Source organism: Podarcis erhardii (genome assembly GCF_964252035.2).
Source record: "Podarcis erhardii genome assembly, chromosome: 3".
NCBI lineage: Eukaryota > Metazoa > Chordata > Lepidosauria > Squamata > Lacertidae > Podarcis > Podarcis erhardii.
Window position 1 is genome coordinate 62,907,418 of NC_138507.1, and position 144,179 is coordinate 63,051,596.

General features: G+C 42.3%; 1 long non-coding RNA gene across 11 annotated transcripts; it reads left to right on the top strand.

Annotated features, from left to right (window-relative positions):
• The first annotated feature begins 789 nt into the window (after window positions 1-789).
• LOC309338280 lies at window positions 790-107,832 on the top strand. Of its 11 annotated transcripts, none has more exons than XR_014154818.1 (7): window positions 790-1,102; window positions 36,843-36,953; window positions 51,652-51,837; window positions 65,486-65,574; window positions 102,020-102,121; window positions 105,640-105,806; window positions 107,477-107,832. It is a non-coding gene; the product is annotated as an uncharacterized lncRNA (long non-coding RNA). The 11 variants fall into 11 exon arrangements; XR_014154819.1 differs by having other exon boundaries at window positions 51,751-51,837; XR_014154820.1 differs by lacking the exon at window positions 51,652-51,837 and adding an exon at window positions 64,122-64,197.
• Window positions 107,833-144,179: the final 36,347 nt, after the last annotated feature.

Here is a 144,179-nt window from a genome sequence, read left to right on the forward strand (position 1 = left end):
TTTCAGATCTTGTTCCATATTAAACAACAACCCTAGCTCCGAAATCCGATTTCAGTCAAACTAGTAACCGAATATAAACAAGAAAAACAAGTCTTTGCACTGGTTTATCTACTGCAGCTAACATACCACATCTGATGAGCTGTATAATTTGCTCCAGCAACTGCTGCCAAAAATAAAAAGCTGGGTCCTGCAATGCAGCACGTTTCCGAGGAATACAGAATTCTGTCTTTTCCCATCGTGTAGCATCCTCTGTGTCTTTGACTCTGCGGGGTGGGAAATGATACAGTGGGACAGTTGAGTGGTGCCGTAAGCCCTAAAGGGCAACCTGAAAGGATAGGTGCCACCCCAAATCCCCTTCTGTCATTAAACTAAATTTTAAGTTTTTAAAAAAATGCTGTCGTTTAGGATGTTCTACTGAAAAGCTGACAACACAAGCAGCAGAAGAGCAATAAAAATATATTGGTCTGGGTGGCTCCACTGAGAGATAAACTGAGCACCCTCAAAATCCTCTCTTTTAATGAGTGATCTAGCTCTTCCAGTAAACTCTGCCTTTTCTGTTACCATTTGTTTGGCAGAGTTATTTGATACTTCTAAGAAATGGATCCCTTTTTAGTTCAGTGACCAGAACAGGAACTATTCTGTTGTGTGTGTTTATGTATTAGACTCCCCCCCTCCCCATGGAGAAAGACATTCCTGTGTAGCTGTTTCTTCTCCCCCGCCCTCCCCGCATGCTGGTTACAAAAGGCTTAGAAAACAAAACCACCCTCAAACAAGCTCAACAAGCAGAAATACAGGCAATAGAAAGTCCTAATATAATTCGCAGATTAAGTCCGAATGCTTGCAATAAGTTCTCCGGTGCTGATTTGGCTGGCGTCTCTCACAAACATGGGGTTGCTTTCTGCACTACTGACAGCAGGGCATTAGAGACAGAGAGAGAGAGAGAGAGAGAGAGAGAGATGTAGGGGTTTTTTTGGTTATTAAAAGCAAAGTCTGTAGAAGGGAGTGGATTAGGGAAGAATGAAAGGTCAATGATTTTAATTCTACTTTGCTGAATTCAAATGTTTGAAAGGATATATTCGGCGGAAAGGTCATGTCATGGAAGGTAAGCAGCTTGTCCTAAGGTTTGCAGTGGGATAAACAAAACGGTAGCTTGCCTGGGATGTTTGTGTGTCAAAGGTAACAAAGAACCTGCTCTTTTTCTTAAAGCCTTTTAACCCTCTGCATACTCCCTGGGATCATAGCTGGAGTTTAATGGCAACAGGCTGGTGTTTGCTTTCGGTCCCTCCAAGGTTCAGAGGCATTAGCTCTGACAGTCACTACAGGGCCTGGCCAATATTACATTTCTCACTCGAAAGCTTCAACCACCAGCTGTACATCTTTTGGAAATTCTTCGCCCTCTCAAGTCTTCTTACTCTGACAGAAAATGATTTAAAAAAAAAAAAAAATGTATGGAATGCAAAGAGAGAGGAAAACATGAACTCAAGGCAGGGGGAGGGGGACCCAATGGGAGAACCATTTTGCTATTTGTTCATCTAGCCCAGTACAGTGGACGCTTGGGTCGCGAACTTGATCCATGCGGGATGCATGTTCGCAACCTGCAGCAGTGCGTCTGCACATGTACGGGTTGTGATTCTGTGCTTCTGCACATGCGCAAAGCGCAATTTAGCACTTCTGCGCATGCATGACCGCCGAAACCCAGAAGTAACCCATTCCGGTACTTCCGGGTTTCGGTGGTCTGTAACCTGAAAAAACGCAACCTGAAGCGTCTGTAACTCAAGGTGTAACTGTAGAGAGCCAGTGTGGTGTAGTGGTTAAGTGTGGTAGTGTTGTAATCTGGGGAACCGGGTTCGCGTCTCCGCTCCTCCACATGCAGCTGCTGGGTGACCTTGGGCCAGTCACACTTCTCTGAAGTCTCTCAGCCCCACTCACCTCACAGAGTGTTTGTTGTGGGGGAGGAAGGGAAAGGAGAATGTTAGCCGCTTTGAGACTCCTTTGGGTGATAAAGCAGGATATCAAATCCAAACTCCTCCTCCTCCTCCTCTTCTTCTTCTTCTTCTTCATCATCATCATCATCATCTTCTGTATTGTCAACCTTGACTGGTAGCAGCTTTCCAGGGTATCATACAGAAGTCCCTCCTAGATCTACTAGGAGATGCCCAGGATTGAACCTGGGACCTTTCTTTGCCTTCAAAGTTTGTGATCGATCACTGAGCCATGGCCTTTCTCTCAGGTGGCACAAAGTGACGACCAAGTTGGTGCTCCTTTTCTGCCACTGACATTCATGACTTACTTTCTCTGTGCATAAGAACACAAGGACAACCCCGCTGGGCAACAACAACAACAACAACAACCACAACAACAATAACAACAACAACTAATTATTACTTAAACCCTGCCCATCTGGCTGGGCCTCCCCAGCCACTCTGGGCATCTTCCAATAGGATATTAAAAACATGATAAAACAGCAAACAGGAAAAAATTCTCTAAACAGAGCTGCCTTCAGATGCCTGCTAAAAGTCAGGTAGTTATTTATTTCCTGGACATCTGGTGGGAGGGTGTTCCACAGGGTGGGCGCCACTACCGAGAAGGCCCTCTGCCTGGTTCCCTGTAACTTCATTTCTCACAGTGAGGGAACCGCCAGAAGACCCTCAGAGCTGAACCTAAGTGTCTGGACTGAATGATGTGGGTGGAGACTCTCTTTCAGGTATACTGGGCCGAGGCCGTTTAGGGATCAGCATAAAGACCTAACAAGCATTTTGTTTTGACAGTGGCCAACCAGTTGCCTACAGGAAGCCATCTCCTACTCCTCTGCCCTGAGAGCCCCAACATCACTAGAGTAAAAATGTGCAGCACAATTTTCAAAATATACACTATATGGAGATAAATCAAATTTACAGAGCTGCTCAGTGCTTTCCCAAGTGGTTTACCAAAGACTCTCCTCCCTGCAAGAGAGGGGAGTGGTTGTGGCTGGGAGCCGGACTCCGCCTCAAGCAGGGGGGCATTTGCCCCCTGCCTCCCACTCACCTGGCTGGCGCCCACGCCCTCGGCCAGGCACCCAGCCAGGTGCCTTCAAGGGGGCATGTACAGCAGCCTGAATTGCTGCGGCGCCAGCCTCCAGCCCTCTCTTTTTGTCGGCCCGTCGCGCGTCACCCACCCTCCACTCCCTTAGAGCAGGGTTTCCAGTTTTCTTTTGGCCTTGCTATGGACCTTAGGTTGGTCGCCCTGGTTGTCCAGGGGGCCTGGTAGGAATTTTTCCATTTGGCATTAGGCTTTTTGGTTTTTTCGCCTACCTCGTAGCAATTGTCACAACTTTCGTGGTATTGGTGGGTAAGTTAGGCATTGGAATAATGTGTTGTGGTGTCGAAGGGCTAGGTGTGGCGATCGCCTGCGCCTTCAATTTTTGGGTATTCCGTTAAAGGAATCCGGCGGTCGTGTATTCTGTCCGATGCCTGCTTGGCGGGAGGCCATGGCACGACCCTTGGTGACATCAGGGGAGAGCCTGTAGTTGGATTAGCATCAACAGGCTCCACCTACTGGTGAATAAACCCCCCTTTGTTTTTTAGACTCACCCCTCTCCAAGTGGGTGGAGTCAGCTGACGTAATCCAATGCCTAAGCCAATACCTTTTCACTTGCTGTAATCAATAAAGTTGTGGCCTTTTCTTGCCCATTAACCTTATATCACGTGTCCTTGTGTTTCATTCTACTGCGTGGGGTTCGGGTCCTCAAGCCACAACCAATCGCTCTTCCCAAGGATCTCTGGAAACTGTAGCACTGCAAGGGGAATGCAGTTCTCCTAACAAACTACAGTTCCCAGGATCCTTTGGAAGACACTAAAGTGGCAAAACAGTGCTTTACATGTATGGTGTGAATCTGGCCATACATTAACTTGCGAAAGCAGTGAACTCCATAGATGAGTGGGAATTTGAACCTGATTTTTATACATCCAGATTCAGGAGACAGGATGCTTCTAGACAGAGCCTTAATTTGCAAATGGGCCTTTGACATATTGCAATGGGCCCTTCACAAGAATTAGATTTACCAGTTTTGCCCAAGAAAGGAAAAACAAAACAAAACACAGGCTGGCATTTTGAGGCTAACAACAACATGTGAATGTTGCAAAAACAAAACCAAAAACCCAACAAAAACAATGCATGCCTGGGGAGCACTTATTCCACAATAAACAATCGTCTGGAAGCATCCCTAGCCAGAGCCTCTATTTTTATGCAATGTATTCTTATCAAATGAGTAAGCTGTACATTGTATGCACGTGGAAAGATTGTTGATAATTTTAATGCATATTTAATGTAAATTTCTTACAGATATATATATATATATATATATATATATATATATATGCTTTCGTAGATTTTCACGGGTACAGGAATGCAGGTTTTGGTGTCCTCGGGTGTCTTCCCGTGTAAAAGTTGGGGTGTCTAGGCGACGTTTCAACGAGGTCTCACTCGTCATCTTCAGGCTGGTGCTTTCGGCTTCTTGTTACTGGAACAGAGCCCTGTTCCAGTAACAAGAAGCCGAAAGCACCAGCCTGAAGATGACGAGTGAGACCTCGTTGAAACGTCGCCTAGACACCCCAACTTTTACACGGGAAGACACCCGAGGACACCAAAACCTGCATATATATATATATATATATATATATTCAATTCAGGGGTTTACAAATTCTGTAAAATAAAAATAAATACTAAATTAGAAAAAAAAACCTGCACTACAAGCCTATCTATTCAGAAGTAAATCCCATATAAGGTCTGTGTATATGTTACCAGCTTAAAATGAAGCTACGTCATTCTTTTTCTCAGTGTGGACTGGAGCTGATGGGGGGCAGGGATACATCGAAATGCAGCATTTCCTAAGAAACGACAGAGTAAATGTAGGATATATATGGATTGTGGCTAATGTTGTGTCTATACAGACAACGACCGATTGACGCACGTCCAATTATACACAACTGCAGATGTGTGCATGGTGGTGACCCAGAAGTGGCTGGTAAAGGGGGTGGAATGGGGTGAGATCAGGGAGGAATGGGAGCAGGGCAGGGCAGGGCAGGGCTGTGATGGGGCAAAACGGGGCATAGTGGATTTATGCATACTCTGTTTTTGCACATGATGACCTGGAATAAAACCCCCGCACCAAGTGGAGATTGTCTGTACTGCTTCCCAAACCAGCCATGGGAGTGCACTTGAGTCAGAGTAAATAGGAGTGTGTACATAGCCTAAGACTGCTGCCTAACTCTAGACATGATATGAGCAAATAATTGTTATGAAGATGGACAAGAAAACGATTATTTAAACCACACCTGTCCCACACAATGAAAGTCAGATCTACAGAAAGCAGAATCAGTCTCCACAGTACATTTTACAGAAAGAATTACTCAATCGCTATGTTTTGGAAATACAGCTGTATGTTTTTTCTACAGCATGCCAAAAAATGGGATTTTTTAAAAAAAAATTAAAAAAATAAAAACTGCCAGCTAGGAAACATTATTCTGTTTGTTCAAGAAGGAAAAGCAGCAAGCGTAGCCAAGAATTTCTGAGTAAGTTACAGGATGGTTCATTCTCCTTAAGAATTGTTTTTCTCGAGATCTAGTAAGGGTAGATAAAAATGAATCTGGCAGAGGTTTTGTTGTTCACCCCCCTGGAGGGCCATTTGACTCTATACACTTTTGGTTCCTAAATGTAACGTGTGTTTACCCAGGAAAGACAAAGGGAGACAAGTATCCCAACAAATGGTACAATAAAACTTCAAATTCCACTTCTGTCATGACTCAAGTGATGAAAATTTTAGCAAAAGCCTAGACATGCAATAAAGTATCATCAATCACACACCATTATTTCCCATCTGGGAACCCAGGATACAGACAAATCCTGGAAATCTCTCAACAAACATACAGATTACAGAAATGCTAAGTATTTCATCAGAACCTCTTATGCTTAATGTTTCTGGTAACTGCCTTGTATAGTAATGTGAGTAGAGACCCCCACTGTACTGAAAAGCACTGTGTGATTCCATCTCTCTCCTCTCCCTAAGTTCCCATTCCACTTTTCCCTTCCCCCAGCTTGGCTGTTATGCAGCGTCAGTTTCTACATGCATGATCTGTTGTCTACAACCTTAAGCAAAACCACGCCTTGCTCCAACTCCGAATCCTTGTATAAAACCCTTCTTAGCCAATCCCTCCGTGTGAATTTCTCCTTGGATTATTCTATCTCTGATCATCAATGTTTCTATACCAAGGACCTTTCTCACAGTTATCATCAAACAGGGAAAGAAAACATGCTCTCAAATAGCCACAGGGTCTTTTAGAGCAGTCCCTAAGAGATAACCATTTTCTCTCTCTTTGTTAATATGACCCTGAAACATGCTGACTAAGACATGGTAAATGGGGAGTGTGTGTGATTAGATTTTAATGCTCTTGGGCTGAATCCAGCTAAATCTACTAGGGATAGGGGGGAGGTGGATTTGGTTCAGTTTGCATTTTAATATGAACCAATTTGATTCCTTTTTTCCTGAAACAATAAGTGAACTGAAGTGCAGCTACCTTTGGAATTCACACTTCTCTGAATTTTGCAATTCAATTCTTCAACAACAACAACAACAAAAAGAATAGTACAAAGATGTGTATATTAGGGGCACTATAGATAAAAATGCATACAATTGTGAAAACACCATACAAAGATTGCATTGTAAAAATTGCTTGTAAAAATATGTATATTGGGAAAAAGGAGCACTAAAATGCTGAAGTTTTTCGAGGATGACTTAAAAAACAAACAAATTGTTGTGGAAATGTGGCAAACTGAAATCAATAATGAAAATAAAAAAGAAACTAAGGGAAATTGAAATTGACAGGTGTGTGCATTCTAGATGTGTGTCAATCCACAGAAATGAATGAATGTGATTACAAATGAATGAATGGACACGACAATAGATCTACTTTGAGTATGGTTTTGTTGGATACAACCCAATGCAACTTCATGCCATGTTATACTGCACGATATAATAATGTTCAAATGTAACTCACAGTTTCCCATGTTAAACTTTGGAGAGGGTGATATAGAGCAGTGTTTCCCAACCTTGTGCCTCCAGCTGTTTTTGAACTACAACTCCCATCATCCCCGACTAGCAAGACCAGTGGCAAGGGATGATGGTAATTGTAGTCCAAAAACAGCTGGAGGCACAAGGTTGGGAAACACTGATATAGAGTGGGAGTTAGAGTAAACTCGTGACTGTTTCAGGATTTAAGTAAACCTACTGACATTCTGTGGTAGGCACAATTATATGCCCTAACACGAGTTCAGTTGGGTTTGGAATGAAATTTCTATCAGCTGTCCTCTATTTTTCATCCAGCCCACTGCATCAACTTCAGCTCATCAGAATACCAGAAAGTAATGCAATCTCCAGTGTTGGAGAAGACTATTGGGAGCAATTGTGTCAATAATTCTACTCATCTTATTCTTCCACAGTGAAAAAAGAGCCTTGACCTGCCTTGCTCTATTCACTGGGAAGTTCACCAGGGCTATCCGAAATCCATCCCAGAACATCAACCCATCAGAAATCCATCGCAGTCCATCAACTAAGATGAAAGTCTAACAGGCTTTTATTTTGAGCATGCTGCTTTATGAAAGGAGTAACGGGCAACTTACAACTATCAGAATCAATGCCTAAACACCTTACACGTGCACTGCATCATTAAGATTTTGGGCATGACATGGCGGGACAGAGTCTAAACAAAGATGTTCTCTTCCAAGCCCTCAGTCCCAGCATGTTCACACTTCTGCCTCAGCGATGTCTACACTGCCTCAGTCATGTACACAGGACAGAAGATGGCAGGATCCCCCAGGGCATACTCTATGGGCAGCTGGCTTCAGGTACTAGGCCTGTTGGCAGACCAGCTCTGCATTACAAATACAGTGGTACCTCTAGCTACAAACTTAATTCATTCCGGAGGTCCGTTCTTAACCTGCAACTGTTCTTAACTAGAGGCGTGCTTTCACTAATGGGGCCTCTTGCTGCTGCTGCGCCGCTGGCACATGATTTCCGTTCTCATCCTGGAGCAACGTTCTCAACTCGAGGTAACTCTTCCAGGTTAGCAGAGTTTGTAACCTGAAACGTTTGTAACCTGAGGTGTTTTAAAATTTTAAATAGTTCAGCTGGAATATCATCACTGACCTCAATAGGAATTGTGACTGTGAAGGCAGCATTTCACAAAATAGCCCATGAGAAGTTATGTAGGCTCTGTTTTTTGATCTCACCAGCAAAAACAATAGAGTTTGTGTTTCTACCAAAACATGAAGAGAACCAGTGTGTGGTACATTTGCTAAATTGCTTCAGTTGGCTGTTGATGGGCTGGGCTGAAATTGCCATTTAGCTATTAACTTGCTGGAGCACCTCTGGCAGTTACTGGTTTAAAGTCCCTCAAGTGTAAAATGTAAGAGTTGGTAGGACGAGCGGCAGAAAGGCCATTGGAAGGAGGCACAAGTGTTGCAAGATCAGTGGGGCAGATCTTTTGTTTTTGTGTCTTGCAGCCACTTCTGCCTAAGGGGATATCAAGCTGAGAGCCAAACAAGTCCTGAGGTTAATTCAGTCACTTGGGAAAGATAAGACATAACCTGATTATAATATAGGTTGGGTCCACAATGTTAGGCAAGTTCTGGGTCAGACTGGGAGAGTGTTGTGTGAAGTGACTTGAAGTTTCCTATGAAATTTGATCAAAGCAGTCATGAGATTCCAACAAGCCAAATAAGATATCACATGGGAAATGCATGTTTCAGTCCCCCAGTTTATTAAAGGCAACCTCAGGAGCAGAAGAATAGCAAAGGGAGGGGGGCTGCATAACCCCTTCCCTTCCAGTTATTTTTCCCCCTATTCAAAATGATTACTCAAACTCATTTTCTTCCCCTGGGGTAAAGATAGGGGGTACCAACCAACCTTCTAACCATGAAAGGCAAGCGTTGACTGGACCTTTCTGAGAGTCTTGTCCTTATCCTCAAACCACAACAAATGGAACCAGTTCCATACAACCCGACTCAACAAATTCACTGGATTTGTATCAATTCAACATAAAATTCAGTATGAATGCAAACAATATTGTATTTTAAATGTATTTCAAATGTGTCATAGAATCCCTTGAGGACTCCTTTCTTGGGTCTGAATTCAACAGCACTTTAATCACCTGGAACAGCTCTGCTGATGGCTACTTGAGGATACAATTGTGGCAATACAGCCAGCTTTTGTTGTTGTTGCCATCACTGCCATGTAGTATGCATGATAACATACTCTTACTTATGTTTGGTTACAGTCGTTATGATTCTTGCACCACTTACATTCCAATGGCCATCTTGCCTGCTTTATTGCTCACAGATCACTACAATACCAGGCAGCTGAATGGGATCCACACGGCGGGAAAGGGCACTTGGGAGCGATTGTGTCGATAGCCCTTGCCACTTCACCATTCATAATGAGACCAGGGTCTCACTATGGAAACTCCCCAAACACATTCAGGATTCAAACTCTGTAGATGCGTGGGGAAACAATTGGTGGCAAGTTAGGTACACACCTTTGTCAAAAGGTTAAATGTCAGGCAACAGAGGCAGTTGCTTTGCCTTTACTTTATCATATGAGCATGTGCGAGTTAAAGTAGCAGCATGTCAAGGATGGGGAACATCTGGTCCTACAGATGTTGGACTACAACTTCCATCATCTCTGAACACCAGCCAAGGTGGCTGAGGCTGATGGGACTTGAAGCTAAACAACACGCAGAAGCATGTTTCAATATAAGTAGCATGTAGACATTCCACAGCATGTAGAAAAAAATCGATGTAAGGGAATAGTGGATATGAGATGGAACAATGATAAATTAGGAATGGTGTTTGGGAGATGCTGAGCGAGTGAGAACAGATGTGGGGATAGAAGCTGGAAGTGTGAAAAACAAAGCAAAGGTTGTGGGAAGCTCCAAGGATGGAGTTTCAACCTTAAAGTTGATCAGCCAGTTATATAAAAGCCAATTTCCAGGCACCCAGGCTCACAACACAGAGAATGGCTTGAAGGCCAATGACACAGTTCTGGCACTGAACTCAAGAAACTCTGCATAGCCTGGATAGGAGACTATCTGAGAATCAAAGGAAAGCTGCACTGAGCTCTTGGGAGGATTGACAAAAATATATGATTGTAGTAAATATTATTGCTCTGGCAGGAAAGAGCACGGAGTACAGACTCAGGCCTGACACAAGCTTGAGTAGCCAAGAGTAGCAGGGGCCAATGATGGCTGGAGTATGGATGACAGCCGTGAATGCTTGGAAGCTGGAAAAGGGAATGAGATGTTCTGCCTGTCTGTCTGTCAGGTGCTGCAATTGCTATGATCCTCAGAGGAGTGAGGATGGGAAACTTCTTTAGGAATTCAGGAAGCTGATTTGAGAATGTGTTTTCTGGAATCCTCCTGCAGCCCAGAGACCTCTCCTTAACAGCTTCCAGAAAAGGGCTAGATAGCCTTCAGCACATTTAATGGGAGTTGTTCAGAATATCTTTCCCCGGACATCCTGTGATATTTATTTATTTTAGCTTTAAGCTGCTAAACAACAGCAGGATAATGGCAAACACTTCAAGGGGGGAAATTGTTGTTCTTGTAGTGTATCAGTACAAACAATGGTGAGTCAATAGATAATATTTTAATGTTAAAAGTACTTGATGGCATTCTTTGAAGCGAGGCACATTCTGATAGTGAACAGTATGTGACTTGCGGTGTTTTGCACCAGGCTCTGTTGGATTGCTGCTGAGCACATCAAATGAGTTGTTAAGTGATTTGTAGAAATGTTGTTGGAAAGCAGTCTGTTGCCTAATAAACACATTAATAAGTGAAGGATGGCCTCTGTTTTTTCCAATACTTGTTATGCTTGTGGGTTGCTGGAGGGGACTGGCAAAACAAACAGGCATTTGGCTATGAAGGGATGACCTTCCTTGCAAAGAATTTCAATCTTCTATCTCTGCTGTGGAATGAGGAAGGAATGCTGTTGTATCAGAATGGTAAGATGGGGGAAGGGAGCAGTCTCTGTCTCTGTCTCTGTCTCTCTCTCTCTCTCTCTCTCTCTCTCTCTCATCGTTCTTGGGGCTCCTGTTGCTTTCTGGAGAGATTTTTTTCCCCAGGAAGGAAACTCTAATTACTAACCCTAATTTTGATGCCTGGGAGCAGCTATCAGGGAGATGACATAGAACAACTGCCAAATTCAGCACACTGCAGAATTACACAGTGATTTCAGGACTGCAGTCTCTGATTCAGGCTGCCAGATCCTGATTTTGGTGTGGGATATTAATACCCCTGGGATGGAGTTCCTAAGTTCTCTTGCCACTGCCTTTATGAGGTCAATCCTAAACCAAGGTCTTTCAAGTAGGGATTGACAAATCAGCCCAGAGGTGCCAACTTGAATAAAATTGGGGGGGGGGGGGCATGTAAGATCACAAGACCTGAGGCACACACAACATATGAATGGCAATGCCCATCAACTTGAGAGAGGGCAGCCCCCTCAAATATTTTATGGGGGTCAAAGGGATCTCGGCTCCTAGGAGTTGGCTCCTATGGATCAGCCTAAGACTATTTTGTTTTACTTTTGTGACCACTCAATCATAGGTCCATCTTTTCCTCTGTGGAATTTTTTTTTTAATTACACATATTAAGACACACACTGACACACATTACTGCACACATTTTCCTATGCATTTCCCTCAAAATATGTGTTTTTCAGTGCATTTTCCGATAAAACACACATTTGGTACAAATGGTAATCATAAAATGCTTACTTTTGCACACCAAAACCGCATTGCAAAATTTGGGGGTATCATTTGAATGGGAGTTGTGATCAGATCTGCAAAGCAAGTTCTGGGGTGACAAATGGGGTTAGTTTGCTGAGAAAAGTGGACTGAATTCATTCCTGTTCCATCTTTACCTATATGTGGGCAAATATTGACACAGCCAACTGCTTAATTCAATACAAATTACAATGTTAATTAAGTGCTGACTTGTATGATATAGGCACAATTTATTATTAATATTGTACTCCATATGAAATAAATGTAACCATGAACATAAAACACCACCACCAACAGATGTGTTGCTGAAAGAGATAGCCAAAACAACCAGACCAACTCCACTAAGAAATCAAGAGCTCTGTTGGATATCCAAAGGTCCATTTAGTCTACTATCCGGTTCCTAATAGTGAACACCTGGATGCCTCCAAGGAGCCCTCATGCAGAACAGGATCGCAACAGTTCTCACCCGTGTCGATTCCAAGAGACTTGTTTTCACAGGTATACTGATTCTGTAGAGCATGGATGATAGAACTGGTAGCTATGCTGGTTGGAGATAAAAGGCTTCTCCTTCTGCTTCCTTCCTTTCATCCTATGTCAATTGTTTATTTTTTAAAATATAGAAATAGTGATTCAATAAAAAAGCAACTTTCCTGATGTCAAAAAGGAGTCAACATATTGGGTATTATCCAGTGAATAGTTCCATTTGTGCCATGCTTTAGATTTGTGCAACAGAACTTTCCCTTCCTCTCCTCCCTCTGTGTGCCTTCCCTAAATTTGCTCAAGGGTTTGAGGAATCTTCTGAAGAGATTAAGGGGAGAGAGAGGAGAGGGAGGGCAGGTTCTGCTGCTGTTTTGCGTCAGGCGGCAAAATGTCTTGGGCCCTATTTCCATCCTGCAACTCTGTGATTTATCTCTTCCCGGGAGAGCTTGTGGTTCTAAAAGTCATATACATGTCTTCAACAGCATCCAATTCCTCTAAAGATCATGTACTATATTGTCTCTTGTCTCCGCCATCCACAAAGTGCACAAATGGCACACTGATACATAGCAGGCATGAATCCTTGCCACTCACTGGCCGACGCATGGAAACATGGAAACAGGTTGTTCACAGGCTCTGAAGTTGATAATGGAGAAGATGTCACAGCCACACTATACATTTAAAGTGCATGACTTCCCCCAAAGAATTTTGGGCACTGTAATTTGCTTCTCACAAACTGTAATTCCCAGCACACTTAACAAACCACAGCTCCTAGGATTTCTTTGGAGGAAGCTATGTGCTTTGGATGTATGGTATGGATGTGATGAAGTCTTCCAGTGTCTCTGTAGCATTCTGAAATGCAGAGCACAGAGTGTAGCAAGCTCCCATGTAGCCATGCCTTGAAATGAGCTCAGCCTACAATCCTTTATTGTGCAATTTTGAGGAATTCTGAGCTAAGCTGATCACAAGATTCCGTTTTCTCCCAACCCTTCTGCTCATAATGATGGGCAGTCTTGTTACCATGAACTTCTTCCTTTGTATCCCAGTCTTGCCTGCCAGGCAGCGCAATGTATGCCACATACATTTCCTTCTTGACCCTTCTTGTCCTTTCCTTAAGTACTTCTTATGTTGGCGAGATAAAAGGTAGCACTGTTCTAAAACCCAAGCGCTGCAGCTTTGCTATGTAAAAGAACATTCATTTGAAAGGGGAGTTAGAAAATAATGATCTCATTAGAAGAGAGTTTAGCTACATAGGGCTTCTCCTCTGTAGTGAAGATTAAACAGAAGCTAGGAACAAACAATAGTCATTGACACATAGAACTCACAGCAATATTATTCTCTCTTTTTCTGCCCTTTAAGAACACCGTGAGAAATTCATCCTCTCAACACTGAATGTGTTCAACAAAGAAACACCAGGAATGTTAACATTTGGGGGGAATTTTAAGCTTGAAAGATTAATTTTATCTTGATCTTCCAACACATTCCCCGGGCTGCTGTTTTTAGCTAATTATTCATGACAACATTTCTATAACATTTTCAGTGTCTAAAGTGCTTTGCGATCATCTCCTTTGTCCTTACAAGCCTGTAAGGTAGAGCACTAATAATCCCATTTTATCGGCCAGAGAATACAGAAGGCTGTATTAAAGTTTCTCTACATGATTTTATTTCTCGAAGCACTAAATCTGTACGACGTATTAGAGATTAATTCTGGAGCTCCTTGTTTCCTGTTTACATAGGGAGATCTAATCCACATTCAATGAAAACTTTAATACTGCTAGTGATACAGAGCATAGCTACTGTACCTTGACTTTCAATTACATTAAATCCCATTATAATCACTTTCTTTATAACAAATCCTCTTTTACACCTGAAATGCTCCTCTCCCATGAGAGCATTGCTATATTCTCCCCAATCAAAAACAGTATGATTCTAATGGAAATGCACTAACTGCACACAGTACTGGCATGAAAGGACTTCAGCATGTTCTCTACAATGAAATTCAATGATGTATGGAAAAAAAGAAAAATACTCTAGACACAGCTAGCTTCACGTTAGATGTCTTAACAGAGACCATCTACATCGCTCTGTATTATCTTTCAAAATCATCTTGCATGGATAATCATTGCTGTCCAAAGACAGGTCAAGTACAGGTTATCTAAGCACTGTTATTACAGAGCTGAATGTTTTTTGTGAAAACTGAGGTGGGAATTTGAAGACAGTTGTAAAGATGACCTGTGGTGTGAATAAACTGTCTGAAGTATGGGAAGAGATGATGTTATGGGAGAATGCAAACATGCCTGATGCATATTCATATATAAGCCATCATAGATTCACACTCATACATAGAAATTTCATCTCACCTGAGGAAACAACTGGAACCAATTCACATATTTATCTAAAAGTCACCCAGTGTTGATTACCGTGTTTTTTGCTCTATAAGACTCACTTTTTCCCTCCTAAAAAGTAAGGGGAAATGTGTGTGCGTCTTATGGAGCGAATGCAGGCTGCGCAGCTATCCCAGAAACCAGAACAGCAAGAGGGATTGCTGCTTTCACTGCGCAACGATCCCTCTTGCTGTTCTGGCTTCTGAGATTCAGAATATTTTTTTTCTTGTTTTCCTCCTCCAAAAACTAGGTGCGTCTTGTGGTCTGGTGCGTCTTATAGAGCGAAAAATATAGTAATCAAGTGATTTTCATGCATGTGTGAACTGATCCTTAGGAATATTTACAGGGGCATTGTAATGCCAATACCATTATCCACATATCATAGATTGAGAAGAGCTGAGACTGTGAAAATAGTTGCTTGTCTAGGGGCTGAGGTGCTATGCCACTATTCTGTGCTGAAATCAGGGCTAGCCAAAATTGTGCCATCCAGATATTGTTGGATGCTGTTGAGTCACAACTCCCACCAACGGTGACCATTGTCCATGCTGGCTCAGACTGATGGGAGATGGAGTACAATGACATTTGGAAGGCTACATGTTCCCCATCTCTGATGTAATGTGTTGTAGGAGATTCTGGGTCTTATTAGTCTTATTACTTTTTTTTTTTTGGTCTTGAGTTAAGGAGAAAAATGTAGAGGGACTTCTACAAGGTTCCCCAGCTGATTCCCCCCAATTTTAGCCAAATGGTGTCCTCCCCATAGCCTCCTAGAACATTGGCCTTCAACGGGTGGGTTGGGACCCACTTGTGGGTTGTGGTCTGATCCAAGATGGGTCACAACAGGTGCACTATCACCATAGTAAACTATTAATAATGGAGTCCCCAAATGCATATTTGGGTTAAAAGTGGGTTCTGGGTCTGAAAAGATGGAAGATAACCGTTCTATAACAGCAGCTATGGGAGAAACACTAAGTGCTTACTCTATAAATAAATCATCTCACCTTGTAAAATCCAATTTCCTAATCTGCTATTTGGGTAATTAACAAGGAACAGAACCAGAGGCAGGAAAAAGAAGATATGGCACTAGGGAGATAGTTCTAGTAAAAGGTTGAACAAACACATATACACATGCAATATGTCATCTGAATGGGTTCTCTAAAAAAGCATTAATTTGGAAGATGTCCACTGGATGACCAATATTAAACTGTTATAAGAGGACACATCTAAATTAGCAAAGACCTAGGTCAAATTGATGACATCAGGACTGTGACATTTCAACATTTTTTTCCTTTTTGCATGAAAATAATGGCTACATGAAACATCAAAGTTTTTAAACAAAATCTTAAAATTGCCCTGGTTCTGCAACACTCTACTCAACAATTGTGTGGCATCTCCCCGTTTGTAGGGCTAAATCTGTACCCAAGGAAAATGAAAAGAGAAATGAAGCAGTGAATGTTCTGTTGGTGTCCCCTCAAAGCAAAGTCCTCCACAAATTTCAGTATCACTCATTTCTGACATTCTTTTCAGTCAAATTCCCACAGATAATGATCTTGGAGTAAAAATAAAAAGGGCAAAGGAAGAAGGGATGTCCTGTAAAGAACCAAGTGTTCTCTTCACATAAAGTAAATAATTTGGGGACTATAAATAGAGATAAATTTAAAAGGCTTGTGTAAATAAGCTCAGTGTGCTTAGAAGAACATTAGTGAAAGCTGTTTGATAAATGTTTAATTTAAATGGAGTCAAAGTTAAAATCCCAGAAACTACAGTTTTATGGATTCATTAGATACCTGGTCTGCAATTTCGTAGCCTGTATGGGCACAGCAGATCTCTTAGAGCTGGGTGGGAACCTGTGGCCCTTGAGACTCAAAACCATGGTTGGCCTCTTGTGCATCTGGAAGCTCATAGAATCATAGAATCATAGAGTTGGAAGAGACCACAAGGGCCATCAAGTCCAACCCCCTGCCAAGCAGGAAACACCATCAGAGCACTCCTGACATATGGTTGTCAAGCCTCTGCTTAAAGACCTCCAAAGAAGGAGACTCCACCACACTCCTTGGCAGCAAATTCCACTGTCGAACAGCTCTTACTGTCAGGAAGTTCTTCCTAATGCTTAGGTGGAATCTTCTTTCTTGTAGTTTGGAGCCATTGCTCCGTGTCCGCTTCTCTGGAGCAGCAGAAAACAACCTTTCTCCCTCCTCTATGTGACATCCTTTCATATATTTGGACATGGCTATCATATCACCCCTTAACCTCCTCTTCTCCAGGCTAAACATGCCCAGCTCCCTTAGCCGTTCCTCATAAGGCATCGTTTCCAGGCCTTTGACCAATTTTGGTTGCCCTCCTCTGGACACGTTCCAGTTTGTCAGTGTCCTTCTTGAACTGTGGTGCCTAGAACTGGACACAGTACTCCAGGTGAGGTCTGACCAGAGCAGAATACAGTGGCACTATTACTTCCCTTGATCCAGATGCTATACTCCTATTGATGCAGCCCAGAATTGCATTGGCTTTTTTAGCTGCTGCGTCACACTGTTGGCTCATGTCAAGTTTGTGGTCAACCAAGACTCCTAGATCCTTTTCACATGTACTGCTCTCAAGCCAGGTGTCACCCATCTTGTATTTGTGCCTCTCATTTTTTTTGCCCAAGTGCAATACTTTACATTTCTCCCTGTTAAAATTCATCTTGTTTGTTTTGGCTCAGTTCTCTAATCTGTCAAGGTCGTTTTGAAGTGTGATCCTGTCCTCTGGGGTGTTAGCCACCCCTTCCAGTTTGGTGTCATCTGCAAATTTGATCAGCATGCCCTTGAGTCCATCATCCAAGTCGTTGATAAAGATGTTGAATAAGACCGGGCCCAAGACAGAACCCTGTGGCACCCCACTAGTCACTCTTCTCCAGGATGAAGAGGAACCATTGATGAGCACCCTTTGGGTTCGGTCAGTCAGCCAGTTACAAATCCACTGAGTGGTAGCATAGTCAAGACCGCATTTTACCAGCTTCTTTACAAGAATATCATGGGGCACCTTGTCAAATGCCTTGCTGAAATCAAGGTAGGCTACATCCACTGCGTTCCCTTCATCTACCAGGCTTGTAATTCTGTCAAAAAATGAGATCAGGTTAGTCTGACATGACTTATTTTTCAGAAATGCATGCTGACTATTGGTGATCACAGCATTCCTTTCTAGGTGCTCACAGACTGTTTGCTTAATGATCTGCTCCAGAATCTTTCCTGGTATTGATGTCAGACTGACTGGGCGGTAATTATTTGGGTCCTCTCTTTTCCCCTTTTTGAAAATAGGGACAATATTTGCCCTCCTCCAGTCTGCCGGGACTTCGCCTGTTCTCCAGGAATTCTCAAAGATGACTGCCAGTGGTTCTGAGATCACATCTGCCAGTTCTTTTAATACTCTTGGATGCAGTTCATCTGGCCCTGGAGACTTGAATACATCTAAACTAGCCAAGTATTCTTGTACTATCTCCTTAGTTATTCTGGGCTGTGTTTCCTCTGCTGAATCATTTCCTCCAAATTCTTCAGGTCGGGCATTGTTTTCTTTATCGGAGAAGACTGAGGCAAAGAAGGCATTGAGGAGTTCAGCCCTTTCTGTGTCCCCTGTTTGCATTTCACCAGCTTCTCCTCTGAGTGACCCCACTGTTTCTTTGTTCTTCCTTTTGCTATGAACATACCCATAAAAGCCTTTTTTTGTTGCTTTTAACCTCTCTAGCAAGCCTGAGTTCATTCTGTGCTTTAGCTTTTCTGACTTTGTGTCTACACGTGCTGGCTATTTGTTTGAATTCCTCTTTGGTGGTTTCCCCCCTTTTCCATTTTTTGTACACATCCTATTTTAATCTTAACTCAGTTAAAAGTTCTTTAGATAGCCACCCTGGCTTCTTTAGGCACCTTCCATGTTTCCGTCTCATTGGTATTGCCTGAAGTTGTGCTTTTACTATCTCCCTCTTAACAAACTCCCAGCCATCATGAACTCCCTTTCCTTTTAGTATTACTGTCCATGGGAATCTCACCCAGCACTTCCCTAAGTTTTATGAAGTCGGCTTTCTTAAAGTCAAGAAATTGAGTCCTAGTATGCTTGGCTGCTCCTTTCCGCTGTATAGTAAACTTCAGAAGAGCATGATCACTCGCGCCTAATGATCCTTCCACTTCTACCCCACTAACCAGGTCATCAACATTGGTTAGGACCAGATCTAAAATGGCTGTCCCTCTTGTTGCTTCTACCACTTTCTGGACAATGAAGTTGTCTGCAAGGCCAGTGAGGAATCTGTTTGACCTTATGCTCTTGGCTGAGTTTGACATCCAACAAATATCTGGGTAATTGAAGTCCCCCATTACTACTATCTCCCTTCCTTTTGCATGCTTGGCCATCTGTTCCAGGAAGGCATCATCTATGTCCTCCGTTTGGCTTGGGGATCTATAGTAAACTCCCACAATGAGGACACTGTTATTCTTCTCTCCCTTAATTTTGACCCAAATGCTCTCACTTTGGCTTTGAGGTTCTAAATCTTGGATCTCTTCACAGGTATACACATCCCTGACATATAACGCCACTCTTCCTCCTTTCTTGTCTTGTCTGTTTCTCTGAAATAGATTGTATCCCTCCATTATTACATTTCAATCGTGGGACTTATCCCACCATGTTTCAGTGATGCCTATTATGTCATATTTAGTTTGCTGTACCAAGAACTCAAGCTCATCTTGTTTATTTCCCATGCTTTGCGCATTAGTGTACAGACATTGAAGTCCATTAATCATTCCCCTGTGTCTCTTATTTAAGGATTTTTTCCTCCCACCACTAGGTCTGCATGCTGTTTGCTCCATTTGGTCCATGACATTTGGATGATCATCTTCATCAATTGATAGACTCCTACCTTCAGGAGCACTGTCTCCCTCCCCCACATTAGTCAGTTTAAAGCCCTCCTGATGAGGTTTCTGAGATTTTTGGCAAAAACATTCCTCCCAACCGTTGTGAGGTGCAGCCCATCGCTTGCCAGAAGTCCATCTTCAAGAAACTGCAGTCTGTGATCTAAGAATCCAAACCGTTCCTGTTTACACCATTTGCGAAGCCAGCTGTTCACTTCCACTATTTTTCCCTCTCTCCCTGGGCCACGTCGTTCAACTGGGAGGACAAATGAGATGACATGGCAATGGCAATGCCTTTACCCTAAGAACAGAGACTATTCTTTAGAGGTTGTATCCAATGCCATTCCTTGCTACTCCAATGCTTCTCTTGTAGGAGTAGCTCCTAAGCTAGTTGTGTACATTAACTTCAATGAGTCTACTCTGAGTAGGACTAGCATTAGTGACAACCCTGGGTGTCCACCTTTAGATGTTTGATGGGTGGCTATTTGGTACAGAGTCTTCTCTGTAGAGGTGCCCTGACTATGGAACCTGGCACCTACTGTGATGTTATTTTGGTGCCAAGTGGAGACTTTCCTCCCCCAGTTTTAAAATGTGACCTTTCTCAGTCTTGCAAAGGGTCCACCTCCAAATTGTGTCGGGGTACTGTTGCTCTCCATGGTGCTGCAACCACTGTACCCCAACACAACCTGGAAATGGACCCTTTCCAAGCCTCCCCGATTGCCTTCTACATGGAGAGCAACATTTCATTCAAACAGTGTGAGACTCTCAAGGTGCTTCCAGACTTGCTATTTTGGGGTGGGAGTCAATCACATACCAGCAAATTCAGGTTGTGCAATTACAGTTGACTGGGAGGTATTGAGCGACAAACCCGCTTTCTCTGAACACCTGACTTTTTGCAATAGGGAAAATGTTGGGGAAATGCAATGGAAATGTCACCTAACATCCTCCACAAAATGAATTACTCAGTAAATAGACAATGATGTCTAACCCCCCTGCAACCAATGAGTGAGCAATAAACAGGTAATTTAAAGGCCCTCCCTATGACTATGGAGAAATGTTTCCTTTTATAGAAGACAGTAGGAAGTTACTGCATATGCGTTCCTTAGGTTGTGTGCCAAAGTTATAGCTTGCAACTGACAAACGGAGAATCAGAATTCCTCAAACATCATATTATATTTAAATATTAGAGGTGGGATATGGGAAACACAAACTTGTTCTTTTAGCATGGGCATCAGGTACATTTTAATTCCATCCTTTGGTTTGAGGTTGGTGACTTGTCACTGTGCTCCACTCTGCCCAAGAGAGATGTTTTGCCTGAACCTAGAGGTAAATGGCTGAGACAAGAACCCATTGAAATGAATTATGTAGCTAATTCTTGTTAGACCTACATTCCTAGCAGAGATAACTCTCTCTTTTTCCCTCCCCCTTTCCCCAAACTTAATTTAGCCTTCGAAGTATTGTAGTGTTCAGAAATTCTTCATTTTAAATTTCACCTGCTCTACAAATCCTAGCATTTTGTCTTTTTAGATGGTGCAATCAGGATGAGTGCAAAAACAGCAGGATTCTGCCCCCCCCCCCAAATAAAAGAACTCATTCCATGGTTTACAGAAATTAAGGTGCAATTGAATGAAAGATAAATGTTTGTTACTTAACTTTTATCTTGCACAACTGAAAACCACTGAAACAATGAGTAACAAGGCTAACTGCAACATTTTTGTAAGCAGATTGCTCATTAATGAAATTCATGTTCTAAATGGTTTCTAAGAATGAGGTTGCAATCATAAATATGCATATTTGGAAATAAGACTTAAATCTGGCTAGCACTGGGTAGCAAAGGTAGTTTATGTAGCTTTAGGTTTATTGCTTGACTGGTCTTTTAATCAGAAAACTTTCTCTTCTGATATGAGATCAAGAATTGCAATTAAAGCCAATCCTTCCCTGAGCCTCATGGGCCAACATATTTTTTTAAAAACGAAAAACAAATAATGGTTGCATTTTGTAATATTCCTCATCCCTGTTATAGAGCCTTATAGCCTTTGCCAAGAGGTCAGTTTATGACAAAATACACTTCCAGCCACCAGATCAGAATCGATTGGCAGCCCCTACCCCCCCGCAGTGCACAGGTTGACAACCCCTAAGGTGACCTATAGAAACACTTTTCTTGACTGGTTATGCAGTATATGATTCTGCACTGAGATGCAGAAGTGCATGTGGTACCATTCAATATTCAATATATTTTCCTTTAATGTATACTCTAGACCAATTCTCACTTGAATAACGATGTACTAGATTGTCAAATTGTAAGATTTTGGGTGTGTAACCAAGCTTGTAAGCAAAGTTCCTAAAGCCAAAGAAGACCTCGACTGACTTAAATATGGAGAATGAGAAAAGGAGGCTTCTGGGAGGAGTCATTAACAGCAACAATTCTATACCTGTTTACTCAGCAAGATCTATGGAAATTAATGGGGCTTTCTCCCAGGTCAGTGGTCTGGGACTGCAGAAAAAAGAAGGAGCCACACCAGACAAATGCATTCTCCTGAAAGACCCCCAGGATCTACTTTATAGAATAATGATTAGTAATATTGTAACAATGGCATTCGTAAAGCTCATGGCGTTTCTCTAACTGCCCTCTGGGAGTTCTGGAACATCCTGCTGATTATATACATACATACATACATACATATATATATATTAGTGCTGTTGACATAGTTTACATAGTTATGGGGCAACAGGCCTTGTTTCCCACATCTTATTGGCAGTGGTAGGCTATGTGTACATAATGATGTCCTAAGGCACCCTGTGTACTTTGCTACCCATCCGCCCCACCACTTGACAGAAGGTTGGATATGACAGATGATCATCAGTTGAAGGAAGGGGAGTATACTGGTTATGTTCTACTGGAGTTCTACCTCCAGACCATTAATCAGCAGTCAATAATTTTTTTAGGAGCAAATACAGGATGCAAAAGCATGGTGCGTGCACTTTCTGTAGTTAGATAAAACATCTGGTCACACCCACAACATACTTTTAAAGCCCTGTGGTTCCACCTTAAGAATCACGCCCGCCCACACAAAAAGAAAAGAACCGTGGAAACTGTAGTTTGTTAATGGAGCTGAGAGATGCTAGGTGACCTTTAACAGACTACAGTTCCCAGAATTATTTGGAGGGTTGGAGCCGAGACTCTTAAAGTGAAATAAGAGTGCTTTAAATGTATTATGTGGGTTTCCAGAACTCTCTCTTAAATACTCTGAGGCAAATCTCAAAAGGTGATACATAAATGGAAACCTGTTGCTACACACAGGTTGCCTTTGCTGTCTTGGAGCAATAAATGCAATCAACTCCTGCAGAAACACCATTAATATATACAGAATATGACACAGAGTGAACCATTCATGTCCTATTCCTTTCAGCCTACTGCCTACATTTCAGTGGATTGTCCCCACAGTGAAAGCTCATAAAGCTTGCAAATCTAAAGTTCAGACAATATTTGTTTTACTAAATTCAGAAAGGCGAAAAAGAAGCAATTGGAGTAGATATTTGGAGAGTAAACTTTTTTCTCTTAAAAAATTATAAAATGAATTGATAAGTATAAAGGTAACAAACACAAACTCAGAGAGTATACAATAGGATAGTTTGGTTTGATACATGATGAGGTAAGAGTTACTGTATTTTTTGCTCTATAAGACTCACCTTTTCCCTCCTAAAAAGTAAGGGGAAATATGTGTGCGTCTTATGGAGTGAATGCAGGCTGCGCAGCTATCACAGAAGCCACAACAGCAAGAGGGATTGCTGCTTTCACTGCGCAGCAATCCCTCTTGCTGTTCTGGCTTCTGAGATTCAGCATATTTTTTTTCTTGTTTTCCTCCTCCAAAAACTAGGTGCGTCTTGTGGTCTGGTGCGTCTTATAGAGTGAAAAATACGGCACTTAAACCCCCCCCCCCCATGAACATACTCATTCAAGTTGCCACCTGTCTGTCTTGATAGACAGTGGAGTGCACTTGCATTAGCGGCACTGAAGTGACTTCTTCAGAGCAAAGCCCGCGCAGTGCAGGTATATGAAGGTCCTGGACAGCCCAGATGTCAAGATCCATCTTTAACCTCACTGATGTGGTCCAAAGGAAACCAGAGCAATACGTTGGACTCCTGCTTGGCTGCAGGAGTTGCTGGAAGGTGCCATCCAACTGTCTTAGGGATTCCACTCCAAATTTGTGTGGAGTTTACTCCATGGCATGTTTCTCCTTCTGAAGATATCCCGCAAGGCAGCGGAGGTTTAGAATCAGGGTTTCCCTTCCCTTAGAGGGGCAATCTTCCCAGACTGATGAGCCCCATCTGCCCTGACTCAGTCAAGTATGATTAGGGATTTAAAAGTAAGCAAATGTGAATCAAACCCTCCCCTCCTCTGGGTTTTTTGTTTTGTTTATATTATAAAGTGAGCTCTCCAAAGGCAATGATATGATATCAATGGGTTCTTTTCCCAACGGCCAATACTGACAATGACTTTTTATTATTTTTGTTGGAGTTCTGAAGTGATTAAAAAGGTCATGTAAGGAAAAGACCAGGATCCCTTCTGAAATGATACATTACCTGAAATGTATCAGATAATTTAATGTAAAATTATCTGATACATTAAGAAACCCCTGTGCATTCAGAAATGGAACAGAAAATACATTTTGTATTTTAAGTAATGCGACTTTGGAAATAAAATCTTAAGCATTTTCATAATTGTATATGTGCTACTGATTGGAATTTTATGGAAAGGACAATATCCTCCAGAGAAGGGAACTAGATTACTGAGCTAACATTTTATGATTACTGTTTTTTTGTGTTAATACTATTAGGAAATACATAGCTTCAACCACTGTGGGCATTTCGAAGGTCAACAGAAAGAATAAATAAATACATAATAGGCACAGACTGAAACCATTTTATTTTTCCTTGGTCAACATCTAGGAACAACACTTTTAAGATCTTTATCATACAGATTTTATTCACATGAAAAAATCCATTTGCTGCCAGTGTGAACTACTAGATCAAATTAATAGCATTATTTACTTTAGCAAGGCTTGGAGAATCAGAGGTATACAGGGGAAAATTGATTTTCTTTCTTTCTTTCTTTCTTTCTTTCTTTCTTTCTTTCTTTCTTTCTTTCTACTGATTAGCCATGGAATCTCCATGTTCAAAAACAGGTGTCTGAGAAAAACAACTAGCAAAGGCCATCATCTTCATGCCTACCTTGCACGCTTCCAGAGGAAGCTGGCTGGTTGCCAATGAAAACAAAATGCTGGACAAAATAGACCTTTGGCCTGATCCAGCCAGGCAGTTATTCTGTTCTTAAAGCATCCAGTGAAAATCAAGCTCTAGAAATGTACTTGGGGTGCTTCCAGGTGAGCGCTTAATTTGCAAACAGGTTGTTGAGAGATTTCAAACAACAGACCCCCCCCCCAAGTGCTGCTATTTTCCAGGAACTGTCCTGGATTTACAGAAGCTGTCCTGGTATCTGATTTGATCCCAGAATGTCCCGCTTAGGAATGTCCTTACGACATCCCTATCTTCACCAGAGAAATTTTGGAAGGTATGCAGTTCTGTGACTCCGGAGCCAAGGAGATAAGTAACTATGTAGCCTTTAGAAGACATCTAAAAGCAGCCCTGCATAGGGAAGTTTTTAAATGTTTAAAGTTTTATTATGTTTCTATATATGCTGGAAGCTTCTCAGAGTGGCTGGGACAACTCAGTCAGATGGGCAGAGTACATGTAAGGGGTAAATCCAGATTAAGGAAGGTGATACAAGATGGCATTTCATTTTGATACTAGTGGGGTCATGTGGATGTTGCAAAAACACAGCCACCACCTTGACTGCATGAGAAACACCCATCACGCAATGAACAGCCATATGGAAGCACTCCCAGTTAAAAACCTCATCAACAGTCCAAAGATGAAAGAAAAACTTCTGAGGAACACTCAGGTCTAGGCCTTACAGTGCCAGTAGAGCATGAGTGGGAGACCTACTGCTTCAGGGCTGCATGTGGCCTTTCTTGAATTTCACCCAGACCTCAGCTTAATTTTATACGGGTGACCAGGAGGTTAAACATGTGGGGTGGGGTGGGGGGAATGTCACACAGAGAGAAAGATATATATTTGACGGCTCCTTTTGGCTCTGGCCCTGGCCCTGACTAAAGCCCTTGACAATGTCTCCCAAAAGAATGAGGCCTTCAACAGGAAAATGGCTCCCTGCCTTTGGACTATAGCTGCCTCTCAACGTACGATCCCTGCATTTGCCTTATGGATGCAATACTTAAGGCAGCATTCTATCAGCCTCTTGCCCAAGGGCTGGCAAGGAGCTCAGGTAGATGGTAAGTGGGCCTGGAGGCAAGTATGGACGGGAGGGAAGTTCCTCAGAAACAAATTAGTCAGGCTAAGCTCCATGGTGGCACACGTGTTTTTGAATGCCAAAGTCCCAGCTTCGATCCCCGGCTCTTCCAGTTAAAAGGATCAGAAAGCAAGCCATGGAAAAGACCTCTGACTGAGACCCTGGAGAACTGTTGCCAGTCAGAGAAAACAGTACTGGGCCAGTTGGACAAAGGCAGATTCCAAAGGTATGGCAATAGCATTCAGGTTGTATGTGTTGATGTTTGTGACCAGTCCTGGTTTGGTGTTCTCAGTCTGGATATCCCAGTTCATTAGAGCATGGTGCTGATAATGCCAGGCTTGCAGGTTCAGTCCCTGTATGGGACAGCTGTACTGCAGGAGTTTGGACTAGGCCCTCAGGAACCCTTCCAACTCTACAATTTTATGATTCTATGAAAAGCCCCCTTGGCTTTTCATCTCTGTGCAAATGGTCTAAGGAATATTCTGACACGAGCACAGAGACATGCTTTATGGAGGGGGGAAACAGTGCATTTGAAGAGTTAAAAGACATTAATGAATTAAATATCACACGCCTACATTCAAGCTCACTCTAGGGATATTGTCTTTAACATCAAAACACTTGGAGTTTTAGTCACGAATGAACATATTTCCAGGAGAGAGAGAGGTGAAATAATAGAATATAGAATATAGGCAAAGATAGATTCCTGGCTGCTCTAGCAGGCTGTGACTGACCCTTTCAAAGCAGCTGCCTACATATAATTTTGGAACAACTCTGGGAATCTCATTAAGAGTTGAATTTCTGGGAGCAATACTATTCTGCCCCAGAAGGTAGAACAATACACACACACACAAAAGATATCATCAACTCTGCAAGTTGAGCACAGTCAGAAAATGTGTGGAAGCTGTTTTTCTTACCTCTATGTGACATGGCATCTTATTCTGCTCACTGTATAAAATAAATCACAATTTTGCTTCATTTTGCTGGTCTGCTAACAAATAAAAGCAGCAATTGGCTACTGAAATGGATAGTCCTGGTTTGTTTGTTTGTTTTAAAAAGGCAACCTAAATGCTATTTCTCTGTTTCTGCTGAAAGGCTCAGCTAAGTCACATCAAGAAGGCATTCAAAGATGCATTAAAAACAGAAAAAGAATAACCCAACAAACAATGCATCATGAAGTAGTATGAAACATATGCATATCATATAAAAATCAGCCAAAGGGTTACTATCATACTGGTGTTCAAAAAAGATGACAAAATAGCCTGGAGCCACACCATTTGTGATCCTCATGGCACACCCCTTTGGAGGGTGTGTGTGTAGGTGTATTGTGTACATTCTTTTGTAATTCATTGGATTGCTTTATAGATTTTTTTACTTTTCTTCCCCCTTTTCCTGTATGCACCCCTATGACAGTTTCTCTGGTTTGCAAAGATATCCAGAGGACCCAAAAGCTTGGTGACACTTGTTGAATACAATACTTGAGTCAAATAATCAACATCATCGTATTTCTCTGCATCATTATGCTCTTCCATGGTAAACTATGCTCCAAGTGGCTCACAACATTGAGAAGTATACACAAGATAATTCTTTAGCATAAGAGGTCATGTAAAAAAATGGCTAAGGAAAGCATTTCATATCAATAAATGTACAATAAATTTAAACAATCCAATAAGGTCTAACAAGAAAAATACAAGATTATGGTCCAGGACAGCAACAGATGTCAAGAGTGAAATATTGAGTTACTGTTGGGGTCAAGAATTAAATACTACTAGTCCCCAGTGTGCACAAGCAACCTTTGTAGCTGGAGTCAGTCAATGCTGCAGCCTCCCAGGCCAGGTAGAAAAGGGGCCAGAAAACAGGCAGGGGCTAGTACTTGTGGGACAAGTACTAATTGTGAACTCATCCCTATGTAGCTAGAATGGCTCCATCTGCAAACAAGGACAAGGTCTGAGCATTCTTGAGAAGACCTTTGCTGATGCTGAGAAGAGAGTTCCCCTCAAAGCAGAACCAACTTTAAAAAAGGGAATTTCCTTAGGACTACAGCAGAGGAGCAAAGGGTTAAATTCCCTCGCTGTGCCTCCTGTGATCCCACTAATTGTCAGCCCCCCTCTTAGCTAAGGCAATTTGCATTTTAAAAAACCTGCATGTTCCATTGTTCCATGCAAAGGCCCATTTAGCTTCATTGTAGCAAGGCTTTTAAGGATACAGTGTTTGCCTGAGATTCAGATGTGACAACTGGGGATGGAGGAGAAATTAGACTCAGTTTGCATGCAAAGGCAAGCCTATCCAATTCTTTGAAATTCGCACTTCTCTGAAATTTGTGATACAGTTCTCCAACCAAACAATATTTACAATATATTGAGGAAAAGTGTGCATGAAAACGAATATATTACTGAAAATAACATAAGAATGCATTATATATGGGGAAATTGCTTTGCCAAAATGTATTTGTGAGCCAAAAGTGCATACAAAAATGCGTTTATTAGGAGAAATTAGCACTAAACAGCTGGTGTATTTTTATGAGGTAATGGAACTACCCCCTCCCCAGCTTCAAAGCCCGTGCCTGAATACCTTTGCTAAGTCTCCCAAGACCTACCTCTTGTGAGCTGGCATTCGGGGCTCAGGAGTAGTTCAGAGGAAGGTGTAGGCATTTCAGTGAATTTAATGAAATTTTGTTCTGTTTTGCCTCCCCCGTCCTCTTTATTCATTTTACTCACCTCATTCCTTCACTTTTGCATCTATCTATCCATCATCATTAGTCATAATCAGGATTTACATGGGATTTGCGACTGAAACAGTTCTTAACCAACTGAGGATAGTTCAAGAAGAACTTTAATTTGACATAGCCAAATTACAGAAGGTTTGTAAATTAGTTGTGGAGCAGCTACTTTGCATGCAGGGCATCCCACTCCTTATCCACAGACTTCTGGAGAGCTGCTGTCAGCTGGTGCAGACAACACTGAAATGTATGGGGCACTTGCCTGACTTGGTATAAGCCAGCTTCCTATGTTCATTATGGGGAAAAAAAAATCTCAGGGATGATAAATCCATCAATGCTTATTCATCATTTAAGTTGCATAGAAAATTAAAATTAAATTGAAAATTCTCTTGTTGGGGTTTTAAACAAGCACACTTTCCTGGCCTGGCAAATAAGATAACACACACACAGACACACACACACTGACAGACACATATGCGCCATTTTACATCCACAAGAAAAATCAGCTTAGAATAGGAATTAAACAAACACACACACAGGTACTAAAAGGTTTATCAGCAAAAGCATATACCAACAAGAAGTACTGTTAGGGAAACAAGTAATTCGAGCTGGGTTTTCAGGTGATATGTTTTCCTTTGGAAGAATAGTTTGTTTTAAAATGACAGCTTCCTGCATATAAATTGGGGTCAAGTTATCAACCTTTATAAACTAATAGCTGTATGATTCAAAAACATTTGGTGCGTGGAAGAGGGAGGGAGGGGAATAGTGTGCATATTTTAAGCCCGAATTGCATCATATCAGATAATATTAGCTCCACGTCATCTAATGCAGTACATGCGGTCCCCATAAATCACTCAATGTGACACAAAGAACATTAACTCTTCTCTGTGAGTGGGATTCAGTCATACCATGGATACGGGCTTAAAACCGGTGAGAAGTCAGATCCAATAACTGTCCCAATTATCTCCCAGCACAATGTTTTCCACCTGCGAGGAATGATTATGTGTCAGTTGAGATGATAAAAGTTCTTAAAGGGATGTTGATGCCTCACAACACACACACACACACACACACACACACACACACACACACACACAAACTGAGAGGCATGTTTAGTGAGCTATGTCAGCTTTATGTGCCTAATGTATTCCTGTTTCCAATTTTAGTATTAAAAACACAACCAGGCGGGGAAAGGCAGAAGGGGTATGACGGAGGGAGGAAGGTTAATGTAAATATGCAGCCGAGGACTGGCACTTGTGAGATATGGGTTCACTTCTTGCTCTCTATTAGCCCCTTGCAGAGGTAAAGGATTAGCACTTGTAGCAGTTTATATAAACTTCCTTGGCATTACAGAAGTTGCTAATGCTGGTGGGCTGATTTTTCAAGTCCATGTCAAGGGAACCTTGACAGCAGCACAAGATGGAGGATGGCAACTCTGAGGGGTGTAGTAGCACTGGTGGTGATTATTCCATTTGCTTGTGGCAATGCATGCTCCCTGTGACAAATCTTTCAACTGCCACAGTGACTGTAAAGATAATGGGGTCTGTAAGCTCCCTGGGTTAAAGCTGAGAATTTTATGCCTAAAGGCTGTCTCCTGGCTGGCCTGACAGGTTCTTTTTTCCTGCCTGGACATTTCTGTTCAGCGACAAAGGTGCAATCTGTATGCATTTAAATAAAACCAGAATGAGCCATCTCTCTACCTTTCCTAACCTAACCTACCTCACAGGGTAGTTGTGGCATTTAAAAAAGGATGGGGAGCACCGTGTATGCCACATTGAGCTCCTTGGAGAAAAAAGGCGGCATAATAATGCAATTTTAAAAAGGCATTTGCTGCAGTTGTTGCTCATTTCCATAGGATCTCAATCAAAATCGGTTTTGAGGTTACTGTGGTATGCAACTTTATATATATATATATATATATATATATATATATATATATATGCAGGTTTTGGTGTCCTCGGGTGTCTTCCCGTGTAAAAGTTGGGGTGTCTAGGCGACGTTTCGACGAGGTCTCACTCGTCATCTTCAGGCTGGTGCTTTCGGCTTCTTGTTACTGGAACAGAGCCGAAAGCACCAGCCTGAAGATGACGAGTGAGACCTCGTCGAAACGTCGCCTAGACACCCCAACTTTTACACGGGAAGACACCCGAGGACACCAAAACCTGCATTCCTGTACCCGTGAAAATCTACGAAAGCAAATATATATATATATATATATATATATATATATATATATATATATATATTCTATTGTTTTTATTTCATAACAATTATATCCTACTTGCCTGTGAGGAAAAAAAACCCTCAAAGCAGTTTACAAGAAGAATAAAATAATAAAATTATCAATAAAAACAGTTAAAACAGTTATTTAGAATGTTAAAAAAATAATTTAAATCAACGATGAGCTAAAAACAGATGAAAACACATGTTTAAGATGAAGATAGTATCAAAACATGTTGGGAACATAACAACCCCCTCCAATATATTTTTGATCCTCCTTTTTTGTTTGTTTTGGTAGCATCACCATAGTGACCATAATGTGAGATTCGGCACTAAGTATAACCTTGATTAGACATTCCAACTGACCAGGAAAAAGAATAGCCTAGCCATTTTTGTTTGTTTGTTTTGGTTTTTGGCCAGTTTTTCAGGAAAGCAAAGAGGCAAGGCTGCCTCTGTGTGTGTGTGTGTGTGTGTGTGTGTTTTAAAAAGCTGTACATTTTAGGAAAATTATTCTGGGCTCCACCTGTAGACACTATCCTTAGATCTACTCGGAGGCAGTACCAGAATGTTTGGTGTCAAGAACTGGGAATGGTCATAATCCATTAGAGGAGAATGTTCCATTACTATGTGGCTCCAATCAACTACTACCTTTTATTGGGGCCAAATTATACATTAAATGCATTTATGATCATTGGGTAGAATACAGCATAGCACTAAGGAGATTGGTCCATCACTGGTAACCCAATGAAACAATCTTCCCTGTTCCCTCTTGTTTTGGAGGTTCTCTTGACTGCCCCTCCTCAGAGCAGATTTGGGAGAGGCATGCAAGGTGTGTGGGGGAAGGGGGGGGACTGTGTTACGCTAGTGGGACTCCTTGTGCTGGCTTCCACTAGCAGAACAGGATACTTGAATAGGGATTGATATCTATTTTTTTCAAAATAGCAGCTGCAGGATTGGGGCTGTGGTACTGATGATGGGGAATGTAGCCTCCCCCACCCATTGGTACCACTGTCATTGCACTAAAAACTCTGTCATTGCACTAAAAATTAGAAGCAGTTTATTGGCAGGGTGCATTTAATGACACAGGCCTGGAAAAAAAATGTCTTCACTTGTCACTTATAGATTAAATTGCTTATAGAGCCAAAAGTTTTGGCTCACCTTTGGAATATTATACACTAAAATGGTTGCAGTTCAGCCTGCTGTTATCTACTTCGCAATAACTAGCCATACTGCTCCACAGACAAAACATTTCCCTGCTCTCCATCTTTGCCTGCCAGCATTAATATGCACGCTTTCCTACAAATATATGTGTGCCCGAACTTAACTGTATGCAAAATAGGGCGGGAAGAAATGCTTGAGTATTTAAAACACTCTATTTAAAATAATGATGACTGCATGTCCCCCCCCCCCCACAGGAAAATAGTGTTATCTGGTTTCATGGCAGGAGTACAGCACACACACAAAACTAGTACATTCGAAAATAGCAAAACACAACAGATTTACAGGTCATGTCTTAGTGTAGCAATTGAAGTTTATTTTAATTTTTAAGAAAATAAGTATTGCTAGCTAAATACACAAAAAAAGAATGTCCAAACACGAAGATAACAGTACAGTGGCACCTCGGGTTACATACACTTCAGGTTACATATGCTTCAGGTTACACACTCTGCTAACCCAGAAATATTACATCAGGTTAAGAACTTTGCTTCAGGATGAGAACAGAAATCGTGCTCCTGCAGCACGGCAGCAGTGGGAGGCCCCATTAGCTAAAGTGGTGCTTCAGGTTAAGAACAGTTTCAGGTTAAGTACGGAGCTCCGGAACGAATTAAGTACTTAACCTGAGGTACCACTGTATATAAATGTGGGGCCCTGCAGCACATTGTTTCAGTGTATCACTGTGCTACCTGTGACTGTGGTTGATAGTCCTGAAAAAAACAAAGTTAGAATTGGCACTACTCAGAATAAATTATTTCCTGTCAAAAGGCACAACTGAAAGCCTTCAGTGATAAAAACAATAGCAGTGTTTTCTGCAAATATGCTACTGTACACTTTGTCCAGAACCTTTAACCCAAGATTTCCATTAGACTAAAGTAGGAGGATTATGGACTAAGAGGTAAATCTTGTCCTATTCTTTGGGAGCCGGTTCCCCTTGATAGTGCCCTATGGCATGCTGGCAAATCCTAACAAATTGGTCTCTTTAAATTTTATTCTGCCCAGCCATAAATAAAGCCTTTTAAAATAATTTTAACAACAGCAGCAGCAGCAACAACAACAACAATATCTGATAGCCTGGCTTTTTATCAAAAAAACTAAATTACAGTGGTACCTCGGGTTACATACGCTTCAGGTTACATACGCTTCAGGTTACACACTCCGCTAACCCAGAAATAGTGCTTCAGGTTAAATACTTTGCTTCAGGATAAGAACAGAAATCGGGCTTTGGCGGCGTGGCAGCAGCAGGAGGCCCCATTAGCTAAAGTGGTGCTTCAGGTTAAGAACAGTTTCAGGTTAAGAATGGACCTCCGGAACGAATTAAGTACTTAACCTGAGGTACTACTGTATGTTCCTTAAGCATTTGGGGAACTTGGAGACACAATTTATGAAACAGGCAACAAAGTAAAAATTGAGCAGTTTGAAAGCTGGAATAGATTAGAATCTGGTTTGCGACATAAAGAGAGGAATAACAATTTATAAATGGGAAAGGAGCATGTAAAAGGCTTCTTTCAGATGGCGAGAATATTAAAAAGCCAGTTATTTAATGTATTACATTTATATCCCACCTTTCTTCTGTCGGGGAACCCAAGGTGATGTACATGGGGTCACCCATCCAGACCTGCTTAGGTTCAGCAAGGTGATGGCGTCATGGGCCAGTTGGATTTCTGACCCTTTGAGCAGTGTGTCAATAAAATAACATATTCTTCTAAATGAGGGCAGGGCAGTTATGTTTCGAGTGCAAAGTGCTGTCATTGGGATCTAGTCTAGCATTTAGGTCACCTGCCAGAATCAAAGATGAATGAGGATTTTTCATAGTGAGGTCGGCCGCATAGGCCTCAAGTTCCTCCCGCAGTGCTCTGATCTGGAACTTATGCCTCAATGCGGGGATGCAGGAGTCTATTAACACTATACAACAGAATTGGAATTGAGTTTTGACTGCCATTGCATGTGTCTTAAAAGAGGGGAGGGGAGTTATACAGTGGTACCTCGGGTTACATACGCTTCAGGTTACATACGCTTCAGGTTACAGACTCCGCTAACCCAGAAATAGTGCTTCAGGTTAAGAACAGTTTCAGGTTAAGTACAGACCTCTGGAACGAATTAAGTACTTAACCCAAGGTACTACTGTAGTAGCTTGTGAAGTCGAAGAAACTAGAATTCCCAGTTCCTCCTCTTGCTCTTCCAAAGCTGCCCCTTTTTACTTCCCCTATGGAGAAGGTATGAAAACCATTGAAGGACGTCTCCCCAGTATACCAAGTTTCCTGGAAAAGAAAAATATCAAAGCAAGTTAAAAAGATGATGAAGCTAGTGTCTTTTGTGGATGCAGCACAACCAGCCACATTCCAGGTTAGAAGGGCAATCTTATGCTGATCTTTTCATGCTCATGAAGGTACTATTTCCAGCAACAAATTGAGTACCTGAGGTACTTGGATCTTGTAGAAAGAGGACCTGGGTAATTGAGGCTGCTCCTCCTCTGTTGCAGGCAAGTGTGCTATTGCATTCAAATCTGACTCCGACTTCTGCCATGGCTCAACGAAAGTATCTGGGCAGATCAATGCAGCATGAGCAGCAAAGCAAGGGTCTCCAGCAAGCAGGAATCCTGCTACCCTGTGTGGAGAGCACTGCTCCCACTCTTTAGGCTCTCTCATTGAGAGCCAGGCAGATGTCATCGCAATGCCTGCTTCACTGTAGCAGTTAAAGGTAAAGGTAAAGGGACCCCTGACCATTAGGTCCTGTCGTGGCCGACTCTGGGGTTGCGGTGCTCATCTCGCTTTATTGGCCGAGGGAGCCGGCATCCAGCTTCCGGGTCATGTGGCCAGCATGACTAAGCCGCTTCTGGTGAACCAGAGCAGCGCACGGAAACGCCGTTTACCTTCCCGCCGGAGTGGTACCTATTTATCTACTTGCACCTTGACGTGCTTTCGAACTGCTAGGTTGGCAGGAGCAGGGACCGAGCAACGGGAGCTCATCCCGTCATGGGGATTCGAACCACCGACCTTCTGATCGGCAAGTCCTAGGCTCTGTGGTGTAACCCACAGCGCCACCCACGTCCCACTGTAGCAGTTATTCCCCACCAAATCAGTTCAAGGAAGGGAGTTGTAGTTCAACCACATTTGGAGTGCCATAGGTTCCCCACCCCAGCCCTAGTATATGGACCGTCTAGGGATACACAGAAATGCTGCATACTGACCCAACGTTCTTTCACACTTTCACCTGGCATTTTCCATTCGACTGCGGTTGGTATATTTTGCACAACTGCCTTCTGTGTGCCTGGATGGATGACAGAGAAGAGCATTGGAGTTTGTGTGTAGAAACTAGCCTACCGTCCTGTACAAAGGTAAAACATTGTTCTTGTGCTCACAACTGGGCCCACCCACCACTCATTGGGATGATTTCCCATGTAGGCCATAGCTGGCATTTCAGAGGAAACAGGTTTGCAATCCTGTGGATTACTAGATTACTGATAAATGGCCTCGGCCCAGTATATCTGAAGGAGCGTCTCCACCCCCATCGTTCAACCTGGACACTGAGATCCAGTGCCGAGGGCCTTCTGGCGGTTCCCTCACTGTGAGAAGTGAGGTTACAGGGAACCAGGCAGAGGGCCTTCTCGGTAGTGGCACCTGCCCTGAGGAACACCCTCCCATAAATTGTCAAGGAAATAAGCAACTATCCTACTTTTAAGACATCTGAAGGCAGCCCTGTTTAGGGAAGTTTTTAATGTTTGATTTTTTAAAATATTTGATTGGGAGCCGCCAAGAGTGGCTGGGGAAACCCAGCCAGATGGATGGGGTATATTAATAATAATAATAATAATAATAATAATAATAATAATAATAATAATAATAATAAATTGAAGGCAGGACCCTACAGCAGCAAGCACTGAGGAGTCCCTGCCCTGCATAGATTCAAGTGAATGCAGGAAATGTGAGAGAAGTAATAAAAAAGCAAATAATCCTGTAATTTGACTAGTGAGATTGATGTTGAGGAAGAAGATTTGTGTTTGGGTCAGGGACATCATAACAGGTTTTCCTGGGTTCTGTGAGCACTGGATGCTGCTGCATTGCTGAGGTTAGCAAGCTGTGCATCTTTGTTAAGTCCCTGGATAGGAGACCACTGGGTGTATCTCTCTCTCTCTCTCTCTCTCTCTCTCACACACACACACACTCACTATGTCACACAAACACACACCCTACCACACTAATACATAAAACTAATTACTAACCAAAATTGATGGATGCTGTGCTGATCACCTTGGATAATTAGCTTTTTCATGTTTCTGCTTGTTTCTGTTTTATTGCAAATTAAAATAAACTTCCCTTGAGATATTAAAAGTTGACCCGCAAGTCTGTTGTATTTTGCTATTTTTATATGTACTATGCCGTTTCTCTGTGCCTTTGCCACAAAGCCAAATAACACTATTTCCCCCTGAAAATATGTGCAGCCGGCGCTGTTTAAAAATATATGATTGTAACTTAATATGCATGTGCTCCCCATCTATTGTGAATCAAAAACAGATTAAAAAGTCTGCTCATATCTGTAGAGAACTATGAATACTAGCACTGAAAGATGAAGATCTGGGTGATGTTCTGCCCCAGAACCATTATTACAATAGAGATTGTGTCACTCAGTATCTAATGGAGGAAATATTTATATGATACTATGTAGTAGATGGTCCAAAACTTTGGGATCCATAACAATTTTAAAAACAAACAAAAATAATAAGGTTTTATTGTGTATTCTAGACAGTTTAGACTAGCTACAAAATGCTTCCGTTACTTCTTTCTTACAGACGTCCTGCTGGGGATGGTTCACAAAAAGAAAATCAACACCCAACAACATTGGTCCAGGAAGTAAGCTCCATAGAACTCAATGGGGCTTATATCTGCAAAGCAAAGCTACTGTAAGTGGTGTTTACTGTAAACAGCACCAAGGCGGTGGGCAAAATTGCAGTCACTGAGAGGGGTGATTTTGCGTAGGAAATTGGCACTTGGCCTGGATCCATATTGCTAGCGTATTGCCAGCGTATCACTTTATCTTCAAAGTAAAAATGGTCAGTTTTAGCATACAGTAAAAAAAAACCCATGAATAATGCAACAGATACTTTGATCCTGAAACTGTTTTAAAAAATGAAAAAGTTTAACACAGGTTTCTGGGTGAGAACTTGCCTCATTTTGCAACGCCAAATTAAAGCACTGATATAATATATACTTATCTACTTACTTTACTTTAAAAAGTATATGTATTGGAGTTGATTACTTTCGGGTATTGTATAATAAATTAAATTAAATGTGTTGAATGAGCCAACTCTGAAAAAAAATCACTTTTAGGTAGTTTGAGCAGCAAGCCTGGCCCTGTACGGAAGACCATGTAAAACACTGATGTTGTTGGTTTGTGGAGAGGAGGAGGGAACTTCAGGAACTGCACCTTTCACAGGCCTACAAAGAACACAAGAGGATTCAGGATGCAATTTGCAAATAACAGTTTTTCATCTTTTCCTTTTCAACATGAAAGAGAGACCCTCCTGGTGTTTTGCGGCAAAGACTGTGCATTGAAATATTTCAAATCACTGAACGCTGGTGTCCAGCTGAAGGGTATGAGGTTGCAAACTTTCCTCCAAAACCTTTGACTTCTGCAGTCCTCGCTTCTTTCTCAGTTAGTCTCCTGTTCCTGCATTCTTGTCTTCCAAGGATCAGGTGGGGCTCTCTAGGCATATTTGTGCCTACAACTCCACAGGCTTCAAGAGGTCCTAGTCTGTCCCCATTTCTCCAGGCCAGAAGCATTCTCATTTTCTTCTTTCTCAAGCTGTCAGTACTGGAGTGTGTTGGTCATCCTGGAAGGGTATTTGTGGCATTGAACCCTGGTGGCACCCCTTGACCACCTATAATTTCAGGCATTTTGAAGGATCAGCAAGATGCAAATGTAGGCATTCACAACACCAAAATGCAAGCCTAAGCAGGAACATGGAAAATAGACCTCAGATAATTTCTTTTGCTAAGTGAGGGGAAAAAATCCTATCTCAGAGGAAGGCTGAGCAACAATACATCAATATTTTACAGTTAATTTTATGAAGTGATCTGAAATCAAGGTGGGCTGTTAAAAAATAATGTTAGTGTTCTCGTGGCTACTACTGTGTAATCTTCATTTAATCCTGTTTTCATGATATATCAGTGCAAGTTGCTATGAACAAGGTCACAAAGAGAGGATTATGCATGTATACAAATGATATCAAATATCACATACAGTGGTACCTCAGGTTAAGTACTTAATTCATTCCGGAGGTCCGTTCTTAACCTGAAACTGTTCTTAACCTGAAGCACCACTTTAGCTAATGGGGCCTCCTGCTGCCGCCGTGCTGCCGGAGCGTGATTTCTGTTCTTATCCTGAAACAAAGTTCTTAACCTGAAGCACTATTTCTGGGTTAGCGGAGTCTGTAACCTGAAGTGTATGTAACCTGAAGCGTATGTAACCCGAGGTACCACTGTGCATATAAGGCTAAATAAGCAATCATATTTCAAGAAGCCATTATCAAGACTAGTTTGTATGAGAATTTTTAAAAAATCCCAGTATTTTATAGATTTAATATTTAATTTGGTTAACTAGGGATGGAGGACAAATTCGATTCAGTTCAGATTTAATGTTGAATTTACCTAATTTGCACTTTCTGAAACAATTCAAGTTTAGGTTATAATGGTTTGATATGTTTTACTTGCTTTTATAATTGTACATTATATTGTTGAAAACCACCCTGTGACTCTTTGTTGAAGGGGAGTAAGAAATGTAACAAACAAACAAACAAACAAACAAACAAACAAACAGTGATACTTTAAAATATTTAATACTCAGTCTCATACACAGGAGAGATTACACTGGGAAGGGCACTTATGATTCAAGGATAGGGACCTCATGTATTGGCTGGTCATATTTAGTTTGGCCCATTATTGCAAGTGATGTGCTGGGCAACAAGTGTGTGCGGGGAAACACATTTCCCTAATAATGAAACATAAATTAAAATTATTGCAGTTGGAGTACTGGGAGGATACAGTTGCCTTGAAACAGAAGCACTAATTGGAGGAAGCAGTCTGGATTACCAACAATGGAGTAATTTATGTTCAATTATCTTGTGGGGGGAAATCATTTAGGAAAGCTCTAAGAATGGAAATCGAGGCGGATATGAAATTCAAACTTGACTGAAACTAGGCTAAAATGCAAGTCCATTTAAAAACGATATTTTCACTCACACAAAGGACTAGAGAATTGTTTATTTTTCATACTCCTTCATTATTGATACTTCCTACTAAATTGAAGTATGGTTCACCCACAGATCACTCTGTGGTTCATGTATAACCTCTTAAGAGTTTTCTGAGCTTCTGGAAGAAACTGGCTACGTGTTTCCCAACTTTTGTCATTTGCTGCGAAGGCTAAAATTTCACTTGCATTTACTGTGAGGTTGTAATTTTTGTTTCATTTGGATTCTCAAAGGCCATCCCCTGTCAGCTGCTTCTTGCACTGCTGGTTGTGTGATTTAGAGCTAAGCTGGACACACTGGAAGCAATAACCAGAACAAAGTTTCAGCACTGATGGCAGTGGTGGTTGGTGCCAAGTGGGACGGGGGGCGGGGGGGGGCAGAAGGCAAGGAGACCAACAGCAGGTGAAGCCAGACAAGGGTAGGAAGACAGTGTCGCCTCCTAGACTGGTTGTTAGTAAGAAGACATGCAGGTGGGGGCAGGCTGAGACAACGTGAGTTTAGTGGGGCAATGGCCCATTTGCCTCAATGAACTTTGACTGACAGCATGCGACAAATTACAACTATTCCTCCGCTGTCTCATTCCCCTTCTATGCTCTTTAGGCAATATGGATTTTGTATGAATATCTGCAGGCATGTGGCAAACTATTCAGTCCCTTCCCTGGCCCCATTTACACACAGGTGTAGTAATGTACCATTGAGCAATCGCTTCTGATGGTGTTGCGTTATGGCTAGGATGCACTTGTGGTGTTTTCATTACTCATATTATGACCAGAGGTTGAATTACTGTTAAGAGTGTCATGTATGAGACAGTGACCTGAGTACAAGACTGGTATGAAATGGTTAAAGATGAATTTAATGGCTGACTATTGAAAAACAAATCCATATAAGGGACAAGGAGGGTTCTGAAACATACACATAAGGGGGGAAAAATGAATTGAGGAAGTTGTCTTTCATGGACTGTGGTTGGATGAGAGATGGTGAAATTCTGGCAGAAGGATCCTAAATTGCTTCAGTTCCTACATTTAGCATCCTCAGGGACATGGTACGAAGCAAATAATTGCTCTATGGGCCGTGCTCGTGGCTATGTTGACTTCCATATCTGCAACACATTTTCTTAGTATCACACCAGACAAGTTCATATTTTCATTCTCTCGTCATTCCCACCCCAAACTCCTTGTAGTTTATGGGTAGTAGATTAGTGCCCAGAAACTCAGCTAAAGTAGCAATTAATTTCAGGCGCTGGAAACACTTGCGCATGCCTCAGCTTTGAAGTAGTTCACTCAAGGGGATTCTGCAGATTAGCTGATGGATCCTGACAGGGTGTCACCAGAAAGAACCGGAGACATTGTTGTTCTAGCAAATTTCCCAGCTGGATGAATAGGTGTCTACCATAGATGCTTATTTTGTATTGGTTTTTAATTTATTTGCTATTCTCTCTCCCACTCATTCCCTCTCTCTCTCTCTCTGTGTGTGTGTTTAAGTTGTTTTATTGTATTTTGTACATCACCTTGAGAAGTGTGTCTGTAGATGGCTAATAATAATAATAATAATAATAATAATGCACATGAAGACAGCAGTAGAAAACCAAACCAAAACTCCAACTCAGGAGCATTAAAATTATTCCAATGACACTTGAAAACCAATTCATTTTAAAAAGCTATTTATAATCCAAATAAATTTTTGAAAAGGGAAGGCTTTATTATTTTCCAAAAGTTACCACAGAGTGACTGGGACTCAGAAGACGAGAGGAAGCTCCAAAAACAAAGTTGAACAAACTTTCATACCACTTCCTTTTTTCTCCCACAGTTCCACTTTCTCCCCCCTCCCATTTTGGGCATTCTACCGTATCAATTCTACTGCAGGGACGTGGGTGGTGCTGTGGTCTAAATCACTGAGCCTAGGGCTTGCTGATCAGAAGGTTGGTGGTTCGAATCCCCACGATGGGTTGAACTCCCATTGCTCGGTCCCTGCTTCTGCCAACCTAGCAGTTCGAAAGCACGTCAAAGTGCAAGTAGATAAATAGGTACCGCTCCGGCGGGAAGGTAAACGGCGTTTCCGTGCACTGCTCTGGTTCGCCAGAAGCAGCTTAGTCATGCTGGCCACATGACCCAGAAGCTGTACTCCGGCTCTCTCGGCCAATAAAGCGAGATGAGCGCCACAACCCCAGAGTCATCTGCGACTTGACCTAATGGTCAGGGGTCCCTTTACCTTTACCTTTACCAGATCAATTTAGAAAAAGCAGTCAAAGAAAGAAAGCTACTAATGTGAAATATTGAAAAGGAGAAAATAGAAAAGACATTTGCTATGACCTGGACACAAACACACACACGATTTATGGGAATAGTAGTGTTACTGTTGGCATTTTTAAGTTAACAATAGAGCTGCTTGATTGCTGATCGATTGCTTGGATAAATTGATTTAAAACCTTTTGCATGACTAAAAAGTGCCCCTAGTGAATGCGGCAGCAACTTTTCAAAATGTTTATTATTATTATTATTATTATTATTATTATTATTATTATTATTAAAATGAAAGAAATTGCATTTTTTTTTCTTCAAAATGCAGGGGCTACCTAAGAAGATCTGTCACATAAGAGAAAACCCCTTGTCTACAATGGCACTTGCTACAAAGGAATGCATATTTAATTGACAAATCAATTAATCAGTTAAACCATCAGTCAACTGAGGGATTTTTAATGGGATGACAGTCCTAATTAAAAACAACCAGCCTGTTGTGGATATTAAATATGAATTACCTGTCTCAGTGCTGGAGACTAGAACCTGCAGTCAATTCATGCAGCCATGCAGAGTGGAATGGTGGGGGCAGATGTCATAGGCGAAGGGGATCGAGATACGGATATGCTCGTACCCCTTCCAGAATTACTCACCTCCGTCACTGGTGTGCAATGCCAGGTAACAGGCAACAAAACCGCCAGGCAACAAAATGCCAGGCAACAAAACCGCCACCCTGCGAGATTTCTTCATCTCGCAGGGGGTCGACCTGGCTTGTATGACGGAGACCTGGGTGCGCGAAAGGGATACTGTTACCTTACGAGAGATGGCGCCCCCGGGTTTCTCCGTCCTTCACCAGTCGCGGACTGTGGGCCGGGGGGGAGGGGTGGCATTATTAATCCGGGAAGATAGTTCTACCATCTCTACCATCGCCATCGATCCCCGGCATTGAATGTGTTGGCCTAGTGTGGGGCTCTGAGGTGAGCTTGGCTGTCTGGCTGGTGTACCGGCCACCTAGCGCACCAGCAGCCACCCTGTCAGGCCTGCTGGAGGCGGTGGCCGGCTGGGCCTTGGAGTTCCCTAACCTATTGGCATTGGGGGACTTCAACATCCATGCTGATGCCACTCCATGCTGATGCCACTCCCTCCTCACAGGCTCTGGACCTGGTGTCTTCAATGGCGACACTAGGGCTCTCCCAGTTTGTTTCGGGCCCCACACATCAAGCAGGCCACACGCTGGATTTGATCTTTGGCGTCGGTATAGATGTGATCATGTTTCCTTCGATGAAGGTGCCATGGTCTGATCACTATGCTCTGAAAGCCAGGATTGACGTTCCACCCCCACCCTGCTTAGGTGGCGAGCCGATTTGGGCTCGCCTGCAGAGGCTGATGGACCCTGATAGATTCCGTCAAGCCTTGCGGGACTTTTCTCCCCCTGGCGACTCATTGACTGAGCTTGTTGAGGGCTGGAATACCCAGCTCCTGGCAGCCATCAATGAGATCGCACCTAAGCGCCCTCTGCGACCCCGCAGAAACCGGGCTCCTTGGTTTACCGAGGAGCTCCGGAAAATGAAGCGGGACCTCAGACGGCTAGAGCGAGTATGGCGGGGTGCCCGTGACAGAGCTTCATGAACATCTTATAGGATTTTTATGAAAACCTACGAGATGGCAGTGAAGGCCGCTAAGAAGTCCTACTTCTCGGCCTCCATTGCATCCGCTAGCTCTCGCCCGGCGCAATTATTTAGTATAATTCAGTCTTTAACGTCCCTCGAAGGACAGCCAAATTTAAATAACAATTTGACACACAGCTGTGAGGCATTTGTGAGCTTTCTTGCGGAGAAGGTCCTGTTGCTCCGCCATGACCTCCCTGCCAATTTGGATACAATAAAGGAACTGGAGGCCCCTCGACTGTCCTCGGGTCCAGTATTGGACCACTTTGACCGGATATCCCCAGCCGATGTGGACAGATTCCTCCGAGCTGGAAAGCCCACCACTTGTCCTCTTGACCCGTGCCCATCCTGGCTGATTAGAGCGTGTCCAGACGAGGTGCGGGCCCCCCTGGGTGATATCATCAATTTGTCCCTTTCACCGGGACATTCCCAGGGGAACTGAAGGAGGCAGTGGTGCGCCCGCTTTTAAAGAAAACATCATTAGATCCCTTAGATCTATCCAATTACCGCCCGGTTTCGAATCTTCCATTCCTGGGTAAGGTGATTGAGAGAGCAGTTGCTGAACAGCTTGGTAGGTTTCTGGATGAAACATCGGCTCTGGATCCATTCCAGTCCGGCTTCCGCGCTGGTCATGGGACCGAGACGGCTCTGGTCGCCCTAACAGATGATCTCCGCAGGCTGCTGAATCAAAGCGGGTCGGGGCTGCTGATTCTTCTAGACCTGTCAGCAGCCTTCGACATGGTCGATCACGAACTCCTGGACCACCGCCTTGCCGACGTGGGGATCCAGGGCACAGTCCTTCAATGGCTGTGCTCGTTTCTCTCTGGCCGGGGACAGAGGGTGGCGCTTGGGGGAGAATTGTCATCCCGCCACTCCTTGATGTGTGGAGTGCCCCAGGGTGCGATACTCTCCCCGATGCTTTTTAACATCTTTATGCGCCTCCTTGCCCAACTTGTCCAGAGTTTTGGGCTGGGCTGCCATCAGTATGCTGATGACACCCAACTCTATCTGTTGATGGATGGCCATCCTGACTCGGCCCCAGACACACTGATCAGATGCTTGGAGGCTGTGGCTGGATGGTTACGTGGGAGCCGGTTGAAGTTAAATCCTTTGAAGACAGAGGTCCTCTGGCTGGGACGGGACGATATGGGATTGAGGGGGCAACTCCCATCTCTTGCGGGGGTGCAATTAGTGCCAGCACCGTCCGTTAAGAGTTTGGGTGTAATCTTCGATACCTCCCTCTCCATGGAGGCGCAGATTGCAGCTATAACAAAGGCGGCATTTTTTCATCTCCGCCAAGCTAAGCAGTTGGCTCCTTACCTCTCTCGCCCTGACCTAGCCACTGTGATCCACGCGACGGTCACCTCCAGACTGGATTATTGTAACTCGCTCTACATGGGGCTGCCCTTGAGACTGACCCAGAAACTCCAGCGGGTGCAGAATGCCGCAGCAAGACTCCTTACGGGGTCTTCGCTGCGAGATCACATTCATTCGGTGCTATACCAGCTGCACTGGCTCCTGGTGGAGTGCAGGATCAGGTTTAAGGTGCTGGTTTTAACCTTCAAAGCCTAGGACCCTCGTACCTACGGGACCGCCTCTCCTGGTATGCCCCACAGAGGAACTTACGGTCTTCAAATAAAAACATCTTGAAGGTCCCAGGCCACAGAGAGGTTAGGCTGGCCTCAACTAGAGCCAGGGCTTTTTCGGCTGTGGCTCCAACCTTGTGGAACGCTCTGTCACAAGAGACAAGGGCCCTGCAGGACTTGACATCTTTCCGCAGGGCCTGCAAGACAGAGCTGTTCCACCAGGCCTTTGGTCAGGGCGCAGCCTGACTCCCTCCTTTGGCAATCTTTACAAAATTTTAGTTTATGGTTGCCATCAATTTTGATTTTAATTAATTTTTATAATGTTTTTATAATGTTGCACTATTTTAGTGTTGTTAGCCGCCCTGAGCCCGGCTTCAGCTGGGGAGGGCGGGATATAAATAAAATTTATTATTATTATTATTATTATTATTATTATTATTATTATTATTACACATGTCAGGCTGGCAGACGCAATGGGCAGAGCCTTTTATGCAGTTGCCCATGCCTGTGGAGCTCCCTCTTCCCCATAATATGACCAGCTGCCTCCTTGGTAGTGTTAGGTGGGCACTGAGAATATCTTTGTGCAGAATTGGTTTCAATATAGGCAGAATCCACCCTTTCCCCTTTCATTCTACTGTGGCTGGCTGTGATATATTGACTTGAAATGTTTTTACTGCCTTTTATTGTGATTCCTGTGATTATGTTTATATTTTATGTAGCTTCAAATTGTTCCAAATGTTGTTGGCCTAATAAATCTACTAGATAATAATATTTTGATTTAGTATGTTTTAATTTCTGACAGGTGTCCCCCCTGGGGGGGGGGGGTTGGGCCAGATTTTATCAATGTCCAGAAGTTCCCTGTTTCTACTGAAGATGCCATTGGTCACCAAGGGAAGAACATTTCTGTCTGTTATTATTACAACTTTAAAGAAACAAATTAGAAATATTTATTTCACCTCAAATATTCTGTTCACTCAAACCTATTATGTATTCTTACTCATTTCCTTTCATTTTAAAAAAAATCTTAGTAATCAATTCTTGTCAATAAATTTGGATAGTTGCTTGACATAGAATTTATCTTTTTTTTTTGCAGGCTTTATACTTGTACTTCATGGAACCATAGTTCGTTCTTGCTTTTACACCTTCTTCACTGACATGTCCCCTTGTTGTTTACAATTGCTAGAATTAAATTATATTTTTAATTGTATTTCAGGGAGAGCTAATATTTCTTTATCAACCTTCAGAGTGACTGATTGAAAAAGGCCGAGCATTCTGAAGTCTTGGATTTTCACAGACTATACAGCAGATGACTCCACGTCCTATGTCCTTGTCTCATTTAGAAAAAATAATTACTAATCAATAGTGAAGGGCTATGTGACACAGTAGGTTAATTCACTAGCCTTTTGCCTCTGGAGAGTTGGATTCCAGCTTAGGTCATGTGCAAAGTGTTTCTTTCATGGTTTCAGTCTTGTCCCTGGTGGATATTGGGCCATATCACAAAAGAACAACATGTAATATGATACATGCCACATGGCTGGTAGTTTATTCCCAAGCCTGGAGCAGCAAGGATGCTGCAAGCAACGTAACATGGGGATGTAGTAGCATCAAAGGAGAAAAAATGTCCAGAAAATCTGGATGTATGGCAGCCCTACATAACACATTTTGTCATACGCTGCTTTTACGGAATCAGTTTTGTAAGCTGCTCTATTTGCTATTTTTGTAAGATACGCTGATGCTATTTAATTAGCAGCTTGTGATGGGGCATGTTCAACTGATCAGTCTAACAAAACAATGACAGAGACGGCATTGTGGATCCAGATCACTGGTGACTGTAAGGTGTCTACATACTGGAACATAACTGGACTCATGGCCGGCAAGGGCTCTGTTTTATTGGGACTCTGTCTGCCAGTAGCCCATCTTCAGCCACCAGTGTCATAGACCAAGGCAGGTAGGGCAAAGTAATCCATCTTCAATAGTAAACCATGATCAGGAGATAGTAGCCAGGGACTTGCATTTGTTTTATCAGGACAATTACTAGTATATGTTGAGTTTTAAAAAATGGTTATGGATTTGGCAGGCTTGTCTTTGATGCATAAAGAAACCATAAAGAATCTGATAGGGAACTGGACAATTAAGATAATGAATGAAAGATAGTAGACATTGTGCACACATCCTTAGAATAGCTTCAGATTGTATTGGCCTCTATGAGAGCTAGTCTGTGATTAGATAGGCAGATAAAAATTGATTGAACATTAGTATGCAAGAAAGGTATTTTCTTAATTTGATCCCTTTCAAATCTGTGAAATATTCCACAAGACAGCCTAGTGTGCTTTTTAAGATAGCTCTTTTCAGTTCTGCTAAACTCGTACGTTGCTCATCTGTTTTTATCTGCATATGTTACATGTTGGTGCAAGATCGTAGCCATATAGCGGGGCCTAATTATTTCGGTATGGTTAACCAGCCTTTGCTTGGCTGACTTTGTATGTGTTTGTGGTGAGTGCTTTGACTAGCTTGTTACTAGGAGTAGCAGCATCAGAATTTTCAGACCATCTGGCAATCCTTAATCAGGGGTTGGCTGTCTTTGCCTAGCAACAGGAAAATACCAGGACAAACACCAGCTCTACCATTTGTTCTACCTCTATAGGGGAGCAGTACCATTGTCTATTGCTTGTGACACCAAGTTAAGAAACAAGCACACACAGAGACTAAGCCTTTAAACGGTTGCAAACTGTAATTCAGTGTTCTTTGGTGGCAGATGAACAATTAAAATATATATTTTAACTGTATTTTAATCAGAACCATTCTCTGTGATGAAGGGGGGGGGGGCTGTACCTGACTCAGCAAAGTAGAACCATAAGATTACTGTTCATTCAACAGGACAAGAAAAGATCTCCCACAGCATAAATGCATCAACTCCTATCACCTAACGTCAAAACTACATTTTAAATTTCCTGGAATCTATAAGTGGTTTGGAGGGTTAAGTATATGAACAAAGAAAAGGTATATAATGTGCAGCATTATTTACTGCTCTGGGCTCTACAAGCAATTTTATTCACCATAAAAATCTGAAACACAAAATTTGTATATCCAGATTATAGATATTTTACACTATCTACTTTGCAATATTTTTTTTGCATGATGGTTCAGCTAATTACTTCAGTGCATTGTGAATCTCTCACTGCTGAGGCTGGCACCCTGTTAGAAAACGATAGTCGACGTCAGGAACCAACGAGCCATGATGGTAAAATATGCACAGTTGAAATGGAATAAATAAAACAATATAAGCAATATAAAGGGGACTAAGCTCAGCCATCCAGCAACACATTCCCTCAGAACCACAACACCACTGTGTGCAGTGAAGAACATTACACACAGTGGATCTGGAACAGTCTCAAGAACTGCTAAAGGGGAAGAGAAGTAGAAAAAGGTGACTCTTCTGGTGTGGCATTAATTTGAAAGAGAAGCTCAGGTGAGCACACCTTCTATTTCTATATTTATCCATCATCTACACACTTCTTTGTGGCTTGCCATGATATGCTTTTTAATTTCTATCCGACTGGTTTAACGGTAGTTTGTAAAGCAAACTCAACATGTAGGTCATAAGTTTGCAGCTAACGAATCCCTGGATATTTACCAAACACCGGAATTAAATTACATTCGTAATTGTTTTGCAAATACTTTGGCCTAACTAATTAAATAGGAATGACTTTGCACGTTGCTATAGTGCAAGGAATATTAAAGCCTTTAGGGCTTGTTTCAAATTAGCAACTTTATTTGTTTAATTTTGGACTATGTGGTCAACTGACACTTCTGAAGAAAGGTGGGGGAAAATATTTCCACACCATGATACAATGAAGTCACAAGGGGAAAACACAGAGGACAACCAATATTTATTTATTTATTTATTTATTTATTTATTTATTTATTTATTTATTATTCATTTATTTATTACAGTTATATATATCCAGCATTTACATCCTTCTAAGGCAGCTCACAAGTATGCACACACAACCCATATAAATATTTAGCAAGTTGTAAGGATCTTCCTCACAGGACAGAAGAGGTTAAATACTTTTGTTGAGTCATACAGAACCACAGGATGATCTGGCTAGAACAGGCTTTCTCAACCTCGGCCCTCCAGATGTTTTTGGCCTACAACTCCCATGATCCCTAGCTAGCAGGACCAGTGGTCAAGGGTGCTGTGAATTGTAGTCTCAAAACATCTGGAGAGCAGAGGTTGAAGAAGCCTGGGCTAGAAGGCAGTAGCCAGACCATTAATGGCATTACAAAGAAGGCAAACTTGATGTCCAGGAGGACTGGTGAAGTATCCAGGCGCATAGCGTTCCACATCTTTGTGAATGCATATGCACATCTGTCTGCCAGCTTCTTAATGGCTTTGCTGGCTCACAAGGGAAAGGTACTATTGGGAAGCTCAGAGAAGAAGGTAAAGGGCTGGATTTGGATCCTTTGTGACTTTCTACCTCAGAGAAATCCTCTCAAACACCTGTGTCCCCTAGGAACTACAGAGGAGAAATCCACAGGAAGGCTGACTGGGGATTCAAGCCCTAATGCCTTTGTGACTCACCAATTATGTCTCTTATGCTTAGCAGAATGAGTTTCATTTCAAGCACTAACTGACAAGTCAGCTTGAAAATACACAATGCCCAATAACTGGCTGGTCGGCACTCTCCATTTAACTGACACACATCTGCTGAGACCAGTTTTGCAGCTCTATAGGAGATAGTTGCCAAACAATACCATTGTTGTGTGAAGTATTTTAAAGTGCTATTGCTAAACATATTGGAACAGGAGTCTGTTTCAGCCAGAAAGCAAACACACACACACACACACACACACACACACACACACACACGTATAGAAAGCACCTCAGTTAAGAGATGGGCTCTGAACTAGCTAGGGAAATCAAAGGGAAGCAAGGAGCAAGAGATGTGGGATGGAGGCGGGTGCAGCACGAAGAGAGAAACCTGAAAACAGATGAGGTAGTGCAAAGAATCCAGGTCAAAGGAAGGAGAGACAGAAGATGTTAAGAGACAGGACAGGAAAAGATAGGGGCTGACATACAACTCATGTTGGAGATAGAAAACTGGAGCTCACACTTTCCCACTCAGCTGGAGGTAAGAATGTGGGAAAATGGGATTCAGTCCACCTTTGAAGGTGAACGTGCCCAAATTGCTCTTTCTGAAACAATAGATCCCCCAAAATCCACACTTCTCTTAATTTTGCAATGCAGTTCTCCAGCAGAAACTGCATCTATTAGGGTAAACCACTCAATGAAATGTGTGTGTGCTACTGAAAATAACAGACGGAAAGGGTTTCCCCGATTCCTAGTTGTGGCTCAATATTATTGCCATGTTTCCATAGACATTTCCACCATCTTGCTAGTTATTAACATGGTGAAACATACCAACAATATTTTCCTTAAATCAGTGTGTCCAGTTTTCTTTATCTATATTCAGGAACAACGAATTAAAGGTGGTCTCACTGCAAAGAAAAGACACCAGAATGACAATAGCAATGGAGAGTTGTTCTTATCTATCTTATGAGAAAAGAGGGAAAGAGCTGGGTCTGCTTATTTGTTTGTTTTCCTTCCTCAGTAACATATGGCTGTGGCTTGGCTCGTGTCCTTGAACTATGTGGATGGTTTCATTAAACGAGTCTTTGTATTGTGCAGCCTTCCCCCCCCCCCCCGCCCAGACTCAATGTGCTATGGCAAAAAGTCATGTGAATCTGCCTCCAGCTTTCTGCCAGAAGCACACAGACCTATGAAGCATGGCCAAGAATGCTTCCAATGCTACTTGGATCGCCACCAGTCACACTAATGAACACATATCAACATCGATCTCAAGCTCACTCTTACTTTGTACAGAACTGGCTTCATCAATTTCATACAGCAGGATGATCAAAACTAGTCAAAGGAGCTTCTCAGCGAATAGCTGCTGCATGCTGTGCACATTTTTGTGAGGCAAGCGGGAAACTCTGGTGTGAAGTAGTGAAGGGCATAGATGATATATGTGGAGCAGAAACACCTGCAGTGGAACACCAAGACTTCACCTAGAAAGCTCAGGTGCCTTCCTTGGTGCACTAACCAGAGCATTCCTAAGTCTGAAGTGTGGGATGTAAGCCACTGGAGCAGTCAAATACAACATTCCTTGTTTGCCTAGAGTGGACACAGACCTAATCCACAGCCCTTCCCGGGCAACAACCTCTCCAGTCCTGCTCCTTTGCCTCTTTGAATGTTTTTGCTTGGCTGGAATATCCTTCAACTTCAATCATGCCTCTTGCTTGCCTGGGTGGAGCTGCTTATGTAGAAACCTCTGATTGTTGTGTGGCTAGAATGTAACCTACTGTACAGATCGCATGAGTTGACCCATCCACTTTTACGTCTGGTCCTAGCAAGACTGCAATGTGCCCCATCCAGAAGGTTGCCCATGAAGGAATATGGGCCTCAGGTTAAAAAGGATTCTGCCCCATTAGGGTAGGAAGAACTACTGTAGCTTATTAGGTGATCTAGGAAGCCAATAGGGACCTGTTTGGAATATACAAGCTACTGCTTCAGGCTTGATTCCTCAGTCTGAACTGCTGGTAGCTCAGACTCATTGCATTTTCTTGCTTGCTCTGGTGTGTCATCTTTGGACCTCTGCCTATCCTTGACAACATGACTTCTTCTGGACGCTCTGATCTGTTTGCTGTTCTGGAGTTAACTATTCCCTGCCCTGAATAATTGGCTCAGCTTTGGCCCTTTCAATTGACAGCTTGTAGACCTGATCATGCAAGGCCGTGGTTCTTTTAAATAAAACCACAATAAGGGCACAGTCCCTGCTCTCTCTCTCTTTTAATCTTTTAGTGATAACTGTGGGTGTGAAGGAAATAACCAGCCTTGGAGCAGAAATTATGTGACCTGAGATTACCACCACATTGATATTCTCCTATCTGGATGTAAAAGGTGCTGTCCTGCTGCCTTCACCCAGGTCACAATGTAGACGACCGGAGACCAGCATGACCTAGGAGTGAATACTGTACAGTGAAGACGGTAAGAGTTGTGTAAATGCCGCAGTCACAGAACCTGGACAACAATGTGTTTTAAATAGGATCTAGTGAAGAATGCAGACTCTCTTTTTTGAGTTCTGACTGAAAGTTGTGTCTGCTTGTTGTGAATTGTTCCTTTATACAATGTGTTATGCACTTCCGCCTAAGTGAGAAGATGCTTGCTCTTACTTTTTCTTTTCAAGGCAAGGGAAGTGTGCTGTCAAATTGCTATTTGTGTTTAGGTACATAGTTAGCCTGGAGGAACTTGCTCAGTGTTCCTTTTCCTTCCCCCCTTTAGAACCTGTTTTATACACACTTCAGTTTATAGCATATTGGTGTGTGTTAGGGAACTGATTTAAATATAGCTCTTAATTTTATTACCCAATGGTGAGCAGTAAAAGTCAATTATATGACAGAGCATCAAGGGGCTATATTTTATATTTCTAAAACATAATGTTCTGATTCCTGCAGCATATATTTAATTTGAGCACTGGCCTTGACTTGTTCTGCATTCACCAGATAGAGCAGAGCATGACCCTCTCTGAAATACAGAGCTTTGCACCAAGAAAATGTGGGTTGTTTTTTTTTTAAATGTAAGTATATTTCTTATTTCCATAATGGAGTATTTCCTGTTTATATTGTTTGAAGGCAACAATTGCCAAATGACTAAAATCAATCTGCTCTGATCTGCTGCTATTGTCAGGGCTATTCCAAGTGTGTGTGTGTGTGTGTGTGTGTGTGTGTGTGTGTGTGGTACGAGGAGGGCCTTGAAGAGAATCATGCTGTCTAGGCTGCCATCTTGTCTTCATCTCCTTACTGCCTCTACTGCCCTTCTCCTCTTCCCTTTGATAATAGCAATAGCCTACTTCTGTTGTTTTTATTTTTGTTATTGTTTTTCAGCTGCTTTAGAGGTGGTGGCCCCTCCATCTTCTCTCTCCTCCCTAGCTTACATTCTTTCTTTTGGATAGGGCCGCCATATGTCTTGAAGATCCCAGACATGTTCCTGTTTTTTACCATTGGCACTGCCGCTGCTTCTCCTTCCTGCCTGGAGCCCAAAGTTTCTGAGTAGCTGCAGTGCTGGGAGCATTAGATGTGGTGGAGGCAGGGCCTCCTGACGAGAGATCTGGACAGCATTTGGGAATCGCGGTGTGACTGTAGCTGCTGGAGCCTGCCGAGTGCCTGGAGCTGCTCCTCTGTCGCCTCCTCCTCCTCCTCCCTGTCATGTGATCAGTGTGGTGATCAGTAGATCAGTGTGATTGGTGGCTGCAGACAGGAGCTCTCCCAAAAAGTTATTTTTTAAAATGACCCTCCCCCCAAAAAACTCAACAACTTTTTTGGCGATCTCTCAAAAAACTCTCCACAACTTTTGTTGAACTGCCAATCGTCCGGATTTTAACTTCATTAAATATGGCAACCCTACTTTTGGAGCCAGAAGTAGCAGCGAAGCCCTCTATCTATCCCTCCTCATCTTACTCTAGGAAGCTGGAGAACCTAAGTGTGTGGGCAAAAGATGGCAGAGCACACTTTCTGGAGCCTGGGGCATTTGCCCCTATTCATCCCCACTAAGTGTTGCTAATGAAGAAGAAGAAGAAGAGTTTGGATTTGATATCCCGCTTTATCACTACCCGAAGGAGTCTCAAAGCGGCTAACATTCTCCTTTCCCTTCCTACCCCACAACAAACACTCTATGAGGTGAGTGGGGCTGAGAGTCTTCAAAGAAGTGTGACTGGCCCAAGGTCACCCAGCAGCTGCATGTGGAGGAGCGGAGACGCAAACCCGGTTCCCCAGATTACGAGTCCACCGCTCTTAACCGCTACACTACACTGGCTCTCAATGAGTTTATTTACAAGTTTATATACAACTCTCTGGCAGAGCTGCTACTACAGACCTGTAAGAGGATGCCTCCTGGCTTTAGGGATGAGGCGAATCTGGACTTGGTTGTCTTTAAGAAGAGAGTGGAAAGATAATTTGCCGTACCTGAACACAATAAATCCGTCATACCTGATCTTGCCACTGAGAACCAAAACAGACACGACAATAATCATGGGTTTGTGTTTTAAAGTAATGGCAGCCATGGAGAGGAGCAATCTGGATTGAGAATACAATTTGGTTGGAACAAAAGGGGTGTAGTTTTGGGGGGCTTGCTGCTGTCCTGATCTGAACCATTTCCCTGTATCTTTAACAGTTGCCAAGAGAAAGAAGAAATTTTGTCCAGTCAATGATTTCTTTTGCCTGTGCAATGCTAGAACTGTTGGTTCGCCTGCCCAAATTCCCTCTTCTGCCCAGCCATTAAAGGTCAAGAGGGCTTGTGTTCTCTGCTTCATCTGATCAGTGTAGGTGACTGTTATTTCCCTTTGTGGGTTTTGTTCCTTAGGAGCAGTGCTGTGAATGCACACCAGTTCAATCATAATTTAGTGCTGCAAATAGAAAAACCCATTCTAGTAATAACAACAACCCTCCGCTAATGAAAACCTTGTGCAAATTAAGTAAACACAGCACATAGTTTAGAAAAGATGTAGTAGTATTAGAATACCAGAAATGACTAATCATGTTAAATAGTATATTCTAATTGCACTAACCTCCCTCCCTCTCTTTCTTTCTTTCTTTCTTTCTTTCTTTTGTAGCAGTCTTTGCTAAAAGATAATTGACCTCTTTCTCTGTTATAGCACTTTTGCATTTGGCTTAAATACATAACTTACAACTCAGCCAATTACAATGTGATATAGCCTACAAGGAAGATTTGGCTGTTGAAGTATTGTTACATGGTGGGATTTTTGTAAAATAACACATAGATATCTTTTTTTTTAAAAAAAAAAAGTCAGTGAATTTAAATACCTTCATTTTCTTGTTATAATATCCTAGCTGGTTAGAAAGCTCATTTAGGTTGACAACTGAGATCTGATTTCTCGTCTTCCCTTCCCTTCCTCCACAAAAAAGGAGGGTGTGGGGAGAAACACACACACACCCAGAGGAATAAAAATCTCTTTTCAGTTTATGAAGGCAAATTGCAATTTAGAGAGCAGCAGACAATAGGACTCTGTTAAATATTGCTGCTAGTCGATCTTGTGTATAATGCCTTTGAATCTGGACAGCTCTTAAGTATAATAGGGTGTTTCATAAAGAAGAGCCCATGTTGTACAGGATAAATAGCTATTATTATTTCAGTAAGGTTATTCCCCCTCCCTTTTTTTTTGCCAGGATGGATCTTTAACAATGAGTGATTCTTTCCTGTTTTAATTAATTGATTTCAAGGTTGCTGCCATTATAGCTGGGAAAAGGAATTTATTTATTATCTTTGTTAAAATGTCTACAACCTTGAGAGCAGCTATCAATTAGAATCCTGTGCTCTGGCTTTTTTTAAACACACACACAAATACCCCGCCATGCAAAGCTCATCAGACCTGGTTTTTGACAAACTGCCAGAGAAAGCAGGTTGCAAGAGAGGCCTGGTTCTTAGTCCTGTATAATCATACAAGGTATGCAAATAGAGGTTTCTGTTGAAATGTGAATAAGTATACAAGTGAACTGAAGAAAATCGATAAAAGGAGTTGGCAGTGAGGCTTGCCCATGGAGTCACACCCACAAGAAATGGACTGTGTATGCTGGTCGAGAGAGAACCGAATGCAGTAACGAATGAAGGCTGCTCAAGGGCCAGAAGATTGGACCCATCCTCTGCTTTCAGCTACAGCAGGCATGGGGAGCCTCAGGCACAGGGGCCGGCACTCTGAGGCTCTCCATCAGGCTGTCAGGACTTTCCCCAAGCCACACCCCCTCCCTAGGTACACTCCCCTCTTCCTAGGCCATGCCCCTCACCACCCCTGCTTTGCATCCTCCTTTAGTATTTTTGATTGACTGGGATGGGCCTTCAAAGACTCTTGCTTGCCTGGATGGAGGCAAGATGGAAGGAGTGTTGGTGTGTGTGTGTGTGTGCGCGCGTGCAGAAACTAGCCTACTGTACGGTTTCATGTGTCCACTTCTTGCCTCTGGCCTTGTCTACTGCTGGCATGTGGCTCCTGGAAGGTTGCCCGGAACCAGGATGTGGCCCTCTGACTGGAGAAGATAGTTCATCCCTGAACTATGGCTTCTCCTACACATTTTCCAACAGTTGTTGAAGGACATGCAAGCGCTTCTATTCCTATCGCTCCCTCTGCCTACATATTCTGAATGACTTGGATGCACCATCATCACCAGCTTCACTGTTGCAGCAAAATATCTTAGTATACTACATAATGGAATGGATTTTTAGGAGATGAATCCCAAAATTGGCATGGCATTATGACAGGTTGTCAATGGAAAATGCAAGCCTTTGGGTAAGTTGCTATTGGCTTTTGACTAGACTGATTTGACAATGTTGTGGACCAGCACCAAAAAATGGCCGTATGTGCCTGTAGCTTTAGCCACTGTTGTATCAGGGGTGTGGAGAATCACCTTTTGAACTTTTCCCTTTCTGGTTTTTACTGTACAAAACCAGCAATTGCAGTTGTGGATTAAAACAGGTTGCTTGCTGTGAATCCCTTAAAGTTACATTGAAACATGTGCAAATATTTCTTGGCAAATACTCCTTGAGAGCAATCCAAATTCCCAGTGTTTCCTTAGCTAAGCAAATTTCCAGAGAACTCACTCTTCCCACATATATTGTCAAATGCAGATGCTTTTTTTATGAGCTGCTGTTCCAGAAGCAATGGGAAGAATTAGCCATGGATAGATATGAAATGTTAGGGGAAAGTTCTTCTTCTTCTTCTTTTCTTTTTTAAATGTTTGTAGCCTCTATTTTAGAATGCATCTGCTTCAAATCTGTGTCAATTCACTGCACGCTTTCAGTGCAATTTGTTTTTGCAGTATTGTGATGGTAATGAAAATGTTTTTGTTCAATATAAAGCAATGAAAAGAAAGCTCTGTAACGTCAGACTTGAGGACCTGTGTACATGTTTACCCTACCAAATTTTTGTTTTTGTGATACCCCATAATCAGATATCAAAGAGGGGAAAAAAACCCTACCTGTTTTACAGTGTCATGAGACATATGCTTTGTTCGAACAACACTTTAGGCCAGGGGTCAGCAAACTTTTTCAGCAAGGGGCCAATCCACTGTCCCTCAGACCTTGTGGGGGCGGGCGGGCTATATTTTGAAAAATAAATAAATGAACGATTTCCTATGCCCCACAAATAACCCAGAGATGCATTTTAAATAAAAGCACACATTCTACTCATGTAAAAACACCAGGCAGGCCCCACAAATAATGCAGAGGTGCATTTTAAATAAAAGGACACATTCTACTTATGTAAAAACACGCTGATTCCCGGACCATCTGCGGGCCGGATTTAGAAGGCGATTGGGCCTTAGTTTGCCTACCGGGCCTTAGTTTGCCTACCCATGCTTTAGGCCCTGGTTCTCAAACTGTTTTCTGGGCCACATTTTCAGAATAAAACTTTGCTCGTGCGACACCGATTTTTTATTGATAAGAAATACATTGAAAAGCACAACTAGGATTGTCCTCAGTATCACTTGATGCTGTTGCTCTCATTTTGAAAAAGAATATCAATATTCTGCAAATAAGGTTACATCAGAACTACACTACACTACACTACACTACACTACACTACACTACACTACACTACACTACACTGAAATGCTTAAAAGTTTCTTTGATTGCCCTCAAATCTTCCTGCCACACTTCCCACCCTCTCCTGCCACACCACCTTGCTGCTTAAGATGGGCTGTTGCTGCTTTGATTCACTTGTAGTTCACTCTGTTTTAAATGACTGTTGATGGTTTCTTGGCTTTTTATTATTTTCTTTTTAATTATTTGCAAGATGCCTAGAACAGCCTTCTCTAGTCTGATGTCTTCCAGATGTTTTTGGCGGCAACACCCATCAGTCCTAGCTAGTATGGCCAATGGCTGAGGGATGGTGCGAGCTGGAGTCCCAAACATCTGGAGGGTGCCAGATCAGGCAGGCGTTTTAAGATAGTCCGTTCAGAACATTTCACTGCACTCCTGATGCTTTAGTGGGACCAAGAAATAGAACCCCAATGGAGCTACTGCAGAGAGAGCGAAACATTTTTTTTTAATATAAATTTCTTTTTATTGAGTTTCACTTAAATAACCAAAAGAAACAACAAATCAACAGTTTCAAAAGAAATATCCAAGCATAACACAAAAATAACATCAGTTTCCGTTACAGTTCTTTGTCTTCTTCCTTAAATCTTTATATCTTTAAATATTTAAATCTTTCCTCTACGCACCTATTGACCTCCTTCCCTCCCGATTTCGGGCTTCTTAATAAAAATTCTTTCTTTTTCCTGCAGCTATTAATTGTTAATGGTTTGCGCATTGTAAGATTTATATCAAAACTTAAAGTTTTTAAGTTTCTATAATTCCCTTCAATGTATACCATAAATTTATTCCAGTCACTAATAAACTTTGTATTTTTTTGGTTTCTGATTTTTTGTGTCATTTTTGCTAATTCAACATATTCGAATAATTTTATTTGCCAATCTCTGATCGTTGGGGTGTTTGGGCTTTTCCAATTTTGTGCAATTAATATTCTAGCCGCGACTGTAGCATACTGGAATAATGTCTTATCTTCTTTTTTAATTTCATCCCCAATTATTCCTAGTAAGAAGGCCTCTGGTCTTTTTGGGAAAGTATATTTAAATATATTTTTTTTAACTCATTATAAATAAGTTCCCAGAATTTCTTCATTTCTTCACAGGTCCACCACATATGGTAGAAATTGCCTTCTTTGATTTTACACTTCCAGCAGGCCTTATTTCCTGTTTTATACATTTTCCCTAGTTTTGCTGGTGTGATGTACCACCTATACATCATTTTTTCCAAATTTTCTCTGAGTGTGACACATGCCGTGAATTTCATTCCACTAGTCCATATTTTCAACCACTTATCATATTCTATATTGTGTCCCAAGTCCATTGCCCATTTTATCATGACCTCCTTTATTTCTTCATCTTTAGTATCCCATTCTAGTAATATGTTATACATTTTGGATAATACCTTGGATTTACCTTCAATTATTTCTATCTGAAATTTAGATTTTTTCTCATTTATCCCTACTTTTTTGTCTTCCTTCCATACTGCATTTATTTGATGGAATTGCAGCCAGCCTGTTAATTTGTCTTTCAACTCCTCATATGTTCTCATATGAGGGAAACATTTTTGAATTGCTGGAGTTATCAGGGTCAGAAAACAGGGCTAGTCTTCATTCCTGAGTGCATCCCTTTGCTTTTTGCTACAAAGGTAGATGGCTGGCATTCCTTCCCATGAGAAAAAAAGGTAAACATTGCACTTAAGGACCTTGTTGCATTAGGAAAAAACATGCCCACTGGGTAGTCAAGCATCCATCATAGGGCATGAAATGTATCTCTATGTGCTGTGTGTGTGTGTGTGCACGTTTGTGTGTGTGTGTGTGTGTGTGTGTGTGTGCAGGAATCCCTGCAATATCCTGGCCTTCCATTCACACACCCCTTGCCATTATAATGGGCAGTTGAGACTATATTTGTAGAAATTTTATTTTGCGAGACATGGAATAGCTGTAATAAATTTACGTAAATGGCCTCAAAGCCACAACCGCAGAAGAGACCTCTTCATTCAAAACGGTTTGTGATTTAAGAGGTAAAATGAAAACAGCAGGCACCTATAAAATAAATGAAAAAAAAGTGGGCAGAAATAAATCTAATTCAAAAGTTAAGACAATAAGTAAACAACACCAATAGCTTCAGAGACCTCCATGGCCAAGGACAGCTCTTTCTAAGGACATATTTGCACAAGGCATTTAATAAAGAGGATTGGGCTGCCAGTTACAATGTATGTGACATACAATGTATGTGCCAAGGCTGCTTCATTCATCACCTGTTCCAGCACTACACTAGTGTGCATAGATAAGAGTATGGCTATTAGTGGCCACTAGCCATGAAGGCGATATTCTGCCTCTGCCGTCAGAATGAACAGCAGTTGAGGAGACTACTGTTGCACTTGTGTCTTGCTTGGGGGCTTCCCATAGGGATGTGAGACTAGATAGGTCAGTGGCCTAACCCATCGGGGTACTTCTTACACTGCGAAGTGCTTATGGTGGCAATGATCATGGGATGAATGTGAGATTTGTGGGTTGCAGAGCAGGTCCCTGTAAAAGGTAAAGGTAAAGGACCCCTGGACAATTAAGTCCAGTCAAATGTGACTATGGGGTTGCGGCGCTCATCTCGCTTTCAGGCCAAGGGAGCTGGCGTTTGTCCAAAGACAGCTTTCCGGGTCATGTGGGCAGCATGACTAAACCACTTCTGGTGCAATGGAACACTGTGACAGAAACCAGAGTGCATGGAGATGCTGTTTACCTTCCTGCTGCAGCAGTACCTATTTATCTATTGGCACTTTGACATGCTTTTGAACCGCTAGGTTGGCAGGAGCTGGGACAGAGCGATGGGAGCTCACCCTGTCATGGGGACTTGAACCGCTGACCTTTCGATCGACAGGCCCAAGAGGATCATTGGTTTAGACCACAGCTCCACTTGCGTCCCTTTATTGAATCCGAGGAACCCTGGAAGGCTAAGGGGATAGAAAATTGTAATACTGCACATGTTCACCATTGTGTGGTACATTGACCACAATTAACATAGACCAACATAGTATGAGGAAATATTTTCTCATGCAAGAAACTTGGCAAGAAACTTGGATGATGGCTCAAAATAGTACCTTTACATTATTATTCACCCTCCCTTCACCCTAAAGTCCCTGAGTGGGTTACTACAATTTGAATACAACATTAAAAACAGTCTAAAAACTTACATGTACAAAAACATACATTCACAAAAAAGTATGATGTGATTCTTTTAGTTTGATTCTGAACCCTGAGATTAGAATTAGCCAAACAAATCCAGTTTTCCTGGCATTTGTCAGCCAGTTTCTGTGGAATACATCTGTATTCCAGCTGTTTCCTTGTGTGTTGTCATTTCTTGAATACTCTAAAGAGCTTACTTAAATTAAAGGTCTAGAATCGTCCCCCTTCTTTGCACATGTATGTGCTGCAGTTACACTACACCATAGTTTGTTTACTTGTTGAGGTTGTGTGTAAAGCATTGCTCTTCAACATGTATATTTCCACACAGGCATGAAAATGGCTTAGGAGAAAAAAGTAAAGTATCTTGAGAAAACAGATGGTTGGCACAAAATGTCTGAAATCCTGAAAGAATATAGAATGATCATTAGAGTAGCTTATGAACAGGGTTATCAAAATATGGCAACTTTCAAAATGACTGGTAGAATTTTTTTATTAAGACTTGGAAGAGACAGAAACACAATTCAACCAAAATTGCTTGGTTGTTTTTTAATTACTTAGTTGGGACTGTGTCCTGTACCCACTTATCACACACAAGCAGAGGTTGGGAGGCAAGAAAGAGATCCCTATTCAGGCAAGTAATGGTAGATGCTTGGCAGCAGATAGAGTGCTCGGGAGTCACGAGTTTGGAGTTCGGGGACAAGGCAAATAAAAATCAGAACTGGACTGAAGTGACGTTGATGTCCCAACAAGTTTCATGAACAAGTTTCAGCAAGCTTGAAAGGTGAGGTGTGATGTGATCACTTTGTGAGACTCACTCACTTTGCAAGAATATAGGGGTTGCAAATGCACACTCTGTTGGGGCAGGTGGGTCTGCCTTTATCTGCAAAGGTGGTGCCTGGTTCTAGGTACCAAGACTGTATCCTCCTTTCCAGGTTACTGTTCAGTTGTTGCTGCCTCCTGCCTGCCCCTCCAGCTGGTCAGAGCACTCCCCAGCCTCTATGGACACTTCGCTTTGTCCTCTGCAGGAGGGTCACTGGAGTAGGCAGAGCTGGAATCCTGGCTCCCCATTCTAAAGTAGTCATGGTGAAGGAGGGAGATCCACTCTCTCTGATTCTTCCTCCTTCTGCATCACAGCTGGCCGATCCAAACCTGATCCCTTCAGCTCTTCAGGGTTCTTGAAACTGTGCTTTTGTTGCTGTTTTGTTGCTGTTGCTGTTGTTGTTACCCCACATTTTCTCCTGGAGGGACTCAAGGCAGCTCGGGGGTAACAGCGCATGTTCCTGATATTTTTGATTTGTTCCGGGTGTTCCTGATATTTATTTCTGTTTCAATTTTACCACTCAGGGAAACAGCAACAGAATTAGGAAAAATGCATATCATTCTATGTAACAAACCTCAGTATTAATTATAGCTATCATTACTATTTTGGTATAGTAGGCAGACAAGTGAGATACAACTTAAATAAAAGGTATGTTTAATAGCTATGATCACTGTCTGCCACTCAGCAATCCCAGTTTTTAATTAGACTCAGCAATGCTGGGGACACAACTAGCTAAATGTCCAGGTAAATTTTATGTGTGGCTAAACACAAGGCATTGTCTGAACTTGCTGGCATGAGATTATATAGGAACCATGGAGGTTTTTCTTCCTCTTCCTCATTTGAAATGTCCTCTGAATGTACATTTAAGTCACAGACAAGTAAAGTCCAGTGGATGGTATGCATGCTAAATTGTGCCTAAAGCTTCTTCATGAAATTGATGGTGTTGCCCACAATGATCTTGAAAGATCTTATGGCAAATTTGTCCTAGAGACCTTGGGAAATCTTCTCTGCATCTTTATTAGCCAAGTCATCTACAGCATGAGCATTCTTGAGTGATACATGACCGTGAACCCGTGTTCTGTTACACTTTCCCTCCCTCTCTACCTTGTGGTTATCTGTGCATCAGCAAATGCTCTTTCATGATAACTCTCAAGGTTAATGTGCATAATGATTCAAGATGTTCAAACGCTGTGACAGTTTTAGCTTAGACACCCTGGACTAGCTCACTAAGTGACAGTTTTTCAAAAATGATCAAAACTGAATCTTCATGACATCAGTACTCTAAACTATAGTCAGGCTCGCCCCTGGGGTTTAGCTCAGGGACAAATCTATGGCGAGCATGTTGAACTGCTTTGGCCCAATCATGCCTTTTGGTGCTCTGCACACATCAATAAAGGGTCAGCATTAATTTTCCTGCATGATTATTTGAAAGAGTATGGCATTCCATGTGAAAAGCTGTACTAGCTATCTCTGTGTCCATTGTAGCTAGCGGTGCAGCAATAAAAGTGCTACCACATCTGCAAAGCTAAGCAGGGGCTGGTATGGTTTCAAACTGGATGGGAGACTACGTGTTGAGATTGCTGCATTGCAGGGGGTTGCACTAAATGACCTTGGGGTCCCTTCCAGCTCTACATTTCTATGATTCTATGTAGAGATAAAATAGCACCCTTTTGTGGAAACAGGCATGAGGGGAAGAATAAAGGCAGAGCTTTATGGAATCTCAGACGGAGGGTTCAGTCTCAGTAAGGATGAACACATTTGTCAGTTTAGGTTCTTCTCAGCTTCTTGTTTATCCTATCTGTAAATGCAGTTCTCCACATTTCCACAGTAGTTTGTCCTCACAACAATTCACCAGCATCTAGTGCACATTTTTCCTAATGTACATATTTAGGTATGCAATTTTGCCTAAGATAAACATTTCTAGCTTCATCCTGAGCCTTGCACAACTCCTGACTCTGGGTTTCTGTCTCATTTTCAAACCCTACTCATATCTTTAGGCACCAGGTGAAAATGTTCCTCTTCAACGAGGCCTTTGGCTGATTAATATTATAAAGTCTTTTAAATGTGTTTGTGGGAGTGGGATTTTTTGTTTTGTAGTTTTTGTTCTAACTATTTATCTGTGCTTTTATCTTGTATTTTTATATTGTGAACCACCCTGTGATCTTTTGATGAATGGTGGTATGTAAAACTTAATAACAATAATGTACAAATCTAGAAGTGTGTACTTTCACACAAACACTTTTACATGTATAGGGATAGCTTGTACCTGTGTTTAGTGTAATGTGTGAAGAACACACACTCTCTCTCTGATTCTGTTCCCATTTATTGCAATATTTTCTTCAAATCAGATCATGTATCGGCAGATCGAATCAGATGTGACATAGCAAATTAGATGCCTTTACACGGTGATGTATGCCATAAAGACATCTCTGAACTTCAGTAAATAAAATCACATGGATCAACACAGCCCATCAGATTTACGTATTGACATTTGACCAAATGTTAATGCAGTGCCACACTATTCAAAAGCAGGTTAAAATTACAAAACTAACAAACAGATCATCTTGAGGGGGCTTGCCAGTAATATCAATGGAAAAGCGAATCAGTTTTCACTGTAGGTGAAACTGGAAGTTAAAGTGTGGGATCAGCTCTAATCAAAGTATTTCTCTTTTTTCAAAGACTCCCCTGCCCCTTTATGCTTAGACTTCCACCACAGGCTTTCTGTTGTGCCAGAAAAACAAATGTTCCGGACAACGTGAGTATTTTTCTTTCACACGGTATCAGGCAAAGTCTATAATGTGCCTATGGAACAACAGCATGCAGATGGAACTTTGATATACACCATTGAACACCCATCTGTTTATCTTGCATTTGCTGTTCTTTACCTTATATTTGCTCTTCTTTGCCCTCTGAACACCTGTGTACTCACTATTCTAATACTACTTTCTAATACTTTAAAACTTGAGTGCTGCTGACATCTCACAGGGTCTTCTGATGAGGGCACTGCTCAAGGTAATAACAGTTGTGAACACTGCTTTTTCCTAAAAAAAATGTTTAGGGAACTCTCATTTGGACTCAAGAAAACCACCATTTTATAGTTCAAATCGGGAAAAATAAATACAGTAAATGGACAAAAATACGATTCCAGAAAAAAAAGCACTGGTTGTGAACATCTAACATCTTGGTGTGCCAAGAGCCAGTGTGGTGTAGTGGTTAAGAGCTGTAGTCTCGTAATCTGGTGAACTAGGTTTGATTCCCCGCTCCTCCACATGCAGCTGCTGGGTGACCTTGGGCCAGTCACACTTCTTTGAAGTCTCTCAGCCCCACTCACCTCACAGAGTGTTTGTTGTGGGGGAGGAAGGGAAAGGAGAATGTTAGCTGCTTTGAGACTCCTTTGGGTAGTGATAAAGCGGGATATCAAATCCAAACTCCTCCTCCTCCTCCTCCTCCTCCTCTTCTTCTTCTAACACTGCTACCCTATATAACTCTATGCAGATCTTTAATGTTTGACTTTTTAAAAAAGCTGCTTGTTTTATAAATCAAAGGGGATCACCTTTTAAAAAAAGCATAAATGTATTTTACAATACTGAATGTGTTTGTGTGTTTGTGTGTGCGTGTGTGTATAGAGAGAGAGTCTATAAAACCCCCCAATAAAAAAGCATTGACCTCTAAGTGTAAGGAAAAATGTAACAGGGAAAAAATGAAGTGAGTCATGGGTGAGGAAAACAAATGTGGAAAATACTAGTGAAAGCTACTTCCATATAATTTTTTTGGTGAGGGTATTGAGATAGGGGTCATTATTTAAATACATCATAAAGGTCCACCAAATATCCACATAATCTCTGCAGTACACAGAAATGTTAAGTACTGTATATCATTTCCCAGAATGCTTTTAGAACCTTACAGGTCCACCACATATGATAGAAGGTGCCTTCCTTTTGCTTACATTTTCAGCAGATATTTGCACTTGTCTTATACATTTTTGCAAGCTTACTAGGAGTCAAACACCACCGGTACATAATTTTCATATAATTTTCTTTCAGCGTACAACATGCTGAGAATTTCACCACCACCGAAGCCTCCCTTACCTGGATTGTGCAGCGGTGCCTGGCGGCAACAATGGCAGATTCTGGTGAGATCTTGTGAGATCTCACTGAGCTCTTGCAAGATCTTACAGAGCTCATGAGATCTTGTGAGATTTCAGGAAGATCTCACAAGATCTTGCTAGCCTAATACTGCTATTAAACCAACTAGATTTAGTAGGATTATGCAGAGGGTTTCCATGTTGGGTTGCAGCTGGCACTGTCGGTAGGGTAAGGTCCTGGCACTTACATGACCTCCCACTACTGACATTGCTGGTGCTGGCAGGGTTGAGTAAGGTTGGCACAATGCAAACACACTGGTGCAGCCAAACTGGTGCTCATGCCAGTGTGTTCACACCACACCAACCTCACCTCCTTCCTCCTCTAACTTCTTGTAAGCCACAGTGTTGTCAGCGTTGGGAGAAATGCTAAGTGCCTCCCCCCACCAAATGCTACTGTTGTGGGTGGCCTATGATTTTAAAAGAATCCACCTTCTGCCCAAGTAGTGTTTTCAAGTGGCCATTGTAGCTGTGCTTTTAAGAGCAGCTTGACATGCAGACATAGGGTGATATTCAATTAAATAATTGCATGAGTGGACCACAATGGGACTTTCCTCCCTCTCTTCCCCCTGTGATCCCACTAAATCCTTTGTACGGGTTTTCCCATCATTCTGCACTGGCACCGCATGTTGGACGGTGCTGGGAATGTGCGCTGACAGCGGAAAAGCCAGCAAAGGAAGCCGCAGTTTGGCGCACGCAACAGGATGCGTTGCACAGTGTCCACAACGTTACATGGCGCTCCGGGTGCTGCATGCGCAGTCGAAACAGTTAACCGCCATGTGGGGGGAGGCAGCGGGTGGACAGCGCAGCGACTGTGCATGCTGCCCAACATTTTGTCCTCCCCAGCATGGAACCTGCACCCCCATTTGCACGCCCCTGTGTGTGGGGTACTGGCACCCCTTTTGGTTGGTGCTATGACTTCCTGTGTCCCACAACCATTCTAAAGGTTCTAAAGGTAAACAACTATTTCCTTTAAAAAAGCCAACAACTTTGGGGTCCCCCCCTAAAAAATGGTTGACAACTCTTGGCAAACTAGGGGTGCTGGGTGGATCTTTGCTCCCCAGCGCTGCATATGCTTAAGACGGCCCTGTGAATGAGCCCAGTAGAAGGCAGTTCTCTCCTCCTGTTCTGTTTAGAGTGTCTCCTTCTTTCCTGTAGTTTCAAGGATGGGACTGGGGCAATGACAAGAAGATCGTCACCTCCACTTGGGTTGACTATGTGCTATAAGACTGGTCTCCTCATATTGCAGGGTCTTCCATTTTACAGAGTGTACATTCAAGAAGAGGAGGGGAGGGAAAGTGCCCTGCTGCAGGAATTCCTTTCCTCTTCTTAGATGGCATTTTTGAGGGACGGACAAGGACAATGCCATCTTGTTTTTTGTTTTTTTTTAAATAATTTTTATTAATTTTCATAAACAAAAAACACACAAATAAAAACATTCACAAACAACACATGACTTCCCCATACCTCCCCTTCACTGCACCCTTGTTTCCAATTTTTTAGCAATCCTTCATTCCATTTCTATATTTAACTTCCCTCAGGTTCTCTTAACTTAAACATTTACAGCTATAATTCTCTGTTTCTTACCCCTTGACATTTTATCAGTCTGAAATTTTACAGCAGTTCTTAAGATATATTTTAAATTTTTTCCAGTCCTCTTCCACTGTCTCTCTCCTCTGATCACGGATTCTGCCGGTCATCTCTGCCAGTCCCATAAATTCAGTCACCTTCGTCTGCCATTCTTCCAGAGTAGGTAATTCTTGCATCTTCCAATACTTTGCCAAGAGAATTCTTGCTGCTGTAGTTGCATACATGAAAAAAGTCCTATCTTTCTTTGGTACCAATTGGCCGACCATACCCAAGAGAAAAGCCTCCGGTTTCTTTGCAAATGTCCACTTAAGGATTTTCTTAATTTCATTATAGATCATTTCCCAGTAGGCCTTAATCTTTGGGCAGGTCCACCAAAGGTGGTAGAAAGTTCCTTCACATTCGTTACATTTCCAGCATTTGTTATTGGGCAAATGATATATCTTTGCAAGCTTGACTGGGGTCATGTACCACCTATAGATCATTTTCATTATGTTTTCTTTCAAGGCACTACATGCCGTAAATTTAAGGCCTGTGGTCCATAACTGTTCCCAGTCAGCAAACATAATATCATGACCTAAGTCTTGTGCCCATTTGATCATAGCTGATTTAACCGTTTCATCCTGTGTGTTCCATTTCAGCAACAAGTTATACATTTTAGACAAATTCTTAGTATTAGTCTCTAACAGTTCTATTTCCAATTTTGACCTCTCCTTCTGAAATCCTAGTTTCCTGTCCTGCTTAAAAGTCTCATTTATCTGATAATAATGTAACCAGTCTCGAACTTTGGATTTTAGTTTCTCAAAGCTCTGTAATTTAACTTTTTCACCGTCATATTCTATAATTTCACAATATTTTGGCCAATTAGAATCCATGTTAAGTTTTTTCACCGCTCTAGCTTCCATTGGTGACAACCATCTGGGTGTTTTACTTTCCAACAAATCCTTATATCGATTCCAAACATTATACAAGACAATGCCATCTTGTTTCATCACCCGATATGAAATGGGAAGGTGCCGCCCCAACTCACCACCGCCCAAGCCTCCCTTTTTACATATATAATAATTTTTATTTGATTTTACAAATATAGAATTATAACAATCCAAATTACATATCCCTATTTAGAGATTTCTCCAAATCTCTGGACTTCCCACCTTCCCCTCTATGGATCCTATTGTCCACCTTCTCAACTGCATATTATTTCATAGTCCATATTTTATATCTTTCCATATTATCCATAATATTTGCTACATTACAAGTGTTATTAAAATCCTGCTAAGTTTTGTCATTTCTGCATAGTCCAACAGCTTGATTTGCCATTCCTCTCTGGTAGGAACTTCTTTCTATCTCTGGGCTAGTAGCATCTGCACTGCTGTTGTCACATACATGAGAAGTCTTTTCTTTTTTTTTAAAAAAATAATATTTATTAAGAGTTTAAAGATTACAAAAAGAAAGAAAAAGAATTAAACAGATCAATATAATACAATACAAAAACAGAAACAAAAACACTACATAAAACATTGAATTAACAAAACAAAACAAGAACAATTAAAAACACTTCCAATATTTTCAAGCTTATCTTTCATTCACTTGTTTCATTGACTTCCTCACGCCTCCCTTTTTGTATTCCACTTCAATTAACTGTTTCAGCAACTCCTTTCCAACTTCCACTGTTTTCTGTCCTGTAATTAATCTTAACATATTCTAACCTTGTTTTTTCCCTTTAATACATTAACAATCTATCTGTACCTAGTTCCTTATAACATTTCTGCCAAAGCCATATAACTTCATTCCACCATTTTTCTAAAGCTCATTAATTTTACAATATTTCTGTAAATAATCTTTAAATTTTTTTCCAATCTTCTTCCACCGACTCTTCTCCCTGGTCTTGGATTCTGCCAGTCATTTCCGCCAATTCCATATAGTCCATCAACTTCATCTGCCATTCTTCCCGGGTGGGTAAATCTTGTTTCTTCCAATACTTCGCGATGAGTATTCTTGCTGCTGTTCTTGCATACATAAAGAAAGTTCTGTCCTTCTTTGGCACCAATTGGCCGACCATGCCCAGGAGAAAGGCCTCTGGTTTCTTCAGAAAGATATTTAAATACCTTTTTCATTTCATTATAAATCATCTCCCAGAATGTCTTAATCCTTGGGCATGTCCACCAAAGGTGAAAGAATGTACCTTCAGTCTCATCACATTTCCAACATTTATTTTCGGGCAAATGGTAGATTTTTTGGTAAATCATTTTCATTAAATTCTCTCTTAGGGCATTACATGCCGTAAATTTCATACCTGTGGTCCATAACTGTTCCCAGTCAGCCATCATTATGTTATGTCCAACATCTTGTGCCCATTTAATCATAGCAGATTTCACCATTTCATCCTGAGTGTTCCATTTCAACAGCAAATTATACATTCTTGACAAATTCTTAATTTTGGGATCTAACAATTCTGTTTCCAATTTTGATTTTTCCACCTGGAAGCCAACTTTTTTATCCAAATTATATGCCTCCATTATTTGGTAATAATGAAGCCAATCTTGCACTTTGTTTTTTAATTTTTCAAAACTCTGCAATTTTACCCTGTCTCCATCTTGTTCCAAAATTTCCCAATATTTCGGCCATTTGGCCTCCATATTGAGTTTTTTCTGTGCCTTCGCCGCTTCCATTGGTGACAACCATCTTGGGGTTTTATTTTCTAACAAGTCCTTATATCTTATCCAAACATTAAACAATGCTTTCCTAACAATATGGTTTTTGAATGCTTTATGTGCTTTTACCTTATCATACCACAAATATGCATGCCAACCAAATACATTGTTAAAACCTTCTAAATCCAGCACATCAGTGTTTTCAAGAAGCAGCCATTCTTTCAGCCAGCAAAAAGCAGCTGATTCATAGTGAAGTTTAAGGTCTGGCAAGGCAAATCCACCTCTTTCTTTAGCATCAGTTAATATCTTAAATTTTATTCTAGGCTTCTTGCCCTGCCAGACAAATCTGGAAATGTCTCTCTGCCACTTCTTGAAACAATCCGTCTTGTCTATGATTTGCAATGTTTGAAACAAGAACAACATCCTTGGCAATACATTCATTTTTATCACAGCAATTCTGCCTAACAATGATAGTTTCAAATTTGACCATATTTCTAAGTCCTTTTTCACTTCAATCCAACATTTTTCATAATTATCCTTAAACAGAAAGCATGAGAAGTCTTTTCTGTTCCTTTGGAATGTCGGTACCTACAATTCTTAATAAAAGGCTTCTGGGTTTGTTTGCTTGTTTTTACAAAAGTTATTTTAAACATTTTTTTCAATTCATTATACCATATTTTTTGCTCCACAAGACGCACCTGATCATAAGACGCACCTAGTTTTTAGAGGAGGAAAACAAGAAAACAAATATTCTGAATGAAACTAGTTCCATAGGGCTTACTGCCGAAATCTAGTTCCATAGGGCTTACTGCCATGCAGATGCATATAGGAGTGAACTTCTCCAAGTATCCCTCTTCTTAAAAACTGGGAGCACTTTATTAGAAGCAAAATATGGCAATTCTGGCATGGAAGGAAGTAGCAGGAAGGGATGGAGAAGTGAAATAATGCCTTGAAAAAGAAAGAGCCAACACTTCTTTAAACCAGTTAAACTAGTTTAAAAATCCAGCGTGCAAATGTTCGAGTCACAACATTCCTCCCTGCATCAGGTTGATCTTGGATATTTTTTAACAAACTGAAATGTAAAAATGAATTATTGTCCTATGCACTGCAGCTAATTAAGAAATCACACATATATACATGTGGTTCAGACCCAGGTGATCACCTGCAGCATCTTGAAGGCCATGATGCAGCAGGGATCACATGGTGGTATGTGCCAATAGCATGAGCTGGAGCCCTCCACTGGAGCCTTCCACCTGAATTACTGTAACTCAAGTAATGAAACCCTGGATGGCTGAAGTCACAGCAGCCATGTGTAAAAGGTGCCAGTTTATGAATCAGAACCTCCAGGTGATCTCTGATGGTTTGAGAAAGCACCACGGATTCTGCACACTCTCACTGGTGGGTCTGCCCAAGACCAGGCCGTTCTGTGGATTCAATAACATCCCATTGCTTTTGGAAGATTTTTTAAAGACTCTCTCAAGCCACTCAATGAAGGAAAACTGTGAGAGACAGTGCCTTATAGTGGTTAGTGTGTGTGACTAGAACCATGAAGACCATGGTTGAAATCCCTGCTTGGTCATGAAACTCTGTGTGACCTTGGGGAGGTCATTGCACCTGAGCCTAATCGACCTCCTAATGTTGTATGGGTTAACACGGAGGGACAAGGCATCACAAGTACCACCTTCAGCTCATTGGAGAAAGGAGGGTTATAAGTTCAGGAAATCACCCTTGCACCCGCTCACCAACTAGACAACCAATAGCAGAAAAGCGCATCATTTTGTTTGGGTGGCAAAACCTTCTTGGTTATGTCAATACAAGATGAGAAAACGGGGAAATATTTAGGGTTGTCTTCAACGCAGGACGAAGTAAGTACTTCTGTCAGTGCAAGTATTTCTAATTGTGTAATCAAACCTCCCCCCCCCTTTTCTCTCCACACACCACTAAATCTGTTGTAGGTGCTTCCTCAATCCTCTAGAGCAGATATGGGAGGGTGTAGGTTGAGCGCAAGGGTGTGTGTGTGTGTGTGTGTGTGTGTGTGTGTGTGTGTGTAAGTCCTGGAGGGGCCGTTGCACTGAGGGGATGGATTAGCAGAATACCCCTCATGCTCCTCTTCTCTGCCTCTCTCTCTGTGTGTCTCTCTCATACACACATGCAAGACACTAAGGAAATGCTAAATGATTTGTCAGTTTTGAGGCAGTTTATTTTTTATAGTTCATTTCCTCGACCATGTAAAAATCTATAAAAAGCCTTCACAAGGAAGTTCTTGGGGAGAGTGTGGGGGTTTCATTACTGGAGATGAGTTGCCCTGTGGCCATTCCTTGCTGTTAATCACAAGGCGACAGCATTGGCTAAAAATATAAAAGGGCAATTATTACCAACAGATTATTTATCTCTTTTCTGCACAAAACAAGGGAGTTAAAATGCGCAAACACACACAACAAACCACGAGAAACCCGGGCTGCTTTTTGTTACGTAGGCTTTAATTTGTATCTACACTGTGTTCTTCGCACTTCATTAGCCATCGAATTTGTATCTGAGGCGCAGTGTTTTGGGCAGGCTGCTGCATAGTTGGCGATGTCAGAAGCAATTACTTTCATGGATTTAAGATTTTATCGTACGAGCCTCTCTTTTCTGCTATCAGACTGGACAGCGCAAACAAGGCCATTAAACATTTCATCATATCTTATCAGCTCTCTGGAGCTTTCATCTCAGCAGAGATTATATCTCACTTTGCATGTGAACAAGGAGGGACGCTGGAGAGAACCTTGGCTAAACCATGTCAGTCAGGCACCCGAAACCTATTTTTCTTTTCTCTCCTGGCCTCTTTCCTGACGCATGGGAATATTTTCCTTGGGCAGCAGTGGCAAACGTAACAGTTGATGACGAACGAATGTTATGTCAAAAACCATGACAGAGAGCACAAGGGGATTAACTGGAACTGGTGCTTGCCAAGGTTTGGCACCAGGCCTCACACTCAGTTCGGACGCTCAGCGGTTAGGGCCCTGGCCTGCAACTCATTTTCAAAAGGGCCATAGGCCAGTTTGAATTATCTTCTTAAAAATCATGGGATTATGCATGATTCTAAATTTTGTAGGGAGGTTCCACCAGTGCAGGAGAATCACTCCCACCACCCACCATTTCACCCACAAAGCTTCTGGGCTGCTTTGCCCACCAGCATTTAAAACAGCTCCAGAGTTTACAAGTGAAGCTGAGGCAACAGAGATGCGTACTTAGCTTGTCTCCAGTTAAGTACTTTGGAAATCATTTCCACAGGAGGCAGTGATGACCACCAACTTGGAAGGCTTTAAAAGAAGACTGCGCAAATTCATGGGGGATTAAGACTATCATTGACTATTAGTTACGATGGCTATATTCTCCCTCTATGGCCAGAAACAGCCGTGCTCCTGAATACCAGTCACTGGCAACCATGGAAGGGAAGAGTGTTCTTGAGCTCAGGACCTACTTATGGGTTTCCCACAGGCATATGGGTGGCCACTGGGAAAAGAGGTTGCTGGACTAAATGGACCTTTGGTCCAGCAAGCCGTTCTTATGCTTTTTAAATGACCTCTATGGACTATGGGGAAAGGGAAAACAGAAGCTTGTGTCAAGGGTGAATCACAGAATTGTAGAGTTAGAAGGGACCCCAAGAGTCATCTAATCCAACCCCCAGCAATGCAGGAGTCAGAGCTAAAGCATCCCTGATAGATGACCATCCAATCTCTTCATAAAACCTCCAAGGAAGGAGAGTCTCCCACTGCTCCAGTCTCCCACTGCCTGCTCCTATCATGTGTAGTTTAGCCCAGAATAATTAGGGAATAGGATGAAAGAGCCCTTTGCCTGTGTTTAAGAGTATGTGGATGAGGTGTACAACAAGAGAACCATGACAAGGGAGTAGTTCTTCATGCTGAAGAGGAGGGAATTAAGCACATCAAAAAAATGAAGATCATGGCCACTGGTCCCATCACCTCCTGGCAAATAGAAGGGGAAGAAATGGAGGCAGTGAGAGTTTTACTTTCTTGGGCTTCATGATCACTGCAGATGGTGACAGCAGTCACAAAATTAAAAGACGCCTGCTTCTTGGGAGAAAAGTGATGATAAACCTAGACAACATCTTAAAAAGCAGAGACATCACCTTGCCAACAAAGGTCCATATAGTTAAAGCTATGGTTTTCCCAGTAGTGATATATGGAAGTGAGAGCTGGACCATAAAGAAGGCTGATCGCTGAAGAATTGATGCTTTTGAATTATGGTGCTGGAGGAGACTCTTGAGAGTCCCGTGGACTGCAAGAAGATCAAATGTATCCATTCTTAAGGAAATCAGCCCTGAGTGCTCACTGGAAGACAGGAGTGCCTGGCGTGCTCTGATCCATGGGGTCATGAAGAGTCAGACACAACTAAATGACTAAACAACAACAACAAAAAACTATGGATGGAAGAATATGCAGAGTGTGGATTTCAAATGAGAATCACCTTATCCAATTTGGATGGGTTGTGATTTGGATCAGGTCACAAGCCCACTATAGTCTACTTTTGAGTCTGAAGTCTTGTGGATCCCTTTATCCGTGGTCTGAAGGCCCCAGTTGCCTCTATCCATTTTTAATTGGTTTTCTTTTCTTTTAAAAAAGTTGCACAAATCACTTAGCTGCTCACAGCCTGGAGAACGCAGCATGTGGCTCTTCTTGCTGTCACAGGCTTTCAATAGCATGGAACAAGTCCTCCCGGGAGCAATGGAAGTGTATGGTGCTCTGCTGCTCTCAGAGAAGCTTACATGGGGAAACCATGGCTTCACTCTGTATTTACATGCCCTGATGTTTTATTTGTTGCTTCATGCATTGATCCAATTCACACAGTTGTGGGCAGGAAGCCACAAGAAATGAGGCAGAGTGTCCATACCAATCCCCTATCCCTCAAAAGGTATGTTTGGATGAGGTGAGGAAGAGGGAAGAAAGAATAATTCTGTGAGGAGAATCTCCCAGGTATTTAGTCTTCGTGTGCACACCATATTTACTTGCTATTTCCCTGCATGCTGTTTCCCATGTTAAATCTTTTTAATGTATGAACTAGGCCTGCAAAAGGGTGAAAGGTTGGGGTGCATTAGGTCCTGAGGTACATATGCTGTGTGGTGCTGGAGACCAGACTGAGCCAGGATGCCAGCTGCATATCCAGAGCATATCTAGAGCATGTGAAGAATCAAATTCCATGAACACTGATTTGATTTATTATATTTTATTTAATCTTTATCCTACCCTCCATCCAAGGAGTTAAGAGTGGCTGAGAGCTAGCTTAGACTGACAGACAGTAACTGACCAGAGGTCCATGAGTAAGCTTCATGACAGGGTGTGGATTTCTATCTGGAAGGGGAAATATTTCAAGGTCAGTGGGTGTTGTATTCAGGCAAAAGCATCTCTCTCTCTTCAAAAAAAACGCACAATCTATTGACAACATATGCTACCTATTTAGACTTTCCCTTTGCCTCAGTGTTAGCTTTTAAACTTGTTTCATTTGAAGGATTTGAAGAGGGTCATATTTAAAACAAAATGACATAAAATCAATTGATCAAAACCAGTACTATACATTATAACATAAAAGAACCAGTACATTACTGAACTTCAGCCCCAAGGGACCAGATCACACAAACATGGATTTACTGCACTCCTCAGAAGTGCTCAGGTTCTGACTTTGCGCCACCAGGGGAATATGCAATTTAGTACTGGTTTTCAATTTGTTATTGTGTTTTGAGGTTTGAATAATTTTATATGTGTAAACTGCCCTGAGGTTATTCATTACAAAGGACAGTATGGAAATGGATTAAATATTTTTTTTCTATTCGTCTGTCCATCTTTATATTACATACCAAACAATCATGTGTTGATTTTTATAAGCAAGACTTCATTGTTAATAGTTGTTATAAAAGCTGATGTCCTAACTCTTTGGTCTTTTAATATGTCCACCTTTTGATCTCTCTATCTCTGAATTTTCCCATTTGCAGCTGGAACCTCTTTTCAGTTAAACTGTTTCACTTGCTAACCCCTTTCTCTTCCCCCATTGAACTAGTTTTTCTTTCTCTCTCTCCAAGCAATACATTTTCTGCCTCTAAGTTGTCTTTTTGCTCTTCTCTTGCAGTCACTTACATCACTGCTCCTGTCTCTTTCCTCCATGAATTCTTATTTCAGCTCCTCTCTTGCCTCAATGTTGGACGCTTTGCTCCTGTCTCCTGCTGTTCTCTATACTTTCCCAAACCCTCCCATCTGCTGAGATACCACAAAGAAAGACTGGAAGAGAAAGCAAAAAGTAAGGCATAATTAGAGATAGTTGGAAATCCTTCATTCTCCCAATACAGAAAGGTTACAACAGGCTTGAATATATAGATTTGACATCCAGTTGAGAGAAAGCTCTAGGGCAGTCAGGTCAGCACCAGATTTCAGGGGTCTTTGACATGCTCCAGCATTTGTATTTATAGTGGAAGCATGAGTGGCTGGGCACTGGCAGATTTCTAGCTGTATGTCATAGGTGCAGAATCCAGACCTTCTGCAGCAGATGGGCTCCCAAGTTACGTATTTCTGTACATTGATAAGTTAGAGCAGTGGTTTCCAACCAGTGTGCTGTGGCACCCTGGGGTGCCTTGAATGATGGTCAGAGGCACCCCGGGCAACACTGGCCTCTGTCCCTCTTTCCTTCCCTCCCTCCTCTGATGCCCTCTCACATCTCTGCATCCCAAAAGCTTGCACAGCCATTGTTGCAACAGCCCTGGCTATAAGCTGCACAGGTGAATGGTGCCTCTGGGAGGCACCTCTCTTTGGGGCAGGGAGGAGGGCAGCTAAGAGACCAGGGACAGCAGCAGCAGCTGCCTGGAGGACCCCCAAAGAGAGGGAAAAGGAGAGGAGGCTGAGGGAACACTCCACAAGGGAGGGTGTTTGAAAAAGGGTGAGGGTCTGCCAGCTCTGCAGGCAAGGGGTGATATAACTGGACTCCCAGACTGCAGATTTCATGTCAGAAGGTACTGGATTTGCATGACAAAGAGGTGCAGACATTCTTGTATAAATAAAAAAGAATGGTGCTTTCTGCATGCAGCTGGTTGGTCACTACTAGACCCTTCATCTGATCCAGAAGTCTTCTTAAGTGAGGATGGTTGGACATATTTAATTTAATTTAAAAGTGAACCTACCTGATTTGCACCTTCCAGAATACTGCCATCCTTTAAATCCACACTTCTCTGAAATTTGCAATGCAGTTCTCCACCCAAGTAATGTGTGCAAAAATGCATATATTTTAGAATGCATGTATTAGAGCAGGGGTCAGCAACCATTTTTAGCCATGGGCTGGTCCACCATCCCTCAGACCATGTGGTGGGCCGGACTATGTTTTGGAAAAAAAAATGAACAAATTCCTATGCCCCACAAGTAGCCCTGAGATGCATTTTAAATAAAGGCACACATTCTACTCATGTAAAAACACCAGGCAGGCCCCACAAATAACTCAGAGATGCATTTTAAATAAAAGGACACATTCTACTCATGTAAAAACACACCGATTCCCAGACCGTCTGAGGGCCGGATTGAGAAGGCGATTGGGCCGCATCCGGCCCCCGGGCCTGAGGTTGCCTACCCCTGTATTAGAGAAATGACGTACAGAAATGTATTGTATCAGAGGAAATTGCTTTGTGAAAATGTATACATTAGGCAAAACTGCACATGCAAATGTGTATATTAAGAGAAATTGCTGATGAATTTTCATGAGGACTTTAAAAATAGTAATAAAATGCCAAGTGATGTTGGGAAATGCAGAGAACAGAGCATAAGATTAGAAAAATAAGAAACTGAGAGAAGTCAACACTGATGAATTCACCCATAGCTATTTTTAAGGACAATATTTTATAATACACAGAATAATGATATACTGGTCAGAAAGATCTTTCTTTCTGTGCGAAAGGGGTTCTGCCCAAGAGTGTATTTTGTTTTTGGATATTGGCATGGCAAATGGTTTTCTCTTTGTTTTTTTTTTTAAAGGTTGCTTGAGGCAAGAGTAACTGGATATATATTACATGAACATTCTTGGAAACCATACGATAACAGAAAGTCCTGGATAATAAAGAATTTTATTTAAAATAAAAAATAGGGAGTTTATTTGATTCTCCAGTTGTGCAAATGGATTTTATGTACTTTAAAATGAGCTAATTTTGATAGATGCAGGAGCGGTAATAGAGATATGGTTACTGGAGCCAGACGGTATGAGTTTTCTCTTTCCGATCCTTCTGCTGAGAATTGCTCTGCTACTTAAGGAAGCCAGCAACAAGAAAATAGACAGAAAACGCAGGAATCTAATTCGGTTAAAGATAAATCAAGAGATAATTCTGATGAAACAAAGCTTTGTAGCCCTTGGAAAGCAGCTGCAGAAGCATGATAGAGCATCCCAATATAAAGGAAAATTACTTTGCTCTTTATACAAGCCCAGAATTCATCTTTTCATAGTTATTAGTGTGCCTTTGATAACATTAGTGTGTAATATTTAATTTGGTTCTCCTTGAGAAATCATCATATGTGAGTTCAAAGGAGAGGTGTGTGTGTGGGGGGGAGCCATACGAGGGGGGTTCCCCCTCCTCAAGGCAGCTGATGGATCACGCTCTCAGCATGCAACAATCCAATGTGAGAAAAGAACAGTATTCATGTACTTCATCACTTGATTAACTTAATACTGCCATTCATCACAAGTCTGCCAGTACCACACGGAGAGATGAGTGGCCTTTAGATCTGGAATCCTGTCTGCTCATGGCTCCTTTTCTGAATTGGTGGCAGGGAAGAGTGAAGTGGTGGGGTGTCAATGTCACGTCTGGTAGGTGAGTTCTAGTCACCCTCTGCCAAAGCTATTGCCATCCTATGCCCATTAATTCTACCTCGGGCTAAAAAGCTTCTTGGATAAAAATCCTTGGATGGCTAGCCTGCCTTGGAATCTTGTATAGCAGGATGCCTTTGGTATCTAGGAACATCCAGGAAAAAGGCTCCAAACCAAGCAAGCCCTCATAGACCACCCTTGAGTTCTGCGTGGTAAAGCTCTCTTGACAGCAACCTATTCCTGTTGTTGTTGTTGTTCAGTCATTTAGTCGTGTCCGACTCTTCGTGACCCCATGGACCAGAGCACGCCAGGCACTTCTGTCTTCCACTGCCTCCCGCAGTTTAGTCAAACTCATGCTGGTAGCTTTGAGAACACTATCCAACCATCTCGTCCTCTGTCGTCCCCTTTTCCTTGTGCCCTCCATCTTTCCCAACATCAGGGTCTTTTCCAGGGAGTCTTCTCTTCTCATGAGGTGGCTAAAGTATTGGAGTCTCAGCTTAAGGATCTGTCCTTCCAGTGAGCACTCAGGGCTAATTTCCTTCAGAATGGATAGGTTTGATCTTCTTGCAGTTCATGGGATGCTCAAGAGTCTCCTCCAGCACCATAATTCAAAAGCATCAATTCTTTGGCGATCAGCCTTCTTTATGGTCCAGCTCTCACTTCCATACATCACTACTGGGAAAACCATGGCTTTAGCTATACGGACCTTTGTTGGCAAGGTGATGTCTCTGCTTTTTAAGATGTTGTCTAGGTTTGTCATTGCTTTTCTCCCAAGAAGCAGGCGTCTTTTAATTTCATGGCTGCTGTCACCATCTGCAGTGATCATGGAGCCCAAGAAAGTAAAATCTCTCACTGCCTCCATTCCTAGCCAGTCCCATTTTGGCTACAAGCTTGGTGGCACATAACACTTGAATTTGCTGTTAGAAGGAATGATGGAAGATTTCCTCTTTTCTACTGACTAACAAGCCAGTCACTAAACTACTTTACAACTAATCAGTTTGCCAAGAAAAAGCTTTTCCTCTGTGTAGCACATTGCAGTGGGATTCTGACATATATTCCTTTCTGTTGCTTGCCCTGGTAATGTAAATTTTAACATAATTATGTAGCAGTTTTCTTGGAACACAGCCTACATTCCATATGTTTGTCTCTTTGTGATGGTTTGTTTCCTAAATCTCTGTGTAATCAGCTGGTTGGAAAAGTTTAGCACCTAGTCTTTTTCTTCTAAGGATATGTTGTTTTTCTGCTAAAGACCTCACTGTGCACAATCATCAGGAACCCAACACATTCCTTTATTATTCACAGTACTGAAATATTTTGTTTCTATTTGTTTGCCAAAGTGCCATCACAATTGATTTGTACCGGCAAAGGAAATCAGTGAATTTTGAAATTTTGTCCAGCAATTAGCTTGCATGTCATCAGCAGTCTCCTGCACAGATACTGGCATCTGACAAATGGGGAGAGAGTAATACTGCTTGTAATCATAGTAGCCTATCACTTAATCATACGAGCTCCTTGGATGCTTCAATCTAGTAGCTCAGCTCTGTCTACGATGCTGTGATCCTTAGAGGTTAGTTTGATGACTGTAAGTAGTAGGTGCTTTGTATGTTAAGGGGCTAAAGTTGTGGAACTTCATTTTTTTTAGAGGAATATTGTAAATCCTTTCTATTCTTTTAATGGCATTTGTAACCATGGTGTGGTCATATTTTAAAAATTGCATTGTGTTTTTTTAAAGCATTTTGAGCTGCCTGGTGCACCAGTCTGGGACCAAAAGGCATTTTATATAGCAGTCTTTCTATTGATGTTGGGTCATAGCCAACATTGGTCATATACAGAGTATATGTGTCAGAGCTGCCCCTTGGTCCCAGCTCACAGAGGACCAACGCCTGGCTGTCGTTATGTACAAAAGTATTTATTGAAGTTTGGTTTCCATTTCAAAGCCGCAGCGTGCAACTCTACGTCTTAACCCCTAGACCGGCGAAGCTCCATCTGAGTCTCCTCCCCTTCCACACCAGTTTAAGACTCTGGCCGTGCTCCACCTCTTCCTAAGTTCCTTCCTCCTCTGGGCCCTCCTGCCCGCTGGGGTTTCATCCTTTCTGGACTCTTCTGACGCTGACCCCCCTGATTCTTCCCCCTCCTTCCGGCGGGCTTTAGGACCTGGTTCCCTATCCGGGCTACCTGCTGTGCTGCTCGCCTGTACATTTGAACTTGGCGCGCGCGCCCAGCCGGCAACCTTCCTCTTGACCGTTCCCCCGCTCTCCGATGGAGGCGTGGTCAATCCTGACTCATCTCCTCTCGCTGGTGGTGAATACGCTGGTCCCGATACCTGGCACTCCTCCCCCCCACTGCGCTCTGGTGGGGAAGCTGGTCCTGATTTCCAACTGCTGCTCTGGGAGTCCCCGCTGGCCCCTTGCTTCTGGGGTGGCCCCCTTGGGGCCCCCCTTGCCCTGGCCACCGGCGCCCCCTTCTGTGAATCTTCCGATTCGCTGGAGAGGCTCATGGAATCTCTCAGGCTACTGTCTTCTTCTCCTACGCTGCCCTCGGATTGCTCCCCCTCGCCCTCCATCTCCTCCCCTCCCTGCGCTCCCGCTGCGTCCCTGACAATATGTAATGTCTCCTCTCTACAGATGCCGTGTTCCTTTACCCCACCCCCAAATCTAATAATCCTGAGTTGGCTCAGTGACTATTATTACAACCACAGGACAAACCATCAGTGTTCGTGTTTATTCATCTAATCTTTGAGCACTCTTGACCTTGAGCTGCCATTAAGATGAGACTAATGCTGTGGCTCCATGAGGGTCAAGCTATACATAATGATAACAGACCTGTCTTTTTAAATGCATTTCTGATGCAATTGTGTGTGTGTGTGAACTTACTGTGCATTTCCTGTTGCAGAATCATTTCTTGTCCTGCAGTTCCTGTTGCAGAGCAGTAACAGCCATCTTGCTGAAGCAATGCCAGTAGCCATGTTCACATATAATGCCAAGCCAAGCCATTGCTTAACAAGAAGGTGCTAGCTCCTGATGAGGGTTGCAGCTGCTTTGCTTTTCTCTGGTCCTTTTAGCTCACTGTGGTGTGGTAGCCAAGTCAAGGTTTGGTTTAGTGTGTCGTCTGAACTTAGGATCATTTTAAAGATCTGTCCTTCTTAGCTGCTATCGGTAAAAGGTAAAGGTAAAGGACCCCTGACAGTTAAGTCCAGCCGCAAATGGAGCAGCGCACGGAAACGCTGTTTATCTTCCCGCTGGAGCGGTACCTACGTGTTTTCGAACTGCTAGGTTGGCAGGAGCAGGGACCGAGCAATGGGAGCTCACCCCATCGCGGGGATTCGAACCACTGTCCTTCCAATCAGCAAGCCCAAGCGGCACAGTGGTTTAACCCACAGTACCATCTGCATCCCTGCTACTATCAGTAGCCAAGATTTATTCTTTGCTGAACTTTTCAGGAGCCATAATTTTCACATAGCCCCATCAAACCATAGTTGGGCTTACCATGATATATGAACCAGGCCAATATGGTGCCATGCCTGGAGTGTACAGATGGGTCTTAACATTGTAAAATGGTTGCACACTGTCTAGATGCTAAAAGTCAACCTATTATATATTACATTCCTGCTTTCTTCTTGTATTTTTTTTTGGGGGGGGGGAGATTTTGAATACCAGCCTTTTGCCCTTGGTGCATTTCGTAATAGCACAAATTAATACCATAAATAAAAACATGCTTAGTCAGTCATCTGTGGACATTTTGCCTTATTCAACTATTTTTAATTTAAAAACTACAACAGAGTTAGATTCATCAAACGATGGATAAGAGAGAAATGAAAAAAATATTTGTCCAGGCAAAAGAGCCAATTTGTGGAGCCTTCCTGCTCCTCTTCAGGGTAGCATTCTGTATCTAAAATATTGATACTAAGCTGTTAAACATTGACATAAAACAACTGACTCAATCCAGCAATGGGAAACGTGTCGGAGGAACAAGTAATTAGCAAATGGTATGAACAAAGAGAGAAATAACTCCTAGTTAAGTAGAATATTGTAAATAATGGATTTTATTCAAACAAGCAAGAGTGTGAATTGCTATAAAGTAAATATCAATTATTCATGCCGTTTAATATTTTATTACACCCCTCATAAACATTTACATTAGAACAGCAGTGAGCTGTACCCTGGAGATTCAGCCTAAGCAAACAAGCTCTCCTCTCCTTTTCTAAGCTCCCGAGCTCACTGTCCATCACCACTTAAGCCCAGGATGAAGTGAGCTGAAAATTGCACCTCTTCTGGAGGCTCCAAATCATGTCTTGCTGCTCCGTAATGAGAGGCGGCTTTAGGAATTTCTGAAACAATCATGTCAGGCTTTGAATGAGGCCGGTGCTGGAATAATCACATTCTAAGCAGTTGCCCTGATCTAGCAGCTCAATTTCTACCACACATAGCTCTGTGAAAGCAGGGCGTCTACGGTTTCAGTGCATCGGATTCATGTAGGGTAGTTCAGGCTGTGCTGATCACCTGGCTTGTCCTCATAGCCAGCAGGGACCAACACAGTACAGGTGTACAGCCTTCACAGAGCAAGTTCCCAACGTCGAGCATAAGAACATGGCCAAAGGTAACAAGCTCTTAGCTTTTCTGTGGCCACCTCACATGCTCCTGGTTAGGAACCATGACACTGAATTCGGGGTTCAGAAATCAGGGGGTACCAAGATTGCAGTTGTGTTAGTAAGATGCTACACCAATGTGGCATGTGTTCCACTGTGAACTGTGGCCAGTGAATGGGAATTTATTTAATTTTATATCCCATCCAAGTACTAACCAGGCCCGACCCTGCTTAACTTCCGAGATCGGGTAGGATCGGGTGCTTTCAGGGTGATGTGGCTGTAGGCTGAATTTATTAATTTCATCTAAAGCAGCCTTTCTCAACCTGTGGGTCCCCAGATGTTGTTGAACTATAATAATAATAATAATAATAATAATAATAATAATAATAATTTATTATTTGTACCCCGCCCATCTGGCTGGGTTTCCCCAGCCACTCTGGGCGGCTTCCATAATGCCTATTATGTCATATTTAGTTTGCTGTACCAAGAGCTCAAGCTCATCTTGTTTATTTCCCGTGCTTTGTGCATTAGTGTACAGACATTGAAGTCCATTAATCATTCCCCCGTGTCTCTTATTTAAGGATTTTTTCCTCCCACCACTAGGTCTGCGTGCTGTTTATAATAATTTATAATATAATAATTTATTATTTATACCCCGCCCATCTGGCTGGGCCTCCCCAGCCACTCTGGGCGGCTTCCACAGAAACCAAAAATACAGTAAAATATCACACGTTAAGAACTTCCCTGAACAGGGCTGCCTTAAGATGTCTTCTGAATGTCAGGTAGTTGTTTATCGCTTTGACATCTGCTGGGAGGGCGTTCCACAGGGCGGGCACCACTACCGAGAAGGCCTTCTGCCTGGTTCCCTGTAGCTTTGCTTCTCGCAATGAGGGAACTGCCAGAAGGCCCTTGGCGCTGGACCTCAGCGTCCGGGCAGAATGATGGGGGTGGAGACGCTCCTTCAGGTATACTGGACCGAGGCCGTTTAGGGCTTTAAAGGTCAGCACCAACCTTTGAATTGTGCTCGGAAACGTACTGGGAGCCAATGTAGGTCTTTCAAGACCGGTGTTATATGGTCTCGGCGGCCGCCCCCAGTCACCAGTCTAGCTGCCGCATTCTGGATTAGTTGTAGTTTCCGAGTCACCTTCAAAGGTAGCCCCATGTAGAGTGCATTGCAGTAGTCCAAGCGGGAGATAACCAGAGCATGCACCACTCTGGCGAGGCAGTCTGTGGGCAGATAGGGTCTCAGCCTACGTAACAGATGGAGCTGGTAAACAGCTGCCCTGGACACAGATTTGACCTGTGCCTCCATGGACAGCTGTGAGTCCAAAATGACTCCCAGGCTGCGCACCTGGTCCTTCAGGGGCACAGTTACCCCATTCAGGACCAAGGAATCCTCTACACCTGCCCGCCTCCTGTCCCCCCAAAACAGTACTTCTGTCTTGTCAGGATTCAACCTCAACCTCTGTTAGCCGCCATCCATCCTCCAACCGCCTCCAGACACTCACACAGGACCTTCACCGCCTTCACTGGTTCTGATTTAAAAGAGAGGTAGAGCTGGGTATCATCTGCATACTGATGAACACCCAGCCCAAACCTCCTGATGATCTCTCCCAGCGGCTGCATGTAAATGTTGAAAAGCATGGGGGAGAGGACAGAACCCTGAGGCACCCCACAAGTGAGAGCCCAGGGGTCTGAACACTCATCCCCCCCACCACTTTCTGAACACGGCCCAGGAGGAAGGAGCGGAACCACTGTATGACAGTGCCCCCAGCTCCCAGCCCCTCAAGATGTTATGGTCGATGGTATCCCAGAAGGATGTTATGGTCGATGGTATCAAACGCCGCTGAGAGATCCAGCAGAACTAGGAAACAGCTCTCACCTTTGTCCCTAGCCTGCTGGAGATCATCAACCAGTGCGACCAAGGCAGTTTCAGTCCCATGATGAGGCCTGAATCCTGACTGGAAGGGATCCAACTACAACTCCCATCACCCCTAGCTAGCAAGGCCAGAGCTTGGGAATGATGGGAGTTGTAGTCCAACGACATCTGGGGACCCACAGGTTGAGAACCGCTGATCTAAAGAGTTCTATGCCACTCCCCACAAAATGTATTGAAGTGGTGAACAACAATGTAAAAACTACATAAGAAACATATACGCTATATGGTATACCAAGAATGAAAAGTAAAAAGTGAGCTGGTTGGACAAGAGTCTGGAAATGCTTGGGTGATCAAGAATGAGGGAAACACTTCACTGAAGATGCCCCCCTGAATTTCAAAGACTGCTCCGTAATAGGAGCTTTGCTTTTTGTTCCGAGCCCGTCACATTCTTCAATTACAGAGCCACTCTGTTTACTCCTTCTCTTTTCTACTCTGTGCCCCTGACCACAGTTTCTAATCTTGGTTGGCTTGTGGCCCAGTGGTATACATAGATGACGTCATACTCAAGTGCCCCAGGCCGTAACTCTCCTAGGTGTGCTCTATGAGGGAATGGGGTTGTATATTCTGCTATGTCAAACCTTGCCACCGATTTGAAAAATTTGTTGCATCACAACCTTAGGAATAGCAGCAGGTTTATTTTCTAAGCGCTGGACACTCCATAACAGTCGGAGAAAACAAAACAAAATGTCATACAGTCTGACAGTAAGATGTATGAAATAATGAGCAAGGAAAAGTGCAGCAGTTCAAAAAAGAAGGTATCAGGAAGATGTATATGCTATCTAACTTTTTCGGGGGGTGGGGGGGATGAATTTTTTCAAGATGACTGACCATGTTTTTCTTTGATCTCAGTCACTGATTTCTTGACGATAAAAACTGTCTCCAAAGATCCAGTAACTGGGTGACTAAGAGCATATAAACTGAAGCATAGATTTGTTACTCTGTGCTGGAGTTGCAAACTAATCCATATTAATGTCCCACTTGTGATAGCCAAGTGGGAAAGTTTCCAAGGCACATGCCAGTGAATGTGGCAGAGTCACATCTGTCCAAAGGAGAAGGATCCAAACTCTAGCCTGTGTTTGATTTTGAAAAAATGATAATGGACGCCATGTGCACTGATCAAGACTGATAAATTGCTCTAATTGCTTTTGCTTGGGTAATGTACACTGGCCAACCATGTCAGGATTGTATATTCATATTTGCAACATATATCTCTTCCAAAGTGTGAAAACTGAAAGCAGGACCTGAAAGCAACAGAACCATCTCCACTTGTGATTTCCAGCAACTGGTATTCAGAGACAGTGGAGGTGGAACATAGTCATTCTGGCTAGCAGCCACTGATAACCTTATCCTCCATGAATTTGCCTAATCTTTGAAACATAATCACCCACTGCTTTAAAGTGTAGTGGGAAGATTGAGTATCAATCTTCCCACTACACTTTGCAACAGCACCACAGCCAGAGGAATTAACCAATAGTGGTGGGTGCAGGTAGGACAATGTTGCTTACCTGCCTTCTGAACACTGAGTACCATAGCTGCCAGTTCCTGGCAGGAGATGGGACAATGCTTAGGGAGCTCAGTGCCAGTCTGATGCCAGTCTGATGCACCTGCAACCACACCTACAGTATGCTTGCACCATGCTGATCTCCTCATGGCCCCTCCTTCTCAGAAACAGGCAGCAAAAATTGGTGTTTGGAAGGCAGGTAAGCAAAGATGCTCTGCCTACTGGCTTTAATGTTGTTTTAGTTTTCATTTCCACAAATAAAGCTACTTGTGTTTTACCTAGCCTAAGAACTGCCTTCTTAGTTATCATAAACTGGAAAGACAACAGAGAGGAGGATCCCGGTGAGGGGATTAGCCACAACTGGTACACATTGGGGCAAGCTGGGGATGGAGAAGTAGAGGTTGGAGGCATAGAAAGTACTCACAGAGCAACAGAAGTCAGTGAGGGGATGGGGGTCAGTGCACAGGAACCAGAGAGCAGGACCCATCACCAGAGCCAGAGGGGCCCCCGTCTCCATGAACCCAGTGGGCTCTGAGGCGTAGGGAGCAGTGGGAGGTACGCTCTAGGAGGCTGAGGCAGGCAAGTCACACAGCCCAGCTCACTAGCTGGCCAGGTGGGGCTCATTAGTTAAGGAAGGAGGTGTGTGATTCCTCAGCTGGATTGGGCTCAGGACAAATAAGGATCACATGTCTTGTCAAGCCCAGATGCTGCAATCAAGATTCAAGGGATAAAAGGGAAGCAGAGCTGCAGTGCTTTGCCTGCTCAACTTTCCCATGTTGATGGACCACGGCTTGGATGTCCTAGGAGCTCCATGGGACTGTGCTTTTGGGACTGAACTCCAGGTCCCCTAACCCTGGATCGGCAGCAGAGGCGGGAACCTGGCCTGACTGTTGGACTTTGGACTTGGCTTGCTGTATTGAACGTGGACCATGTTTCTTGATCTGTTGGGTTGCCAGCATTTGCCCTGGGGACTGTATATACCAGTGGGACTAGTCATGAGGTTGAGGACATTATTTAACTAGCCGATGCCAGGGTTGACAAATCCGTTTGTCAGAATGGATTATGTCAACTGGCACTGGGCTGGTGCTCAGCAGCTATATCCAATGAATTATTATGAATTTGTATTGAACTAATTATTGAATAGTTTGTTTTTTCTTAATATGCCATTGCTTTTGTAAGGATGATATTAATAGAAATTTTGTAGAAGTGGCATAAAATATTGCAATCTACCCCAGCCAGCATGGCCAACAGTCAGGGATGATGGAAACTGGAATCCAAAAACATCTGGAGGGCATTGTATTGGCTACAATACAATCTTCCTTTTCTTCTATTCCTTCTATGCGCCAATTGAAATATATGTCTAAAAACACTTATCCATTTTACAGAACTGGAGACAGTCAACATAAATTAGTCATACAGCTCATGTAGATCTTATAATGAAAGAGGTTACTTAAAGATAGCTTATTTTAAAAAACCAAAATTATTATATTTGTACAATTTTACCTCTTTGTCCTATTGATTTTATTTGTCTTGGCAATATACAGTTGAAAGGGAGAAATAAAAATGGATTGCAGTTTAATTGTCCTGGAGAGATATTTTTTTTAAAAAAAAATTGCTGTGGAATTTGGTTTGGAGTTTCAGCAAGTGTGGTTTTTCAGCCATTTGCTTTTCAGCACCAATAATTCTAAAGCAAACGGTGTAATTCTGAGACAATTTTACAGTTTCTTTTTGACTTGGCATATTTTTTATGAGCTGGGGGGAGGCAATCTGTTTTAACAAACCTTACTGCATCCCTACCCCTCTTCTAAAAACAAACAAACTGAATCAAATTAGAACAAAAGCCAGCCACCCTTGATCAAGGGCAAATCTTTAATAGCTTGGTAGCTATCCAGGAATCCACCCCCCCCCCAAGTCATATAACAGTCTTATGTCTGTGAAACAGATTATTACTAGAGTTGAGCTGAATATTCTCCAATAAATCCTTTCAGTGAGAAAAATGGGCTTTTGAGGGAGTGAACGACTTACTGAAAGATGCTGAAAAGCCTGGCATTTTCTCTCACCAGCACGCTGCTGGTGTATAGAGAGCCCCAGTTGACTGTTGCCAATTTGGTCCTTGTTAGGAAGTGTCATTATCACACAAAGTCTCTTCACACACCTTGCCAAGTGTTAAGTGAGGCCCATGTATTAAGGAATTATGACCCATTGTTGGAATGGAGATTTTTTACTTTGAAATTGGAATCTGAGAGCATTGTTTAAAAGGCTGTATTCGTGAAACTGGTACTAGAAACAGTTCACAAATGCTTTGTTTATTTAGTCTATGCTGCATTTCAGAGAGAAGCATCGCAAATGAAGAAAAAAGGACCTCACATTTGATGTGCGGCCTTCGTTTGTAAGTTTTTGTAGGCTTGGAAATCTGGGTCTCCACTTAATACTGGTGGCAGCACAATCATATTCATGCCCACTGAGTGGTAAATACCCCTGGGTTCAATGGGGGTTAATCTCAGGTTTAAGTTTGTAGCCTGGGGTCAAAGACTGGCTAGCATTGCCATCTCATGTGTGACATCTATATGAAAGAGAATCTTAAACAAGTAAAAAAGGCAAATGGGATGTTTTTTCTGGAGACCTTTGATTGCAACAATATTGGTCCCAAGCAGCACTTTTGTTAATCTAGTATTCTAGCTCACTTGATGGCCAGCTGACACTAAAAAATATTCTCAGAAAAAGACAACCAAAATGATCAAGGGGACGGAGGAATCCCTTATAAGGAATCACAGAATATTAAAGCTGGAAGGGACCCAAGAGTCATCTAGCCCAACCCCCTGCAATTCAGGGTAAACATCCATGACAGATGACCACCCAACCTCTGCTTTAAAACCTCCAAGGAAGGAGAGTCCACCACCACTTGTGGGAGTCCGTTCCACTACCGAACAGCTCTTACTGTTGCATCATTTGGGACTTTTTAGTGAAAAGACGACTGAGGTGACATGCTGGAAGTTTATAAAATTGTGCATGGCATGAAGAAAATGGACAAAGAAACATTTTTCTCCCCAGGGACTCAGCTATACAGCTACAAATAAAACGTTTTAAATGTGTTGTAAAGTGCAATATACAAATGCGACACTAGATAGCGACTGTGAGCTATGCCAAATTCAATGTATTTTTCAAAACGGATTTTTTTTACAAAAAGCATTTTCACCGCGTTTTTTTACATGTGTGTAGATTCCACTCCTTTCTCATAACACTAGAACTCATGCGCATCCAATGAAACGGAAAGTTTGAAGATACAGGACAGATAAATGAAAGTAGTTCTTCACTCAGCACATAAACTATGGAACTTGCTCCCCCAGGAGGCAGTGATAACCCCCAACTTGAATGGCTTTGAAACAGCCAAACTCATGGAGGATAAGGCTATCAATGGCTTCTAGCCATGATGGCTCTGCACTCCCTCTACTGCTGGAGACCATAATGCTTCTGAATACCAGTTGCTGGAAACTCCAGGAGAATGTTCTTGTGCTTGGGTCCTGCTTGCCGGTTTCCCATAGGCATCTGGGTGGCCACTGTGACAACAGGATGTTAGACTAGATGGGCTATTGGCCTGATTTCCTATGTTCATACGTACTCACCACCCCATCCTTCCCACCTTTGTTTCTCTGATAACAAAAAATTAGCTCTGTGGAGTGTTTGAATATATTATCACTGACATCTTAGAACAATTTGTAAGGTATGTACAGCGGTACCTTGTTTCTCAAACAGATTGGCTCCTGGACAAATCAGCTCCCGAATGCTGCAAACCCAGAAGTAAGTGTTCTGGTTTGTGAACGTTTTTTGGAAGCCAAATGTCTGCAGCTTCCGTTTGAGTGCAGGAAGCTCCTACAGCCAATTGGAAGCCGCGCCTTGGTTTTTGAATGGTTTCAGGAGTCGAATGGACTCCCAGAACGGATTAAGTTTGAGAGCCAAGGTACCACTGTATTCACATTTTTTCACTCACGGAATTAGGCTGAGGGAATTGGCTAAAGTCTCCATAAGAATTCAGGACAGAGTTCACGGCATCTGTTTCTCGCTTTAAACTAGCCCCTTGACCTTTCATCTCTCACTATACTTTTTTCTTTCTGTCATCGACTGTGTCATTGTTTAGTTGCTTAAAATATTTCAAAGGTCCTGTCCTTGTGCACCACCAGGCCCACATATCTGCTCCTCTGGAAGGAGGGATGCCAGTGGGGATGAGAGGTTGATGGCCTTAAGCTTTTGTGCTAGAAAGAGACTGAGAGGATTCATGGGCAAAAGACTGTGCCCTGGACGTCTGCTTTAATACCTGCAAAATGTTGTTGATGTAAAGGCAGCGGATAAAGCTTCAAATTTCTCTTGGCAGATAAACATCTCTTATCCACACTTCCATGATTCTAGGCATGAGGAAATGTCTACTCTCTATTTCAATATTTTTCCTCTTTTCTTCACATATGACTGACAGATAAGTGTGTCAATGACAATGCTGGTGGCAGTTAGGGAACAGCCACCACTGTCACTTTCAATCAGACAGACAGCGGATTTAACAGACTGTAATGGAGATATACCAAGAGCACCCGACTGCCCATTTGTTTTGCTACGATGGCCTGTACTTTTGCAGTTTCCATAACTTTGAAATTCTGAAACCTCAAACATAATTTCAATCAGTGTCTTCCATGACACATGACATCCATGCTTGTGTTGTTGACAAGTAGATTACTTATAGGCTTTTTTTTTTTGCTTTAATCTCCTGAAAATTGCTGGATGTTAATCATTATGTTCCTACCATAAGTAATAACAAGGATACAATAAACCAAATCAACTCATTGTCTCCTGCCTGTTGCATCTACCTACTTTACTGAAAAAGACCAAGGGGTTTTAGTGAATGCCAATAATTACTAGTAATGGTCAATTGCCCCTCAGCTTTGAAGTCTGATATTGCCTTTTGCTGGCCTGGATGGAAGACAGAAAGGATTGTGGGTAAAAACTAACCTCCTGCACAAAGGTAAAACCTACATTTGTTGCTTCATAGCCTACTTTTGCCTCTGGCCCTGCCCACCACTAGCATGTGACCTGGAAAGTCGCCCAGAAGGAAATGGGTCCATCAGCCTGAAAAATAGTTCCCCATCCACGGCTCAAATCATGTATTGAATTTTCTAATGTCTACCTTAATTACATCTGATCTGACCCCTCACATTGCGTAAACTTTACTTGAAAAAGAAAAGTATGGACCCATCAATAATTTAAGGCGAATGATGGCCTTACTTTGACTCCGGAAATGTAAAGGCGTACGATGGCGCAAGGAGTCTAGCAAGATATAATGGTATATGAGAGACCTATGAAAAAGAGGTATTAATTAGGGAAAGTTGTATTAGAACCTTTTTTGGCCAGTACATATTAAATATGAGAAAAGGTGTGTGTGTGTGTCTATAATATTAAGGCATAAGTATTATGATACCATCCCTTATGTGCTGTCTTTTTGAAAGAAAAAAAATTAATTCTGTGGTCGTCACAAGAGATGAAATGGAAGAACTTAATCCCATAGCAGGAGAACTGTAGCTTTATTGAAAATTAATGTGGAATTTTACTTGACATCAGAAATGCAAGTCAGATCACATATTAATTTTTTAAGATTTGCAAAATTACTGGCTGCAATTTGAAATATTTAAGTTGAAGCCTGATTGGGGGGCCCTTACTTTACCACTACTTTTAAAGAACGTTTTTCAAAAGGGTTTTAAATCTCTCTGCCCAACCCAGTGTCATAATGGGAAGGCAGATTGCTTTCCTGGACTCTGTACACATTCTAAAACTTATTTGATTTAAATATAAATATTTGTATACTGCTTAATGTTTAAAAACTCTAAACACTTGACATAAAATAATACAAAGTCCAGTGGTACCTTCCTGCCAACCTACCAGTTCGAAAGCACGTCAAAGTGCAAGTAGATAAATAGGTACCACTCCGGCGGGAAGGTAAATGGCATTTCCGTGCGCTGCTCTGGTTCGTCAGAAGCGGCTTAGTCATGCTGGCCACATGACCCGGAAGCTGTACGCTGGCTCCCTCGGTCAATAAAGTGAGATGAGTGCCGCAACCCCAGAGTCGGCCACGACTGGACATAATGGTCAGGGGTCCCTTAACTTTAGTGGTACCTTGGAAGTCAAACGGAATCCTTTCCAGAAGTCTATTCAACTTCCAAAATGTTCAGAAACCAAGGCACGGTTTCTGATTGGCTGCAAGAAGCTCCTGCAGCCAATCAGAAGTCGCGGAAGCCCTGTCGGACATTTGGCTTTCAAAGAATGTTTGCAAACCGGAACACTCACTTCAGGGTTTGTGGCGTTTGGGAGCCAAAACTTTGGACTTGCAAGGTGTTTGGGATCCAAGGTACGACTGTATTCATTAAAAAACAGCAATAAAAAGAGACATTAGAAGTAGTAGACACAATACAATTTTCAACATTATTCATAAAAAACAGCAGGTTTTTTTTTTTTAAGTACATAATAAAATTACATGGCTGGGTAAGTTTGACTAAATGCTCTCAGTGGCTGTGCTGCCACCACCATTGGACTATTGAGCTGGGGGGAGGTTCTTTTGGGTCGCTGGGAGAGGATTGGCAGGTCAAAACACGCCCATGAGTCAACACTTTGTCACTCCTGTTGTCAAGGGTATTGTTGTACAGTGTCACATTCAACCAGGAAACCCAAAACGAAAATTCCAGTTGCTGGATAGTTCACTTCTGAATCTTCTGTTCACTTTTGATCGAGAAACAGTTGAGTTGAGCCTCAGGACAAAGTTTAGCAGACGGCAACACAGATACAAATCTTCTAAAATGGACAGTGAATGATTGCTTTCATTCATCAGCTAGCGTTTGTCATGCAGTGATAAGGGCTCTTTCAAAAGGTTTGTTTTACGAGATGAAGAATTTAATTTGGCTGTCTGCTAATTTCAGCCGTTCTTTAAAAAAAAAATACTGTGCAATATTATCTTGCTCAACAACTCTGGTTCCCTGAGTAAGTTTTCCTCAGTCCCCACATTCTGATTGTTTTACAAGTTGGACTGATTTTTTAGGAGCTCTATGCCAGTTTTGAGATTTCATGACGTTATGTGTCAAATCTGTTTTATTATTAAAATGTATCATTTCCAAAGTTTGCTGATTTATCATGGTCTTTAAGCAGTTTTAAATGTGCTTTAACCCACCCACTTTGTTCTGCTAGCCTCTCCCCATATAGTTACTACCTCACTGTTCCCATTCCCTTGATCAGGTACTACCTGCCAGAGGCAACGTTCCTTGGCATCATATGCCAGTGGTGGACAGGGCAAGAGGCAAAAAATGGCAGATCAATAGATGTGACTCTTATTCTTGAACAGTAGGTTACATCCCAGCCATGTAAAAGCCAGAAGTTCCTACACACCTCATCTATCACTCTTCATTCTGCATCCAAAAGAGTAAATGGCATTATCCTGTTTCAAAGACACATTCCAGCTAGGCAAAAGAACTCAGATAGGGTGTGGAGCAGGGATGGTGAGAAGTGTTGTGTGGGGCGACTCCCAAGGAGCAAACGGAGAGGGCTGGAGCAGGGGCGTAGGAAGGGGAGGTGGGGGTGGTGGTCTGCCCTGGGTTTCATCATGGAGGGGGGTGTCAAAAAGGAACAATTACTGCCCTACTAGGGTGGTTCATAAAAAACTTTTTTTTTTTAAAAAAAAATGCCTGCTCTAAAGGTCTTATCTTACTACACTAGGGATTATATAGCTATATCTGAAATTTCATGCATATCAGTTAATATCTTGACGCTCCTCCACGAAAAGAACTGTTTACTTGGCCGTTTTCATATGTCGGGAAGGCTGAAATTTCAATTCAGTGGAGCCAAAACACAATCCATCCTGTAGATTTAAGTATCTGTCCATAGTCACCTCCTTGTAATCAGAGGCCCATAATCCACATTCCTTTGTAAGAAAATATGAAATAACATAGAACTATTTTTGCAGGCAAAAAGTAAAATAAAAATAAATTCAGTGTGGGTGTGTGGGGGGAAAAGAAATTTTCCGCACCGAGTACCAACTGATCTTCCTATGTCTCTAGGCTGGAGGGCCCTAGGCCTGGATTTCCTCCTCTTACTCTACCTTATTTGACCATCTAAACCAGGGATGGGGAACCTGCTGCCCTCCAGCTATTGTCCTGCTCTCATCCTCCACAGCTAGCATGGCCAATGGTCAGGGATGCTGTCAGTACTAGTTCAGCACTATCTAGAGGGTTACAGTTCTTCTTCCCTTCATCTAAACAATATTTACAAAGTAGATACAACAAAACTTTGCTATGAGAATTAAATGACCAATATAGAATGTTTTGGTGCTTTTTAAAAAAAAATCACCTGGGTGCTTTACAAAAAAAAAAAAAAGAAAAAAGAAGAAGAAAGAATTGGCCTTTCTACCACAAAAGCAAACATCAAAGCAAAATATATTTCAGTCAGGGAGAGAGAATCCTGAATTCTACATGTACAGTGTTACCTAGGGTTACAGAACTTTGCTTCAGGATGAGAACAGAGTTCATGCGGTGGCGGCACGGCGGCAGCAGGAGGCCCCATTAGCTAAAGTGGTGCTTCAGGTAAAGAACAGTTTCAAGTTAAGAACGGACTTCCAGAATGAATTAAGTTCTTAACCAGAGGTACCACTGTACTAAAAAAAATGCCAGGTATTTAATTGGAGGTAGCAGTGGGGTGACATTTGTAGCAAAGTTTGCAATCCTAACCCCACTTACTTGGGAGTAAAACTGGTTGAATTCTGTAGGAGTTACTTCTGAGATGGTTGTGACTGTGCTGTAAGCAGACCAATATTAGGTGAGCGGGGAGGACTGTAATAGTGAATGTTCCACCACTTCCAAACTCTTGCCAGTTCATGCTGGCCAATCCAGGAAGTTGGGGGCAGTTTTATTTTGCCTTTGTCCAGCATGTTTTAATGATGAAAAAGTTATTATGCAAGTGATGTGGACAAGTCTGGGATCTCTCAGAGAAACAGAGGGGGCTTTGAAGCCAGTGGATCATGCAGCTCTTTCACTTTGCACCCCCCCCCCAATAATGCTTACCTTTCACAGCCTACTGGTGATCAGCAGAGGTGGGTTTTCTCCATAGCCCAGCACTGAGATGGGGAAGAAAACATTCCACTTACTGTGGAAAAGCACCCCTTTCACCTCTAGCATGGCTGCATTACAAGAAGGTTATATAGCTCAGGAAAGAGAAAGGAGGGCTCCTTGTTTTCTGAGTCTTTAAGACCCTTTTGCAATGGGGGTCATACAATAGTATCTTTTAAGAAGAAGTGACTGATTGCAGGAAATGGCTGGATCTGGCCTGTGGCTCTGAGAAGTGGCGCTGTGGGCAAGATCTGGCCTGAAGGCTACAGCTTCACCGCCTCTCCCCTAGATAGATGTTGTTTCCCTAGGATTCCGGTTCATACCAGTATCCCAAGGCTTAAGCTTAAAGAGTGTGTGCATTAAGTGTTTGTTTTTGAGGTTCTGTGGAGGCTTTTTTGTTCCTTCAAACCAAAGCAAGTCTGGTAATTATCGTGTGTTTTTGTTTTAGTCTAGATACTGAGAAGAGACGGGTGAGGCTAAGGAAGTGTGATTGGCAGTGGGGAAACCACAGTAAAAATAAACACTGTTTACTTTTTCAATATGTTGCCCCCCCCCTTTTGCAGAGTCATTCTGAAGGAAACTGTCGGGCATGAGGGAAATGCAATTGTGCTTTCAGTGCCTTCTGCAATGCTCTTGCTTACTACACAATGCACATGATGGCTAATGATTTGTACGTTCGATATGATATTCAGAACTTGCTTATGAACTTTGAACAGCATTGATTTGCTCTTGGGTGATGTGCATCTTCGTGTTGAGGTTGCACTGCAAGCATTGCAAGGGGATCATCACACTGCTCTGGTTGCCTGAAGCATGACTGACAACCCTGTTGTTTTCCGCACTGGCAACAAGGTCAGTGGGCTACGTGACCAAATTAAATATACCGTGTGGGAATTTGCAGCACACCCACATGGCTGTGAGCAGAAGTGGGTTACACCCAGATTGTGCAGACTAAAATTCAAACTTTGCCCTCAAGAACTGGTAGCTGTCTCTTCTTCGTCTCCTGTCACTGAAAATGAAAAACTGCAAATATACTCTTTCTGTGTTTCGTTTTCTTCAGTACACAATGTAACCAAATGGATAACGGACAGAAAGCACCATCTCTTTGCTATTATAAGTCTAATAGTGCTTGCTTATTCTTTATATATTTTGCTTGTCTGTTCCATTCCATCTGGCTGCTGTAGAAGGAAAGCTGGGAAGCAGGACTCATTCTACCAGCTCTGCTAAAAGACCAGCTCCTTTGGGGTCCCTTCTCTCTCTGAATTGTTCCCTGGCAGAAGCCATTCCACAGGCTGCGAGGAGAGAAGAGAAAGTAGGAGGCCCACTCTCTTGGGAGACCAAGCTTAGTTTGACTCCTCCTCTCCCTGAACTGCTTCTTTTCCAGCTGGTCAGTATATGTTATTATGAAACTTTAAAAGAATGAGTACCTGAATTTGCTTGTTTTCCTCTTCCCTCATCTCCCCCCCTCTTTTCGTGCCATGCTTCTTAGATTGTAAGCCTGTAGGAAATGATTATTATAATTTTATTAATCTTACGTAAACTGCTCTGAGAGCCTTTTTGGCTAAAGAGAGGGATTAAGAAATGCTTTAGATAAATAAATAATATCATTCATGAATATTGTTAATCTGAACATTCACTTATTGATTGAATTCTAAATATGCTTTTGGCAGGATTCTGAGTGGCTTTTACTGATACATTTTCTATAAAGTCAGTCCCTTAGTACAGAAACCATGAAGATATAGAAATCGTTCCAGGTTGTACCTCCATTCTAAAACAAAGAATAATAGTTACCAAGCACCAAAATCCCAAGGGAGCAGAAAAGACTTTTTAGGTATGTGACCATGGCTGCGCGGATGTTATTGGCCCAGAGAAGGAAAGAAGATAAAGTCCCTACCAGAGAAGAATGGCAGATGAAGTTGATGGACTATGCTGAAATGGCTAAAATGGCTAGAAGAATCAGAAATCAGGAAGACCAAAATTTTAATAAAGAATGGGGAAAATTGTAAAGACCGTTGTAAACAGTTAAAATCATTAGTAGGATTGGAATATCACTTGTAGTTTAATGGTGAATTTTTGGATATAATGGAGATGTAAAAGATCATCATAAAAGATGCAGGAGGAAATGATTAATAATAGGACCCACAAAGGGGAGGATAGAAGTCCAGGCGATTCCTTGGAATCTTCTTTTTATGATCTATGTCTGAGATATGACTGTAAAATTATAATCTGAAAAACCAAATAAATAAATTTACGACAACAAAAAAGAATAATAGTTACCAGTATTAGTGATCCACTATCCACTGGAGAAGAAGAAAACTTTCCCTCTGGACTTTCCAAGGGGTCTTGGGAAAATGAATACATTATGCCTACCTGAGAGCACAACAGATGGCTGGGTCCTTGTAGTCCCAGAGTTCAACCTGGACTGGGGAGCTGAAGCCTCTTTCAACCCATTTAGACAACCTAAGGCAGGGCAGCAATAACAGGCAACAAGCACTTGGACTTGGCATTTGTGTGCAAGTGTATGCACAAACTTACCTTTCCTCTCATAATATACCAGCACTGTGATGAGGTTGTGAGTGAAGACTCCAAGGCTCTGATCACTTGGGAGGTGGAGGGACTGAGAAATGCAATAACCATATTGAAGGCCAAATGAACAATTGCTTGAATGGCTTTAAAAAAACAAATAGCAGGTATCAGATTTGGGAACTTGGAGTGGATCAGGAGGGCTTCAACCCTTTGTCCCTGTTGCTGTCTTGATCTGGGTCAAGGCCCCCAACCTGCTATTTGTATAGGAAGGAAGCTCCCATTTGCACCAATGGAAACTTTTCTTGCCATGCAAGTTGCAGATTTGTGGTGCACACCTGCATTGGGACTGCAGTGAGGGACAAAGGGTTAAAGCACCCTCCCTGACCTTCCAGTTCAGATCCCACACTTGCTATTTCCTTTTTAAATGTCATTCAAGTAATTGCTAATTGGGTAAATGAGGTCTTGTGCAGCCTGGCTCTGAGTCGAAACGTTCTCTTCCTCTTGACTACTCTAACATCTGATCAGCTCATTTCCACTGTGAGATTCATTTTCTGATTCATAAATAATTACAAGTGGATACATATTTGCCCATTTTATAGCTCATACTAACAGACCACAAAGCACACCCACAAACTCCTTAGTTCCTTGCACAATACTGAGACGGGTCTCTTGATGCATAACATTGTAAACTACGTGCATTAGCACACAGACCTATAAACAGACAATATCAGCAGAATAAATGAACTTTTAGAAGCCCTTGATACCACCAAACTGATACAGGGATCATAAAGCTATGTTCCCTACAACTGTTTTAAGGCATAGATGTTGGCAGATTCTGCCCCCACCCCCAAATCATAGTGCAACAGCTTGCAGATCATGCTGGAGACCTGATTCCGCAAACAGATCTCTCTCTTTGGTTAAGGCTGATTATGGATTTTAAAGCACTTTGGAAATTAAAATGCTATCAAGGTGTCAGGTTATAGCAATTTACTGCCGTCAGGGACTGCTCAAATCAACTGAAGTCAAACCAGAGAATCCTATTTATTACATTGGTTTCCTCAGGGGAATGATTCAGTGACTCTATTTTTTGTTCCTGTGTCCATTTCAGAGCACCCTCTACACTGCATTTGCACCTGAGGGTGACCTTCAGTTGTGCACTTTGCCAGTGCATGGAAATGTCAGAAGCACAAATCAAATTCCACGATCTTCCCTGAAGCGGGATTTCAAGACTCAAATCAATTCACTGCTACACCGAATGTTCACTTGCAGCCCACTCCTATGCCCATTTAGTTAGAAGTTAAGTCTCATTGGGTACAGGTAAGCACGGATAAGGCTGCTGTCTTGTATGAATGCAGCTATTTAAATATAAGAGATGTAACAGTGAAGTGATGGGGAATCGTATCGCAGAACTCCCTTGTTTTGTAACGTTAACTAATGCCAGTGTAGTGTTATCTAGGGCTGCAATCATAAACACACTTACTAGAGGTGCATTGAAGCTAGAGGAACTTATTTTTTTAGTTTTAGGTAGGTAGCTGTGTTGGTCTGACGCAGTATATATATAGATAAATAAATAAATAAATATGCAGATGATAGATAGATAGTCCAGTAGCACCTTAAAAAGTAAAGGGTAAAGGGACCCCTGACTGTTAGGTCCAGATGCGGATGACTCTGGGGTTGCGGTGCTCATCTCGCTTTACTGGTCGAGGGAGCTGGCGTACAGCTTCTGGGTCATGTGGCCAGCATGACTAAGCCGCTTCTGGTGAACCAGAGCAGCGCACGGAAATGCCGTTTACCTTCCCGCTGGAGCGGTACCTATTTATCTACTTGCACTTTGATGTGCTTTTGAACTGCTAGGTTGGCAGGAGCAGGGACCGAGCAATGGGAGCTCACCCTGTTGCGGGGAATTGAACCACTGACCTTCTCATTGGCAAGCCCTAGGCTCAATGGTTTAGACCACAGCGCCACCCGACCAACTAAGTTTGTTCTTGGTATGAGCTTTTGTGAATCTGAAGAAGTGTGCATGCACACGAAAGCTCATACCAAGAACAAACTTAGTTGGGCTCTAAAGTGCTACTGGACAATTTTTTATTATTATTATTTCTTATATATATTATTTTTTAGTGTTAGATGCCTTCTGTCTTATCCAGCTGCTTTACCAAAACCAACATCTGACGTATGAATCTTAGGCTGGTATAGTTTATATTAGCCTTTGGCCTGCCAAACTGGATATGCTGAATCAGAAGTTAAATTTTAATTGGATAGTAGGGTAGGGCACTCGGGCTATCTGTTGGGTTGTACTTGAAAAATCTCTCTGTTGCTTTTCTATATCTTGTGTTACCCTGGCCTTTTGTGCTTTCAAAGATATCAGAAGGCTCATAGGGAAAGCCAGCATCAGGAGAGAACCCCGCCGCTGTAGCTGCTGTATCTTTCCCTGCATCAGCCTCTCCCCCTCTGTACAACTTCCCATGTGGCTTCGCTTAAATATTTCCCATGAAATTGCATATGTTCCACAGAAACAAATTGACACAAAATGGGGACTGGGGGTGGTTACGCAGTTATTGATTACTTGATGAATATTCAGCAATGTGTGCATTCAGCTGGAAATAATGTTGTCATTTATGAGGTGTGAAAAGATGATAACGGATACAGCAAATGAGAATGTTGTTGTCTTGGCCAACACTATATGAAGTGTAAAAGTCTTTGTTCCAATTTACTATTCATTTATTCTGAGTTAATAATAATAATAATAATAATAATAATAATAATAATGCATTTTGGATTTTATGACTCTTCCCTTTTGCCCATTCTCCACCTCACAGTCAAACCAGGAAAGTTCTGGTTACTGTTAATCAAAGTTTATTTCTATGTGAGTAGACACCTTCCTACTGAATCCCACCTGCCAGCAAGAGGCTGATGATTTTCCTTCTTGTTATGTGAGGCTTTTGGCCTAACCACTGAGTATCATTATATCAAGCAAGCACAAATCTTGCCTAGTAGAGGTATCAGTGGTAGCAGACAGGCGAGCAATGGAGAGAAGGGTGATGGCATATTTAGAGTACAGAGGCTAAATTCTGGGATTTTGTCTGACCCAATTGGCTCAGATCAAATGAAACATGGGGTCTCTTTAAACCCTAATCTTCATTTATTTTATTCATTCATTCATTTAAAGTATATCTTGCCCACTCTTCATTGCTCAAGTAGTCCCAGAATGAGTTATATTAAAATTCAAAAACATTACACATTAATGGCAGGAAAGTGACCAGTGAAATAAAGCAACAATGCAGCAAAAGCCTGGCCAAAAAGGACACCTTCTGTGGGCACCAAAAGCTTTTAAGACTCAGTAGCAGCTGCACCTGGGAAGGGAGGGAATTCTATAATCAAGATGCCATTACAGAGAAACTCCTCTCTTGCAATGCATTGCATCAGTTATGAGGCTCTCCCCCATGGTTCTTAATACACAAGCAGGTCTTAATAAGAGAAGATGCTTTGCTGGGTATCTAGGTCTCAGGCAATATTTTGGAAGATTAAACAAATTGAGTTTGGGTTGGAGTGAATGACCCTAGCCAGGCCTATTCATGGACCCCAGGGCTGACAAGTGATGGCAGTCATTGTTAGATTAACTATCTTCAATGTTCTCAAGCAGATGTGCTGGGAAAGTAACAATCTGATTGAGTATTTTCATTCTTCCTACAGGTGATGGAATGACTCAGCACAATTCCATTTATTTCAGAGGATGATCAAGGAAACAAAGAAACAGGAGTTGGTGGAGATGCTCTTCATGGAGAAAAGGACAAGGTGGAGGTTTTGCCTGTATGCTTTTGTTATTATCCTATTAAGGTAGGATGAAAAATACTCAAGGCTAGAGTCAAGTTTTATGACAGGATACCATATAAAATACTGTGTGTGTTTATATGCTGGCTAAGAACCCACTTACAGTTATGGGACAGGTTGTGAGGGAGAAGATTAGGAAGCAAAAGAAAGGCTTGCAGTGGGTTCTTTAAATGTCTGTTCTGGACACATGAAATTGTTTCATCCTGAGCTGGACTGACAGAAGCTCTCCAAGGTCTGTTGCAGAAGACCCACCATGCTCAAAAGCCAACAATCCCAGTCCTTTATCTGCAGATCTCACATTTTGGGGTGGTGCATAGAAAACTCTCATTCACCATCTATCTTAACCAAATGGGAGCATCCATTAATGATATGATTGATCCAGAGCTATGTTCTCTAAAATATGTTCTGGGGACAGTAGCTATGGTATGGAACAATCCTATGAAATAAAAGTGGCCCAAAGAGTTTTGCCATTGTATCCAGATAACTTTGACCTTCTGGGTTTTACAATAAAATATGTACAATGTTTTGGCAAAAGGCTCTTAATTGGCTGTTCAATTCATGTTCTACCTTTGAGAAATTTAGTGTGTTCTTAGAATAATGTCGAAGGTATAGTGGTGGAGACCACAGAGTGTTGAGACTCCTCAGTAGTGTTTCAAACTTTTGCTCAAAATAAGGCAGCAGGTCCTGTAATGAAATTGATCTTTCTTGGTATTGAGCTGGACTCTAGAGGCGGGGGTGGGGTGGGGGCGTATTTCTAGGTTGCTTCAGGAGAAGCTTTATAATTTAAGGCAGAAGATCAAGAAGATGAGTAGCTGGGTGCAAGATGTATTAAAGGATTTTGACATCTTTACTGAGTATCTTAATTTTGTTTACTGGGTTGTTCTGGCAAGAGCTTTTTGTGGTCACTCTTGCACCTCTATGGTAGAACTTACATCAGGGTGTCTGAAGCCATAGGAGACATGGCAGTTTGGGAGACTCTCCTGCCTGATCAGTTACAGAGTCTCCTTTTAAAGGGGTCTGCTATTATTATAGCCTTAGTTGTACTCTGATAGTAAAAGGGGTTTAGAGTATGTTTAGTTTGAAGCAAATCAAGTGCAAAGCAGCGATCCCCAGGCTGGCGAAAGCTCAGTTTAACTTGAATTCTTACATTTCTTGCAATTTCCCCTATTTTGGTAGCTATAGTCTTTTGGATCAAGCAGTTCTATAATAACACTGTGCTATTTTGGTGTGACGGTAAACCTGAAGTGCACATTATTAACTCCCAGTCATCCAATTCTGTACTGGTTTAACTTGTTAAGAATTTACTGTTCTGTTTACAACCAGGGATGTTGTGTTCCTGAGGCAGATAATGAGATTGTGGATGTCCTGCCTCTATTTCAGATCATAGAGTGCTCGTCTTTGGCACCAGAAGCACACTAAGCCTCAGGACCTTTAGAGCTTTGGAGATAAGGAGTTGATAAGGCTATTGTTGTTCTCAGGCACTTTTCACCAGTTGATAGGGGTGTTGAGAGGATGATGGTTAGGCAGCATGGAGTGGTCATAGAGCAGCTAGGATTGTTTTCTGTAAATTTCAGAAATTCATAGGCAGCAACTATCAAATGAGGGTTGTGATATTTATGTATAAAATATGGCTGAGGGATCTGTGGAAAGTGTGTGTGTGTTAGTGGTTAAAGTTAGCAAAGTCACCCCCATGGGAAAATGAACTAACAATGGAACAATTAAGAGAGTCTATTAAAGGGCAAGTCATCTTCAGTTTGCACCAATTAGGATATAATAAAATAGGCTGTACCTGCAAACAGGAAGTGTATAATTGAAGGTACAAGAGCCCATAAACGCCAATAGCACTTTGCCTATCCTCACCAGACAGGTTGCTGCTGCGATTGTGTTTTATTATTATTTAAAATAGACACATCAGGTCTGAAAAACAACAAGAGAGGAGGAACACACAGATTTTCCAGTGTATAGTTTTAGGTTTGTGTAAAAGAAAATACAATTTATCTTCTCTCTCCCATTTGACTTGAGTGAGCGTTTGCTTTGTTAAACATTGTTCCGTTTGCTTAATCTGCTTTGTAACCAATGCAGTCTCATAGTATGTACATTCCTAGCCTTTTAATATAATCATTGCTTTTCATGCTTATCCTGTACTTTGCTCCCCCGCATATTTACTCTAGAGTTTTGGTTCCTTTGTATGCAAGGAACTGCTAGTCATATTACATTCTTCCGGTGTTGCCTCTTTTATGTTGTAATCTTGCAATTACAAGATCCATAGTCTTTATATTCTGTCACTAGTAAATGGGCAGGCTGATCCCTTTTGTGCTGGGTGGTTGCTGAGTCCAGCATCATGTAGTCATGGTTCCTATGCTCAGCCAGCAGCACAGAAGCAATACCATGACCATAGCAGAAGTGACTTGACTGGTGGGGTGGAGATGTGGGAGGAATGAGGCAACAGGGGCCTTGGTGTGGTGCAGGCATGTTAGTGGAGTCAATGTGGTGCTCCTGCCAGTGCACACACACTACGCCAGCCTCCTTGCCACCTACCCTTCCCCCTTCTCTGTCTCAACCACTACTGAACAATAGTAGTAACTTAACTGCCACACCCAATCATGAGGTTCCTTTGTGATAACAGCAACATGCTCTCCATGGCAATGTATTGTGCAGGGAAAGTACCAATCAATGCACAGGGGTGGACAAACAATTCTGTGAGATCAGCCAACATGGTACACACAACATGGTTCACACAAATATATAGCACAGAACTGGATAGCCAGGACCCTCTTCAGTGTAGACAGTGGCGGGTCGCAGGGTCGTGACGTGCATCCTGGGGGTGTGGCATGCCACCTGCAGAGGTGTGGTGCCCAGCGCGGGTGGGCAGGGGCAGCCATGATGGCACGCCACCGGGATTGTGCTGCCGGGGGTGGTGCGCTCCCCCCGCACTCCTCTTCCTCCGCCAGTGAGTGTAGACCATCACAATGGGCAAGAAGGTATCCACTGACAGCTTAAGCATGAGCTATGTGACTTTGCAAGTGGGTCCTTGTGGGACAGTTTTATAATAGTATATAGTGGTGTTATTTTTAGTATGTATTCCATACTTATTTTTGGTTTTGTGTACACCACTCTGATATTTGTAATACTGGAGATTTTGAAAAGGTTATAAATCTGTTTAAATGATGATGATGATAAGTTAATCATTGCCATTCACCACTTTGATGATGATGTTTCAACTCATTGTTTGTGTGCTGATAGCAAAATGATCCTTCAGTCAAGACCTCTTTCCATAGTCAGATTTTGTTTTTCTCAATGACAGCTTGTCTGAAGGGCACTGGGATTATGTACCCTTCTTTTCCTCAACACATTTATATGTCATAATTAAATTGCATTGAATTTTACCTCACCCTTTTCTCATTCATGTAACTGCAAAGTGAAGTTGAATATATAATAGTAAAGTGTCTTCTAAGAACAAAATATACATGGTTGTCTTTCAGACCTTTCTGCTGTACATTCTTCCATCAGCCCCAGTCAAGAAGGCCAGGGATGATGGGAGTTGTAGTTCAGCAACAACTGTAAGGCCACAGGCTCCCAGCCCTGTAAAAGAAGAGCCTTTGTCCACAAGATACAGATACAAGAAACCGACAGGATGAGATACCATGAGGTGAGACTTAGCTGAGAACTATAATGTGCCTGGAATAAATTCAGTTGTAATAATAACAAAATTGGTAGGCCATCAGCAAAAATCAGCAGCTCCTTAAAATGCATTTAATTTCATTTTTATTCACCTAAATACTTCAAAAAGGCTACTTTCTTGTTTCTAATCCCCAAAGGATTAAACATTCAAAGGTTTTTGTAGAACACATAGCAAAATATTTTATTTCAGCACACCAGGTTGACAGCTACCACAGTCGTCATACTTTAGCTGTGGTTGTAAGGGATTGCATTTGGAAAGCCAGTTAATAACAGGTAAGCTCTATCCAGCCGCGTTAGTGCTGAGGAAGCTGTCAGATGTTTGCCATGGTTTCCCCCCTTCCCCTCACATTCTCTTTTACCCTTCTTTTACATGCTCACACTCCTTTTCTCCATCTTTCCCTTCCTTCCTTCCTTCCTTCCTTCCTTCCTTCCTTCCTCCCTCCCTTCCTCCCTCCCTCCCTCCCTCCCTCCCTCCCTCCCTTCTGAAGTGTAGGTGGGTTCAGGCATGATCCAAGACCGAGATTCAGCTCAAAACTGATTTATTGGAACATCAGGAACAATAAGAATAAGAATGAAAAACAGGGGCATTTGGCCACTATATACACTTTAAGCCGGTCCAGGCAAAACATACACCCACCCCCACCTGTGATAGGTTGCTTTAATACTGCAATTAGCAAATCACAACACTGGCTCTATCTCAGCAGGGATTGGCAACCTGCCAGCTACTAACAATGTCACTGGAGGATTTTAGAATCCTCTCTGTCTTTTGTTATGCAGATGAAGCTCCTGAGCTCAGGCTGCCTGCATAAAGCCTAGCTTTGGCCTACAATGCCTGCATATATAACACCTTCCTTCCTTGTGCCGCTATCACCTTTCTCTCTACGCTATTGGTCTTTTTCTGCTTCTTACACCCTGAATTTCTCAACCAAACACCTTCTCTATTGCTAGTCTCTACTACTGGAATTCTCTCTCTCAATGGAGTGAGCCAGTATGATTTGGAAACTCTTTCCTAGGGTTACCTGTTGTAGTAGACACTACTGAGCATGCTCAGAACTATCTATTTATGCTAGGGTGGTGGCGGCACCTAGAGTTCCCATGGTTCTGGGTAGGGAAAGCTGGCAACATGGGATGAGCCATATCTAGCTATTATTGAACTCCTAGGTTAGAGGTGGGAAACTGTATCTGATTGATGGACTCCGCCACCCTGTAGGCTAAGTTTGATGTCAGGTGGGCTTTTATTTTGAAACTGTGGACAAAGTTACAAGCCGCAAAGCACAAACAGTAAGCTGATTGTCAAGTCTTATGGAGCCCCTTGCAAAGTGCCCCACAAGACTCAACAATCCACTGATAACTGGATCTTGTGGATTACTTTGCAAGGAGTCACCTAGGTAGACATGGCTCATTACAAGGCTCCAATGTTTCTTACCCAGACAGCTTTTGGAAGGTTAGAAATTCATGAAATTGATTGCTTTTTGGAACTGTTGGGGAGAGGGATTAATTTCTGAATGTTTCTAAGTTTTGATTTCATCACAAGCTGTGAAGCATACATTGGATGCACCTTTGCTGAACGGATATTGCTCATTGAAACATTTGAAAGCAGCAATAATATTCAAAGCTTTCTTTTTTTTTTTGTTCCAGCTTCATATTTGGTACTGCTGAAAATGTTGCTATTGACTTCTGAGGAAGACTAAATGATATGAATATTGAACAAATGGCATTCCTAAAGGTGATGCTTGGAGGCATTTCAACTACATTCCCCTGCGCTCAATGTTCCTGTTGGTTGAGAAATGTGGTACCAGGCCAGACAACCGCAGTGATGGAATGGAGTAGGTATTGACAGCAAACAATGCAGAGCGGAAGCAAGGGAACATTTGAAATTATTTGATCCACTACTTTTGATTGTATTACTAGCAGGCACCACTTGATAAACTATAAAAATGCATTATTAGGAGAATGAAAAACTGGCAACTAGTAAGTTGGGTTGGAGGCAGTGACTCTATGTTTAAACATGCAAGGAGGTACACAAGCCAATTTAAAATGCCATGAAGCAAAAACTCCTGCATCTCAAATGATAGTTCCCCAAGTGAAGTCACAATGGATTGAAGTGACCACAAACCAGGCTTCCTCCTGGATTGAATCTTCACTTGGAGAACTGTCATCTGAACAATCCGGACTCTGAGCTTCGTTCAGTGACAGTTCTGATATGAACTGTATGAAAAACAGATCTTGAAAGAGAAAAACTAAATAGAATCGTAGAATTGTGTTTTTGCAGCTATATCCTTGCAACTAGTACATTACTATGCTTGAAGGACATCTCAATATGCAGTAGATAAGCAGTTAAGAATGGCTATGCTTAACCATTAAGTTAGTTGGTGAATAAGGAAGTTGGGAGGGCCATGAAGAAAAATGGGCTCATCTCCCCTGCCTTGTCTTCACTCTCCATCCCTGAACATCTTCATAAGTGAGCTTCTTTCAGAAGAACCCTGAGGGGACTTTCTGGACTTTGGGGTTCATACATTAAGTGGTTGGGGCTGGTGTGTGTGCCTGCGTGGATGCTAGGTATTAACGTCACCTGCTTTGGGACTACTTTTGGATGTGAAATCAGGATATTTTAACTGGACCTATTTCTAAGCTTTATGCTCACTTAAATTTTGATGCATGTTAAACGAACTGCTAATTGCTGGTTTTCTTCAGTGCCATATTGTAGTGTTGTTGTGCTTTTTATTACGTGTTATTAATGTACTTAGATTATGTATTTGGTTTTTTATGGGAACCACCATGAGCACAGATATATTTGAGGAAAAATGTGGTCTAGAAATAAATTGACTATGACTGTTATTATAAATTCTCCACTGATGATTAAGTGTGGTTTGTCCAGTTACGTTTTAAAAGTTGCCTCAGGGAAAAAGCATACATACCATGGATGGAAGTAACCATCTTTCTGTTGAGATCTGCATTTCAGGACATGTCCACACCATACGCCTCAAAGAGGCATTCTCAGCATTACATTACCAATAGAAATGGGGCAATCTGCCAACTTTGGTTTGTTTCAGCTTTTTGTTTTTTAAAATGCAACCTCCACAACCAAGCAAGCCACCTAAAAAGTATCATTTTAAAAATATAATAAAACAGGGAATTGCTGGACACCAAGGGGGTGTCTAATGTGCCATGGTGCCCACGAATGCCATTTGGGGGACCCCAGGTTTATGGGATGGTGACCCCAAGTTACAAGGTGCATTTTGGAGGAATCTCAGCAGGTATGTATAATATACCCTGTTTTACCAAGAATAAGATATTGTTTGAAAGTCTGACCTGTTCATTGTACCTGTTTAACCAGATAAAATGGACCGCTATCCAGTGAATTTCATCTTTATGAATTTTTTTTTATGATGTAGTATAAGTTTTGAAAGCTTGTGCTGCTTTACTGGTAGAATTTTGTGCAATAAAATGACCTTTGTGAGAGGGTTGCTAATCATGTGATGGAGAGTAGTGGCAATGTGGCCTACAGAGCCAGAGCCGTAGCTAGATGAACCTCCCAGATTGTGCCCCCTGGCCATGGACAAATTAGCTCTTCCTTCCGCCTCTCCTCCAACCCGCCTTCTCCACCCATTCAATTCACCCTCTATTTAAAAACATTTCTTATGAGGCAATAATCGATATTTATATTTATGGACATATTTTTAGCCAATTTTGTGCCCCCCAATCACCTGTGCCCCTGGCGGGGGCCCACCTCACCACCCCCTAGCTATGGCCCTGTACAGAGCTAATGAATTGGTGATACAATACTGTATAAAGATACTGGTTACCAAAGGGCTAGATGCATATTCAGCAGCATAAGTGTATGTGCACCCAAGATGAGGGTCTAGCCACACACTGTGAATTTGACATGCAATATTGGATCTGTAGTGAAGTGGTAGCTGATTGCTGCAATGGGCAGCCAGGATGATTTTAAACACATGCTACTATAGCAAGTTGATCATGTCAGTTCACCTCGGTCAAGGGAAAACTTCCAGACAAAACATATACTGAGCAACCCTCCTGATTTGTTTTTACCAAATTTTGTATGGTGATTCACATGCCACCATCAAGTGCTTTTTATCCATCACTTCCTACTTCAGTTTCTCATCAGTTTTCTTTTCAGTTCCATCTTATGGATGGTAAGTAGAACGGTTGTCAAGGAACACTATTTTGCCGCCATGGTTTATATTAACATACACACTTTCTCTGTGGTATGTGGCTGTGTGGTTATATGAAGGTGCACTCCAAATATGGGAAGATCGGTGAAAAAGTAGGACAATCTAGAAGCGGGCACTGTCAAAACAAGAACTGGAAGTTAATCTGAATGGCTGCCCCAATGTGGAATCTATCAGGAAGGCTGTTGCTCTGGAAGTCAATTCATTTAAAGTATGTCCCAGTCCATTTCATAGAACTGTTGTGGTATGAATAAGGAACAACAGTACATTAAGGAAACTGGAACTTGAACTGCATTCAAGTTGTAGAATGTTAAATGACTTTACCAGAATATCTGGAATATGCCAGACATTATGAACTTTATGCTTGTCTTAGCTGTTTGAGTAATAGAAAATGTACAACATTTAAAGCTAAAACTCTGGGTTAGTATCCTGTTTCTGATGTTCTGTTTTGTTGTGGGTATTTTTAATTATTTTATATTTCCCTTAATTGTGAATTTTCAAGGATGATATATTCACATGCCAGTCATTGTTCAGGAAGAGCGTGTACTCATTTTTTGATGTTTGTTTTTCCTGGTCTTAAATTTTTGGGAATGCTTGCCAAGAAAACTTTTCTAAACAGGACAGAATAAAATTGGCCTCTCCCCCATGTACACAACTTTTTAGAATGCTGTGTGCTTAATAGAATAAACTGTTCCAATGTGGCAAAAATCAGACAAAGCTTCTGGGAGCTTGAGTTTGCAATGAGTTGCTTGCAGCGCTGATGTGGAAGGATAGAAGCACATTCACAGAACTCTCCTTCTTTCTCCAGTGCCGGGGTCAGAAAATAAACATTGCCATGACTCTTCATATCATGTGCAGTTCTTTGTATCGCAAAGGGCTAATTTCAGGTCCTCGTTGGAAAAAGGAGCTGGTTTTGAAAACATGTGGGAAAATGTAACATCCCCTTTTGCGTGGACAGGCGGAGTCCCCAGATCCCGAGTGGTCCCCCCATCATGTGGAATAACGACTCTAGACAACGTGCTATGGGATTAAATTGGCCACAACTTTATTAAATTTCAAATGTGGGTAGACCTTGGCTCAGGCATTGGGCGTTCTCCCTCCCTAGTCCCCAGCCGGGGACCTAGGGAGCATCAGGGTTATCCAGTGTGTGTGGGGGGGATGGGCCGGCTCTAGAGAACATATGTTCAAGCAGAGATAGCCGCCCCCGTTACGCCGCCGCAGGGGAGAGCAATGATGACCTTTCGGCGTACGGTCAAAGCCTCCCTTCAAAAACCCCTTTAACGGGGAACCCTGGTATCGCCGCCGCAAAGAGGAAGATGGACTAAAGGATTCCGCCCAAGGCCTGATACCGCCAAAGTTGTGACGTTTTGCTACGGGAAAGGCGAAACCTGCCAATGCAGGGAAATTCCTTTCCGGCCCTTTAACAGCGACCTTATCGTAGCAGCGCCCGCATACCTGTGGAGACAGGTTAACCTGCAAAACCTATGAAGAAAAGTTAACCTGCAAAAGAAGACATTAACTGAGGGTGGGTAGGGTGGGAGAAGCTCTGGAGCCAAGTGAGGATTAACAATTAAGATCCACCCTCTATTGTGTGGGCAGGTAATCCCTCCCCTTACCTGGCCTGGTTTCCCTGGCAACACTTCCCCCAGGTGGGATTGGACAACTCGCTGGGGTAGGCGGGGACCTCCAGGTATCCCACCTGAGGGAAGGCAAAGCCTATGCTGATGGGGCCACTCCAGATCCAGGGCTGCACGCGTCCACGCAAAAGGCGCCCCCCGTTTTAAGTGGGGAGCGGTCATTCCAAAATAGCTTAACTCCCTTTAACTCACTGCAGACAGCGTGGAAGCTCTCTAGACTTTATGTGCATCTCAAAATCTGAGCATAGTTTTAGTGCTTGTGGAAGAGGATGACTTTTATCTGGATAGAGAATTTGAGTGTGTGCACCTGCAGAAAGTGTCTCTGCTGAGAGACAGATTGACACAGCTAAAAAAAAAAAGACAAGGTATTTCCTCTCTCTTCCACCTTGCTGAAAGGGCAGCGTATCTCTTAATGTCTCCTCTTCAACAAGCAATGGAAAGTTCAGGATGAGTTTCCTCTGCAGGAAAGAGGACCACAGATTGCCAGTGTTCCTGTAATAAGGCATTTATTTATTGAAAATCATTGAATTCCAGTTAACATTGTGATAGTTTACTACAAACACATGGTACTAGTCCCACAGCAACATAACTCCAGAAACCCAAGCAGCAGTGCTTGTAATAATACAAATCAAATTGCTCCTGTCATTGGTTTTGATTCAGAGTTCCATAGGAACAAAGGAATCTGGCTTTTGCAGAGTCAGATCACTGTTCCATGTAGCTCAGGACTGTTAACCCTGACTGGAAGCAGTTTTCCAGGGTTTCAGGCAGGATTCCTTCCCAGCCCTACCTGGAGATGCCAGGGATTGAATTTAGGATCTCCCTCCATGATTCCAGAGTCCACCCATTTGGCAATAGTATCCAGGAAATGGGAAGTACAACTCAAAATATCTAATTAAAGAGGAAGTGCAATGCAAAGCACCTAATTAAAAAGGTACTTTCTGTTTTGGGACTTAAAATTAATAGTATGTTTTGTTTTTTAACATGGATGCCATGTCCTCCTGTGTTAATTCAGCCAGTCCTTGTACAGTACACTGTTAGGAATGGGAATGTCTGTGAATGATTGGAACTGATTTAAAGCCTTCAAAGGCATTTGTGTAGAAGCTCTTCATGTCTCTAACTTGTTGTTTAGTCGTTTAGTCATGTCTGACTCTTCGTGACCCCATGGACCAGAGCACGCCAGGCACTTCTGTCTTCCACTGCCTCCCGCAGTTTGGTCTCTAACTAGCTTTCAGTTAAAACATCTTCCCCTTCTTGGTGCCTTGCATGGTCAAGAGCTAAGGATGATTGGAGCTGCAGACCAAAACACCTGGAAGGGAGAAGGTTGGGAAAATTGAGTTAGAACCAAGCAGATATTTCCAGCCTCAACCTGCAGGAGGGTGTGATTTCCGGAGGAGCCCTGTGGGTTCTGGGTGCACTGCTGGTGGTCATCCAAATGTAATTTAGAAGCTTCCTCTGGCAACTAATTGGCCACAAATATGTTGTGATTATGCCCACCAGCTAGCAAGCTAGACAACTGCCAGGTGAGAAAGCAGTTCTTTCCACTCTGCATGATAACATGGTCATTACAATATCCTGTTTAGTGTTAATCATATAGTAATCGTATGCTGGGAACAGTACAAAGCAAAATAATCACACGGGCACTCTGCAGACAGTTTCTTATTTCAAATAGGACAGAAACAGAAACTAGGAAGAAGAGACGAAAAGAGCTCGATAAAGCAGATGTGAAGCCATGAGAGATAAGAGTCCACTAGTGCCAGTCATAACATCCAGAAAAGATCAGTCTCTGGTAGTCCAGAACAGACAGCCTTGAAAAAGGAGCTGCTACATCTCTTATTGTGTGAATTATACACTGGAGCTAAGATGCATTATGGTCTGGTGATAAAGAACTGAATGTGGACCTAGGAGATTTCAGTTTTAACTCGCGCTTCTCCTAGGACTTCCTTGAGCAAGTTACGATTAGCAGGAGGTGAACTCTCAGTCCCAGTTGAAACTCATAATCAGGTCTGATCAGATTATTTCCCCATGCGTCCACTGTACATCTGGTTTTTAATCTGGAGGTTAATTTGGTCCTGATGAAGGTTAATTTGGTCTTGCTTAGGCCCTGATGAACATTGATGGCATTTTACCCAGGAGCATGCGGGGGCTCTGAACCTCCTGCATTTTGCATAGCACATATTGGTCTGGCAGTCTCCTCAGTTTTACTTATTTATAAAACTTATACATCTCTGTAATGGATGTAGGGAGAGCATAAGAGATCTCTGGCAGGCCTAGTACTTACTCTCTCTCTCTCTCTCTCTCTCTCTCTCTCTCTGTGTGTGTGTGTGTGTGTTTGAGAGAGAAAAAGAGAGTCATCTAGACCAGCCTTCCCCAACCTGATGCCTTCCTGATGATTTGGACTTCCAACCTGTGGGAAATTGTTGTCATATATAACTAGCAAGCATAGGGCTAGTTAATACGTGAAGGGGTTAAGACCAATTGTATTCCTAGACTCCACTAGGTCACACTCCTCACCCGGAAGAAAGGAAGTTGTTTCTTCCTTTTTTCATTCTCTATCACCATGTGAACTCACCAAGATAAGATGTGCCTGAGCTTTCTTGCTAGAAGCTCAGACCACATGCTTAGAACTATTTCACTATGTATTGTTACTGCATGGAATAACACATGAATCTGACCTTTGGAGTTTCGTAAGTAGAGCATTTAAACTTACTAAATGATGTGATTTGTTCGTTGCAAGAGGGACAGAGAGGGGAAGTGGTGTAAGTGACCTAAACAGGATATTTAAAGGGTCTAACAGCCTATATTCCTCACATTTCACTGTGCTGCGTGGTTCTGTGATTTTAATACTCTGCTGTGGGCTTTCTCTTGCTGATGTGTGTGTTTAGCCCCACACTTTGGATCTAGAGATCCAGCCACTTCTTTCATTAATTAATCCACATGGATGATTCATCTATCTACCCCCTACATCTTCTATCAGGCCATGCCAGCATAGCAAATAGCTATGGGTGCTGTGGTTCAAAATATTTGGGTGCCACAAAGTTGGGGGAGGCTGTGCTGGATCTTGATGGGGCCCAAATCAGTGAGTTAAATGATCCAGAGGAAGAGGAGGTGTTGTCTGTGGAAAAGCCATGAAAAGGCTAAGGAAATGAGGATTATCACTGAAAACTTTGAAGTCCTCATAGATATTGTTGGAGCAGTTCGGAACATTGGATAAAGGGGAGTCAGTCGTCAAAGACATCAAGGGTAGGATTAGAACAGGCTGGCGGAATGCCCTGCAGAAAAGCAACACAGGGAAATGAAACTTTTCGCGAAAAGCCATCTTTACTTTCTGCTTCCACAGTTTCTGCCTCCTCCTGTCCACCATCTTTTCCGAATGTTGCAGCAGAAGTGCAGCAGAGAAAGGGTGCCAAACATGCTCCAAGCCAACTGTAACTCCTGAGGCCTAGTTCATACTCATTTACACATGCAGGCCAACTTTTTCATACCCTCCTTAATTTATCAGCCTTTTAAACACCATTATCAATAGTTCTTTTGTGAAGCTGGTGGATTGCCTTCATTCTTTGTGTTCTTACAACAGACCTTTGTTTGGGTTTCCCCCTCCCCCCCTCCAAATTGGTTGGCGTGATACTTTCTCCAGTTCATTTCTTTTACCTTAATGGCATCTTAGGTGAATTATGAGGAGGCCTTTGAAAATCTCACCGACGAATGTACAGCCACAACCCGCCTTCCTGGGGTTCCTTTGTTTAACCACTGTGTAGTTGTTCAACTTTTCTCTTTTGAACCTGAATGAAACGCAGTGTACTTTATTTAATTTCTACAGCTTTTGTTAGCATAGCAGAGTCAAGGGGGATGGCTGCTTTGTATGACCTCTCCTCCATGGGAATTGTAACTATAATGGGTTTAATTAGCTATGTGGTATTGACGTGATTAGTTATCCTAGCGATTATACTTCTTTAATAAAAGCGCTTCATTTGGGATGCTTTTCTGTTCGGCATTTGTGGAGTTCTTCCGCCTGTATTTCACAACTGGCTATACATCAGAACTGTGCACATATTTTAACAGCACTGACAGAGAGAGGTTATCTTCTGTGGCTAAAGATAATTGGGAAGTAATGATTTTGCCCCCTGGATTCAGCAGTGCTTGCCTTTAAAAAGCAAAGGAGCTGTGGGGAAGGGGAAGGATAAGGAGATCATTTAATAGGGTTAAAAGCTGTCTTTTGAAAATGATCTTCTCCTAGATAGTCTCTTTTTGCAAGATACCACACACTGGGGCAGCAAAATTATCACAGGGCATATGATTTATTTAACAGTATTGTTGAAATAGCATATTATGTATAATACACCTATCTAGGATTCCAGAGACTTTTCCATACTGCTAAGGAATAACTTGCTCTACGAGCGCCATGTCGTATTTTAACAGTATATGCAGGAAGTCTTCAAATTATACCAACACAAACGTAATGGGAAGAATTCAACATTGCACTATTGCAAATGTTCTCTTTGTGGCTGGGGAAACCCAGCCAGATGGGTGGGGTATAAGTAATAAATTATTATTATTATTATTATTATTATTATCATCACCGTCATCATAGAATCATAGAATCATAGAGTTGGAAGAGACCACAAGGGCCATCGAGTCCAACCCCCTGCCAAGCAGGAAACACCATCAGAGCACTCCTGACATATGGTTGTCAAGCCTCTGCTTAAAGACCTCCAAAGAAGGAGACTCCACCACACTCCTTGGCAGCAAATTCCACTGTCGAACAGCTCTTACTGTCAGGAAGTTCTTCCTAATGTTTAGGTGGAATCTTTTTTCTTGTAGTTTGGAACCATTGCTCCGTGTCCGCTTCTCTGGAGCAGCAGAAAACAACCTTTCTCCCTCCTCTATGTGACATCCTTTTATATATTTGAACATGGCTAGCATATAACCCCTTAACCTCCTCTTCTCCAGGCTAAACATGCCCAGCTCCCTTAGCCGTTCCTCATAAGGCATCGTTTCCAGGCCTTTGACCATTTTGGTTGCCCTCCTCTGGACACGTTCCAGTTTGTCAGTGTCCTTCTTGAACTGTGGTGCCCAGAACTGGACACAGTACTCCAGGTGAGGTCTGACCAGAGCAGAATACAGTGGCACTATTACTTCCCTTGATCTAGATGCTATACTCCTATTGATGCAGCCCAGAATTGCATTGGCTTTTTTAGCTAATTGCATTGGATTTTTCATCATCATTATTATTTGTGCAAGCATATCAGCTTCCCCGACGGAACAATCTCCCTGCCCCAGAGCTGCTCTGGGGGGTTCTTCTGACTCCTCTGAGTGAATTTCGGGGAGTATGGGGGGAGGAGAGGGGAGAGAGCCCTGTAGCACAAAGAGAAGCTGTTGTGCACAGGTTCCACTGACAGGGTATATTAGGTGAACCCCACCTAACAGGTGTAGATGCAGACAGTATGAGGGGTGGCTGTTCATGTTGGGAAGTTTATTAGCCTCATGTAGGAAGATGGCTGCTGGTTCCCTATGTGGACAGTGCCGAATGTGATCATATTAAGCATCCTCCAGGTGTGTTCCTATGTGTCCTCAGCTGTTCTTATAGAGAAAATTAGTAGTGAAATTCAATCTAGTGAATTTTAAAATGCATCCTGACAGAAGGACAAATGACCATTTCTTAATAAGATACTTTCTGGTCATGGTGGGTACAAAGGGAACCAAGATGACTTCTTTTACTTAATTGTTAATGACACATATTATGTTATTATTATGAAAAAATATGAGGTGCATTGTATTAAATATGAAGGGAGTGGAAGGGAGAACCCACAAATGGTTAGAGAGATCCATGGGAGGAGATTAATTTACCAAACCCTGTCTGGATGACCCCGAGCTTCATCAACATGCATGAAGCATTACAACTTATTTTGCTGCTCAGAGCTTGTGCCATGTGTGGGTGAGGCAGGGGATTCTTTGCTAATGAAATTGCTTAGGAAAATAATGAAGTCCGCCCACCGTTATTTTGTAGGCATGAGGTGTTATTTCTTTGCCTTCTGCCCTGCTTTGTCTCGATTATTAAGGATTGCTAACTTGAGTGTGAAGGAACGTGTAGCATCCCTGTATCTCTTGATATTGCCTCCCCTCTTCCTCCCACACTGAAAGAGAAAATTGGAGACCAAGGCATGCCCTTATTTGCCTGCTACACATGATACTGAACAACATGGAATGTTGAGGGTCATTCTATTTCAGCCAAATACATAAATAAAGCCGAGCATGGAAGATTGGGAAAGACATCCCTGAGAGATGGTACCTGTGAGCACCCTGCATTCTTCTCCTTTATTCACTAGGGAAGCTTCCCCCCTTCTTCCCCCATAGCTCATTAAACCAATAAACTCAAGTGTCCTTTATGTTAATCCTCTAATCCAGTAGCAAGGAGAGTGGAGGTTAGGCTTTTCAGATCACTGTTTCAAACAATGGGATAACATTGACAAAAAAAGGTTGATTCTTATACCTTGGTGTTCATGAAAATGCTAAGCAGCAGGCTGGCGCTGGGCTTCTCGCCACTTCCCTTTATTTCATTTTCCCCGTGATGTAAAAAAAGAATTCAGAATCTGCGACATGCCAAGCAGCAAAGACAGCAGCTTTTTGAGACATTTTGTTTAGCTTGATGTTGTACAGCTGTGATGAGATAGTTAAGGAGGCTTCTGTGTGCGCATCCTGCATGCATTTCTGGATTGACAGTTTACAGTGGCAGGCTCCTCTTTTCTTCCCCATAAATGAGGTACAAATAAAAACAGCTCATACGTTCTGAAACTGAGCAATACATAAAGTTCACAACTGTGATAAGGGCTGAAAGTAAGCATTTTATGGGTGTTGAGATAGGGATCTTTTCCCTTATATTCTGGGTACAGCATGGTTATCAACTCAGTCAAGTATATGCATACACAAGAGAGGCTTTTTCCACCCAAGTGATTTTTGTCACTTGCTATATCTGGAACTGTTTCAGTCCCTAAGTCACACCCACTTTGCAACTGCTCCGAGACAGGCACATGAAAGTTACGTACTCTTTCATCCTCTGCATTGGCAATAAAAAGTTGCAAATGGGTGATAAGCAAGTTGTCAGAATCCCTGCTCCATGATTGCTGTCATGGGATTGTTGTCTTTCACATGACGGTATATGTTTTGACTCCACAGAGTGGGAAGTGACAAAGACAGGATGTTTGTGTTACTGTGTTCTGTGAAGTGGGACTATTGTCCTTTGTTCTTTCTCTCTTTGCTGTCTGGTGCTAGAGAGAGAGGGAGCCATGTTGCAGTGCTCCATGTGTGTTTATATGCAAATAAAGTAGATTAGCCAAAATGCTGAGTTGCTGAGGTCTGTTACGCATGTTGTGCAAACTCTGCGGATCCCTAAGTGTGCCGATGTCTGTTGGCATCGGTCGCTGTGATGTTTGCACAGAAGAAAGCTTTTGAAGCTCCCAAATGATCGACCAGGAGGGAGAGTACATGCCAGTCGGGCATGTGTCTCTGCCAGGGTCCTACTCGAGTGTAGGCTGAGCTCCTGGCATTCATCATTTTACTTAAAAATAACGTGAGATGCCTGCTTGAGCATGGGAGCAAATCTGTTCACTTTATCTGCACAATTTCATTATGACACCTACCTTTATTTCTGAAGCAATGCAAACAGGATTTCTTTTTGTGTGCAGAAGCTACGGGTTCTCTGTTCGGTTACCTCCTCTTTTTGGGTGGTGGGGGCCTTCCTGGAACTGCACCTAACTATCAGTACATAAATGGAATCTTTTTTGTGGACCTCAATTTATTGGTGTGCACACAAGAGTGGCACAAGAGAGAGATGACATCTCCGGAATGCCTCCATCAAGTAGCTAAGCAAGTATTATTCCATGGCAACAGTTTGGGCTCATGGTGTTGATGCTCAGTTTAAAGTGCTGGTTTTGACATTTAAAACCCTAAATGGCTTGGGATTAGACAAGAGGATTAGACAAATTAATAGTGGTTTCTCTAGACAGCTGCTTGAAGGTAGTCACTTTCAAGGCAACAGCTCCTCAGACCTGTGGTCTCCTTTGGGTTGCTCAGCACATCAATGATAATAGTTCTTTCTGACCACCATGTGCCCTTGTAGAAAGTTGTGTTGACACCTGAGTGAGAAAATCCTGCAAGTGCCTCTCCCCGAGAATAAATATAAAGGTAAAGGGACCCCTGACCGTTCAGTCGCGGATGACTCTGGGGTTGCAGCACTCATCTTGCTTTACTGGCCGAGGGAGCCAGTGCACAGGTTCCGGATCAAGTGGCCAGCATGACTAAGCCTCTTCTGGCGAACCAGAGCAGCGCACAGAAACACCTTCCTGCCGGAGCGGTACCTATTTATCTATTTGCACTTTGATGTGCTTTCGAGTTGCTAGGTGGGCAGGAGCTGGGACCGAGCAATGGGAGCTCACCCCATTGCTGGGATTCGAACCGCCAACCTTCTGCTTGCCAAGCCCTAGGCTCTGTGGTTTAGACCATAGCGCCACCCGCGTCCCTGAGAGTAAATATACAACCATGTTAAAATAACTAACTAACAATTTCCTGCACTTTCATGACATCTAAAATCTGCTGCCTGGAGTGGCTGCCTCACTCTGCGTATTGGTTTGGCCGTCCCCGTCTCCATGCTTACAGAATTCTGAATCAGGGCATGGAAGTCCAAAGCTGCAAAAAGATTTGACCAAACGTCTCTGAAGACCTATGGACTACTCTAGATCGAGTGTGTATAATAACTCCTTGACACTGGTGAAGGAGTCATCAACCATGGTACAAAATATACACTGTTCCTTTCTCTTTGACAATAGATGAGAAAAGTGATTACCATAACTCCTAGGATTCTCTGCAGAAAGCCATGTGCTTTCAGTGCACTTTAATTGACGTGGATGTGTTGCTTTAATGATGCAATATTTGTTAATTTTATTTTTCAGGTTGTACTTAGCTGTTTTGAGTGCCTCTTTTTGGAGGAGAAAGGCGGGGTATAAATTTTTAAAATAATACAATATGCATTTTTTCACTGCTTCCTTTGTCTCTTATATTCCCAAGGGACAGCTGGGATTCCCTTGCCTGCTTGTCAATGTCTCTTACCTTTTCTCTTTCTTTCAAATGCAGGTATATTCCTCCACCACTGCTACCACCTTTCTCATACTGTATTTTGCTCAGGATTAGTCCTGGAGAAGCAATGGAAGCCTCAGGAATTTTTTTTTACTGCATTGTGAGTGCAGAGCAGTCAGGTGATCTTATGCTGGCATTCCCTGGGGTCTTCGAGTACCTATGCTGCCCCCCACCTTTTCCTCCTTTTGCAGAATTTACTGGAGCAATAAATCTAGTGCAATCATGGAGAAAAATTAAGGCAGAGGATCTCTGGAGAGGGGTGGAGAGAGAGGGAGAGGGAATAAGAGCACAAAGAGTGCAAAAGCAGACGCAGAATGGTTGTGCTACTTTCCCTTTCCCTTATTGTCCCTTTGGCACGCTTTGCAGAAACACTTCTCCATAGTGGAAAAGGGAGGGGAGAGGATGGAGGGAGAGAACAATTTGGATGCTAAAATGAGCGCTGTGGAGCATGACACAGCCCTGCAATGTCCATATTTCTCAGGAGCTGGATGCTAAGCATTTAAGTAGGTTATCCAATACTGGGGAAGTCACGAGGGTGGCACAGTAAATGATACCTTTGCCCAAGGCTAACAATAAGGGCAAAGATAATCGTGGTGTATCAAGACACAATACGTGTCATGCTGAGGAACAAAGAAATACAAACCCCACACACCTCAGAGTCTGTCAAGGAAGAGAGACCTTTTCAGTGCCTCTCTGACAGGTTTTGCATGCTTGATCCGACAAAAGGTTGCACACCTTTGTTATTGATGCGGCAACCTCCTTCCATTCACGGTTTCCTCTCTTATGGTGCAAAAAGCCCTAGGTGACATTTTGGGTTTTGTCTTTATGAACTTTGAAAAAAGAACAGGAACAATAAATATATACTTTTGTTGAAAGCTTCAAAATCTAACTAGGTCTTAAAGATAGTTAGGGACAAAGGCCTTACCTTTTCTGAAATCTCAGGACAAACTAGCTCTTTCCAGTTCTGTTCTAATTTTTATATTGGTTTCTGTTGGGTTTTATGTTCACTCATTTCATTTGGGGCAAATTTTCAGGGCTAATCTTGAAGCTTAACAATGCTGATATTTTAATATTCACTCAGACAACCTTAGGCCTAATTCTCAGAGATGGTAAACCTGTTGTGACACTATTACTTCAGATGGCTTGTGCGGACTCTCGTAACTGAATGATATACATTACACTCAGACATATGTAATTAGTTTGTCAGAGAAAAGTGCTCCCTGATATCCCTTCTACAATGCAGAGATTTATTTTATAGGAAGGAATATTTGGTCCTATGATCTTCAACATGAAGTGGTACAGACCAGGCATAGGTCTGCTTCTACTGGGAGAACTAAACTCATAATCTTCATCTTGTGCTATTAGTACAGGGATGGGGAATATGTGGCTTTCCCTGTGTTACTGGATCACAAATCCCATCATCCATGATCATGGCTGTATGGTTAGGGCTAATGAAAGCTGGAGTTCAGTGATATCTAGAGAGCAACAGGTTCTCCATTTCAGGATTAGCAGATATACATATAGCAGAGATGGAAACCTGTGGCCCCGATATGTTGTTGAGCTGTAACTGTCTTCATTAGCCATGTTGGCTGGGTTTGGAGGGAGTTGGATGTCTCCAGCCTCAGCATGCAGTGAGGCAGCTCTCTCCAGTGGCAGATCATGATGGATTTTACAGATCTGAGCCATGGGTGCTCTTGTGCAATTCTTGCTCATCTGAATTTGGCTTCTGCTGGAGAACTTTCCAGTGGTTTGTGACCTGGGTTGATTACATACCATTTGAATTTTTCACCAAAATGCCCAGGGCCAGATTCATGCACATGAAATGAAAATGACCCTATATCAGTCCAGCCTAAGCTGATCTAGGTCCAATATATGTGGAGCTGTCGAAAGTTACAGGAAAAGTTTAATTCTGCATTTCTTATTCGCCCCTTGCTTCTCGCTATCAGCTTCATTCTGAAAGGCATGCAAGATCAGCCTGGGAATGTTTATTTGGTAACAGATATTCCTCTCATTGTCAGCTGGCTGTTCCTTGCAGATTGAAATCACGGCTGAATTTCAGTGAAACAACCATGGAAGTTCTTTGTTCTCCAGGCTTATGAAATGAATGTTGGTTTCTGCAGATTCATTTGGTCAATATAACTAGGAAGATTTACACACACACACACACACACACACACACACACACACACAATGTGCATACTGCTGAGTATTTATTTCCATCTTCTGCCAAAAAGAAGCCGCTTTTGGTGGATCGCTGCCTGGATGGTATCATATCATCCAGCTCTCTCTGCCTGCTGCACTGCACAGGATAATAATGTTGAAGAAACCTTGTAGCATGTCGGGGGAAGGGTTTAAAAACATCATACTGAGACTGGGCAGCCAGCCAGGGGAAGGGACAGAAGTGAAGTGCTCCTGGAGGTTTTCTTTTTTTAGACAATGATTACTGAAGGGGAAAAGAAGGCCAGTTATCATAGCAGTCCTTTAGAAATGAATAAAGTATTTACTGTAGACTATTGGAAAATCCTTAAATCTCTTTTAAAGCAAGACTTCTTATGTATGCGTAATGAATAGCATAAAACTGCTAGGCTGTGGGGGGAATAGCCAATTTCCCTCTGTCTTTGCACAATTATTCTCAACTGGTGTTATACATTTCTGCACACAGACACACACACACACACACACACACACACACACACATCCTCTGGTGTATAATCTTCCATGGGAGCACTGTCAAAATCATTCTCATGGAGGCCAGCCCATGGAAAATGTTATGTTGGAATGAAAAAAGAAGAAGAATCCACACAGATTTTTCAAGAAAGATCCGTTAGTGAGAGCTGGCAAGATTCTATGGCTTCTTGAGACAATTGCTTTGTTGTGCAATAAATGCTTGGTTGTTGCTCAGCAGTTGCTGGGTGCCCAAGTGTCTTTCCTCAAGCTAATGCAGGGAACCTGCAATTCCCCAGTGCTCAAATGGTACAATTTGTTGTTGCTGGGGAAATGTGACTTGCTGCACTACTCACCTAACTCCCCAACTTCATGGATTGTGGTAATAAATGCTGTGCAGAAGGCGCTTGCATGTATGTGTGTTCACATGCATGTATGTGTGTGCCGTTATTCCTGTGCGTGGAGTTTCTGCTTTCCCTTACCAGTGCTGGAAATAATGTCTCCTAATATATGTCTCTAACCCGTCCATCACCAAAGAACCCCCAACAAACAAAAAAGACCAAGGGATGGCTGTTTACCCAAAGCGATCATTTGTTTATCCCTTGTGTACTACATTGGAACACTGTGTGACTGACAATGCATCCCAGCTAACACGTAGGGATCATGTTTTATTTTGAAAAGGTATCCTGTAGTATTTTACAGATGGATCTTTACTGAGGCAGCCTTGGGGATTTTCACTTCTGATGTAGGCCACATCCACGTTATGCATTTAAAGCACCTGGCTCCCTTTCCAAAGAATCATGGGAACTGTAGTTTGTTAAGCGTGCTGGGAAATTATAGCTCTATGAGGGTAAACTGCAGCTTCCAGAATGCTTTGGATGTGACCAAAGTATTATCCATTTATGTGTCTCCTTCAGAATGATTCCCAGTAGGATAAAATAGACAATATATCGGAATCTACCTTGTGCCACTTTCTTTTCCAGACTCCATATTCCCATTCTTAAGTAACAATAGCCTTCATTCATCTCAGGAATCCATGGAGCTTCTTATTTGGGCCCATGTATTTTCCCTCCTTTCCCCTTCTTTTGTGAATGAAGAGAGGACATTTCAAGAGCTAGTGTTTTATATAAAGACAGAAAACTGGGTATTGTTTTTGTTTGTTACTTTGTTATGTGTTTTGGTATTTTTCTATTGTAAACCACTCCATGGTCCTGGGATGAAGGATGGTATAAAAAAATTAATAATAATAATAATAATAATAATAATAATAATAATAATAGCTATAGTTTGTTCAAGCCAGAGGTCATTGAAAATGCTCCTACCCACCATGATTCAATTCACAGTTCATCAAAAGGAGATATTTTGGCAGGGTGATGAGCTTGATAGTAAATTTGAGGAGGATGGGAAAGGAAACTTGCTATTTAAGCTGTTTGTGTGGCTGCCTGTCATACTTGATTCCTTTGTTGTTGTTTAGTCGTTTAGTCGTGTCCGACTCTTCGTGACCCCATGGACCAGAGCACGCCAGGCACTCCTGTCTTCCACTGCCTCCTGCAGTTTGGTCAAACTCAAACTTGATTTCTTAGAATGCTCTATTCCAAAGGTCTATTCAAACCATTTGAAGGGTCTATGCTCTATTCAAACCATTTGAAATGGTTTAAGCAGGGACACTCACTTGCCCCCCACATTGAGGGGGCCTGGTGCCACGTGACATCATACATGTAAGCACTGGCCGGCAGCATTAGGCTGAGGGGGGGGGTGCGACCCCCTCAATATGGGGGGGGGCTAAGCCCCCTACTCACAAATATTCAAGGGATTGAAGCCTCTTCTGCCCCTATAGTTGGTGCCCCTGGTTTTCAGCCACTAGTTCATAAGGTGAACTTCCTCCAAAACTCATAGATTTTTTGCCCTTTGATTAACAACATACATGTCGGAAAATGCACAATAGGAAACTATGACAGACAGTAATGAGCATCCTCGAAAGGGTTTCTATGGTAGTGCTGACTGAAAAAACCATGGTCTAGCTAAGGGCACTATATTTTTAGCTTCTAAAAATAAAGCCAAGAGTAGCCATTAATGGTATGAATTCTTGACATAGTAGGGACTCAAACCAGCAGTACAGTTCCATGGGGAAATGTTGCAAAAAAGTTGTATTTCATTTAAAATTTAGAAATATTTCAATGCATATACACTCAAGAAAAATAAAACATATAACATTTCTATGACTGCATGTTTGTATAATCCAGGATCTTAAGAGCCAGCCCTAAAGGGAAGACCTTATTCCACAGCACCCAGCAATATGTGCAGAGCACAGGCTCAGGCCTAAAAGTCACTCTAGAATGTGCCCCACCCACTAATATGGTTTACAGATTTACAGAGGGCCCCTCCAAGATTAAGTCCTGTATATCCACTGCTGTGCTCAGCATGTACCCTTGATCTTTTATTTTTTCCAATAAACCATTGTGTGGAACATAGATCAATTTTTCCTAGGCTACTGGTTAAGTCTTGGGAAGCCTTTTGCTAACCTAATGTGAGCAAGTTCTTTTGATTCAGGTCTGCATTTTGTCAGGTAGAATGCAATACTGTAATTACTGTGTTGGTCTCTCCCTGATATGCGGGTATCACTGTGACCTCTTTGCTGTATGCCAGGCATGTAAAAGCATTATGTGTTACCAGCCGATTTCTCTGTCACTGTTAAAAGCTCTTAGCTCTATAGAAAACCAGCAACGTTCCAAATCATCACTAATAACATTATGGGCTGTGCTTTTGTGTACCATTTCTACAGAATTCTGTAGTGCTGCAAAAGCACCCGATATATGCTGCTCACTAGCAGTTAACTTGATGCAAAGCCTTGGACATTTGTTCATGACATGGTTTTTGAATCTGGGTTACTGCTGATGAATGCAGCACAATTTCATAAAGTAAGTCTTTATTCAAAGGCAGTGTTTCTATATAAGCTGCCCAGGCCGGGAAGAGAAGAAGGCTGAACCTGATAAACTGCAGACTTTATTACCACTTCTTATATTCCAGGGCTGATCCTGACACTGTAAATAGGCTTCAAAGCTTAGCAGCCTTGGTGAAAATGTTTTCATTGCAGAATAACAAAGGTTCTTGTCATTTACAGTTTCGGTTACCAGTCATAATTATGAGACAAGTATTCATGGTGAGTTTTGGCCCCTCTTTTTCTAGAAAAATAGCACTGTTGATACCAAAGGCAGCTGAATAGATACTGTAGTTATTTATCCCTTAGACCGGAAATGATTGATTGTGTGTGTTGGCAGGTCCCTCAGCTTCTAGCTGCTTGATGCCCCTTCTAGGCCAACATTTATTCCACCTGTGCAGGAAATCGACCAGCAGAGCTGCTCTTCTCAAAGAGATGGCATTTATTCACGTGTGAAGTCATAGCACAATGATTTGAATCCAGTGAGCATATGTTCATTGATCTCTGAGCTAGACCCAAGTTGGCAGAACAGATTTTTAAGGTGCCCAGTGCACCTTGATAGGTTTGTGCATTGCAAAGAGGGCAGTAATGGACTGTCAAAAGCACAAGTGCATCTGATAAGATATTTTGTGATTTTATATCTTGATTTTATTCTGTGAACCGCCCTGAGAGCCCTGGGTATAGGCGGTAGATAAATTCAATAAATCATCATCATCTGAAAAATGGTTATTGTGCTCACAATTATAGGGTGAGTAATGGAGAGCTGGGAGAATGAAGCAAGCACAACTTTATTAAACATATGGATTTGGCATATGCAGAAAGCTGGGAGGGATAATGATAGTGGAAAGAGGTCCGATGCCTGAGGTGTACAGTTCTCTGGGAGTTCAAGAGCTCATTCAAGTTGTGGATCAGTCTAGTGTCCCCTAACTTCCTGATCTCTCAAGGAGAACTTTCTCCCTCCCAAGTGTTGTTACAGGGCTCCTGATCCATGCACAGATTTCCATCCTTTGACGTTCTGCTCTTTATGACAGTGACATCGAGGAATGTCTTGTCTGTGTAAACAGGGCATAGCAGACATAATGCCATGGAGAGAATTTTCATACCACGTCACATAACTCCATATTCTGTGCTCTTCAATGTGTTCAGCTGCCTGTTGCCAATTGTACAGTAATTAAGTGTAGTGAACCAAGGGGATGTGTGCACACATGCATGAACCAGACCTGAACTGGCCACTAACAGAGCAAACTGATAAAAAAGGAGAGCTGGATTAGTTTGTGCAGGAAATTGCAGAAGAAGACTCAGGAGGATCACAAGTGGGAGTTTACTGCAAAGTTGATTTCAGTATAAAGGTTTGTGATGCTAAGCTGAAGGAGGGCGCAGAACCTTAGACGTGAGGGCCAGATGTGCCATCCAGGCCTTCTGGTTGGTCTTTGGGACTCTTCCTAATCTGTTCCTCCTCCCCAGACCACCCCTTTCACTGGCCCTGTTCCATACCCTCCTCATTTCTTTTTGCCTGGCTGGAATATCTTCTCAGACTGTGATTTGTCTTGCTTGCTTTGAAAGAGGGGTGTGCATGTTTAGCAATGTCAGGCTTCATGGAATCCGATCCCCCACTCTCACGGCCGGCTGCCAGTAATGGAAAGACAAGAAGCTCTTACCAATGTCTTTTGTTCAATATTCACAGAGAGAGGCATAGAAATGCAGCCTCTTTGGTAATGGCATTGCTCTGAGTAATCTCCTCCCCCCTTCCCTTCTCAGTCGCCAACAGCACCATCACCCCTTATGGTGCCTCTGAGCTCTCTGCTCTCCTACTTTCATTGCTCGCCGGGTTCTGGGAGAAGCGGGGTCTGGAATGCTCTCTAGTGATAATGTGTCAGCCAACTGCTCCTGCTCTGCTTCTCCCATTATTTCCCAGCTTTGCCCCTCTTCTATCTCTGAGATGCGACCCTCTGCAAACCACTGTTTTAAATCTATACTGTCCTCGTCTTCTCTGGAAGGTTCAGGAGAAGGGGGAAGCGGTCTCCACCATTCCTCCTCCAATGTCCAGTCCCTGACAAGCAAGCTCTGACTTTCTATGCCTGGAATGCACAAGGGCAAAAGTTAAATCTATTATTCCTTCGGGGTTTTCTGCCTCTGAACCCATCTGGCATCAGCACAGACCCCACCTGAAGGTTGCCCACAAGGGAATGTGGCCTGAAAAAAGTCCTCCACCCCTCCGCTGAATTGCCACACCATGCCTCTGTACAGCCTGGCCTTGTCCTGCATAAGTTGTGCATAGAGAAGATTTGGAAAAGCCTTCTTGGGATCTGTTGATGCTGCAGAGCCAATACATTGTCAGCATAAAGGGATGGGTTGTTACTGTTCTTGAGAAGGTAAAGGTAAAGGGACCCCTGACAGTTAAGTCCAGTCGTGAAAGACTCTGGGGTTGCGGCTTCCATCTTGCTTTATAGGCCGAGGGAGCTGGCGTTTGCCCGCTTCCACAGACAGTTTTTCCAGGTCATGTGGCCAGCATGACTAAGCCACTTCTGATGAAACCAGAGCAGCGCACAGAAACGCCGTTTACCTTCCCGCTGGAGGGGTATTTACCTATTTATCTACCTGCACTGCGTGCTTTCAAACTGCTAGGTTGGCAGGAGCAGGGACTGAGCAATGGGAGCTCACCCCGTCACGGGGATTCGAACCGCGACCTTCTGATCAGCAAGTCCAAGCGCCACAGTGGTTTAAACCACAGCGCCACCCGCATCCCTGTTCTTGACGAAGAAGAAAGCAATTTTGCATGTGTGCAACTTTTGCCTTTCTTTGGCTTTGAGAAACTTTTGAAATCAAATTAATTAAAAACATCTTATTTAACACCTTGCATTTGATTAATCATCATCTTAAGAATGTGTGAATGAGATTCTGAAGTGTAACAGAAAACGATGAGGCACACACAACCCTAACGCATCTCCATTTCATTAGCAATTCTTTAGTTAATTATATAGAGCATTTTTAATTTACTTTAGCAAATTTCTTCCTTGGTGGAACTTTTGGAAGAGGTTCACTGAAGAAAATGAGCGAAGGTGAACTGAGTGTATTTTATTCAAGTGTTTTATTGGGTAGCAGTAGAAATACGGCTGCAGATAATAGCTTCAGTTCAAGGTTCTAAAGAATTTCAAAACATAAACCATTGCATGAAAGAAAATTGTCAGTTTATGCACTGCTAAATCTCTTCTGCAAAACAACATAATTTGCCCTTGCCAAGGGAAACACGAACACATTTCTACCAAAAAGATCCCACGAGGATTTACGTCTCATGAGAACCAAGCACTGAATAAAGCATAAGTGCTAAAATTTAGAGAAAATATATTCATTTTTATTTTAACCACAATCTTATGTAAGAATATTAGATGAACCTTAAAGTTAATGGGAGGGAACAGTCAGGAATGCACACAATTTTTGATCCCAAGTTTGATTATTAAATGAGAAATTATATTTGACATATGTAAACACCTAATCTCATGGTAAGACAAGTCATATTTTAGGCAATCTGCAGATGATGTCCAATATACTGGAAGAAACTTAAAATGGAAATTGAGAATATACATGTAAAGTAGGAAGAAAAACCGATAGCTTGATCCTATACATAACTACTTTGAAGTACAGTCGTAGCTTGGATCTCAAACACCTTGGCTCCTGAACAAATTGGCTCCCAAATGATTGAAACCCAGAAGTGAGTGTTCCAGTTTTTGAATGTTCATTTGGAAGCTGAACGTCCAACGGTCTTTCAGAGATTTTTTTTTTTGACAGCTGCAGTTTGGTTTTTGAACATTTTGGAAGTCAAATGGACTTTGGGAACAGATTCCGTTCAACTTCCAAGGTACGACTGTAGTAACATTGAGTTCAGGAGGACTTATGCTCAGTTAGCGGTAGGCTGCAATCCTTTGTAAGTCACACTGAACAGACTTACATCTGGGTAAACATGTATAGGATTTTGCTGAAAGAATACCTTTATCACCCTGTTCAGTATTGATAAAGAAGATAAATGATTTGGAATGTATGTCACATAAGAAAAGAAACCAGGTGTATTTAGGAACAGGGGAAGCCTCTTTGTGCTGAGTCATAGAGTCACAGAATTACAGAGATGGAAGGGACCCCAAAGGTCATCTGGTTCAACCCCCTGGAGTCCAGAAGTCAGACCTTTGCTTCATCTAGCTCAGTATTGACTACACTGACTGCCAACAACTATAATAATAATAATAATAATAATAATAATAATAATAATAATTTATTTACACCCCACCCATCTGGCTGGGTTTCCCCAGCCACTCTGGGCAGCTTCCAACAGAATATTAAAATACAATAGTCTATTAAACATTAAAAGCTTCCCTAAACAGGGCTGCCTCTCATAGGTTTTGGACAGAGGTCGTTCTCAACCCTCCCTGGAGATGCTAGGAACTGAACTGGGGTGTTCTGCATGCCGGGCGGACACTGTACCACTGAACTATAGCCCTTCCCTCAAAGTACGAAAAGAATAAGAGGAGATGTGATGAACTGTTTTCTCCTATCACAAAAGTTGCTAGAAACTTGGGACATCTGTTTCCTGGGACGCTGAAGGAAGGTCAGAATGCAATGGGTTTTGCTAGCAGCAAGGCAAATTTTGAGTGGATTTAAGGAATCTCTCCTAACTTTAGGTATAGTTGTGCAGGAAAAAAGCTGGAGGCCCAGGTCAATGGAGAAAACTTCCAGAGCTCTAAGATGGGACCGAATGAGAATAAATTGGAAATTTTATGCTACAATTATGCTTCAGATTTGAAACTATATACAGTGGCACCTTGGTTCCTGAATGGCTTAGTTGCTGAACAAATTGGGTCCCAAACACCACAAACCCAGAAGTAAGTGTTCCAATTTGCGAACTTTTCCCAGAAGCCGAACGTCCGTCGCAGCTTCAGCTTGAGTGCAGGAAGCTCCTGCAGCCAATCGGAAGCCGCTCCTTGGTTTTTGAACGGTTTTGGGAGTCGAACATACTCCCGGAACAGATTAAGTTCGAGAACCAAGGTACCCCTGTATATATATTCCTATATGTATTTTGTCTCTGGGAACCTAACTGTAAAATAAGTTCTCTATATGAGCAATGCACCAATTCCAATCCATGAATGGTTGGGTTATCATCGTTACTGAAACATTCCCAGTCTACAGTTGTTTTGCTTTGTGTGAAATGATAATCAAGAAAGAGACCCTTCTGGGCTAGCCAGTCTCAAAGTGTGCGAAAAACTACCAAGAACAAACCACAACATGGGCAGAATTTTTTAGATGCCAGAATGCGTGACATATGTGAAGAATCAGATAAAGATGGGTGAAGGGAAAGACACAGAAGGGGGTGGCAATTTATGTTAGAGGATAGGAAGAAAGGCCTGTAACTCTCCACCCCCACCTCAACTAACTAACCAAGCAACCAGCAGAAATTTGATGAATCTCAACATGGGGTGGGGGTGGGGAAGGCCTAGAAACTGCTGAGACAGTCAATAGGCAGATTGTTCATCACATATTGACAGCAGATTAACTGAGCAAACCTCCAGACAATACAGATTAAAGACATGAAAAGAAAAGCAGGGTGGAGTCTAGAGGCAAGAAGTCACTGCAACTTCACCAAATGGCATTGCTTTTGCCACACTTAACAGTATCTCTTTATTTGTGGTGTTCGACATTCTGGGGGAAAAAAATCCCTCAAAGACTTGATGGATTTTCTTTGCTGTTCAGACCCTTTATTCCAAGCTGCCTGTGTTAAAAGAAACACACACACACACACACACACACACACACACAGAGAGAGAGAGAGAGGTTTAATGCTAAAGAACTCTGAAAACCTGCCAAAATGCAAAAAGGGGGGAGGGGAAACATACTGTGGAAGCCATGATTCACACATCATGCTTCCTCTCGATTTAGAGAGATTAAACCAGAAGTTTTCAACTTTTTTTGAGTCCATGGCTTCCTTGACCAACTACATTCTTTCTGCAGTGCACCTGTGGGGCTCAGGAGCCCAGTTATGTCACCCCTTGCCTGCAGAGCTGGAAGCCTCTCAACCTTTTTCAAACACCCTGCCTTGTGGAGTGTTCCCTCAACCTCCTCTCCCCTCTTCTTGGGAATCCTCCGGGCAGCTGTTGCCACCGCCCCTGATTTCTGAGATGACCCCCCCCCCACCCCAGAGGCACCATTCACCTGCGGAGCTTATAGCCAGGGCTGCTTTAATAAACAGCTGTGCAAGCTTTTGGGAGGCAGAGACGTGAGAGGGAATCAGAAGAGGGAGGGAAGGAAGGAAGGAAGGAAGGAAGGAAGGAAGGAAGGAAGGAAGGAAAGAAAGAAAGAAAGAAAGAAAGAGGAACAGAGGCCAGTGTTGCCTGCGGCACCCCTGACCATCATTCAAGGCATCCCAGGTGAAAACCACTGGATTAAACAATCTCTGTCTTCCTAGATTTAGAGAGGTTAAGAGCAAGTGTTGGTTTTAACCTATAAAGTGTTATGACTTGGGACCCCACAACTCTCCCAACATTAATTTACTTGGACCTTAAGATAGTCACAGACCCTCCAGATGTTCCTATTTTCCAGGGACAGTTCTGGATTTACAGAAGCCGCCCTGGTTTCTGATTTGATCCCGGAATGTCCCACTTTTACTTAGGACTTCCCTGTTTCAGTCAAAGAAACAACTGGAGGGCATGATAGGTTGTCCTTATTTTCCTTGGAGAAATGTTGGACAGTGCGGAATAGGACATCCCTTTTATCATCAGAGAAATGTTAGAGGGGACGGCTCCATTTTCATTGGAGAAATGTTGGGGGTATGGAGTTATCTGACCCCGAAGCCATCTGAAGGCAATCCTGTATAGGGAAGGTTTTTTTTTTTTTTTAAATGTTTTATTAGGTTTTTATATATGTTTTATATATGGGGTATAAATAGTAAAATTATCAACATGGAATGGGACATCCCTATTTTCACTGGACAAATGTTGGAGGATATGCTTTCTGGGTGCCCCTTCCAAAAGAGTGTTGGAAGGTGGCAACAAGGGTACCCACCATTTTTTTGGTTTTGGTCCACTGACTATGGAATGCTCTTCCTACCTACATGTATATATTTTCAGTGCCAGGCATTCGATTGAATATAACAAACTGGTTGTTATGGTCAGTAGGCCTACCTGCTGCTGATGTTTGGAGCTGCTAGTGACAATTTCTGAGGTGGTTTTTTTTTTTAGGTTTGTGCTGTGTTGATGGTTTCAAGGTGTTTTTTTTTAAGGGTTGTAAGTCACCCAGAGACTACTTTGTGTAAAGCAAATAAATAAGAACAGAAATCTTGTCTGGGGAAAAAAATATTATTTCCAGGATGGATTGCTGTGTAAATTAAATCAAAAGCAGAGATAATGGCATATCCTTTGGAAACAATTTCACTGGCAACGTATGCTAGCAAGGCTTTTGAGTTTCACAGAGCTGTTATGCAGGCAGGAAGGAGTCAAAAGCTGAACTGCTTATAAATAACAGCAAGAAGGCTTACAACTTAGTCTGCAGATAAACAATTTACATGTTGAAAATCAGTTACCATCATGAATTATGATTTGACTTCAACCTCAGTAGCTTTTCCAAATCCAATGGTGAATAAGTTTTAGTGATCTAGTTTGATTAAGATTTCCAGTGGTACGGAAACCATGACATTCCCACAACCTGAGAAATCAACCAGTCAAAGGAAGAAGAGGACGCTAATTTGCATCACTTATAGGCCACATAATTCTGCTTCTCTTGACACAGAGTTTGGGTTTCCTCCAGGCAGAATTTGGATTTCTTAAAGTGCAAAGCCTGCAAAACCATGCTAATAATGCTCTCTTTGGAATCTTTTTCCTGATTCATAATGCACTCTCACTCCTTTCCTGCTCTGAAGTGATTTAATTTGTTTTTATCATCACAGTTGCTTTTAACAGCAGATGCCTAAAATACTCGACTCCCCAGGAAGCTATAATAATGGACTTTGGATTCTGTTTTTCAAGGCAACTGTGAGAGAGCACTACATTGTGGCTCCAAGAGACCCAACTAAACCTCATGTTTACACCAAAGAAGGAAAGGAAGGAAATGAGTGTCACATTTTACCGGTACATCACACTGGACAGTTTTGTTCAAGTCTCATCTTTTCATCTCCCTGGATTTCTGGGGGAAAGTATGAGGTGTATGTCCCGCTCAGCATTGCAGCAGGTCTGGCTCCCAGATTTAGCTCTCCAAGCCTTTCTCTTGGGACTCTCTCCAGCCACACCCTTCACTGGACTTACTTCATGTGGTCCTTGAGTTTCTTTGCTTGGTGGGAATGTATCCTTGAACTCAACTCAAGCAATGGCTCTTGTTTGCCTGGATGAAACAGAGAGAAGGCTGAGTGAGTATAGAAACTATCCTACCTTACAAAGGTTATATTTACATTGGTCCACCCACTTTTGCTTCTAGCTGAGCCCAGCACTGACATTGGGCTGCTGGATAGTTACCCAGAAGACCCATGGGCTGAAAAAAAACATTCTCCCCAACCTGCTTTACAGAATGATAGCATTATTTTCTAGGATATTTTAAACTCCCACTGATAGGGTTATCACATAGCTAAGGCAAATAAAGCTACATTTGATGCATATGAAGCGCTTTTTTTCTAAAAAGATGTTTAGGGGTACTCTCATTTTCCTACTCACATTGAAATACTGCCCCTCAATGAGGCCAAACTTAGATTCACAGATTGTTTAGGGATATGTGTACCCCTGCGTCCCCCCCAGAAAAAAGCACTGTGCATATGTATGTCAGTCTCCCTTGCTTACTAGAAACATTGAAAAACCAAAAATATGGCGTCTTCCTCTTTGAAATGTGGGCTATAGAGTCATCTTCCTAATATTAGCCAGCACTCTGGCCCAGAGCAAAACCATATGGATAGATATTCCCCGAAGCTGCCTCAGATTGGGTTAGGTCAATTTGCTGTGGTAACAAGTAAAATAAGTTAAACCTGCCTGGGACTTCCCCTTTCAATACAATTCCCAGTTTTGTGAAAAGGGGTGAGGGTTTTTTCAGTAGCGCCAAGAACCAATCTGTACTTGCAGAATGCAAGCTGTATTTACTTGTTTCATCATAAACATGTTTATTTTTATTTCAGAAAGTATACATTTAAATATGGAGCATCACCCCTCCCCCCACTTTATGATAAAATGACAGAAATCTCTAATGCTGTTGAGAACACTTGTTGCCCCAAGACTGTTAACTAACATATCAATAGTTTACCAATATGATATTTGATTATTTTTTTAGCTTAATGTTTTGAATTTATTAATATGCATCAAGGCTCCCGAATTCCCCCCAGGTTTCTGGGAGAGTTGCTTTAGTGTTTGTACTTAGATAGCGGTTTCACTGCCAAAACGTTTTTCTGCCTCTATGCAGCATCCATCCTCTGAGAGGCCTGCAGATCTTTGCTTGGACAAGTCCAACAGGTATGTCCAGGATGCAGGTGTCCAAGATGAAGCAATGCACAGTTACTGAGACCATATCTCACCTCAGAGAATATATCAGGCTGAAGCAAAATATGAGTGTTTGGGGTAAGGGGACCAGCTGGACAAATGTCTGGCAAAGATCCAAGCTTGATTTACAGGATGAAATAAGTGGAGTGTTCCACAAAATATTGCAGTTTGAGCTGTTCCGGCCTGCCGTGTCCTGTTTCAGAATACTCCGCCCCACCACCCAACACTCAGCATTACATGGTCATTGAACATGCTCAGTCATCATTGGGCTATTTTGTGAATTTTCAGCCATCTACTTTGGGCAAAATGATCTGTGTGCATGTGTGGTCTTTTAAATGGTTATTGGGGGGTTATTGCTTTTGTTTTGTTTTGTTGTGTATTTTTGTGTATTTTTGTATCTTTATATTGTAAACTGCCCTGTGATCCTCAGATGAAGTGTAGTATAGGAATTTAATAAATAAAAAAAGAAAATAATTAAAGAAAGAAAGAAAGAAAGAAAGAAAGAAAGAAAGAAAGAAAAGAGGCACAGTTGTAACTGATGCCTCATATTGCCAGACTGTTGTTGCTCCAGCTGAATGACTTACAGGCCTAGGGAGGGTAGCATAAAACCCCATTTCAATATGAGTATTCAGATGGATACACTTTACCTAATGTGAGGGGCGATGTTGGTTTGTTGTATTTTACTTATTTATTTCATTTAAAAATAAAGTTACTTTTCAAGACTGTAGCTTTCCTAAAGTGGATTATAGTAATACCAAATGTACAGTTCCATTGAAAATGACCATTAGAACATATAATCCAAACCACAATAAAACAGCCAGTTTTTTAAAAATCAATAAACACCAATAGAAACCTAGCAACAAGTTGTATAATAAAACCTCTCCAATTCAAAGCCGAGTAAAACAGATTGCTTTTTGAAACTTCCTTAAAAACCTGAATTGTAGGAACCAGCTGCATGTCTCTCAGGAGGCTGTAGGAAGCTACGACGAAGGTGGCCCAAACTCTGATTCCTGCCAATCTAATTGTTATCGAAGGTGGGCAGATTCACAGAGCCTTTGATGTGATCTTAAAACAGGTTCATACAGGTGTAGGCAGCCCTTCAAAAACCTGGACACAAACCATGCAGGGTAAGGATCGGGAACCTGTGGTTCTCCAGTGTTGTTTGATTGTAGCTCCCATCATCCCCGACCATTCACAATAAAACTGAGACTTATGCTGACACCCTGTGTATGTGAGAGAATCATGCCTATTGGCTTAATTCTTCCATTGAATTAAATGGGGCTTTAAAGTGCTTAACTCTGACTCTATGATGTCCTAGATTTATACATTCCATCCTTGAGCCGCAAAGCAGGCAGTTCTTTAACCCCCCCCCACAACTAATCACTTTTGCCTTTGAAGCCTAAATGCCCTTGTAAAATGAAGTAGCGAATCTGTCAACAAGTCTGTAACTACCTGCTAGTTGCAGACACCATCAAGATTTATTTTCCCTGAAGTTAAATATGGACTTTGGGTTTGTCTTGGTCAATATTTGTCAGATCAATAAATCTTAGTATTGACTTCCTCCGGTGCCAGTGTCGTTTGTAGTGTTATTTCTTAATGATGGATGCTGTTGCTGTATTCACTTTTCTTAATATATTGTTTGTACTCATTTTCACAGATAAACATTATTTGCACTTCCAGCAAAGCCTTAAACCCATTTTATTTTGATCTTTTTACAGGGCACAACCTAGCCAGGGTTACACACTTTTGGTTTCAGTAAAGCACTTGCACAATTCTCTATTACTGAAATCAAGAGCACCTAAAAACGTACCATTAACTTCAATCATGCAGTGTTAAGCAAGCGCTCTGACTGAAATCAATGGAATATGAAAGACAACATTGGCTGGATCATTCGCCGAATAATCATGCTTTAAGCCATTATCTCACTTTTTATTTTAACAAACAGATATGACGCCCAACACATTACGTGAATGATTCATATATCCGTCAGGGTCTCACAAACAGAATTGAACAAAGTATACCTTAACTTTTAAAGGGCGGTGTTCACCACTATTCTTTGGTTTGCATACTCAGGCCTCTTTGATAGTGTTCAACACCTTCAGAGTTTTCTGTGATTTGAGGGTTGTGGGTGGGACTGCGTTGCTCCAGGGGAGAGGGGGAAGGACAATGTAGTGGGGAGCTCAATACCCGCATCCTAATACAAGGGGAGCCTTGTATTAGGATGCGGGTGGCACTGTGGTCTAAACCACTGAGCCTCTTGCAAATCAGAAGGTCAGTGGTTTGAATCTCCATGACGGGGTGAGCTCCTGTTGCTCTGCCCTAGCTTCTGCCAACTTAGCAGTTTGAAAACACGCCAATGCAAGTAGATAAATAGGTACCACTGCAGTGGGAAGGTAAACGGCATTTCTGTGTGCTCTGGCTTCCACCACAGTGTTCCAATGCACCAGAAGCGGTTTTGTCCTGCTGGCCCCATGACCTGGAAAGCTGTCTGTGGACAAACACCGACTCCCTCAGCCTGAAAGCAAGATGAGCACCACACCCCATAGTCACTTTTGACTGGACTTAACCATCCAAGGGTCCGTTACCTTTTACCTTTTATTAGCTATGACATCATGCTAAGCTCCCTGCTGCCTTGCAGCTCCCCCCCTCACCAGTAAGCAGCAACCATGTGCAGTGTTGAGAACCCAGAATAGCAAGGCAGCTCCAGCTCCAGCCCCACTGCTCTGCTGGTTGAGATAGAATGGTCTTGGAAGAAGGCAAGGAGACTTTTAAAACCAAAAAGAGTAAAATGACTGTTATATTTATGCAGAATAGCATGAAAATGGCAAACTTTGAAGTCTAGTTAACAGATGTTCAAGGGTTGGAACCAGTGCCAGAATGTTTGATATAATACTGGGCAATCCAATAAGCATGAAAGAAATAAACTGAGATGAGATCATGAGGTGAACTTGAATTTTAGCCAAAGAGGGTGCAGTCTTCTCCATCTCAAGAACCCATTTTCCAGAGATAATGGCCAAAGGATTGAGAAGTTCCACCTTAACAGTATTAGCTCAGGAAGTGGTGAGGTTTTCACCTGCTCCCTTTAACAGAAGCAAGTTTAAATGGAACATTATGCAATGACAGTGGCAGATTCTGATAACTAACATCAATACAGTGAAAAATTGCTGCAACAGCACTTGTGGTGCTCTCTCTGCTTTTCATGTCCCTGCGGTTCTTAAATGCTGACTTGCCTTTGTGTGTGTTTGTGTTATTGAACATGTGCACACTGACACAGTTTCAAAACTAGCTGTCACATAGAAACAAAATGGTTTGAAGGTCTGTTGTGTCTTATTTGAATCTGTAACTCTGAAAACTTAAATATAAATATTTTTGAAAAGTGTGTTTTACATTATAAATAAATGTTAAACTTTTTTTAAAAAATGTGGACTGGATACACTTTCCTATGAAATTTCAGGTAGATTGAATATGGTTTGGGTGACCATCATTATCATTGTATAATTATCACTCTATCAAAATCAACCACATGTACAGAAGTCTGCTTATATGCACAAATATTTCTTGCTAGATTGCTTTCTAAATTTAAACAATGCATGCAAAATATAGGGTTTGGTGAATAAAACACTAAGCTCATCTTCATTTTTAAATTTAAGGGACGAATTGGGCAAAAAGATTATCAACACATCTTCTTTGATGTATTCTTTTGAGACACCATTTCTCTGGACCCAGGTACATATTTGTGAGCCAACTGTTTGCTGCCCTTACTTTTTTTAGTTATGTGTAATATCTTTAGATTTCTGGCTGCCTGATCTGTATTTATAACCAGACTTGGCAAAATGGCTTATCATTTTTAATGAGGGAAGTGCAGACTGTGGTGTTTTTATGATACAGTGGTACCTCGGGTTACAGACACTTCAGGTTACATACACTTCAGGTTATAGACTCTGCTAACCCAGAAATAGTACCTCGGGTTAAGAACTTTGCTTCGGGATGAGAACAGAAATTGTGCAGCGGCAGCAGGAGGCCCCATTAGCTAAAGTGGTACCTCAGGTTAAGAACAGTTTCAGGTTAAGAACGGACCTCCGGAATGAATTAAGTTCTTAACCAGAGGTACCACTGTATATGGCTTAGTTACACACATATGCAACCTGAAACTACAAGGGAAGGGCTACCCAGGTAAGGGAGGGGACCCACCTATTTGCCCTCTGGCACAGAGCAACAGAGGTAATTATGGGAATTATGCTGAAAAGCAAACCACACTCCCATCCCATTCTCCCTTGGCTGTCATTGGGTAAGTTCATATTTCAGCATAACAGATGATCAGGAAAGATCTTTTGTTTTTAAAGTATGCTTTAAAATTATGATTCTTTATGGTATGAGAAAGTGAAATAAAATGGCTTCTGATGACCTTCCCCTTTATGGGGCTAGTTCAGCTAATTAGGGATGCAGGAAAAACCCTTTGTGGCTTGGCCTGGATGATCTTTCTCAACTAACATAGTTCTGTATTTTATATTTTAAGCGCATTAGCAAAAGACAGATTGTTTGCTTCCATCCAGGAGAATAAAAGTATTGGTTCTCCACTTTCAAAAAGTTTTTGCCTATAAAGTCAAACCAGGGAAGGGACTCAGAGTTTAATGAAATGCAAAGGTTACTAATTCATTCTTTTGTGTTCTGTGATCAGGAGTTTTCAGGAGAGATGGAGAAGAAATTTATTTACGTTCACACTTTATTATGAACTTACCTAATTTGCAGTGCAGGGACGTGGGTGGCGCTGTGGTCTAAACCACTGAGCCTAGGGCTTGCCGATCAGAAGGTCGGCGGTTCGAATCCCCGCGATGGGGTGAGCTCCCGTTGCTCGGTCCCTGCTCCTGCCAACCTAGCAGTTCGAAAGCACGTCAAAGTGCAAGTAGATAAATAGGTACCGCTCTGGCGGGAAGGTAAATGGTGTTTCCATGCGCTGCTCTGGTTCGCCACAAGTGGCTTAGTTATGCTGGCCACATGACCCGAAAGCTGTATGCTGGCTCCCTCGGCCAGTAAAGCGAGATAAGCGCCGCAACCCCAGAGTCATCCGCGACTGGACCTAACGGTCAAGGGTCCCTTTACCTTTAATTTGCAGTGCCTGTAGCACTATTTATTTCTTATCATATATTTATATCCCACGTGTACCTCCACTGAGCTCAAGGCGATGTGCATGGTTTTCCTCCTTCCCATTTTTTTTTAATCCACAGAACAACTCTGTGAGGTTGGTTAGGCTGAGAGATGGTGACTGGCCAAGATCACCCAGCATGCTTCATGGCTCAGTGGAGATTTGAACCCTGGTGTCTCAGGTCCTAGCTCAGTACCCAAGCTACTACACCACAAACAGAAACACGGCCACCCTTCAAAATCCATGCTTCTCCATCTTTAGTGATGTGGTTCTCCAGCCATATAATGTGTCTGAAAACGTGTATAGCAGGGGAAAGTGTGCATAAAAACGCATGAATCAGTGAAAAGCACGAACAAAAATCCTTTATATCGGGGGGAATCACTTGCCAAAAAAGCACACCCAAATGCTGAGGAACTTTTATGAGAGGCAAGTATTCTGTATGTATTGGCCAACCTTATCTGCATTCAATAGTGGGAAGAAGTGATGGCCACTTTGGTGGTATGTGTTGAGGCATGAAAACAAAAAGACCATAGAGAATCAAAGAGTTGGATGGGACATTAGAGGTCATTCAGCCTCCCCTCTGCTCAGTGTAGGATCTGCAATTTAAGATGTATCTACAGCAGGGGTCACCAAACTTTTTTTAGCAGGGGGCCGGTCCACTATCCCTCAGACTTTGTAGGGGGCCGGACTATATTTTTTTGGGGGGGGGAGGGAATGAATGAATTCTTATGCCCCACAAATAACCCAGAGATGCATTTTAAATAAAAGAACACATTTTACTCAAGTAAAAACACGCTGATTCCCGGACCGTCCATTGGCTGGATTTAGAAGGCAATTGGGCCGGATCCGGCCCCCGGGCCTTAGTTTGCCTACCCATGATCTACAGCATCACTGACAGATGGTGTTCTCAACTTCTGCTTAAAAACCTCCCACATCGGAGGACCCCCATCGCTTCCCGAGGCAGTCAAACAGCTTGCACCGTTAGGATGGTCCTCCTCATATTTATCCAGCATCTTATTCTCTGCATTTTCCTGCCCACTGGTCCTAGGCCTGCCCTCGGGAGGTTGCAAGTGCCTGGCAGAATTGTGGACGCTTCCAAAGGAGGATCTGGAAAGGTTTGTGCATCTTAGTAAATATAATGAAGCCGACAGATCATTCTCTGCAGCTGAAACAGATGGTTGCTTATAGGGATGACTGCTAGTATGAACTATGCATCTTTTTTCCATTCTCAGTTGCAGCCCCTGGGCTGAAAATAATATCATTCTGTACAAGGAATATGTTTTCCTATTCACAAAGGAAACACACCAGGGATAATGATAAAGTCCTCCACAAATTAACAGAAATGATTGATTGATGTGATAGTTTTGAGAAGAAATTTTGTATAAATGCAGGGCAAAACTGTAATGGGCTTTTATTAAAGATTGACAGGGTTTTTCTTTTTTGCTTGGACAAAGCATTGGAAGAACCTGCCCATCTTGTCCACACTAGGAGGCTAATTAAAATTTAAAACATTTAACAGCATTTGGCATTGATCTGTGTTATTTTCAAGGCTAGGAAGGACAAAATAGTGTGCCAATATTTAGAAGACTACAAGAAGTTATGTGACAGGAAGAAATGACCTGTGGAGCCAGATTTAAATGGATATATTTGACATTGAAGAACATTCAGTAGGTTGAGAATCATTCGATTGACTTGGATGACATCTTGACTCTAAAGATGCTTGAATACATTGAAATGGCATTTTCATTGAATTAAGAAGGCATGAAACAATACTGTATGCTTGGGGAGCTTATCTAGATGCAACCTGAGGACTCCCTCACAGCTCCATGATTCTTGGTTGTAAGACTTGGGTTTGGTCAGGAGAGGGTTAATGGAACCAGTAGAACTGCTAGAGGTTGTCTTGATGGTTTTGGAGAAGTGGCCAGTGTTTCTGTTAAGAACATGTCCCTGAATCGACTTCCAACTTCCTGTAGATGGAGGTGATATCACCAAGGTATATATTTGAAAAGGAAATATAAAAAGCAGTCACTCAGAGTTGGAATGGGGCTGGAGACAGAGTCCTGATTTTTTTCTTTGCGACAATACAAAGCTATAGCTTTGGTATTCCCTTCCTTTCAAGTCTAATGGTGGAGCAGGATCTGTTGGCATGAATTTTCTATCTTAAGTTCTCTCTGTGTGTATATATATCTCACAAGACATCATAAGCTTCCAGTGGACTCATACCTAAGCTTTTAAATCAAGCATAAGGTACTGAGACCTCTGAAACTTCTCAGAGCATGAACATTGGACATTATCAAACTAACTCATTCTATCAGTCTATCAGTGCAATGATTTGCCCTTGCACAAAGGAACTCCTCCCTCCTCTCCTATGCACCAGTTAAATCTCTTCTCTCTCCCCCCCCCCCCCAGTCTTATAGAGCAGATTTGGGAAGGGTGCAGGTTATGCATGAGGGGAACAGAGCAGGGAAGTTCTGTTGCACAAAGTGCATTTTCCTCTGCTGTTGTGACATTATCTTCTCCGCTGTTTGGTAAATTTGTGTGGCTAAATTTCCGTTCTGTCTTGTGGGGCTGTACAATTCATTGGTTCTCCTCCCCGCCCACTGGATACTTTTAAAAATAGAATTGCAAAAATATATCTTAAAATAATATCTTTTAAGACTAGGATTGCAAAAAATAAATATCTTAAAATAATATCTGCATATCAGGATGCAGGTATCAGGAAGGGAGTATGAGGAAATGAGGCAAATGGTGGTAAAAAGAAGTTCTAGGGCTTATTGACAAATTAAGAACAAATCACCCAGTCCAGATGGCATCTTCCCAACAGTACTCATATGTGAATTCCTTGATCTTCTGACAAAAATATGTAACTTGTCCATAAGATTAGCCTTTGTACTTCAGAACTGGAAAGCACCAATTTCAGACCCTCAAGGAGCCCAATTTTCCAGGGACATTCCTGATTTAGAGAAGCTGTTCTGGTTTCTGATTTGATCTCATGTTGCCTTGCCATTGGAGCTTACAAGGTCAAATGGGGCAATAACATACTACTGTACATTTCCCCCAGCCTGGTAAGGATTAATTGGTGTTTCATATACAAAGCCAACACTAGTGGTTCCCTTTAATAAAAGTCTGGGAAACTTTATCCCAGGCTA